General features: G+C 39.2%; 10 protein-coding genes and 1 pseudogene across 11 annotated transcripts; 8 read left to right on the top strand and 3 right to left on the bottom strand.

Annotated features, from left to right (window-relative positions):
* Nucleotides 1-74,432: 74,432 nt before the first annotated feature.
* LOC131312503 (protein HLB1) lies at nt 74,433-82,275 on the top strand. Its single transcript, XM_058340298.1, has 14 exons — nt 74,433-75,061; nt 75,816-75,944; nt 76,666-76,735; nt 77,148-77,261; nt 78,038-78,121; nt 78,551-78,601; nt 78,799-78,828; nt 78,982-79,044; nt 79,183-79,248; nt 79,366-79,494; nt 79,872-79,907; nt 80,624-80,743; nt 81,215-81,397; nt 81,887-82,275. Exons 1-14 carry the CDS (start codon nt 74,607-74,609, stop codon nt 81,995-81,997), a joined length of 1,641 nt encoding a protein of 546 aa, XP_058196281.1. The 5' UTR covers nt 74,433-74,606; the 3' UTR covers nt 81,998-82,275.
* LOC131312494 (metal-nicotianamine transporter YSL1) lies at nt 81,886-87,112 on the bottom strand. Its single transcript, XM_058340286.1, has 8 exons — nt 86,887-87,112; nt 86,349-86,742; nt 86,092-86,264; nt 85,390-85,484; nt 85,027-85,164; nt 84,210-84,399; nt 84,018-84,132; nt 81,886-83,704 (listed from the first exon to the last, which is right to left on the bottom strand). The coding sequence occupies exons 2-8, from the start codon at nt 86,737-86,739 to the stop codon at nt 82,779-82,781; spliced, it is 2,028 nt and encodes a 675-aa protein (XP_058196269.1). The 5' UTR covers nt 86,740-86,742; nt 86,887-87,112; the 3' UTR covers nt 81,886-82,778.
* Nucleotides 87,113-88,788: 1,676 nt separating this feature from the next.
* Nucleotides 88,789-93,508, top strand: LOC131317605 (uncharacterized). The gene is made up of 7 exons (XM_058347138.1): nt 88,789-88,938; nt 90,039-90,260; nt 91,138-91,217; nt 91,328-91,463; nt 92,088-92,618; nt 92,717-92,942; nt 93,030-93,508. The coding sequence occupies exons 1-7, from the start codon at nt 88,789-88,791 to the stop codon at nt 93,506-93,508; spliced, it is 1,824 nt and encodes a 607-aa protein (XP_058203121.1).
* Nucleotides 93,509-93,722: 214 nt separating this feature from the next.
* On the top strand, nt 93,723-94,867 carry LOC131316591 (uncharacterized). Its single transcript, XM_058346012.1, has 2 exons — nt 93,723-94,066; nt 94,138-94,867. Exons 1-2 carry the CDS (start codon nt 93,809-93,811, stop codon nt 94,861-94,863), a joined length of 984 nt encoding a protein of 327 aa, XP_058201995.1. The 5' UTR covers nt 93,723-93,808; the 3' UTR covers nt 94,864-94,867.
* Nucleotides 94,868-99,051: 4,184 nt separating this feature from the next.
* On the bottom strand, nt 99,052-99,708 carry LOC131316645 (uncharacterized). The gene is made up of 2 exons (XM_058346078.1): nt 99,338-99,708; nt 99,052-99,258 (listed from the first exon to the last, which is right to left on the bottom strand). Exons 1-2 carry the CDS (start codon nt 99,662-99,664, stop codon nt 99,160-99,162), a joined length of 426 nt encoding a protein of 141 aa, XP_058202061.1. The 5' UTR covers nt 99,665-99,708; the 3' UTR covers nt 99,052-99,159.
* A 12,867-nt stretch (nt 99,709-112,575) lies between these two features.
* On the top strand, nt 112,576-113,570 carry LOC131316140 (uncharacterized). The gene has a single exon (XM_058345416.1). The coding sequence runs from the start codon at nt 112,747-112,749 to the stop codon at nt 113,488-113,490; it is 744 nt and encodes a 247-aa protein (XP_058201399.1). The 5' UTR covers nt 112,576-112,746; the 3' UTR covers nt 113,491-113,570.
* Nucleotides 113,571-115,351: 1,781 nt separating this feature from the next.
* On the top strand, nt 115,352-118,956 carry LOC131316139 (uncharacterized). The gene is made up of 7 exons (XM_058345415.1): nt 115,352-115,460; nt 115,693-115,927; nt 116,005-116,211; nt 116,315-116,394; nt 118,065-118,140; nt 118,249-118,386; nt 118,487-118,956. Exons 2-7 carry the CDS (start codon nt 115,808-115,810, stop codon nt 118,631-118,633), a joined length of 768 nt encoding a protein of 255 aa, XP_058201398.1. The 5' UTR covers nt 115,352-115,460; nt 115,693-115,807; the 3' UTR covers nt 118,634-118,956.
* Nucleotides 118,957-120,182: 1,226 nt separating this feature from the next.
* LOC131317975 (uncharacterized) lies at nt 120,183-124,652 on the top strand. Of its 2 annotated transcripts, none has more exons than XM_058347726.1 (6): nt 120,183-120,704; nt 121,126-121,426; nt 122,120-122,278; nt 122,415-122,710; nt 124,068-124,260; nt 124,361-124,652. In XM_058347726.1, exons 1-5 carry the CDS (start codon nt 120,414-120,416, stop codon nt 124,200-124,202), a joined length of 1,182 nt encoding a protein of 393 aa, XP_058203709.1. In that variant the 5' UTR covers nt 120,183-120,413; the 3' UTR covers nt 124,203-124,260; nt 124,361-124,652. The 2 variants fall into 2 exon arrangements, with proteins under 2 accessions (XP_058203709.1, XP_058203710.1); XM_058347727.1 differs by having other exon boundaries at nt 120,186-120,617.
* A 2,533-nt stretch (nt 124,653-127,185) lies between these two features.
* Nucleotides 127,186-130,657, top strand: LOC131317977 (uncharacterized; annotated as a pseudogene).
* Nucleotides 130,658-130,856: 199 nt separating this feature from the next.
* Nucleotides 130,857-135,716, bottom strand: LOC131317978 (uncharacterized). The gene is made up of 3 exons (XM_058347729.1): nt 135,218-135,716; nt 131,273-131,639; nt 130,857-131,143 (listed from the first exon to the last, which is right to left on the bottom strand). Exons 1-3 carry the CDS (start codon nt 135,614-135,616, stop codon nt 130,941-130,943), a joined length of 969 nt encoding a protein of 322 aa, XP_058203712.1. The 5' UTR covers nt 135,617-135,716; the 3' UTR covers nt 130,857-130,940.
* Nucleotides 135,717-137,055: 1,339 nt separating this feature from the next.
* LOC131317976 (uncharacterized) lies at nt 137,056-139,357 on the top strand. The gene is made up of 2 exons (XM_058347728.1): nt 137,056-137,852; nt 138,765-139,357. Exons 1-2 carry the CDS (start codon nt 137,193-137,195, stop codon nt 139,176-139,178), a joined length of 1,074 nt encoding a protein of 357 aa, XP_058203711.1. The 5' UTR covers nt 137,056-137,192; the 3' UTR covers nt 139,179-139,357.
* Nucleotides 139,358-142,537: the final 3,180 nt, after the last annotated feature.

Below are 142,537 nucleotides of genomic sequence, written 5' to 3'. Positions count from 1 at the left end.
GAAGAATTACTTCTGGCCACAAAAAATTATATGGTTGGCGTCATATAAAGCCCTATGACCTCCTAGAACTATGAATGTTATTGCCGAATGGAACTTAGAATGTGTAGAAGCCCCGCAAATTACCTTAGTGGCTCCGATGATCTTTGAACAGGTTCGCTTTCAACCAAATTTTCATAAATGAAACTTCACTAATTTCGTTGTTGGTTTTCATCATCTTTTAGTACTTTAAAAATCCTGTTTGTCAATATACAAATGGTCTTGATCCAATTTAAAATGAGGGGGGTATGAGCCTTTTCCAGAATTTTTTTTTCTCTGACCCACTAAGTGTGAAATGGTATTTTCTTTGGATGTAAAAATGATTTTTTTATTCAAAACTACTTCAATTAGAAAGTAGATTTAACAAGGTTTTCAATGGTCGAAACCACACGCAATTCAAATTTCGAGTGTGTCCGTGCCAAACCCGCAAAAGTTTGCTTGTCGGAAAATTTTAAAGATACACCCGGGGCGCAATGGAAAGCCCTTGGTAGCATCAAAATGCGCCTGGGCGCACAAAAGCTGGTTAAAAGGTCCAACTTTGCGCGTTTGTCCTGGACACTTCAGAAATTCAATTTGCGCATGGTTTGGACTGTTAAAAAGCTTGTCCAATCTATTTTCTAACCCAAGTAGTTTGGACCGAAAATGATTTATACATTAAAAAAATTGACCATTTTACCTTCAATGGGTCAAAAAATAATTCATTTCAATAAAACACTCGCAACTCCCTCATTGTAAATTAGATCAAGACCTACTACATATTTATAAATAGGGTTTTCAAAGTACTACAATATATTAGAATGCAACCATAAAAATGTTTAGCTTTAGTTCATGAAAAGTGGGTGGAAAGGAGACCGTTACAAAAATCAAAATCTTCCGAGCCAATAAGGTATACACTATATTAGGAGTTCCGGTAGCGGCATGTTAATGGTGTCCGATTGCAAACAAGAAAATGAAGTTGTGACCTCGCCATCGACTACCTAAATCTTGTGTCGTATTTTAACATTAGTAATCTTCGTGGCAAAGTTTGCACGAACTTTAGTTATCCCCGAAAAATCGTTAAGCCTATTAGTTTCTTCCTTTCTTCTCCGGTAAGACCTATAAATAAGATTTAGTAGTGCCAATGTGTGCACTGCACAAGTTGGCCAAGTGTGTTTAGAACCCCAGTTCCAAGATTTCTTACTCTGTTTCTCCAGTCACTTAAGTCACTTAACTTATCGGCACACAAGAAAAAAGCACATGGAAAAGGGGAAAAAGTGGTTTCGTGAAAGATTACATGGATGTGTATTTTGCTTGATTGATGACCATATGTTACACAGGTTGTGTATATAAAAAGCCCTATGAGCTAGAACTTTGCATGTGATTGCCGAAAGGAACTTAGAATGTGTTGAAGACCCGCAAATGAGTTTTAGTCTTAGTGGCTCCGATGATCTTTTGAATCGATCTGCTTTCAACCAACTCGCTACTTTCATTGTATTTTAGTATTTTGAAAATCCTATTTGGCAATATAAAATTGGTCTTGATACAATTTAAAATGGGGAGATACGAGCGTTTTACCAAAATAATTTATTTTCGACCAACTAAGGGTTAAATGGTCATTTCTTTTGATGTACGATTGATTTTGGATGAAAACTAATTCAGTTAGAAAATAGATTTAACATGGTTTTCAACGGTCCAAACCACGCACAAATCAGATTTTGGGTGTGTACGTGTCAAGCCATCGAATTTCCCTTGTTGTAAAATTTTAAGGATGCGCCCGGGGCGCAATGGACTGCGCCTAGAGAGCATCAACATGCGCCTGGGGCGCAGTACAGCTGCTTAACAGGTCAAACTTTGCGGGTTTGTCCCGGACACTCTGGAACTCCGATTCGCGCGAGGTTTGTACCTTTAAAAAGAATGTCCAATCTACTTTCTAACCCTAGCATGGATCCAATATTATTTTTGCATCAAAAGATTTGACCATTTTAAAATTCCAGTTCTAAGATTTCTTGCTCTGTTTCTCCAGTCACATGACTTATTGGCATAAAAGAAAAAAGGAAAGAGAAAAGGGGAAAAAGTGGTGTTCGTGAAAGATTACCCAGATGTGTATTTTGCTTGATCGATGACCATATGTTCCATGGGTGGCGTACATAAAAAAGACCGTCATCGGCTATGTTTTGTCTAATAATTGTGATGGGGATGTTGTCTGTGAGTTCATGACTGAATGGGTTCGGACCCGGGGATCCCGACAGCTCATGTGCTGCACTACAATCCCTGTCTCCTCCCTACAAGATTTCCCAATCCGAGTAACTGACCATCCACTGAATCTGCCTCATGTGCTTGGTTACTGGCTCGATCATTCACCGAGTTTCTTATGGACAGCATTTCCCAGTTGAAGTGAATTTGAAGTTTTGAAGATTGGAATGAATTTGGTGATAATTCAGTCACAACTTGGTCACCATGGTTCTCCTCCTCTCCGACTCACAGGACAAAAGTTAAATGTTCACCAGAGAAGATAAATCGTATCCGAGCTAATGAAACAAGCAAATGAACAAGTGTGCAAAATATGAGGTGACAGTTAAGAGACTTTGTCACTGAAGCGATTTTCTCATTAATTTCCAAGTCTAAAGCAGAAAACCAACAGAAGGAAAATGGACACAAAGTTCATGCTTTCATAGCCTCCAAGGTAGAAAATTGGGTAGCCTCAGCCTCTGGGCCTGCTGAGCCCCTAAAGAGCAAAATAGCAAGGTTTCCAATGCAGAAGTGGATGAAACATCCGTAACAGTGAGTCACGAACGAGCTGAAATCTGTCCCTACGATACACTGCCACCCCGGCCTGTATATCCCATCTAATTCCTGCACCAAACACCAAAAACCAGATCAATGCAGAGGAAGCTAGCAGGTCATGATCAGTATATGTTACAGAACATATTACAGATATAATCTTGATTTTTTGCAATGAAGAGTGTTCCGATAAACCGGACTAATCTCTCCAGCCGCTCCCAGGCCACACATATAATCAGTCACGGGAATTTATGTGAGTAACCTCTATCATGCCGATGAACCCAACTTACCGTGACTCTAAATTAGAAAGACTCTAATGAAAATCACATCATTTTTGTATCAAATTCGGTAATAAAAATGTCGTTCTATATGAAGTATGAAGCATCGTTTCTTTGGGTACTCAATCGAACCCCAAATTCTGGAATAACTATCGAAGCAGCCGCTCTATCCAAATGATAACCTATTGTAGTTTTTTTTTTTAAACATTAATGCTAGGGTCAAAGAAAACTTATCTGGAAAGTACCCCGAAATCAGCAACCAGTGGTTGGCTTCTTTCGGTATACTTTTCGGGTAAGTTAGCATGGGTGGCGTATACAAAAAGCCCTATGACCTCCTAGAACTATGAATATTATTGCCAAATGAAACTTAGAATGTGTAGAAGCCCCGCAAATGACTTTAGTGGCTCCGATGATCTTTGAACCAGTTTGCTTTCAACCAAATTTTCATAAATTAAACTTCACTGATTTTGTAGTTAGTTTTCATCGCCTTTTAGTACTTCGAAAATTCTATTTGTCCATATACAATTAGTCTTGATCCAATTTAATATGAGAGGGACACGAGCCTTTTCTCAAAATAATTTTTTTCCCCGACCCACTAAGGGTAAAATGGTAATTTAATTTGATGTACAAGTGATTTTTTTATAAAAAACTGCATCAGTTAGAAAGTAGATTGGACAAACTTTTAAATGGGCCCAACCACACACAAATCAGATTTCAAGTGTGTCCTTGCCAAGCCTGCAAATGTTTGCTTGTCGTAAAATTCAATGGAGTGCGCCCGGGAAGCATCCAAATGCGCCTGGGCGTACAAAGGTTAAAAGGTCCTAATTTGCGCATTTGTCCCGGACACTCCGAAAATCCGATTTGCGTGTGGTTTGTACCGTTAAAAAGCTTGTCCAATCTACCTTCTAACCTAAGTAATTTGGACCAAAAATGATTTATGCATTAAAAAAAATTGACCATTTTACCTTCAATGGGTCAAAAAATAATTCCTTTTGGGAAAAACGCTCGCAACTCCCTCATTTTAAATCAGGTGAAGACCTATTATATATTGATAAATAGAGCATTCAAAGTACTTCAAGATATTATAAGGCCAAAATATAAATGTTTAACTTTAGTTCATGAAATGTGGGAGGAAAACAGACTGTTACAAAAATCTTCCGAGCCAATAAGGTATACACCGTATTGGGAGTTCTGTTAGGGGCATGTTAATGGTGTGCAATTGCAAACAAGAAAATGAAGTGGTGACCTCGCCAACGACTACCTAAATCTTGTGTCGTATTTTAGCATAAGTAATCTTTGTGGCAAAGTTTGCACGAAATTTAGTTATACCCGAAAAATCGTTAAAACTGTCAGTTTCTTCCTCCTTTAACCGGTAAGACCAATATATAAGATTTTTTAGTGCCACAGTGTGCACAACGTGAAGTTGGCCTTGTGTTTGTTTAGAACCCCAGTTCCAAGATTTCTCACTCTGTTTCTCAAATCCTCCTAGCCGCTAAGAATTACTTCGGGCCTCAAAAAATTATTCCTCCGGCCATAAAGAATTATTCTGGCCCACAATGAAATACTCTTGGCCGCCCGCAAGGTATTACACTTGGCCACAGAGAATTAATTACTCCTGACCGCAGAGAATTGCTCTTAGCCGCGAGGAATTACATTTGGCCGGGAAGAATTACTCTTGGCCACGAAGAGTTACTCTTGGCCGCTAATAATTACATTTGGCCACTAATAATTTACTTCTGGCAGTGACTAATACTTGTTGCCAAGAGTTATTCTTTGCAGCCAAGTGTAAGTTTTAGCGGCTAAGTGAAATTATTTGCGGCCATGAGTAATTATTTGCGGCCAAGTGTAATTCCTTGCAGCTAAAAGTAATTATTTGCAGCTAAGAGTAATTCCCTGCGGCCAAGAGTAATGCCGCAAAGAATTATTCCTGGCGGCGAAGAATTACTTTTGGCCGCAAAATATTTACATCGGTGGCGTACATAAAAATCTATGACCTCCTAGAACTATGAATGTTATTGCCGAAAGGAACTTAATTAAGAATGTTAAGAGCCCCGCAAATGACCTTAGTGGAGCTGATGATCTTTGAACCGGTCCGCTTTCAACCAAAATTTTCATAAATGAAACTTCACTAATTTCGTTGTCGGTTTTCATCGTCTTTTAGTACATTGCAAATCCTATTTGTCAATATACAATTGGTCTTGATCCAATTTAAAATGAGGGGGATACGAGACTTTTCCCGAAATATTTTTTTTCCGACCCACTACGGGTAAAATGTTAATTTCATTTGATGTACACATGATTTTTTTTTATTTATCAAAACTACTTCAATTACAAAGTAGATTTAACAAGGTTTTCAACTGTCCAAACCACACGCAATTCGGATTTCGGGAGTGTCCGCGCCAAGCCCGCAAAAGTTTACTTGTAGAATTTTAAGGATGCGCCTGGAGCGCAATGGAGTGCTCCTAAGAGCATTAAAATGCGCCTGGGCGCACAAAAGCTGCTAAAAAGGTCCACCTTTGCGCGTTTGTCCCGGACACTCCAGAAATCTAATTTTTGCGTGATTTGAACCATTAAAAAGATTGTCCAATATACTTTCTAACCCATGTAGTTTTGGACCGAAAATGATTTATACATAAAATGATTTAACCACTTTACCCTCAGTGGGTCAAAAAATAATTCATTTCGGTAAAACGCTCGAAACTAACTCATTTTAAATCAGATCAAGAACAATTATATGCTGATAAATAGGGGTTACAAAGTACTACAAAATATTAGAATACAACCATAAAAATGTTTAGCTTTAGCTCATGAAAAGTGGGTAGAAAGGAGACCGTTACAAAAATCTCCCAAGCTTGTAAGGTATACATTGTATTAGGAGTTCTGTTAGGGGCATGTTAATGGTGCGCGATTGCAAACAAGAAAATGAAGTTGGGACCTTGCCATCGACTACCTAAATCTTGTGTCGTATTTTAGCATTAGTAGTTTCTTCCTCCATTCTCCGTTAAGACCTATATAAGATTTTGTAGTGCCACAGTGTGCACAACAAGAAGTTGGCCTTATGTTTGTTAACCCTAGTTCCAAGATTTCTCACTTTGTTTGTCTGGTCCTCTTGGCCGCGAGGAATTACTCATGGCCGCAAAGAATTACTCATGGCCAGCAATAATTACTCCTTGCCGCGAGTAATTCTTTGCGGCCAAGAGTAATTTTTCGTGGCGATGAGTAATTTTTTGCGGGAAAGAGTAATTATTTCTTGCGGCCAAAATTAATTTTTTGTGGCCATGAGTAATTTTTCTTGGTCAATAGTAATTCTCTTCAGTCAGGAGTAATTTTGCAAAGAACTATGAATGTAATTCTCTGTGGCGTACATAAAAAGCCCTGTGACCTCCTAGAACTATGAATTTTACTGCGGAATCGAACTGAGAATGCGTAGAAGCCCCGCAAATGACCTTAGTGGCTCCATGATCTTTGAACCGGTCTGCTTTCAGCCAAATTTTCATAAATGAAACTTCATAATTTGGTTGTTGGTTTACATCCTCTAATAGTACATTTAAAATCCAATATGTCAATATACTATTGGTCTTTATCCAATTTACCACATATGAAAATGATATCCGATTTGTCAATATACAATTGGTCTTGATACGATTTAAAATGAGGGGGATACGAGCTTTAAACCGAAATAATTTATTTTTGGCCCACTAAAGGTAAAATGGTTATTTCCTTTGATGTACGAATGATTTTGGATGAAAACTAATTCGGTTAGAAAATAGATTTAACAAGCTTTTCAATGGTTTGAACCACGCGCAAATCAAATGGTGGTGTTCGTGATAGAGAAAAGGGGAAAAGGTGGTGTTCGTGAAAGATTACAGTGATGTGTATTTTTCTAGATTGATAACCAATATGTTACATGAATTGTGTATATAAAAAGCCCTGAGCTCCTAGAACAATGCATATGATTGCTGAATGGAACTTAGGCTGTGTTCCAGAAACAAGTTAAGAATTTATTTTTTGTTGAATAAGAAGGGTTGTTCCGAAAAATAAGAAGGGTGGAACTTATTTTGGAAGAATTTATATAGGTACCAATGGGCGTCGGGAGGGAAATTGTACAGGCGGCCGTGCCGGGCTGTCTCCGGCCACCGGACGGCCGATTCGATCAGTCCAAAAATTCTAAAAAAACAAAATCATATGTACACGGAAAAGGAGTGCTCGGATCAAGCACCTTACACACCTCGGATGACATTGATTCCCGCATAGGCCCCCTTGGTTTTTTTTTTTAGAATTTTTGGACGGCTCGGAGCGGCCATCCGGTGGCCGGAGACGGCCTGACACGGCTGCCGGTACGATTTCCCTCCCCCAGCGCCCATTATCATAGCAACAGTCTTATTTTTTGTATAAGACAACTTCAAGCTCAAAAATCATGTGTTTACGCAAATAATTTTTCTATCACTATAGATCTTGTTTGATAGATCTCATTGAGATCTTTAATACGGTGCAAAAAAAATTGAATTTTTTTTCATTTATATTATTTTTGAGTTTGAAAATGTGAAAGAAACTTTTTATTTGAATTTTGTGGAATGACCCTTTTTATTTTTTGAATAAGAAGTGGCAAAATAAGTACTTATTTTTTAAGAAGGTTTCCGGAACGGAGCCTTAGAATGTGTAAAGCCCCGCAAATAACGTTAGTGGTTCCGATGATCTTTGAACCGGTCTACTTTCAACCAAATTTTCATAAATGAATGTAGAAACTTTATGTCCATCTCAAAACCAATTGGCAATGAGTGGAAAGGTCCTAGATGTTATTAAGTGATCACCCATTCCACTTCCAAGCAATGTGAGACTTTATATCTTAACATCCCTCCTCACGTGCAACCGCGTTTGAGGTCTGCCACGTGTGGCCACTTTTGGGTCCTATAATCGTGCAATGCAGCTGCGTTTGAGGTCTGTCACATGTGGCCACTTTTGGGTCCTATCATCCTGCAATGCAGCTGCATTTGAGGTCTGTCATGTGTAGCCACTTTTGGTTCCTATCATTGTGCAACCTTTTTGCTGGTCTGTCATCATGGGGTGTGGATTATGAATTTTATAAAATATGGGGTGTAACGGGCCCTGCTCTGATTCCATATAGAAACTTTATATCCATCTCAAAACTAATTTGCAATGAGTGAAGATGTCCCAAATGTTATTAAGTGATCACTCATTCCATTCCCAAGCAATGTGGGACTTTATTACCTTAACAATGAAACTTCACTAACTTCGTTGCTGGTTTTCATTGTCTTTTAGTACTCTGAAAATCCTATTTTTCAATATACAATTGGTCTTGATTCAATTTAAAATGAGGTGTACATAGCCTTTTCCCGAAATAATTTTTTTCAACTTAGTAAGGGTAAAATGGTAAATTGCACATGATTTTAGATCAAAACTAGTTCAGTTACAAAGTCGATTTAAAAAGCTTTTCAACGGTCCAAACCACGCGCAAATCGGATTTCGGGCGAGCCCGTGCCAAGTCCGCAAAATTTTGATTGTTGTAAAATTTTAAGAATGCGCCTGGGGCGCCAGGAGCGCGCCTTAGGAGCATAGAAATGCGCCTGGGGCGCACAAAAGTAGATTAAAAGCTCCAACTTTGTGTGTTTGTCCCGAACACTTCGGAAATCCTTTTTGCGCGTGGTTTAACCGTTAAAAAGCTTATCCAATCTACTTTCTAACCCAAGTAGTATGGATCCAACATGGTTTATACATAAAAAGATTTGACCATTTTATCCTCAGTGTGTCAAAAAAATTCATTTCGGTAAAACGCTCGCAACTCCTTCATTTTAAATCAGATCAAGACCTATTATATATTGATAAATAGGATTTTTAAAGTACTACAAGATATTTGAATGCGACCAAAAAAAGGTTTAGCTTCAGTTCATGAAAAGTGGGTAGAAACAAGACCGTTACAAAAATCTTCCGAGCCAATAAGGTATACACCGTATTAATTAGGAGTTCCCGGTAGTGACATGTTAATTGTGTGCGATTGCAAACAAGAAAATGAAGTTGTGACCTCGCCATCGACTACCTAAATCTTGTGTCGCATTTTAGCATTAGTAATCTTCATGGCAAAGTTTGCACGAACTTTAGTTATAGCCGAAAAATCGTTAAACCTATTAGTTTCTTCCTTTTTTCTCCAGTAACACCTATAAAAAAGATTTAGTAGTGCCAATGTGTGCACAGCACAAGTTGGCCAAGTGTGTTTAGAACCCAATTCCAACTCTGTTTCTCCAGTCACTTAACATATCGGCATAAAAGAGAAAAGGAAACAGAAAAGGGGAAATCGTGAATGATCACATGGATGTGTATTTTGCTTGATTGATGACCATATGTTACATGGGTGGCATATATAAAAAGCCCTATGACCTCCTGAACTGTGCATGTGATTGTTGATTGGAACTTAGAATGTGTAGAAGCCCCGCAAATGACCTTAGTGGCTCCGATGATCTTCGAACCAGTCTGCTTCAACCAAATTTTCATCAATACAACTTCACTAATTTCGTTGTTCATTTTCATCATATTTTAGTACTTTGAAAATCCTATTTGTTAATAGACAATTGGTCATGGTCTGATCTAAAATGAGGGAGATACGAACCTTTTACCAAAATAAAATTTTTTGACCCACTAACGGTAAAATGGTCATTTCATTTTATGTACGAATATCGAAACTACTTCGGTGAGAAAGTAGATTGGACAATCTTTTCAATGGTCCAAACCACGTGCAAATCGGATTTCGGGTAAGTTCGTGCCAAGACCGCAAAATTTCGGTTGTCATAAATTTTTTAATGAGGCGCCCGGGGCGCAATGCAGTGCGCCTAGGGTGCATCAAAATGCACCTACTTATCAGGATAGGATCATCGGATTATAAGATTATGTAGTGCCACAGTGTGCACAACAAGAAGTTGGCCTTATGTTTGTTTAGAACCCCAGTTCCAAGATTTCTACTCTATTTCTCCAGTCTCCTGGGCGCGAATAATTACCCAGGGCCGCAAGGAATTACACTTTGCCACAGAGAATTGCTCCTGAGCAAGAAGAATTACACTTCGCAGCCAAGAATTATTATTCACTGCGAAGAAAAACTCATGGCCTCGAAGAAGTACACTTGGCCGCGAGGAATAACTCTTGGCTGCAGAGAAATACTCTAGGCCGCGAAGAATTACTCCTGGGCACTAGGAATTTCTCTTGGCTGCGGAGAATTACTCTTGGCTACAAAGAATTACTCCTTGGCACAAGGAATTACTCTTGGCCACGTAATTCCTTACGGCCAAGAGTGGCCAAGAGTAATTCTCAGCTTCCAATAGTAATTTTCAGCAGCCATGAGTACGTAATTTCTCGCAGCCAAAAGTCATTCTTTGCGGCAATGAGTAATTTTTTGTGGCCATGAGTAATTCTTCGCGGCCAAGAGTAATTCTTTGCGGCCAAGAGTAATTTCTAACAGCCAAAAGTAATTCTTTGTGCCTGGCCAAGAGTAATTCTCTACGGCCATGAGTAATGTTGTGAAGAATTACTCCTGGCCGCAAAAGTTTACATGGGTGGCCTATGTAAAAAGCCCTATGACCTACTTGAACTATGAATGTTATTGCCTAATGGAACTTAGAATGTGTAGAAGTTCCGCAAATGACCTTGGCGGCTCCGATGATCTTTGAACTGGTCTGCTTTCAACCAAATTTTCATAAATGAAACTTAACTAATTTCATTGTTGGTTTTCATCGCCTTTTAGTACTTTGAAAATTCTTTTTGGTAATATACAATTGGTCTTGATCCAATTTAATATGAAGGGGATACGAGCCTTTTCTCGAAATAGTTTTTTTCACCGACCCACTAAGGGTAAAATGGTAATGTCATTTTATGTACAAGTTATTTTGGATCCAAACTACTTCAGCGTAGAAAGTAGATTAGCAAGCTTTTTAATGGTCCAAATCATGCGCAAATCAGATATCGGGTGTGTCCATGCCAAGCCCGCAGAAATTCGCTTAACAATGTGCCTGGAGTGCACAAAAGTTGCTTAAAAGGTCCAACTTTGCGTGTTTGTTCCAAACACTCCGGAAATCCGATTTGTGTGTGGTTTAAACTGTTAAAAAGCTTGTCCAATCTACTTTCAACCCAAGTAGTTTGGACTGAAGAAGATTTATTCAGAAAAATATTTGACCATTTTACCCTCAGAGGATCAAAAAATAAATCATTTCGGTAAAACGCTCGCAACTCCCTTATGTTAAATCAAGTCAAGACCTATTATATATTGATAAATAAGGTTTTCAAAGTACTACAAGATATTAGAATACAACCATAAAAATGTTTAGCATTAGTTCATTAAAAGTGGGTATAAAGGAGACCGTTACAAAAATCTTCCGTTAGGGGCATGTTAATGGCGTGGGATTGACAACAAGAAAATGAATTTGTGACCTCGCCATCGACTACCTAAATCTTGTGTTGTATTTTAGCATTAGTAATCTTCGTGGCAAAGTTTGCACGAACTTTAGTTGTAGCCGAAAATCGTTTAACCTATTATTTTCTTCCTCCTTTATCCGGTAAGACCTATACATAAGATTTTGTAGTACCACAGTGTGCACAACAAGAAGTTGGCCTTATGTTTGTTTAGCACCCCAGTTCCAAGATTTCTCAATTTGTTTATCCAGTCCTCCTGGCCGCTAAGAATTATTCTGTTTCTCTAGTCATCCTGGCCGCGAAGAATTACTCATGGCCGCGAAAAAATATACTCTTGGCCGAAGAGAATTACTCATAGCCACGTAGAATTACTCTTAGCCGCGAGGAAATTCTCTTGCCCGCAAAGAATTAATCATTGCCGCGATGAATTACTCTTGTTAGCAAGGAATTACACTTGGCCGTGAAAAATTACTCTTCGCCGCTAATAATTACCCTTGGTCGCGAGAAATTACACTTGGCCATGAAGAATTACTCTTGGCTGCAAAGAGTTACTCTTGGCCGCTAATAATTACGATTGACCGCGAAGAATTACTCTTGACAGCTAGTTTATTAATGCCAAGCGTAATTCTTGGCGGCCTAGCTTAATTCTTGGCGGCCAAGTGTAATTCCTTGTGGCCAAGTGTTAGTCTTAGCGGCTAAGAGTAAATCTTTTCCTCATGGCCAAAAGTAATTCTTTGCGGCTAAGAGTAATTTTCGCGCTAGGAGTAATTCTCTGTGGCCAAGTTTAATGCCGCAAAGAATTACTCCTGGTGCGAAGAATTACTTCTTGCCGCCAAAAATTACATGGGTGGCGTGTATAAAAAGCCTTATGAGCTCCTCGAACTATGAATGTTATTGCCGAATGGAACTTAGAATGTGTAGAAGCTCCGCAAATGACATTAGTGGCTCCGATGATCTTTGAACCGGTTCGCTTTCAACCAAATTTTCATAAATGAAACTTCACTAATTCCGTTGTTGGTTTTCATCGTCTTTTGGTACTTTGAAAATTATATTTGTCAATATACAATTGGTCTTGATCTAATCTAATTTGTCAATATACAATATACTTTGAACCGGTCCGCTTTCAACCAAATTTTTTTTTTATCAAAACTACTTCAGTTAAAAAGTAGATTTAACAAACTTTTCAAGTGTCCAAACCACGCGCAGATTAGATTTCGGGTGTGTCCGTGTCAAGTCCGCAAAATTTTGCTTTGTCATAAAATTTTAAGGATGTGCCTGGGGTGCAATAGAGTATGCCTGGGGAGCGTCAAAATGCGCCTGGGCAAACAGAATCTGCATAAAATGTCAGACTTTGCATGTTTGTCACGGATACTTCTAAAATACGATTTGTGCGTGGTTTGAACTGAAAATGATTTATAAATAAAAATATTTGCCTATTTTACCTTCAATGGGTAAAAAAATAATTCATTTTAGTAAAACACCTGACCCTCCCTCATTTTAAATCAGATCAAAACCTATTATGTATATATTGATAAACAGGGTTTTCAAAGTACTACTCCCTCTGTCCTTTATTTAAAGTCCAGTATTTCATTTTAGGTTGTCCCTTAATAAGTGTCCATTTTGTAAAGTTAGTTAGTAAAAGTTTGTACATTATCTATTTTGTCCCTAAAAGTAAATTCTATTTTGAAAAGTTAGTGAGTAAAAGTGTAATGATGATGGGTCAGTAGGGAAAATGGAGAAAAAAGTTGATGTGAAAGGTATAATGATGATGTCTTTTTAATAAGTTGAAGTTACGAAACACGGCACTTAAAAAGAGACGGAGGGAGTACAAGATATTAGAATGCAAGGAATTATACTTGGCCGTGAGGAAATACCCTTGACCGTAGAGGATTACTTCTAGCCGCGATGAATTACTCATTGCTGCAAATAACTACTCATGGCCTCGAAGAATTACACTTGGCCGCGAGAAGTTACTCTTGACCGCGAATAATTACTCTTGACCGCAATGAATTACTTCTGGCCGAGAAAAATTACTTTTGGCTGTTAACAATTACACTTGGCAATAAAGTATTACTCCTAGCCATAAAAAAGGTAATTCTTCGCGGCCAAGTATAATTTTTAGCGGCCAAGAGTAATTCCTCGCGGCCAAGAATGATTCTTTGCGGCTAAGAGTAATTCCTCGCAATATACAATTGGTCTTGATCTAATTTAAAATGACTGGGATACGAGCTTTTTCCCAATCCACTAAGGGTAAAATGGTAATTTTTTTTGATGTACAAATGATTTTTTATCAAAACTACTTCAGTTAGAAAGGAGATTTAACAAACTTTTCAATGGTCCAAACCACGCGCAGATCAGATTTAAGGTGTGTCCGTGCCAAGTCCGCAAAATCAAGCTTTGTCATAAAATTTTAAGGAAGTGCCCGGGGCGCAATAGAGTGCGCCTGGGGAGTATCAAAATGCGCCTGGGCAAACAGAAACTGTATAAAATGTCCAACTTTGCATGTTTGTCACAGACACTCCTAAAATTCGATTTGCGCATGGTTTGATCCGAAAATGATTTATACATAAAAATATTTGCCTATTTTACCTTCAATGGGTCAAAAAGTAATTCATTTAAGTAAAACGCCCGCAACTCCCTCATTTTAAATCAGATCAAGACCTATCATGTATTGATAAACATGGTTTTCAAAGTACTACAAGATATTAGAATGCAAGGAATTACCCTTGACTGCAGAGAATTACTTCTAGCCGCAAGAAATTACTCTTGTCCGCGAAGAATTACTCTTGACCGCAGAAAATTACACTTGGCCGCAATGAATTACTCTTGGCCGCAATGAATTACTTCTGGCCGCGAAAAATTATTCTTGGCCGTTAACAATTACACTTGGCAGCAAAGAATTACTCCTGGCCACAAAAAATATAATTCTTCGCGGCCAAGTGTAATTCTTAGCGGCCAAGATAACTCCTCGTGGCCAAGAATGATTCTTTGCGGCTAAGAGTAATTCTTCGCGGCCAGGAGTAAATCTCTGCAGCCAAGAGTAATGTCGCAGAGAATTACTCCTAACCGCGAAGAATTACTTCTGGCCGCAAAAATCTAAATGCGTGGCGTAATAACAAGCTCTATGACCTCCTAGAACTGTGAATGTTATTGCCGAATGGAACTTAGAATGTGTAGAAGCCCCGCAAATTACCTTAGTGGCTCCGATGATCTTTGAACCGGTTCGCTTTCAATCAAATTTTCAAAAATGAAACTTCACTAATTTCGTTGTTGGTTTTCGTCATGATTTGGTACTTCTAAAATCCTATTTGTCAATAAACAATTGGTTTTGATCCAATTTAAAATGAGGGGGATACAAGCCTTTTCCAGAATTTTTTTTTCTGACCCGCTAAGTGCAAAATGGTAATTTCCTTTGATGCACAAATTAATTTTTTTTTACCAAAACTACTTCAATTAGAAAGTAGATTTAACAAGGTTTTCAACGGTCCAAACCACATACAATTCGGATTTCGGGTGTGTCTGTGCCAAGCACGTAGGAGTTTGCTTGTCGGAAAATTTTAAGGATACGCCCGGGGCGCAATGGTAGGCGCCTGGGTAGCATCAAAATGCGCCTGGGCGCACAAAAGCCTGTTAAAAGGTCCAACTTTGCGCGTTTGTCCCGGACAATTCAGAAATCCGATTTGCGTGTGGTTTGAACTGTTAAAAAGTTTGTCTAATCTACTTTCTAACCCAAATAGTTTGGACCAAAAATAATTTGTAGATAAAAAATTGACCATTTTACCCTCACTTGGTCAAAAAATAATTCATTTCAATAAAACGCTCACAACTCCCTCATTTTAAATCAGATCAAGACCCATTATATATTGATAAATAGGGTTTTCAAAGTACTACAAGATATTTGAGTGCAACCACGAAAATGTTTAGCTTTAGTTCATGAAAAGTGGGTAGAAAGAAGACCGTTACAAAAATCCTCCGAGCCAATAAGGTATACACCATATTAGGAATTCTGGTACCGGCATGTTAATGGTGTGCGATTGCCAACAAGAAAATGATGTTGTGACCTCGCCAATGACTACCTAAATCTTGTATCGCATTTTAGCATTAGTAATCTTCATGGCAAACTTTGTACGAACTTTAGTTATAACCGAAAAATCGTTAAGCCTATTAGTTTCTTCTTTTTTTGTCCGTGGTAAGACCTATAAATAAGATTTAGTAGTGCCAATATGTGCACAGCACAAGTTGGCCAAGTGTGTTTAGAACCCCAGTTCAAAGATTTCTTCCTCTGTTTCTCCAGTCACTTAACTTATCGGCATAGAAGAAAAAAGGACAGAGAAAAGGGGAATTTGGTGGTGTTCATGAAAGATTACATGGATGAGTATTTTGCTTGATTGATAACCATATGTTACTTGGGTTGTGTATATAAAAAGCTAGAACTGTGCATGTGATTGCCGAATGGAACTTAGAATGTGTAGAAGACCCTCAAATGAGTTTTAGTCTTACTGCCTCCGATGATCTTTTGAATTGATCCGCTTTCAACCAACTTTTCATAAATAGAACATTACTACTTTCGTTGTTCGTTTTCATTATATTTAGTATTTTGAAAATCCTATTTGTCTATATACAATTGGTCTTGATACGATTTATAATGAGGGGGATACAAGCGTTTTACCAAAATTATTTGTTTTTGACCCACTAAGGGTGAAATGGACATTTCTTTTGATGTACGAATGATTTTGGATCAAAACTAATTCGGTTAGAAAATAGATTTAACAAGCTTTTCAAAGGTCCAAACCACACGCAAATCAGATTTCAGGTGTGTCCGTGTCAAGCCAGCGAATTTCGCTTGTCGTAAAATTTTAAGGATGCGCCCGGGGCGCAATGGAGTGCGCCTGCGAAGCATTAACATGCGGCTGGGGCGCTTTACAGCTACTTAACAGGTCAAACTTTGCGGGTTTGTCCCGGACACTCTGGAAAACCGATTTGCGCGTGGTTTGAACCATTAAAAAGCTTGTTCAATCTACTTTCTAAGCCAAGCATGGATCCAATATTATTTATACGTCAAAAGATTTGACCATTTCAAAACTCCAGTTCCATTATTTCTTGCTCTGTTTCTCCAGTCACTTGACTTATGGGCATAAAAGAAAAAAGGAAAGAGAAAAGGGGAAAAAGTTGTGTTCGTGAAAGATTACCCAGATGTGTATTTTGCTTGATCGATGACTATATGTTTCATGGGTGGCGTAAATAAAAAAGACCGTCATCGGCTATGTTTTGTCTAATAATTGTGATGGGATGTTGTCTCTGAGTTCGTGACTGAACGGGTACGGACCCGGGGATCCCGATTCCCGACGGCTCATGTGCCGCTGTACAATCTCTATCTCTTCCCTACAAAATTTCCCAATCCGGGTCACTGACCCTCCACTGAATCTGCCTCATGTGCTTGGTTACTGGCTCGATCGATCGGCGAGTTTCTTATGGACAGCATTTCCCAGTTGAAGTGAATTTGAAGTTTTGAAGATTGGAATGAATTTGGTGATAATTCAGTCATAATTTGGTCACCATGGTTCTCCTCCTCTCTGACTCACAGGACAAAAGTAAAAAAGATAAATTGTATTCGAGCAGATGAAACAAGCAAATGAACAAGTGTGCAAAATATGAGGTGACAGTTAAGAAACTTTGCCACTGAAGAGATTTTCTCATTGATTTCCAAGTCTAGAGCAGAAAACCAACAGAAGGAAAATGGACACAAAGTTCATGCTTTGACAGCCTCAAAGGTAGAAAATTGGGTAGCCTCAGCCTCTGGGCCTGCTGACCCCTAAAGAGCAAAATAGCAAGGTTTCCAATGCAGAAATGAATGAAATATCTGTAACAGTGTGTCACGAACGAGCCGAAATCTGACCCTACGATACACTACCACCCCGGCCTGTATATCCCATCGAAGTCCTGCACTAAACACCAAAAATCAGATCAATGCAGAGGAAGTTAGCGGGTCAGTATATGTTACAGAACATATTACAGATATAATCTTCTTTTTTTGCAATGAAGAGTGTTCCGATAAACCAGACTAATCTCTCCAGCCGCTCCGGCGCCACACATATAATCAGTCACGGGTAGTTATGTGAGAAACCTCTATCATGCCAATGAACCCAACTTACCGTGACTTATGATAGTGCTTTTTACTTTAAATTAGAAAGACTCTAATGAAAATCACATCATTTTTGTATCAAATTCTGTTTCTTTGGGTATATAGTCGAACCCCAAATTCTGGAAGAGCTGTCGAAGCAGCTTCTCGTTCCAATTGACAACCTATTGTTGTTTTTTTTTAAACATTAATGCTAGGGACGAATAAAACTTATCCGGAAAGTACCCCAAAAGAGTAACTTGTGGTTGAGATTCTTTGATGTGTGGGATCCAATCATCAAATTGAATCTCAACTACTGATGGCTTTTTTCGGGATACTTTCCAAGTAAGTTTACATGGGTGGCATATATAAAAAGCCCTATGACCTCCTAGAACTATGAATATTATTGCCAAATGGAACTAAGAATGTGTAGAAGCCCCGCAAATGACTTTAGTGGCTCTGATGATCATTGAACCAATTTGCTTTCAACCAAATTTTCATAAATGAAACTTCACTAATTTTGTTGTTGGATTTCATCGTCTTTTAGTACTTCAAAAATTCTATTTTTCAATATACAATTAGTCTTGATCCAATTTAATACGATAGGGATACGAGCCTTTTCTCAAAATAATTTTTTTCCCGACCCACTAAGGGTAAAATGGTAATTTCATTTGATGTACAAGTGATTTTTTATAAAAACTACTTCAGTTAGAAAGTAGATTGGAAAAGCTTTTAAACGGTTCAAATGCTTCGTCGCAACCTAACCTCTTAAAAAGGTTCACACCCCAAGCGTAGGGCTAGGTCGTTGAAAGCATAATAACCGGTAAGACCGGATCATTCCCACAGAGAAATCTTCTTTAGCGAATTTGGAATAGAAGTTGCTTAAAGATTGCGGCGTTCAAGTGGCCAACTTTGGAGTTTCGATTCGATTGACGAAATTAAACTTGGAAATAAACTAGGTTAAGATGGTCGAGTCAAAGGGATCGATTACCCACGACTTAGCCGTCAAATGGTTCCTTCATCTAACTCATGAGTGGACCAAAACCGTTCGGATTCCACTAGAAGAATTAAAAGCTGAAGACTGCTAATAACTTAATTCAAAGCTCTAATTCAAATTGAACTCATTTAACGCAAGTGAGAGACGAAAAAAGATCATTCACACCCGTAGGATTATCAAGCTCGTAGCACAAGGCGATAAACTTCATTGATCAAAGAAGCCACCAACCCCATGATCAAAACTAGAAATCATGAGTTTAATTCATTCAAAACCTTGAAATTAAGCTAAAGTTAAGAGAAATCATTTAATGGACTAATCCATAGGGTGAACCTCACCCCATGACCAAACCGATTAACTACTCACTCATAATAAAAAGACTAGAAAGCAGAGTTAAGCATGGAAAACATGATTCACCGATGAAAACGAAAATAAACTAGATTTATAAGAAGATCTAACAAGTAGCTACAACATTAATACATGAGAAACCATCAAAATATTTAAACTTACTTGAGTTCTTGAAGAAAATAACTTGAAAAGCTTGAAAGACTAACAATGGAAATCCTAGAGCAAAAACTAGAAAACTAGGCCTAAAACTAACTAATGGCCTCTATCTATCTCATAAATGGCATACAAGACTATTTATAGGCCTTACAAATCAGTCATAAAATGGACCAAAAGGTCCTCAAAATATCCTAAAAACATACTAGAAGTAAAAACTTTCCATATATGGAAGGTTGAAATATTCAGCAAAAAAGGTACTGGCCGAAGGGCGTTGGTACCAATACCTAAAAAATGAGGTATTGGTACCAACTCAACTGTCTTCTAATTCGGCATGATGGTACCAATACCTAAAAAATGAGGTATTGGTACCTCTGTGTGAAAACTGCAGAACAGAGTCAGCTTGGGCCATTATGCCTTGTAGTGCCCTGACGGCCTTCCAATACTTGATTTCTTGATCAACGGGACTTGGCGGAGGTATGCCTTATGGCCTTGTACTCTTGGATGCCCTCGAGGACTATCTTCGATGCATTAGGCTCGCTTGAACCACTTTGGCACGTTCCTTGCCAACCTTGACCTCCGGCCAATCTCCGAGGCTTCTTGTGGCACCGTTAGGCTCCGGTGACAATGACCATATGCTGCCGGGCACTTGAACTCTTGGTTGCATACCGGAACGTCCCTTGGCGTTCAAAACCGCCTTATTAGCACGTTTTACCTGAAATACACAAAAACGTACCTTACGTGCAATATCGCATAAAAACGACAATATATATGTACAAACACAATATACTAGAGGACTTAAGCACCAAAAATATGCATTATTGGGTGCTTATTACCAAACCACGTGCAAATCGGATTTCAGGTGTGTCCTTGCCAAGCCTGCAAAAGTTTGATTGTCGTAAAATTCAATGGAGTGCGCCCGGGGAGTATCCAAATGCGCCTTGCTGCACAAAAGCTGGTTAAAAGGTTCTACTTTGCGAGTTTGTCCCGGACACTCTGAAAATCCGATTTACGCGTGGTTGTGACCGTTAAAAAGTTTGTCCAATCTACTTTCTGACCTAAGTAATTTATGCGTAAACAAAAATTGACCATTTTACCTCCAATGGGTTAAAAAATAATTCCTTTCGGGAAAACGCTCGCAACTCTCTCATTTTAAATCAGGTCAAGACCTATTATATATTGATAAATAGAGTATTCAAAGTACTCCATGATATTATAAGGCAAACATAAAAATGCTTAGCTTTAGTCATGAAAAGTGGGTGGAAAACAGACCGTTACAAAAATCTTCCGAGCCAATAAGGTATACACCGTATTAGGAGTTCGGTTAGGGTCATGTTAATGGTGTGCGATTGCTAACAAGAAAATGAAGTGGTGACCTCTCCATCGACTACCTAAATCTTGTGTCGTATTTTAGCATAAGTAATCTTCGTGGCAAAGTTTGCACGAAATTTAGTTATACCCGAAAAATCGTTAAACTTGTTAGTTTCTTCCTCCTTTAACCGGTAAGACCTATATATAAGATTTCTTAGTGCCACTGTGTGCACAACAAGAAGTTGGCCTTATGTTTGTTTAGAACCCTAGTTCCAAGATTTCTCACTCTGTTTCTCCAATCCTTTTGGCCGCTAACAATTACTTTGGGCCCCAAAAAATTATTCCTCTAACCGTAATGAATTACTCAAGGCCACAATGAAATACTCTTGGACACGAGGAATTACTCTTGGTGAGAATTACTCTTTGCCGCAGAGAAATACTCTTGGCTACGAGGAATTACACTTGGCCAGGAAGAATTACTCTTGGCTGCAAAAAATTACTCTTGGCCGCTAATAAATACACTTGGCCACTAATAATTACTTCTGACCACGACTAATACTTGTTGCCAAGAGTAATACTTTGTGGCCAAGTGTAATTTTTAGTGGCCAAGTGAAATTTTTTGCGGCCAAGTGTAATTCTTAGCGGCCATGAGTAATTATTCGCGGCCAAGTGTAATTCTTAGAGGCCATGAGTAATTATTCGCGGCCAAGTGTAATTCCTTGAGCCTAAAACTAATTCTTTGCGGCTAAGAGCAATTCCTTGTGGCCAAGAGCAATGCCGCAAAGAATTACTCTTGGCGGAGAAGAATTACTTTTGGCCGCAAAAAATTACATGGGTGGCGTACATAAAAATCTATGACCGCCTAGAACTATGAATGTTATTGCTGAATGGAACTTAATTAAGAATGTTTACAAGCCCCACAAATGACGTTAGTGGCACTGATGATCTTTGAACCGGTCCACTTTCAACGAAATTTTCATAAATGAAACTTAACTAATTTCGTTATTGGTGTTCACCGTCTTTTAGTACATTGAAAATCTTATTTCTCAATATAAAATTGGTCTTGATCCAATTTAAAATGAGGGGGAAACAAGCATTTTCCCGAAATATTTTTTTTTCCGACCCACTAAGGGGCAAAATGTTAATTTCATTTGATCTACAAATGATATTTTTATCAAAACTACTTCAAAAGTAGATTTAACAAGGTTTTCAACAGTCCAAACCACGAGCAATTCGGATTTCGGATGTGTCCGTGCCAAGCCCGCAAAAGTTTGCTTGTCGTAGAATTTTAAGGATGCGCCCAAAGCGCAATGGAGTGCGCCTCGGAGCATTATAATGCGCCTGGGCGCACCAAAGCTGCAAAAAAGGTCCAACTTTGCGCGTTTGTCTCGGACACTCTGGAAATCCGATTTGCGCGTGGTTTGAATTATAAAAAAGCTTATTCCAATCTACTTTCTAACCCAAGTAGTTTGGACCAAAAATGATTTATACATAAAAAGATTTAACCATTTTACCTCAATTGGTCAAAAAATAACTCATTTCGGTAAAACGCTCGCAACTCACTCATTTTAAATAAGATCAAGAATAATTATATGTTGATAAATAGGGGTTACAAAGTACTACAAGATATTAGAATCATAAAAATGTTTAGCTTTAGTTCATGAAAAGTGGGTACAAAGGAGACCGTTACAAAAATCTCCTAAGCCTGCAAGTTGTACACTGTATTTGGAGCTCCGTTAGGGGCATGTTAATGGTGCGTGATTGCAAACAAGAAAATGAAGTTGTGACCTCGCCATCGACTACCTAAATCTTGTGTTATATTTTAGCATTAGTAGTTTCTTCCTCCTTTCTCCATTAAGATCAATATATAAGATTTTGTACTGCCACAGTGTGCGCAACAAGAACTTGGCCATATGTTTGTTAACCCCAGTTCCTAGATTTCTCACTCTGTTTCTCCGGACCTCTTGGCCGTGAGAAATTACTCTTGGCCGCAAAAAATTACTCATAGCCGCCAGGAATTGCTCTTGGCCGCCAATAATTACTACTGACCGCGAGTAATTCTTTGCAGCCAAGAGTAATTTTTCTTAGCCATGAGTAATTCTTTGCGGCCAAGAGTAATTATTTCTCACGGCCAAATTAATTTTTCGCAGCCATGAGTAATTCTATGTATATCCAAGAGTACGTAATTCCTCGCGGCCAAGAGTAATTTTTCGCGGCCATGAGTAATTCTTTATGGTCAGGAGTAATTTTGCAAAGAACTGTGAATGTAATTTCTTTGGCATATATGAAAAGCCCTGTGACCTCCTAGAACTTTGAATGTTACTGCAGAATCGAACTTAGAATGCGTAGAAGCCCCACAAATGACCTTAGTGACTCCGATGATCTTTGAACCAGTCTGCTTTCAGCCTAATTTTCATAAATGAAACTTCACTAATTTGGTTGTTGGTTTTCGTCCGCTTGTAGTACATTTAAAATCCTATTTTTCAATAGACAATTGGTCTTTATCCAATTTACCACATATGAAAATGATATCTGATTTGTCATTATACAATTGGTCTTGATACGATTTAAAATGAGGGGGATACGATCTTTTTATCGAAATAATTTATTTTCGACCCACTAAAGGTAAAATGGCCATTTCCTTTGTTGTACGAACGATTTTGGATCAAAACTAATTCGGTTAGATAATAGATTTAACAAGCTTTTCAACGGTCCGAACCACGCGCAAATCAAATGGTGGTGTTCGTGATAGGGAAAAGGGGAAAAGGTGGTGTTCGTGAAAGATTACAGGGATGTGTATTTTACTAGATTGATGACCATATGTTACATGGGTTGTGTATATAAAAAGCCCTGAGCTCCCAGAACAATGCATGTGATTGCCGAATGGAACTTTGAAGGTGTAAAGCCCGGCAAATGACCTTAATGGTTCCGATGATTTTTTTACCGGTCTACTTTCAACCAAATTTTCGTCAATGAAGCTTCCCTAACTTCATTGTTGGTTTTCATCGTTGTTTAGTACTTTGAAAATCTTATTTTTCAATATACAAATGGTCTTGATCCTATTTAAAATTAGGTGGATATGAGCCTTTTCCCGAAATAATTATTTTCAACTCACTAATGGTAAAATGGTAAATTGTACATGATTTTGTATCAAAACTAGTTCGGTTAGAAATAGATTTAACAAGCTTTTCAACGGCCCAAACCACGCGTAAATCGGATTTCGGGCGTGTTCGTGCCAAGCCCGCAAAATTTTGCTTGTCGTAAAATTTTTAGGATGCGCCATGGAGCGCGCCTTAGGAGCATAGACGCGCCTGGGGCGCACAAAAGGAGCTGAAAAGGTCCAACTTTGTGTGTTTGTCCCGAACACTCCGCAAATCCTTTTTGCACGTGGCTTGAACCATTAAAAAGCTTATTCAATCTACTTTCTAACCCAAGTAGTTTGGATCCAACACAGTTTATACATAAAAAGATTTGACCATTTTATCCTCAGTGTGTCACAAAATATAATCCATTTCGGTAAAACACTCGCAACTCCTTCGTTTAAATCAGATCAAGACCTATTATATATTGATAAATATGGTTTTTAAAGTACTAAAAGATATTAGAATGCAAGAAAAAAAATGTTTAGCTTCAGTTCATGAAAAGTGGGTAGAAAGGAGACCGTTACAAAATCTTCCAAGCTAACAAGGAATACACCGTATTAGGAGTTCCTGGTTGCGGCATGTTAATGGTGTGCGATTGCGAACAAGAAAATAAAGTTGTGACCTCACCATCAACTACCTAAATCTTGTGTTGCATTTTAGCATTAGTAATCTTCGTGGCAAAGTTTGCATGAACTGTAGTTATAGCCGAAAAATCGTTAAGCCTATTAATTAGGTTCTTCCTTTTTTCTCCAGTAACACCTATAAATGAGATTTAGTAGTGCCAATGTGTGCACAGCACAAGTTGGCCAAGTGTGTTTAGAACCCCATTTCCAACTCTGTTTCTCCAGTCACTTAACTTATCGGCATAAAAGAAAAAGGAAACAGAAAAGGGGAAATCGTGAATGATCACATGGATGTGTATTTTGCTTGATTGATGACCATATGTTACATAGGTAGCGTATATAAAAAGCCCTATGACCTCCTAGAACTGTGTATGTGATTGTCGATTGGAACTTAGAATGTGTAGAAGCCCGGCCCGCAAATGACCTTAGTGGCTCCGATTATCTTCGAACCGGTCTGCTTCAACCAAATTTTCATAAGTACAACTTCACTAATTTCGTTGTTCATTTTCATCATATTTTAGTACTTTGAAAATCCTATTTGTCAATATACAATTGAGCATGGTCTGATCTAAAATGAGGGAGGTACGAGCCTTTTACCAAAATAAAATTTTTTGACCCACTAACAGTAAAATGGTCATTTCATTTGATGTACGAATATCGAAACTATTTCGGTTAGAAAGTATATTGGACAATCTTTTCAACGGTCCAAACCACACGCAAATCGGATTTCGGGTAAGACCGTGCCAAGACCGTAAAATTTTGCTTGTCATAAAATATTTAAGGAGGCGTCCGAGGCGCGATGGAGTGCGGCTAGGATAGGATCATAGGATTATAAGATTTTGTAGTGCCACAGTGTGCACAACAACAAGTTGGCCTTATGTTTTTTTAGAACCCCAATTCCAAGATTTCTCACACTGTTTCTCCAGTCTCCTGACTGCGAATAATTACTCAGGGTCGCGAGAAATTACCCTTAGCCACAGAGAATTGCTCTCAGGCGCGAAGATTTACACTTGGCAGCAAAGAATTATTATTCGCCATGAAGAAAAACTCGTGGCCACGAAGAATTACTCAGGGCCGCGAAGAAATACTCTTGGCCGTGAGGAATTACTCTAGATCTTGGCCACAGAGAATTACTCTAGGCCGGGAAGAATTACTCCTGGGCGCAAGGAATTACTCATGGCCACGGAGAATTACTCATGGGCGCAAGGAATTGCTCTTTGCCTCGAATAATTAAGCTTGGCCGTGTAATTACTCACAGCCAAGAGTAATTCTTAGTGGCCAATAGTAATTTTCGGCGGCCACGAAGCGGCCAAGAGTCATTCTTTGCGGCCATGAGTAATTTTTCTCGGCCATGAGTAATTTTTCGCAGCCAAGAGTAATTCCTCGTGGCCAAAACTAGTTCTTTGTGCCTGGCCAAGAGTAATTCTCTGCGGCTAAGAGTAATGCTGCGAAGAATTACTCCTGGCCACAAAAAATTATATGGGTGGCATATATAAAATGCCCTATGACCTCCTCGAACTATGAATGTTATTGCCGAATGGAACTTAGAATGTGTAGAAGCTCCGAAAATGACTTTAGTGGCTCTGATGATCCTTGAACCGGTCCGCTTTTAGCCAAATTTTCATAAATGAAACTTCACTAACTTCGTTGTTGGTTTTCATCGTCTTTTAGTACTTTGAAAATTCTATTTGTCAAAATACAATTGGTCTTGATCCAATTTAATATGAGGGGGATATGATCCTTTTCTCGAAATATTTTTTTTTACCGACCCACTATGGGTAAAATGGTAATTTCATTTGATGTACAAGTGATTTTGGATCAAAACTACATCGCTTAGAAAGTAGATTAACAAGCTTTTTAACGGTCTAAATCACGCACAAATCAAATTTCGCGTGGGTCCGTGCCAAGCCCGCAAAATTTCGCTTGTCGTAAAATTTTAAAAATGCGCCCGGGGCGCAATGGAGTGCGCCTGGGGTGCACAAAAGATGCTTAAAAGTTCCAACTTTGCGTGTTTGTTCCAGACACTCCGGAAATCCGATTTGAGCGTGGTTTGAACCATTAGAAAGCTTGTTCAATCTACTTTCATCCCAAGTAGTTTGGACCGAAGTAGACTTATTTTAAATTTTTTTTGACCATTTTACCCTTAGTGGATCAAAAAATAAATCATTTCAGTAAAACACTCACAACTCCCTTATTTTAAATCAAGTCAAGACCTACTATATATTGATAAATAGGGTTTTCAAAGCACTAAAAGATATTAGAATGCAACCATAAAAATATTTAGCATTAGTTCATTAAAAGTGGGTAGAAAGGAGACCGTTACAAAAATCTTCCGCTAGGGGCATCTTAACGGTTTGCGATTGAAAACAAGAAAATGAAGTTGTGACCTCGCCATCGACTACCTAAATCTTGTGTCGTATTTTAGCATTAGTAATCTTCGTGGCAAAGTTTGCACGAACTTTAGTTATAACCGAAAAATCGTTAAACCTATTATTTTCTTCCTCCTTAATTTCTCCGATAAAACCTATACATAAGATTTTGTAGTTCCACAGTGTGCACAACAAGAAGTTGGCCTTATGTTTGTTTAGAACCCCAGTTCCAAGATTTCTCACTTTGTTTCTCCAGTCTTCCTGGCCGCTAAGAATTACTCTGTTTCTCTTGTCATTCTGGCCGCTAATAATTACTCCTGGCCGCAAAAATTTATTCCTGGCCACGAATAATGACATCTAGGCCGTGAAGAAATACTCTAGGCCAATAGGGATTTCTCTAGGCCGCAGAGAATTACTCATGGCCGGGTAGAATTACTCTTTGCACGCGAAATTACTCTTGGCAGCAAAGAATTACTCATGGCCACGATGAATAACTCTTGTTCGCGAGGAATTACACTTGGCCACGAAGAATTACTCTTGGCCGCTAATAATAACACTTGGCCGCGAGGAATTACACTTGATCATGAAGAATTACTCTTGGCTGCGAATAATTACTCTTGGCCACTAATAATTACACTTGGCTGCGAAGAATTACTCTTGGCCGCAAGTATTTTCACGGCCAAGCGTAATTCTTCGCTGCCAAACGTAATTCTTCGCGGCCAAGTATAATTCCATGTGGCCAAGTGTAATTATTAGCGGCCAAGAGTACTTCTTCGTAGCCAAGCGTAATTCCTCGCGGCCAATAGTAATTCTTTGCGGCTAAGAGTAATTTTAGCGGCCAGGAGTAATTCTCTGCGGCCAAGAGTAATGCCACAAAGAATTACTCCCAGCGCGAAGAATTACTTCTTGCCGCCAAAACTTACATGGGTGGCGTATATAAAAAGCCCTATGACCTCTTCGAACTATGAATGTTATTGCCGAATGGAACTTAGAATGTGTAGAAGCTCCACAAATGACTTTAGTCTTTGAACCGGTCCACTTTCAACCAAATTTTCATAAATGAAACTTCACTAATTTCGTTGTTGGTTTTCATGGTCTTTTAGTACTTTGAAAATTTTATTTGTCAATAAACAATTGGTCTTGATCTAATTTAAAATATGTGCGATACGAGCCTTTTCCCGACCCACTAAGGGTAAAATAGTGATTTTCTTTGATGTACAAATGATTTTTTTTATCAAAACTACTTTAGTTAGAAAGTAGATATAACAAACTTTTTAATGGTTCAAACCACGCGCAAATCAAATTTCAGGTGTGTCCATGCCAAGTCCGCAAAATTTCGCTTTGTTATAAAATTTTAAGGATGCGCCCGGGGTACAATAGGGAGCGCCAAGGGAGCATCAAAATGCGCCAGGGCAAACAGAAACTGCTTAAAATGTCCAACTTTGCATGTTTGTCACGGACACTCCTAAAATTTGATTTGCGCGTGGTTTGAACCTAAAATCATTTATACAGAAAAATATTTGCCTATTTTACCATCAATGGGTCAAAAAATAATTCATTTCAGTAAAACACCTGCAACTCCCTTATTTTAAATCAAATCAAGACCTATTATTTATTGATAAAAAGAGTTTTCAAAGTACTACAAGATATTAGAATGCAAGGAATTACCCTTGGCCATGAGGAATTACCCTTGGCTGCAGAGAATTACTTCAGGCAGCAAGGAATTACTCTTGGCTACAAAGAAAATTACACATGACCGCGAAGAATTACTCTTGGTCGCGAGGAATTACACTTGGCCGCAAGAAATTGCTCTTGGCTACGAAGAATTACTCTTGACCGCAGAAAATTACACTTGGCAACGAAAAATTACTTCTGGCTGCAAAGAATTACTTCTGGCCGTGAAAAAATTACTCTTTGTCACTAACAATTACACTTGGCAGCAAAGAATTACTCCTGGCCACAAAAAATGTAATTCTTCGCAGCCAAGTGTAATTCTTAGCGGCTAAGAATAATTCCTCACGGCCAAGAATGATTCTTTGCGACTAAGAGTAATTCTTCGCGGCCAGGAGTAATTCTCTGCAGCCAAGAGTAATGCCGCAGAGAATTACTCATAACCGCGAAGAATTACTTCTGGATGCAAAAATTTAAATGGGTGGTGTTATAAAAAGCCCTATGACCTCCTAGAACTATCAATCTTATTGCCGAATGGAACTTAGAATGTGTAGAAGCCCCACAAATTACCTTAGTGGCTCCGATGATCTTTGAACTGGTTCGCTTTCAACCAAATTTTCATAAATGAAACTTCACTAATTTCGTTGTTGGTTTTCATCGTCGATCTTGTAGTACTTTGAAAATCCCCTTTGTCAATATACCATTGGTCTTGATCCAATTAAAAATGAGGGGGATAGGAGCCTTTTCCAGAATTATTTTTTTTGACCCACTAAGTGTAAAATGGTAATTCCTTTTGATGTACAAATGATTTTTTTATCAAATCTACTTCAATTAGAAAGTAGATTTAACAAGGCTTTCAACGGTCCAAACCACACGCATTTCGGATTTCGGGTGTGTCCATGCCAAGCGCGCAAGAGTTTGCTTGTCAGAAAATTTTAAGGATACGCCCGGTGCGCAATGGGGAACGGGGGAAACTGCTGTGTAGCTTCGTGCTGCACAGCGTTCTGTGCACCTGCCGGTGATGCCTTGCCGGCATCGGTCCGGCGATCGGAGACGTTCACCGCGTAGAACTCGTCGAGTTCTACGTGTGCACCAAAAATCAGCTCAATCAAATATGGTTAAATGCCTCATCCAAACATATATAACTTGATAAAAATGGATCAGTGGTTTTGATCCAGTGTTTTGAATCCATTAGGATTTTTTTTTTTTCAAGTTATATGCATTCGGATGAGGCACTTATCGATATTTAATCGAGCTGATTTTTGGCGCACACAGAGAACTCGATGAGCTCTACGCGGTGAACGTCTCCGATCGCCGGACCGATGCCGGCAAGGCATCGCCGGCGGGTGCACAGCAGCTTCCCCCGTTCCGCGCAATGGAAGGCGCCTAGGTAGCATCAAAATGCGCCTGGGCGCACAAAAGCTGGTTAAAAGGTCCAACTTTGCGCGTTTGTCCCGGACACTTCAGAAATCCGATTTGCGCGTGGTTTGAACTTTTAAAGCTTGTCCAATCTACTTTCTAACCCAAGTAGTGTGGACCGAAAATGATTTATACATAAAAAATTGACCATTTTACCCTCAGTGGGTCAAAAAATAATTCATTTCAATATAATGCACGCAACTCCCTCATTTCAAATCAGATCAAGATCTATTATATATTGTTAAATAGAGTTTTCAAAGTGCTACAAGATATTAGAATGCACCCATAAAAATATTTAGCTTCACTTCATGAAAAGTGGATAGAAAGGAGACCGTTACAAAAATCTTCCGAGCCAATAAGGTATACACCATATTAGGAATTCCGGCAGCTGCATGTTAATGGTGCGCGATTGCAACCAAGAAAATGAAGTTGTGACCTCACCTTCGACTACCTAAATCTTGTGTCGCAATTTAGCATTAGAAATTTTCGTGGCAAAGTTTGCACAAACTTTAGTTGTACCCGAAAAATCGTTAAGCCAATTAGATTCTTCCTTTTTTCTCCGGTAAGACCTATAAATAAGATTTAGTAGTGCCAAAGTGTGCACAGCACAAGTTGGCCAAGTGTGTTTAGAACCCCAATTCCAAGATTTCGTACTCTGTTTCTCCTGTCACTTAACTTATCGACATAAAAGAAAAATGGACAGAGAAAAGGGGAATTTGGTGGTGTTCGTGAAAGATTCCATGGATGTGTATTTTGCTTGATTGATAACTATATGTGTTACATGGGTTGTGTATATAAAAAGCCCTTTGAGCTAGAACTTTGCATGTGATTGCCGAGTGGAACTTAGAATGTGTAAAAGACTCGCAAATGAGTTTTAGGCTTAGTGGCTCCGATGATCTTTTGAATTTATTTGCTTTCAACCAACTTTTCATAAATAGAACTTCACTACTTTTGTTGTTCGTTTTCATTATATTTTAGTATTTTGAAAATCCTATTTGTCAATATTGAATTGGTCTTGATACGATTTAAAATGAGGGGGATACGAACGTTTTACCAAAATAATTTGTTTTCGACCCACTAAGGGTGAAATGGTCATTTCTTTTGATGTACGAATTATTTTGGATCAAAACTAATTCGGTTAGAAAATAGATTTAACAAGTTTTTCAACGGTCCAAGCCACACGCAAATCATATTTTGGAAGTGTCCGTGTCAAGCCAGCGAATTTCGCTTTTCGTAAAATTTTAAGGATGCGCCTGGGGCGCACTACAGCTGCTTAACAGGTCAAACTTTGCTGGTTTGTCCCGGACACTCTGGTACTCTGATTTGCACGTGGTTTCAACCTTTAAAAAGCTTGTCCAATCGACTTTCTAACCCAAGCATGGATCCAATATTATTTATACAATAAAAGATTTGACTATTTTAAAACTCCAGTTCCAAGTTCATTCCAAGATTTGACTATTGTGATGGGGATGTTGTCTCTGAGTTAGTGACTGAACGGGTTCGGACCCGGGGATCCTGATGGCTCATGTGCCGCACTACAATCCCTGTCTCCTCCCTACAAGATTTCGCAATCCGGGTCACAGACCATCCACTGAATCTGCCTCATGTGTTTGGTTGCTGGCTCGATCGATCGGCGAGTTTCTTATGGACAGCATTTCCCAGTTGAAGTGAATTTGAAGTTTTGAATATTGGAATGAACTTGGTGATAATTCAGTCACAATTTGGTCACCATGGTTCTCCTCCTCTCTAACTCACAGGATAAAAGTAAAATGTTCACCAGAGAAGATAAATCGTATCCGAGCAGATGAAACAAGCAAATGAACAAGTTTGCAAAATATGAGGTGACAGTTAAGAGACTTTGTCACTGAAGAGATTTTCTCATTAATTTCCAAGTCTAGAGCAGAAAACCAACAGAAGGAAAATGGACACAAAGTTCATGCTTTGACAGCCTCCAAGGTAGAAAATTGGGTAGCCTCAGCCTCTGGGCCTGCTGAGCCCCTAATTAAAGAGCAAAATAGCAAGGTTTCCAATGCAGAAGTGAATGAAACATCCGTAACAGTGAGTCACGAACGAGCCGAAATCTGTGCCTACGATACACTACCACCCTGGCCCGTATATCCCATCGAATTCCTGCACCAAACACCAAAAACCAGATCAATGCAGAGGAACTTAGCGAGTAAGTATATGTTACTGAACATATTACAGATATATTCTTCTTTTTTTGCAATGAAGAGTGTTCTGATAAACCGGACTAATCTCTCCAGAAGCTCCCAGGCCACATATATAATCAGTCACGGGTATTTATGTGAGAAACCTCTATCATGCCGATGAACCCAACTTACCGTGACTTATGATAGTGCTTGTTACTTGAAATTAGAAAGACTTTAATGAAAATCACATCATTTTTGTATCAAATTCTATAATAAAAATGTCGTTCTATATGAAGTATGAAGCATCGTTTCTTTGGGTACACAATCGAACCCCAAATTCGCCTCCCATGGAGCTCGAACCTCTGCCTCCACTATGAAGGGAGGGTGAGACAACCAACTTCACTAGAATAGGTTTCTCAAACAATTTATAGTTTATAAGTGGTATTTTTCAACTCTATTTGCTAGCTAGACTTTTAATGAATCCGAGTAAATCACTCTCTTGCACTTACATGTTACTGAGATATTGTTGCACTTTTTGTGCTTTCTTTTATCGTATCGGACGTAAAGAATCGGCATTCATGGTATTGAGAGAGACGATTGGACAGAGAGGCATGAGTTTTTTATGTTGAGTGAAAATAGTAAAGAATGGAATAGCTATCGAAGCAGGCACTCGTTCCAATTGACAACCTATTGTAGTTTTTTTTAAACATTAACTAGGGACAAAGAAAACTAGTGGTTGAGATTCACTTTGATGTGTGGGATCCAATCATCAAAGTGAATCTCAACCATTGATGGCTTTTTTCGGGATACTTTCCATTAAGTTTTCTTTGTACCTAGCATGCCAAAGGGCAAGTGAGGCCGGTGGAATACCGGGGAATCGTGCTTTTATGGCTTTGCTTGCTGTAGCTATTGTAGAAATTGGAGAGGGGCAAAGCGAGGTTGGTACTCGGTAAGAGCCATGATATGCTCTTACTTTTGGTGACAAAACAGACTCCAAAGAAAAGCAAAAACACACAACGTTACGTACACTTCTACCGGTCACTCTCTGTGGTGCCACCGTTGTGTAGTTTAGTCGGTGGGAGAATGTCCCTAAACTTGCTGAATGATTGATGTTCTTAATTATTTACCATTATTCGTGTCTTCCTATTTTTTTGAAATAATTAATCCATATCACATAGAGATGTTTTTTTCATAGTTCCAGAATGATTTACATGCAACTTGACTAATTTTCGAAGGACCATTTTCCCGTACACTAGCCCGTGCCCATATCCTCATTAGATGTTTTAGAGTATCCCAGACTTTCTTGGTAATTTCTTTTGATGTACGAATGATTTTGGATCAAAACCACTTCGGTTCTAGAGTAGATTTTGAACCGGACTGCTTTCAACCAAATTTTCATAAATAAAACTTCACTAATCTTGTTGTTTGTTTTCATCATATTTTAGTACTTTGAAAATCCTATTTGTCAATATACAATTGGTGTTGGTCTGATTTAAAATGAGGGAGATACGAGCCTTCTACCAAAATAAATTTTTTTGACGCACTAAGGGTAAAATGGTCATTTCATTTGATGTACGAATATCGAAACTACTTCGGTTTGAAAGTAGATTGGACAAGCTTTTCAATGGTCCAAACCACACACAAATTGGATTTCGGGTGTGTCCGTGCCAAGTCAGCAAAATTATGTTTGTCATAAAATTTTAAGAATGCGCCCGGGGCGCAATAGAGTGCGCCTAGGGAGCATGAAAATGCGCCTGGCCACACAAAAGCTGCATAAATGGTCAAACTTTGCATGTGTGTCCCGGACACTCTGAAAATCCGATTTGCGCATGGTTTGGACCGTTAAAAAGCTTGTTCAATCTACTTTCTAACTCAAGTAGTTTGAACCGAAGATGATTTATACGTAAAAAATATTTGACCATTTTACAATCAGTGGGTCAAAAAATAATTCATTTCGATAAAACGCTCGTAACTCTCTCATTTTAAATCAAGTCAAGAGCTATTATATATTGATAAATAGGGGTTTCAAAGTACTACAAGATATTAGAATGCCACCATAAAAATGTTTATCTTTAGTTCATGAAAAGTGGGTAGAAAGGAGACCATTACAAAAATCTTCCAAGCCTGTAAACACTGTATTAGGAGTTCCGTAAGGGGCATGTTAATGTTGTGCGATAGCAAGCAAGAAAATGAAGTTGTGACCTCGCCATCGACTACCTAAATCTGAGTAATTCTTCGCGGCTAATAGTCATTCTTCGCGGCCATGAGTAATTTTTCGCGGCCAATAGTAATTCTCTATGGCCAAGAGTAATTCCTCGCGGCCAAGAGTAATTTTTTGCGACTGGCAAAGAGTATTTCTCTGCGGCCATGAGTAATGTTGTAAAGAATTACTTCTGGCCGCAAAAATTACATGGGTGGTGTATATAAAAAGCCCTATGACCTCCTAGAACTTTGAATATTATTGCCTAGGCTACTAATTTTGCCACTCCTTTTTTTGTTAATGTCACTCCCTTGCAAGTGTATTTTTGGTGCAAAAATACACTTGCAGGGGAGTGGCGTTAACAAAAAGGGAGTGGCAAAATCATTTCCTTATCGCCAAATGACTTTAGCGACTCCGATGATCTTTTTACTGGTTTGCTTTCAACCAAATTTTCATTAATGAAACTTCACTAATTTTGTTGTTCGTTTTCATAGTCTTTTAGTACTTCGAAAATTCTATTTGTCATTATACAATTAGTCTTGATCCAATTTAATATGAGAGGGATACGAGCCTTTTCTCAAAATAATTTTTTTTCCCGACCCACTAAGGGTAAAAAGGTAATTTCATTTGATGTACAAGTGATTTTTTATCAGAACTACTTAAGTTAGAAAGTAGATTAGACAAGCTTTAAAATGGTCCAAACCACGCACAAATCAGATTTCAAGTGTGACCATGCTAATCTAGCAAAAGTTTGCGTGTCGTAAAATTTTAAGGATGCGCCCGGGGAGCATTCAAATGCACCTGGCTGCGCAAAAGCTGCTTAAAAGATCCTACTTTGCGCGTTTGTCCAGGCCACACCGAAAATCCAATTTGCACGTGGTTTGAACCATTAAAAAACTTGTTCAATCTACTTTCTAACCTTAGTAATTTGCATAGAAAATGATTTATGCATAAAAAAAAATTGTCCATTTTACCTTTAATGGGTCAAAAAATAATTCCTTTCGGGAAAACGCTCGCAACTCCCTCATTTTAAATCAAGTTAAGACCTATTATATATTGATAAATAGAGTATTCAAAGTACTCCAAGATATTATAAGCCAAACATATAAGTGTTTAGCTTTAGTTCATGAATAGAGGGTGGAAAACAGACCGTTACAAAAATCTTCCGAGTGAAAAAGGTATACACCGTATTAGGAGTTCCATTAGGGGCAGGTTAATGGTGTGTGACTGCAAACAAGAAAATGAAGTGGTGACCTCGCCATCGACTACCTAAATCTTGAGTCGTATTTTAGCATAAGTAATCTTTGTGGCAAAGATAGCACGAAATTTAGTTATACCCGAAAAATAGTTAAACCGGTTAGTTTCTTCCTCCTTTAACCGGTGAGACCTCTATATAAGATTTTTTAGTGCCACAGTGTGCACAACAAGAAGTTGGCCTTATGTTTGTTTAGAACCCCAGCTCCAAGATTTCTCACTCTGTTTCTCCAATCCTCCTGGCTGCTAAAAATTACTTCGGGCCTCAAAAAATTATTTCTCTGGCCGTAAAGAATTAATCAGAGCCACTATGAAATACTCTTGGCCACGAGGAATTACTCTTGGCCACAGAGAATTACTCCTGGCCGCAGAAAATTACTCTTAGCCGCAGATTACTTTTGGCCCCGTGGAATTACTCTTGGATGCTAAGAATTACATTTGGCCACGAGGAATTACACTTGGCCGGTAAGAATTACTCTTGGCCGCTAATAATTACACTTGGCCACTAATAATTCTTCTTGCCGCGACTAATACTTGCTGCCAAGAGTAATTTTTGGTGGCCAAGTGTAATCCTTTGAGGCCAAGTCTAATTATTAGAGGTCATAAGTAATTATTCGTGGCCAAGTGTAATTCTTTGCGGCTAAGAATAATTCCTTGCGGCTAAGAGTAATTCCTTGCGGGCCAAGAGTAATGCCGCAAAGAATTACTCCTAGTGGCGAAGAATTGCTTTTGGCCGCAAAATATTACATGGGTGGTGTATATAAAAATCTATGACCTCCTTAAACTATGAATGTTATTGCCAAATGGAACTTAATTAAGAATGTTTAGAAGCCCGCAAATGACCTAAGTGGTGCAGATGATCTTTGAACCGTTCCGCTTTCAACCAAACTTTCATAAATGAAACTTCACTAATTTAGCTGTTGGTTTTCATCGTCTTTTAGTACTTTGAAAATCCTATTTGTTAATATGCAATTGGTCTTGATCCAATTTAAAATGAGGTGGATACGAGCCTTTTCCCGAAATATTTTTTTTCCCGACCCACCGAAGGTAAAATGTTAATTTCATTTGACGTATAAGTGATTTTTTATTAGAACTACTTCAATTAGAAAGTAGATTTAACAAGGTTTTCAACGGTCCAAGCCAAGCGCAATTCGGATTTCGGGTGTCTCCGTGCCAAGCCCGCAAAAGTTTGCTTGTCGTAAAATTTTAAGCATGCGCCCGGAGTGCAATGCAGTGCGCCTCGGAGCATCAAAATGCGCCTGGGCGCAACAAAAAAAAGCTGCTAAAAAGGTCCAACTTTGCGCGTTTGTCGCGGACATTCAGGAAATCTGATTTGCATGTGGCTTGAACCATTAAAAAGCTTGTCCAATCTATTTTCTAACCCAAGTAGTTAGGACCGAAAACGATTTATACATAAAAAGATTTGACCATTTTACCCTCAATGAGTCTAAAAAATAATTTATTTCGGTAAAACGTCACAACTCACTCATTCTAAATCTGATCAAGAACAATTATATGTTGATAAATAGGGGTTACAAATTACTACAAGATATTAGAATACAACCATAAAAATGTTTAGCTTTAGTTCAAGAAAAATGGGTAGAAAGAAGACCGTTACAAAAATCTCCCAAGCCTGTAAGGTATACATTGTATTAGGATTGTATTAGGAGTTCCGTTAGGGGCATGTTAATGGTGTGCGATAGCAAACAAGAAAATGAAGTTGTGACCTCGCCATCGACTACCATTCGTAGTTTCTTCCTCCTTTCTCTGTTAAGACCTATATATAAGATTTCGCAGTGCCACAGCGTGCACAACAAGAAGTTGGCCTCATGTTCGTTAACCCCAGTTCCAAGATTTCTCACTCTGTTCGGTCCTCTTGTCCGCGAGGAATTACTCTTAGCTACAAAAAATTACTCATGGTCACGAGGAATTACCCATGGCCGCCAATAATTACTCCTGGCCGCGAGTAATTCTTTGCGTCGGAGAGTAATTTTTCGCGGCCATGATTAATTCTTTGTGGTCAAGAGTAATTCCTCGCTGCCAAAATTTAATTTTCGTGGCCTTGAGTAATTCTCTGTATCCAAGTGTAATTCCTCGCAGCCCAGACTAATTTTTCGCGGTCAAGTGTAATTCTCTACGATCAGGGGTAATTCTGCAAAGAACTATCAATGTAATTCCCTGTGACGTATATAAAAAGCCCTGTGACCTCCTAGAACTATGAATTTTATTGCAGAATGGAACTTAGAATGTGTAGAATGCCGCAAATGGCCTTAGTGGCTCCGATGGTCTTTGAACCGGTATGTTTTCAGCCCAATTTTCATAAATGAAACATCATTAATTTGGTTGTTGGTTATCATCCTCTTATAGTACATTTAAAATCCTATTTGTCAATATACAATTGGTCTTTATCCAATTTACCACATATGAAAATGATATCCGATTTGTCAATATACAATTGGTCTTGATACGATTTAAAATGAGGGGGATACGAGCTTTTTACAGAAATAATTTATTTTCGATCCACTAAAGGTAAAACTGTCATTTCCTTTGATGTACAAATGATTTTGGATCAAAACTAATTCGGTTAGAAAATAGATTTAACAAGCTTTTCAACGACCCGAACCACGCGCAAATCAAATGGTGGTGTTCGTGAAAGAGAAAAGGGGAAAAGGTGGTGTTCGTGAAAGATTACATGGATGTGTATTTTGCTTGATTGATGACCATATGTTACATGGGTAGTGTATATAAAAAGCCCTGAGATCCTAGAACTATGCATGTGAATGACGAATGGAACTTAGAATGTGTAAAAGCCCCGCAAATGATCTTTTAACCAGTCTACTTTCAACCAAATTTTCATAAATCAAACTTCACTAACTTCATTGTTGGTTTTCATCCTCTTTTAGTACTTTGAAAATCCTATTTTTCAATATACAATTGGTATTGATCCAATTTAAAATAAGGTGGAGACGAGCCTTTTCCCGAAATATTTTTTTTCAACTCACTAAGGGTAAAATGGTAATTTCATTTGATGTACAGGTGATTTTTTATCAAAACTAATTCAATTAGAAAGTAGATTGGACAAGCTTTTAAACGGTCCAAACCACGCGCAAATCGGATCTCTGGTGTGTCCTTGCCAGGCCTGCAAAAGTTTGCTTGTTGTAAAATTTTAAGGAAGCGCCCGGAGTGCAATGGAGTGCGCCCGGGGATCATTCAAATGCGCCTAGGCGCACAAAAGCTGGATAAAAGTTCCTACTTTGCGCGTTTGTCTCGGACACTTTGAAAATCATATTTGCGCGTAGTTTGAACTGTTAAAAAGCTTGTCCAATATACTTTCTAACCTAAGTAATTTGAATAGAAAATGATTTATGCATAAAAAAAAAATTGACCATTTTACCTTCAATGGGTCAAAAAATAATTCCTTTTGGGAAAACGCTCGCAACTCCCTCATTTTAAATCAAGTCAAGAACTATTATATATTGATAAATAGAGTATTCAAAGTGCTCCAAGGTATTATAAGGCAAACATATAAATGTTTAGCTTTAGTTCATGAAAATGGGTGGAAAACAGACCGTTACAAAAATCTTACGAGCCAATATGGTATGCACCGTTTTAGGAGTTCCATTTGGGGCATGTTAATGGTGTGCGATTGCAAACAAGAAAATGAAGTGTTGACCTCGCCATCGACTACCTAAATCTTGTGTCATATTTTAGCATAAGTAATCTTCATGGCAAAGTTTGCACGAAATTTAGTTATACCCGAAAAATCGTTAAACCTGTTAGTTTCGTTCTCCTTTAACCGGTAAGACCTATGTATAAGATTTTTTAGTGCCACAGTGTGCACAACAAGAAGTTGGCCTTCTGTTTATTTAGAACCCTAAGTTCCAAGATTTCTCACTCTGTTTCTCCAATCTTCCCGGCCGCTAAAAATTATTTCATGCCTCAAAAAATTATTCCTTGGGCCGTAAAGAATTACTCAGGGCCACAAAGAAATACTCTTGGCCATAGAGAATAATTCCTGGCCGCAGAGAAAGAATTACTCTTGGCCGCGAGGATTACTCTTCGACGCCGAGAATTACATTTGGCCACGGGGAATTACATTTGACCGATAAGAATTACTCTTGGCCGCTAATAATTACACTTGGCCACTGATAATTACTTCTGGCCCCGACTAATACTTGTTGCCAAGAGTAATTTTTGGCGGCCAAGTGTAATTCTTTGAGGCCATGTGTAATTATTAGTGGCCATGGATAATTATTGGCGGCCATTATTAGTGGCCATGGATAATTATTGGCGGCCAGGTGTAATTTCTTACGGCTAAGACTAATTCTTGGTGGCTAAGACTAATTCTTTGCGGCCAAGAGTAATACTGCAAAGAATTACTCCTGGCGGCGAAGAATTACTTTTGCCAGCAAAAAAATTACATAGGTGGCGTATATAAAAATCTATGATCTCCTTGAACTATGACTGTTATTGTCGAATGGAACTTAATTAAGAATGTTTAGAAGCCCCGCAAATGACCTTAGTGGTGCTAATGATCATTGAACCGGTCTGCTTTCAACCAAATTTTCATAAATGAAACTTCACTAATTTCGTTGTTGGTTTTCATCGTCTTTTAGTACTTAGAAAATCCTATTTGTCAATATACAATTGGTCTTGATCTAATTTAAAATGTGTGGGATACGAGCCTTTTCCCAACCCACAAAGGGTAAAATGGTAAATTTTATTTGATGAACAGATGATTTTTTTATCAAAACTACTTCAGCTAGAAAGTAGATTTTAAAAACTTTTCAGCGGTCCAAACCACGTGCAAATCAGATTTTGGGTGTGTCCATGCCAAGTCCACAAAATTTTGCTTTGTCATAAAATTTTAAGGATGCGCCCGAGGCGCAAAAGAATGCACCTGGGGAGCATCAAAATGCGCCTGGGCTAACAGAAGCTGCATATAAGGTCCAACTTTGTATGTGTGTCACAGACACTCCAAAAATTTGATTTGCTTTTGGTTTGAACAGAAAATGATTTATACGTAAAAATATTTGACCATTTTACCTTTAATGGGTTAAAAAATAATTCATTTAAGTAAAACACGCACACAACTCCCTCATTTTAAATCAGATCAAGACCTATTATGTATTGATAAATAGGGTTTTCAAAGTACTACAAGATATTAGAATGCAAGGAATTACCCTTGGCCATGAGGAATTATCCTTGGCCGCGAAGAATTACTTCTAGCTGCGAGAAATTACTCATGGCCGAGAAAAATTACTCTTGGCCGCGAGGAATTACACTTGGCCGCGAGAAATTACTCTTGGCCGCTAACAATTACACTTGGCAGCGAAGAATAACTCTTGGCTGCAAGTAATGTACTTCTTCACGGCCAAGTGTAATTCTTAACGCCCAAGAGTAATTATTCGCCTACCAAGAATGATTCTTTACGGCTAAGAGTAATTCTCCGTGGCCAAGTGTAATTCTCTGCGGCAAAGAGTAATGCTGTAGAGAATTACTACTAACCATGAAGGATTACATCTGGCCGCGAAAAATTAAATTGGTGGCGTATATAAAAAGCCCTATGACCTCCTAGAACTATGAATCTTATTGCCGAATGGAACTAAGAATGTGTAGAAGCCCCGCAAATTACCTTAGTGGCTCCGATGATCTTCGAACTGGTTCGCTTTCAACCAAATTTCCATAAATGAAACTTCACTAATTTCATTGTTGGTTTTCATCATCTTTTAGTACTTTGAAAATCCTACTCCGTATTTGTCAACATACAATTGGTCTTGATCCAATTTAAAATAAGGGGGATACGAGCCTTTTCCGGGAATTTTTTTTTTCTAACCCTCTAAGTATAAAATGGTAATTTCTTTTGACATATAAATGATTTTTTTTTATCAAAACTACTTCAATTAGAAAGTAGATTTAACAAGGTTGTCAACGGTCCAAACCACACGCAATTCGGATTTCGGGTGTGTCTGTGCAAAGTCCGCAAAAGTTTGCTTGTCGAAAAATTGTAAGGATACGCCCGGGGTGCAATGGAATGAGCCTGGGTAGCATCAAAATGTGCCTAGGCGCACAAACGCTGGTTAAAAGGTCCAACTTTGCGCGTTTGTCCTGGACACTTCAGAAATTCGATTTGCGTGTGGTTTGAACTGTTAAAAAGCTTGTCTAATCTATTTTCTAACTCAAGTAGTTTGAATCAAATTTGATTTTTACATTAAAAAAATTGACCATTTTACCCTCACTGGGTCAAAAAATAATTCATTTCAATAAAACGCTCGAGACTCCCTCATTTTAAATCAGATCAAGACCTATTGTATATTGATAAATAGGGTCTTCAAAGTACTACAAGATATTAGAATGCAACCATAAAAATGTTTAGCTTTAGTTCATGGAAAGTGGGTAGAAAGGAGACCGTTACAAAAATCTTCTGAGCCAATAAGGTATACACCATATTAGGAATTCCGGTAGCGGCATGTTAATGGTGCGCGATTGCAACCAAGAAAATGAAGTTGTGACCTCACCATCGACTACCTAAATCTTGTGTCGCATTTTAGCATTAGAAATCTTCGTGGCAAAGTTTGCACGAACTTTAGTTGTACCTGAAAAATCGTTAAGCCAATTAGATTCTTCCTTTTTTCTCCGGTAAGACCTATAAATAAGATTTAGTAGTGCCAATGTGTGCACAGCACAAGTTGGCCAAGTGTGTTTAGAACCTCAGTTCCTAAATTTCTTACTCTGTTTCTCCAGTCGCTTAACTTATCGGCATAAAAGAAAAAGAACAGAGAAAAGGGGAATTTAGCGGTGTTCGTGAAAGATTACATGGATGTGTATTTTACTTGATTGATGACCATATGTTACATGGGTTGTGTATATAAAAATCCCTAAGAGCTAGAACTGTGCATGTGATTGCCAAATGGAACTTAGAATGTGTAGAAGACCCGCAAATGAGGTTTAGCCTTAGTTGCTCCGATAATCTTTTGGATCGATCTGCTTTCAACAACCTTTTCATAAATAGAACTTCACTACTTTCATTGTTCGTTTTCATTATATTTTAGTATTTTGAAAATCTTATTTGTCAATATACAATTGGTCTTGATACGATTTAAAATGAGGGAGATACGAGCGTTTTACCAAATTAATTTGTTTTCGACCCAGTAAGGGTGAAATGGTCATTTCTTTTGATGTAAGAATGATTTTGGATCAAAACTAATTCGGTTAGAAAATAGATTTATCAAGCTTTTCAACGGTCCAAACCATGCGCAAATCGGATTTCGGGTGTGTCCGTGTCAAGCCAACGAATTTCGTTTGTTGTAAAATTTTAAGGATGCGCCCGGGGCGCAATGGAGTGCGCCTGGGGTGCACTACAGCTGCTTAACAGGTCAAATTTTGCGGGTATGTCCCAGACACTCTTGGAACTCAGATTCGCACGTGGTTTGAACCTTTAACAAGCTTGTCCAATCTAGTTTCTAACCCAAGCATGGATCCAATATTATTTATACATCAAAAGATTTGACCCTTTTAAAACTCCAGTTCCATGATTTCTTGCTCTGTTTCTTCAGTAGCTTGACTTATCTGCATAAAAGAAAAAAGGAACGAGAAAAGGGGAAAAAGTGGTGTTCGTGAAAGATTACCCAGATGTGTATTTTTCTTGATCGATGACCATATGTTCCATGGGTGGCGTACATAAAAAAAGATCGTCATCGGCTATGTTTTGTCTAATAATTGTGATGGGGATGTTGTCTATGAGTTCCTCACTGAACGGGTTCGGACCCGGGGATCCCGATGGCTCATGTGCCGCACTACAATCCCTGTCTCCTCCCTACAAGATTTCCCAATCCGGGTCACTGACCATCCACTGAATCTGCTTCATGTGCTTGGTTACTGGCTCGATCGTTTGCCGAGTTTCTTATGGACATCATTTCCAGTTGAAGTGAATTTGAAGTTTTGAAGATTGGAATGAATTTGGTGATAATTCAGTCACAATTTGGTCACCATGGTTCTCCTCCTTTCTGACTCACAGGACAAAAGTAAAATGTTCACCAGAGAAGATAAATCGTATCCGAGCAGATGAAACAAGCAAATGAACAAGTGTGCAAAATATGAGGTGACAGTTAATAGACTTTGTCACCGAAGAGATTTTCTCATTATTTCCAAGTCTAGAGCAGAAAACCAACAGAAGGAAAATGGACACAAAGTTCATGCTTTGACAGCCTCCAAGGTAGAAAATTGGGTAGCCTCAGCCTCTGGGCTTCTGAGCCCCTAAAGACCAAAATAGCAAGGTTTCCAATGCAGAAGTGAATGAAACATCCGTTGGTTAGAAGAAGGCCTTGAATGTTGGTCTTAGTTTACACCCATTTTTGGCCAAAATTCAGAAAATCAATTTGTTGGTTAGAGAAGGCCTTGAATGATGGTCTCAGGCCTATAAAAGCCTCATGATCGGTCATCCACGAATTCAGGCCAATTTTAACGCCACTGATCGAGTTGAGTTTGCAAAGGCCTGGGCCAAATTAATGCTTAAAATTTTGTTATCACAAATTCAGGCCCAGGACTGGCCAAGGTCTTGAGTCGACCCACTAGGCCTGAGCATTTTTGTCCAGGCCTAGTGCAGTTTTTAGAAATGATAAGGCCTTTTAGTAGATCCAAATCAGTTAAAGCCTAGGTTTCCTATCCAGGCCTGGGTTCATAAGGTTTACAACGAACGGAGGCCTTTCATTCACCTTAAATTTAGGCCCAATTGATAGATGGGCCTACTTCCTTAAAAACGTCACATATGGCCTTTAATTGGCAGGAAAAGGCCTTATGCTGCTCATACGCAGCTCAAAGGCCTAGAATGTTCTTGCATGGCAGGTCTGGGCAAGCTGCTAACAAATAGCTTAAAGGCCTAGATGTTCTTGCTTAGTAGGTCTAGGTAAGCTGTTTGCAAGCAGCTCAAGGCCTGAGTCTCTACTATCCTTCAGCATGAAGCAGGGCTTGGAACACATGGCAGCCATGCATGGAGATATCCCAAGCAGCTCAAATGCCTAGAAGGTTCTCTCTAATAGCCCACAAGTAGCTCAACTAGGCCTGCTGTATGAAAGCTTAAAGAAAGCAAGTGGTAGGGCACAAGTCCCACGAAATCTCTCGTTTTCATATATAAATGTATATGTATATATATGCATATATATGAAAATACCTAAAAATAGCTAGTGGGCCCTCAAAATGGGCTCAAGAGCCAATGAATGGCTGAAAGGCCTGGTAAAATTTTGGCCTTTAACATCGGTGGGCCCAAGATCTTCTATTCAGGCATTCAAGCAGCCTATAAGCAGCTTAAAAGGCCTGGAGGTTCTGCACAGCCAAAATTTCTTTTGCCTTTGTACAAGTTTTTATGCAGGTAATGAGAGTTTTTTCAAGCCTTTCAGACCTCAGCTGATTTCTTGGAGTGAGGAGCAAGGCTTGGACAAGTGGAAATCACTCATTGGAGGAAGTAGAAGCAACTCAAGCCTAAGCCTTTACTAGAGGACACTTGGCAGCCATGCATGAAAGCCTGTGGAAGCAGCTCAAGCCCTGGAACATCTGCCAATAAATACAAGAGTTGAAGGCCTTGGCAAAGGTCCACAATCATCAAAGCCCACGGCTTATCTTTCAAATACCTTTACTTTCTAACAAAAATTTGTACTCAATCTAGCCAAGCCTAGATTTTATTTCATTTCCTTGTAACCAGACTGTGTTAAACCGTTAATGAAGTACTTTTAATTCTGTTTTAGGCCTTGTCTTACTTTTCTTTTCATTTTCTAACAACGGCTAGAAAATTTTTAAGTCCTCTTCGTTAAGGAAAATCACGAACCTCCTCATGGTTTTACCCTTAAACCGTGCACTTTTGTTCAATTAGAAGTCAGATTGAGGCTTCCAGGCCTTGATACAAATTTGGGCAACAATCCTGCCCTGGCACGCCTGCGATTCCAAGCCGATTTGGTTTTGCACTTTCTGTGGAAAACAGTATCCCATCGAATTCTTGCACCAAACACCAAAAACCAGATCAATGCAGAGGAAGTTAGCGGGTCAGTATATGTTACAGAAGATATTACAGATATGATCTTCTTTTTTTGCAATGAAGAGTGTTCCGATAAACCGGACTAATCTCTCCAGCCGCTACCAGGCCACACATATAATCATTCACGGGTATTTATGTGAGAAACCTCTATCATGCCGATGAACCCAACTAACCGTGACTTATGATAGTGCTTTTTACTTGAAATTAGAAAGACTCTAATGAGGCCGGAGGAGTACCGGGGAATCGTGCTTTTATGGTTCTGCTTGCTGTAGCTATTGTAGAAATTGGAGAGGGGCAAAGCGAGGTTGGTACTTGGTAAGAGCCATGATATGCTCTTACTTTTGCTGACAAACAGAATCCAAAGAAAAACACACAATGTTACATAAACTCCTACCAGCCACTCTCCATAGTGCCACCGACGCTATGTAGTTTAGTCGGTGGGAGAATGTCCCTAAACTTGCTAAATGATTGATGTTCTTAATTATTTACCATTATTCGTGTCTTTCTTTTTTTTTGAAATACTTAAACCATATCACATATAGATGTTTTTTCCATAGTTCTAGACCGATTTACATGGAACTCGACTAATTTTCGAAGGACCATTCTCCCTGTGCCCATATACGCATTAGATGTTTTAGAGTATCCTAGACTTTCTTGGTAATTTCTTTTGATGTATGAATGATTTTGGATCAAAACCACTTCGGTTCTAGTGTAGATTTCGAATTGGTCTGCTTTCTACCTAATTTTCATAAATAAGACTTCACTAATTTAGTTGTTCGTTTTCATCATATTTTAGTACTTTAGAAATCCTATTTGTCAATATACAATTGGTGTTGTCTGATTTAAAATGAGGGAGATAAGAGCCTTTTAACAGAATAAATTTTTTTGACCTACTAAGGGTAAAATGGTCATTTCATTTGATGTACAAATATCCAAACTACTTTGGTTCGAAAGTAAATTGGACAAGTTTTTCAACGGTCCAAACCACATGCAAATAGGATTTCGGATGTGCCCGTGCCAAGTCCGCAAAATTATGCTTGTCATAAAAATTTAAGCATGCGCCCGGGGCGCAATAGAGTGCGCCTAAGGAGCATAAAAATGCGCCTGGACACACAAAAGCTGCATAAATGGTCCAACTTTGCATGTGTGTCCCGGACACTCCGAAAATCCAATTTGCGTGTGGTTTGGACCGTTAAAAAGATTGTCCAATCTACTTTCTAACTCAAGTAGTTTGGACCGAAAATGATTTATACATAAATATATTTGACCAATTTACATTCACTGGGTCAAAAAATAATTCATTTCGGTAAAATGCTCGCAATTCCCTCATTTTAAATCAAGTCAAGACCTATTATATATTGATAAATAGGGGTTTCAAAGTACTACAAGATATTAGAATGCCACCATAAAAATGTTTAGCTTTATTTCTTGAAAAGTGGGTAGAAAGGAGACCGTTACAAAAATCTTCCGAGCCTATACGGTATACACTGTATTAGGAGTTCTGTAAGGGGCATGTTAATGGTGTGCGATTGCAATCAAGAAAATGAAGTTGAGGCCTCGCCGTTGACTACCTAAATCTTGTGTCGTATTTCAACATTAGTAATCTTCGTGACAAAGTCTGCACCAACTTTAGTTAAATTCGAAAAATCGTAGTGCCACAGTGTCCACAACAAGTTGGCCTTATGTTTGTTTAGAACCCCAGTTCCAAGATTTCTCACTCTGTTTCTTCAGTCCTCCTGGCCGCAAAGAATTACTCAGGGCCGCAAAGAATTACTCTTGACCGCGAGGAATTACTCTTGGCCGCGAGGAATTACACCTGGCCGCAAAGAATTATTATTGGCCGCAGAGAATTACTCAGGGCCTCGAAGAAGTACTTAGGGCCGCGAGGAATTACTCTTTGCTGCAAAGAACTATTCTTGGCCGCGAATAATTACTCTTGGGCGCGAGGAATTACTCTTGGCCACAGAAAATTACTCTTGGCCTTAAAGAATTACGCTTGGCCGAGTAGTTCCTCGCGGCCAATAGTAATTCTCAGCGGCCAAGAGTAATTTCTTGCGGCTAAGAGTCATTCTTTTGTGGCCATGAGTAATTATTCACATCCAATAGTAATCCTTTGCAGCCAAGAGTAATTACTCGCGGCCAATAGTAATTCTTTGCGGCTGGCCAAGAGTACTTCTCTGCGGCTAAGAGTAATGCTGCGAAGAATTACTCCTGGCTGGAAAAAATTACATGGGTGGCATATATTAAAAGTCCTATGACCTCCTAGAACTATGAATATTATTGCCAAATGGAACTTAGAATGTGTAGAAGCCCAGCAAATAACTTTAGTGGCTCCAATGATCTTTGAACCAGTTTGCTTTCAACCAAATTTTCATAAATGAAACTTCACTAACTTTGTTGTTGATTTTCATCGTTTTTTTTAGTACTTCGAAATTCTATTTGTCAATATACAATTAGTCTTGATCCAGTTTTTTTTAGTACTTCGAAATTCTATTTGTCAATATACAATTAGTCTTGATCCAATTTAATATGAGAGGGATACGAGCCTTTTCTCAAAATAATTTTTTTCCCTGACCCACTAAGGGTAAAATGGTAATTTCATTAGATGTACAAGTGATTTTTTATCAAAACTACTTCAGTTAGAAAGTAGATTGGACATGCTTTTAAACGGTCCAAACCACGCGTAAATCGGATTTCAGGTGTGTCTTTTCCAAGCCTGCAAAAGTTTGCTTGTCGTAAAATTTTAAGTATGCGCCCGGAGCGCAATGGAGTGCACCTGGGGAGCATCCAAATGCGCCTGGGCGCATAAAAGCCGCTTAAAAGGTCCAACTCTGCACGTTTGTCTCGGACACTCTGAAAATCCGATTTGCGCTTTGTTTGGACCATTAAAAAGCCTGTCCAATCTACTTGCTAACCTAAGTAATTTCGACCGAAAATTATTTATGAATAAAAAAAATTGACCATTTTACCATCAATGGGTCAAAAAATAATTCCTTTCGGTAAAACGGTTGCACCTCCCTCGTTTTAAATCAGGTCAGGACCTATTATATATTGATAAATAGGGTATTCATAGTACTCCCAGATATTATAAGGCAAACATATAAATGTTTAGCTTTAGTTCATGAAAAAAAGGTGGAAAACAGACCGTTACAAAAATCTTCCTAGCCAATAAGGTATATCACCGTATTAGGAGTTCCGTTAGGGGCATGTTAATGGTGTGCGATTGCAAAAAAGAAAATGAATTTCTGACCTCGCCATCGAATACCTTAATCTTGTGTCGTATTTTAGCATAAGTAATCTTCGTCGGAAAGTTTGCACGAAATTTAGTTATACCCGAAAAATCGTTAAACCTGTTTGTTTCTTCCTCCTTTAACCGGTAAGACCTATATACAAGATTTTTTGGTGCCACAGTGTGCACAACAAGAAGTTTGATTACAACATCAGTTCCAATATTTCTCACTCTGTTTCTCCAGTCCTCCTGGCCGCTAAGTATTACTTTGGGCCTCAAAAAATTATTCCTCTGGCCACAAAGCATTACTCAGGGCCACAAAGAAATATCTTGGCCTTGAGGAAATTACTCTTGGCCAGAGCGAATTACTCCTGGCTGCAGAGAATTACTCTTAGCTGTAGAAAATTACTCTTGGCTACGAGGAATTACTCTTGGACGCTAAGATTTACACTTGGCCACGAGGAATTGCACTTGGCCGAGAAGAATTACTCTTGGCCGCTTATAATTACACATGGCCACTAATAATTACTTCTGGCCGCGACTAATACTTATTGCCAGAAGTAATTCTTCGCGGCCAAGTGTAATTTTTAGCATCCAAGTGTAATTATTTGCGGCCAAGTGTAATTCTTAGTGGCCATGAGTAATTATTAGCGGCCAAGTGTAATTCTTAGCGGCTAAGAGTAATTCATTGCGGCCAAGAGTAATGCTGCAAAGAATTACTCTTGGCGGTGAAGAATTGCTTTTGGCCGCAAAAAAATTACGTGGGTGGCATATATAAAAATCTTTGACCTCCTAGAACTATGAATGTTATTGCCGAATGGAACTTAATTAAGAATGTTTAGAAGCCCCGCAACTGACCTTAGTAGCGCTGATGATCTTTGAACCTGTCTGCTTTCAACCAAATTTTCATAAATGAAACTTCACTAATATTGTTGTTGGTTTTCATCGTCTTTTAGTATTTTGAAAATCCTATTTCTCATTATACAATTGGTCTTGATCCAATTTAAAATGAGGGGGATACGGCCTTTTCCCGAAATATTTTTTTTTCCGGCCAACTAAGGGTAAAATGTTAATTTAATTTGATTTACAAAGTTTATCAGAACTACTTCAATTATAAAGTAGATTTAACAAAGTTTTCAACGGTCCAAACCACGCGCAATTCAAATTTCGTGTGTGTCCGTGCCAAGCCCGCAAAAGTTTTCTTGTCGTAGGATTTTAAGGATGCGCCCGGAGCGCAATGGAGTGCGCCCAAGATCATCAAAATGCGCCTAGGCGCACAAAAACTGCTAAAATGGTCCAACTTTGCGCGTTTGTCCCAGACACTCCGAAAATCCAATTTGCGCATGGTTTGAACCATTGGTTTGAACCATTAAAAAGCTTGTCCAATCTACTTTCAACCTCAGTAGTTTGGACCAAAAATTATGTATTCATAAAAAGATTTGACCATTTTATCCTCCGTGGATCAAAAAATAATTCATTTCGGTAAAACGCTCGCAACTCACTCATTTTAAATCAAATCAAGAAGAATTATGTTGATAAATAGAGGTTGCAAAGTACTACAAGATAATAGAATACAACCATAAAAATGTTTAGCTTTAGTTCATAAAAAGTGGGTAGAAAGGAAACCGTTACAAGAATCTCCCAAGCCTGTAAGGTATATACTGTATTAGGAGTTCTGTTACAGGCATGTTAATGGTGTGCGATTGCAAACAAGAAAATGAAGTTGTGATCTCGCCATCAACTACCTAAATCATGTGTCGTATTTTACCATTAGTAGTTTCTTCCTCCTTTCTCCGTTAAGACCTATGTATAAGATTTTGTAGTGCCACATTGTGCACAACAAGAAGTTGGCCTTATGTTTGTTGACCCCAGTTCCAAGATTTCTCACTCTGTTTCTCCGGTCCTCTTGGCCGCAAAGAATTACTCATGGCCGTGAGAAATTATTCTTGGCCGCCAATAATTACTCCTGGCCAAGAGTACTTGTTCGCGGCCATGAGTAATTCTTTGCGGCCAAGAGAATTACTCGCAGCCAAAATTAATTTTTCACGGCCATGAGTAATTCTATGTATCTAAGAGTAATTCCTCGTGGCCAAGACTAATTTCTCACAGCCATGAGTAATTCTTCGCGGTTAAGAGTAATTCTCTACGGTTAGGAGAAATTCTGCAAAGAACTATGAATGTAATTCTCGGTGGCATATATAAAAAGCCCTGTGACCTCCTAGAACAATGAATGTTATTGCCAAATGGAACTTAGAATGCGTAGAAGCCCTGCAAATGACCTTAGTGGCTCCAATGATCTTTGAACCGGTCTGCTTTCAGCCAAATTTTCATAAATGAAACTTCACTAATTTCGTTGTTGGTTTTCATCCTCTTATAGTACATTTAAAATCCTATTTGTCAATATACAATTGGTCTTTATCCAATTAACCACATATGAAAATGATATCCGATTTGTCAATATACAATTGGTCTTGATACGATTTCAAATGAGGGGGATACGAGCTTTTTACCGAAATAATTTATTTTCGACCCACTAAAGGTAAAATGGCCATTTCCTTTGATGTACGAATGATTTTGGATCAAAACTAATTTGGTTAGAAAATAGATTTAACAAGCTTTTCAACGGTCTGAACCTCGCGCAAATCAAATGGTGGTGTTCGTGAAAGAGAAAAGGGGAAAAGGTGGTGTTCGTGAAAGATTACATGGATGTGTATTTTGCTTTATTGATGACCATATGTTACATGGGTTGTGTATATAAAAGGCCTTGAGCTCCTAGAACTATGCATTTGATTGCCGAATGGAACTTAGAATGTGGAAAGCCCCACAAATGACCTTAGTGGTTTCGATGATCTTTGAACCGGTCTGCTTTCAACCAAATTTTCATAAATGAAACTTCACTAACTTTTTTGTTGGTTTTCATCATCTTTTAGTACTTCGAAAATCCTATTTTTCAATATACAATTAGTCTTGATGCGATTTAAAATGATGTGGATATGAGCCTTTTCCCGAAATAATTTTTTTCAACTCACTAAGGGTAAAATGGTAAATTGTACATGATTTTGGATCAAAACTAGTTCGGTTAGAAAGTTGATTTAACAAGCTTTTCAACGGTCCAAACCACGCGCAAATCGGATTTCTGGCGTCTCCGTGCCAAGCCTCCAAAACTTTGCTTGTCGTAAAATTTTAAGGATGCACCTAGGGCGCCAGGGAGTGCACCTTAGGAGCATAGAATGCGCCTGGGGCGCACATAAGCAGTTTAAAAGGTCCAAATTTGCGTGTTTGTCCCAAACACTCTGGAAATCCGTTTTGCGCTTGGTTTGATGAGTTAAAAAGCTTGTCCAATCTACTTTCTAACCCAAGTAGTATGGATCCAACATGATTTATACGTAAAATGATTTGACCATTTTATCCTCAGTGGGTCAAAAAATATAATTCATTTCGGTAAAACGCTCGCAACTCCTTCATTTTAAATCAGATCAAGACCTATTATATATTGATAAATATGGTTTTTAAAGTACTACAAGATATTAGAATGCAACTAAAAAAAAAATTAGCTTCATTTCATGTAAATTGGGTAGAAAGGAGGCCGTTAAAAAAATCTTCTGAGCCAATAAGGTATACACCGTATTAGGAGTTCCCGGAAGCAGCATGTTAATGGTGTGTGATTTCAAACAAGAAAATGAAGTTGTGACATCGCCATCGACAACCAAAATCTTGTGTCACATTTTAGCATTAGAAATCTTCGTGGCAAAGTGTGCACGAACTTTAGTTATAGCCCAAAAATCGTTAAGCCTATTAGTTTCTGTTGAGATGTGAAGACAATTTTAGAGTCGCAGTAAAAATGACCCGGAAGGTTTTGGGTCCCGCCCAACGCAGGTTTTAGCGTTTTTTTAGGGTTTTCTAGTATTAGCTTGTTTGCACATATAAAAGCAAAGCTAGGGCTGCCTCTTTTTTGTAACTCTGACATATTTTCATCATAGTGAAACACCCCAGCACCCGGTGGACGTACGATTAAGCAATCAGCTTAAGTCGGAACCACGTAATCTCTGTGTCTTGTTCTTTTCTTACTTTATATTGTTTTCTGTTCTTGATTTGTTCTTCGATTGTGTGCGTTTGCTTGTGGGTTTGGACGTTCGAATCCCCAACAACTGGTATCAGAGCTCCGGGTTAGGAGGTCAAGGGTTTACACAATGGCTGAAGAAAAATACAAGATCGAGAAGTTCAATGGTACAAACTATGCTTTCTGGAAGATGCAGATGGAGGATATTTTGTATCAGAAGGATCTATATCATCCGATCAGTGGCACAAAACCAGAAAGCATAAAGCAAGCAGATTGGGATATTTTGGATCGCAAAGCTTTGGGGACTGTGCGATTGAGCCTCGCGCCGTCGGTTGCGTCGAATATTGCCAAAGAAAAGACTACAGCAGATTTGTTCAAAGCCCTAGAAAAGATGTACGAGAAACCTTCTGCGGTGAACAAGGTATATCTTATGAAAAAATTGTTTAACCTAAAGATGCCTGAAAACTCTATTGTTGCTGAACATCTGAATGAATTTAATACGGTCACGAATCAGTTAGAATCCGTGGGTATTAATTTTGATGATGAGATTAGAGCTCTTGTTCTACTATCGAGTTTGCCAGAAAGTTGGAATGGACTTGTCGTGGCAGTGAGTAATTCCTCCGGGTCTGCAACAATTAAATTGGAGGATGTTACTGGATTGATATTAGGAGAAGAGGCTAGGAGGAGAGCATCAGGTGAGGATGTTGCTTCGGGTTCAGCACTTAGTATAGAGGACAGAGGCAGGTCTGCAAATAGGGGAGGCAACAAGGGCAAGGGAAGAGGGAGTTCCAAGAACAGGGGCAGGAGTAAATCTCGTACTAGAGAAGTGAAACCTGAAGGTTGTTGGAACTGTGGTCAGTTGGGGCATTGGAAGCGAGACTGTAAGGCACCACCGAAAAAGCAGCAGAACGGGAATAATCAGGGGGGTAAGAACACTGTAAATGTTTCTGAGGAATCGGATAATGAAGCCTTGATTTGTTCGCTGGATTCTCGCGATGAGTCTTGGATTGTAGACTCGGGAGCCTCATTCCATGCTACTTCACGCATGGATGTGCTACAGAATTATGTGCAGGGAAACTTTGGAAAAGTTTATCTGGGTGATGATGAATCTTGCAACATAATTGGGAAAGGGGATGTGTATATGACTCAGACAGACGGGACAGTACTGAAATTGAAGGATGTTAGACATGTGCCTAGTCTAACAAGGAATCTTATTTCGGTGGGTCAGTTGTCAGAGGGTGGAGTGGTCACATCGTTTACATCAGACGCTTGGAAGATGAGCAAAGGGGCACTGGTTGTGGCTCGCGGTAAAAAGGAAGGAACCTTATATGTATCTTCGGGTACTTACTGTAGCATCGCAGTGGCAGCATCAGTGGTTAATTGTACTACGTGGCATCGTAGGCTGGGTCACATGAGCGAAAAGGGGATGAAAGTAATGTTGTCAAAAGGGAAATTGCCGGGTTGTAAGTCGCTGGACTTGGACTTCTGTGAGGATTGCATCTTCGGGAAACAGAGGAAAGTTAGCTTTACAAAGGTGGCAAAAACTCTAAAATTAGAGAAGTTGGAGTTGGTTCATACAGACGTGTGGGGACCATCTCAGGTATCTTCTCTTGGTGGCTCATGTTATTTTGTTACTTTCATTGATGATGCTACTAGAAAATTATGGGTTTATTTTCTCAAGCATAAATCTGATGTGTTTGGTGTTTTCAAGAATTGGAAAGCATTAGTTGAGAATGAAACAGGAAAGAAATTGAAGTGTCTGAAATCTGATAATGGCGGCGAGTATTGTGATGGTGAGTTTGAGGCTTACTGTGCTGCAAATGGGATTCGAAGGTTGAAAACGATCCCAAAGAAGCCAAGGCAGAATGGAGTTGCTGAGCGCATGAATAGGACGATCCTAGAGCGCGCAAGGAGCATGAGGTTACATGCTGGGTTACCTAAGCAATTCTGGGCTGACGCAGTAAATACAGCGGCGTATTTGATCAACAGGGGACCTTCAGTTCCTTTGAACAATGGATTGCCGGAGGAGACTTGGTCAGGTAAAGAGGTAAATTTATCTCATTTACGAGTATTTGGTTGCATGGCCTATATGCATATTGAATCGAGTGATAGGGGTAAACTTGATGCTAAGTCTCGAAAGTGCGTGTTCATAGGCTATGGTACTGATAGCTATGGGTATAGGCTATATGATTTTGAAAATCGGAAAACACGCAGGAGTATGGATGTGGTATTTAATGAGTCTGTTTTGTATAGAAATAGACAGAATCAACCCGATGAGGCTAAAGAAAATTCAGACTTTGTAGAGTTTGAGGGGATCCCTGACAGTAATGTCTTACAGTCTCAGGATATTAATATACAACCTACTCCACAGGCAGATCCACAGACTCCTCCACTCAGGAGGTCTACACGTACCGTTAAACCACCAATGCGTTATTCTCCTGCTTTACACTATTTGTTGTTAACTGATAGTGGTGAACCAGAATGTTTTAAGGAAGCATTGCAGGTGGAGACCAGGGGAGAGTGGGAGCGAGCAATGGATGATGAGATGGATTCTCTCTCATCAAACCAGACTTGGGACTTGGTTCAGTTGCCCAAGGGGAAGAGAGCTTTGCACAACAAATGGGTATACAGGCTTAAGGAAGAATCTGATGGGAGCAAACGGTACAAGGCGAGGTTGGTAGTAAAGGGTTTTGAGCAGAAACCAGGTATTGACTACACCGAAATCTTTTCTCCTGTGGTAAAGATTTGTACTATCAGATGTGTCCTTAATATTGTGGCTGTTGAGAATTTGCACTTAGAGCAGTTAGATGTTAAAACTGCTTTCCTTCATGGGGATTTGGAGGAGGATATTTATATGCATCAGCCAGAGGGTTTTGTTGTCAATGGGAAAGAGGATCAGGTATGTAAGCTTCGAAGGAGTCTGTATGGGTTGAAGCAGGCGCCTAGGCAGTGGTATAAAAGGTTTGATACCTTTATGACAAATACGGGGTTCAGTAGATGTCATGGGGATCACTGTTGTTATTTTAAGAAGCTTGGTAAATCGTATCTCATACTTTTGTTGTATGTAGATGATATGCTTGTTGCAGGTTCAAGCATGGATGAGATTGCTAATCTCAAGGCACAGCTGTCCAGGGAGTTTGCAATGAAGGATTTGGGTTCTGCAAAGAAAATCCTTGGGATGCGAATCAGTAGGGACAGGGTGAACCGAAAGTTGAAGTTGTCACAGGAGGAATATGTTGAAAAGGTGCTCAAAAGGTTCAACATGGAAGGTGCTAAGCCCGTTAGCACACCGTTGGCAAGTCACTTCAAGCTTTCAAGGGAAAAAGGGGCAGTAACTGATGAAGAAAAGAACTACATGGCCAAAGTTCCATATGCCTCGGCGGTAGGCAGCTTGATGTATGCTATGGTTAGCACAAGGCCAGACATTGCTCAAGCAGTGGGAGTTGTCAGCAGGTTTATGGCAAATCCAGGCAAGGAGCATTGGGAGGCAGTCAAGTGGATTTTGCGGTATCTGAGAGGTACTTCTGATTTGGCTTTGTGTTTTGGAGGTTCTGATATTTGTTTGCAAGGATATGTGGATTCGGATTTAGCAGGGGACATTGACAGCAGGAAGAGCACTACTGGGTATGTTTTTACACTGGGGAGTGCAGCAGTTGATTGGGTCTCGCGGCTACAGAAAATAGTGACTATTTCCACAACAGAGGCGGAGTATGTTGCAGCCACGGAGGCATGCAAGGAGATGGTATGGCTAAGGAGCTTCATGAAAGAGTTGGGTAAGGAACATGACAATTGCAAATTGTTTAGCGATAGTCAGAGTGCAATACATCTGGCAAAGAACGCAGCTTTTCATTCGAGGACCAAGCATATTGACATAAAGTATCACTTTATTCGCTCTTTACTGGAGGATGGGCAGTTCACTTTGGAGAAGATTCACACAAGGGATAATCCGGCAGACATGTTTACGAAGGTGGTTACTGTGGAGAAGCTGAAGTCTTGTTCAGCTTCTGTGGGTCTCCAAGCTTGAGTGGGAGGCTGGGTGCTGGTGGTGTTAATGATAGTTGATGATTGGCTGGATGTCTAATCATGTCTTCAAGTGGGAGATTGTTGAGATGTGAAGACAATTTTAGAGTCGCAGTAAAAATGACCCGGAAGGTTTTGGGTCCCGCCCAACGCAGGTTTTAGCGTTTTTTTAGGGTTTTCTAGTATTAGCTTGTTTGCACATATAAAAGCAAAGCTAGGGCTGCCTCTTTTTTGTAACTCTGACATATTTTCATCATAGTGAAACACCCCAGCACCCGGTGGACGTACGATTAAGCAATCAGCTTAAGTCGGAACCACGTAATCTCTGTGTCTTGTTCTTTTCTTACTTTATATTGTTTTCTGTTCTTGATTTGTTCTTCGATTGTGTGCGTTTGCTTGTGGGTTTGGACGTTCGAATCCCCAACAGTTTCTTCCTTTTTTCTCCGGTAACACCTATAAATAAGATTTAGTAGTGCCAATGTGTGAAAAGCACATGTTGGCCAAGTGTGTTTAGAAACCCAATTCCAAGATTTCTTACTCTGTTACTCCAGTCACTTAACTTATCCGCATAAAAGAAAAATGGAAACAGAAAAGGGGAAATCGTGAATGATCACATGGATGTGTATTTTGCTTGATTGATGACCATATGTTACATGTGCGGCATATATAAAAAGCCCTATGACCTTCTAGAACTGTGCATGAAATTGTTGATTGGAACTTAAAATGTGTAGAAGCCCCGCAAATGACCTTAGTGGCTCCAATGATCTTCGAACCGGTCTGCTTCAACCAAATTTTCATAAACACAACTTCACTAATTTCGTTGTTCATTTTCATCATATTTTAGTACTTTGAAAATCCTATTTGTCAATATACAATTGGTCTTGGTCTCATCTAAAATGAGGGAGATACGAGCCTTTTACAAAAATAAAATTTTTTGACCCACTAATGGTAAAAGTCATTTCATTTGATGTACAAATATCGAAACTACTTCAGTTAGAAAGTAGATTGGACAAGCTTTTCAATGGTCAAAACCACACGCAAATCGGATTCCAGGTGTGTCCATGCCAAGTCCGCAAAATTTCGCTTGTCATAAAATTTTTGAGGAGGCCCCCAGCGCACAAGAGAGTGCACCTAGGGTGCATCAAAATGCGCCTAATTATCAGGATAGGATCATAGGATTATAAGATTTTGTAGTGCCACAGTGTGCACTACAAGAAGTTGGCCTTATGTTTGTTTAGAACCCCAGTTCCAAGATTTCTAACTCTGTTTCTCTAGTCTCCTGGCCACAAAGAATTACTCAAGGCCGCGAAGAATTACACTTGGCCACAAAAAATTACTCCTGGGAGCGAAGAATTACAAATGGCAACAAAGAATTATTATTCGCCGCGAAGAAAAACTTAGGGCCATGAAGAATTACTCAGGGCCGCGAAGAAATACTCTTGGCCATGAGGAATTACTCTTGGCCACGAAGAATTAATCCAGGGTGCAAGGAATTACTCTTGGCCGTGGAGAATTACTCTTGGCTGCAAAGAATTAAGCCTGGCCTCATGATTCCTCACGGCCTAGAGTAATTTTCAGTGGCCAATAGTAATTTTCTGCGGCCATGAGTAATTTCTCGCGGCCAAGAATCATTCATTGCGGCCATGAGTAATTTTTCGCGGCCATGAGTAATTCTTCGTGGCCAAGAGTAATTCTTTGCGGCCAAGAGCAATTCCTCGTGGCCAAGAGTAATTCTTTGTGCCTGGCCAAGAGTAATTCTCTGCGGCCAAGAGTAATGTTGCAAAGAATTACTTCTGGCCACAAAAAATTACATGGGTGGCGTATATAAAAAGCCCTATGACCTCCTAGAACTATGAATGTTATTGCCGAATGGAACTTAGAATGTGTAGAAGCTCCGCAAAAAACTTTAGTGGCTCCGATGATCTTTGGACCGGTCCGCTTTTAACCAAATTTTCATAAATGAAACCTCACTAATTTCATTGTTAGTTTTCATTGTCTTTTAGTAGTTCGAAAATTCTATTTGTCAATGTACAATTGGTCTTGATCCAATTTAATAGGAGGGGATACGAGATTTTTCTCGAAATAATATTTTTTTCTGACCCACTCAGTGTAAAATGGTAATTTCATTTGATGTTCAAATGATTTTTTTATCAAAACTACTTCAATTAGAAAGTAGATTTAACAAGGTTTTCAACGGTCCAAACCAGGATTTTGGGTGTGTCCGTGCCAAGTCTGCAAAAGTTTGCTTGTCGGAAAATTTTAAGGATACGCCCGGGGCGCAATGGAAGGCGCCTGGGTAGCATCAAAATAGCAAATCTTTAAACCTAGTCAAACTAGGGTTTTTCCACATGTGGTGACATAATAGTGGTCATTTTCTCTTGACACTAATGTAGAGTTTGATTCTTTTATTTTTTGTTCGTTGTTCTTGGGGAGAAATAGTGTTTGGTGTTTTTCTGGGTTCTATGCAGCCTTGTCTAGATGAAATAAGTTCATCGGCGAACTGGTTGGTTTTTCTGCTATATGCTCAGGACTAAATAGTGTCATGTTTCCTGTTTGAGTAGTCCAAAGTTGAATTCTTTTCTTTCTTTTCGGTCTTTCATTTCTGGTTTAGATTGTGAGAAAGTGAGTTGTGTTGTTTAGTTTATGATGTAAACTACTTGGGTTGGAAAGTGCGTTGAACAAGCTTTTTAATGGTTCAAAAGATTAAATTCTTTACACTGCTGGTGTAAACATTTGTTTTTTCCAAATTAATTATATTGCACCACGTCGCCATGTTTTATTGATTGTGACCACTGTTTTGCAACGTGGCGCAATGCAATTGATTTGGAGGAAACAAATGTTTACACCGACAGTGTAAATAATTTATTCTCTTGGTTCAAACCACGCGCAAAATGGAGTTCGGGAGTGTCCGGTGCAAGCTCGCAAAGTTTGACTTGTTGTGCAGCTTTGAGGATGCTCCTAGAGCACATTAAAGTTGCAAAATGGGTCAAACTTTGCAGGCTTGCCCCGGACACTCCTGAACTCCGTTTTGTGCGTGGTTTGAACAGTTAGAAGGCTTATTCAATTTACTTTCTAACCCAAGTATTTTGGATCCAAATTTTTTTGTAAATTAAAAGACGTGAATATTTTATTCTTAGTGGTTCAAAAAATAATTCATTTCTATAAAATGCTCGCATGTCACTCATTTTAAATCGTATTGAGACCCATTATATATCAATACATATAGTTTTTAAGGTACTTAAAGAAGGTGAAATCCAACCACAAAGACATTTTAAGTTTTGTTTATGAAAAAGGGATAGAAAGAAGGCTAGCACAAAAATCGTTGGAGCCGCTAGGCTAAAACACGTTCTAAGTTTCATTCGGTACTCAAACATGTAGTTCTTATGTATTTCTTAGTTACTGAAGTGTTAAGTATTCTGGAGAGTTCATAGTGCATCCACTCTCCACCGAAGTGTAGGTAAAACCGAGAACACAACAAAACTTGAGAATGTTTCTAAACGAGAACATCAAAAATGATTGAAGATATTCGATGCGGCCAAGAGTAATTTGTAGCGGGGAAGTGCAATTCAATGCGGCCAAGAGCTATTCGAACCACCATGTGCAATTCGATGCGGCCAAGAATTAAACGAGACCATATTTAGTTGCAGAACCACTACAGGATTATTGGACAACAACCAATGCATGTAGTGGTTGGTCGACCAATTAAAGTTATGAAAAATCCACAACCCACCATGGAAGAGGTATTCAAGCTAATTATACCCTCCTATGTGTATTTATTGCATTACGTAGTTATTATCTGTCCGAGTTGATGACTTCAGATTGACTCATTTATATGGGCGATTCCAATGTGAGAGCGGCGTTTAGCTCCCTGTTTGAAGCGAAATATCAAAACTGAACTCCCCCTCCACTCCAAGTAGGAATATCAATGTGATGTGTGCCTTACTTTGCCCACAAAAATATATATAGCAAATCGTCCACCAAAATGTTACTTTGACAACTAAAATATATATAGCAACGTGATGTGTGCCTTTCTCTCTTTTTTATTCAATATGGGACTAATGGTGGTGAAGGGATATATTATATAGGTTGTTTATTTGCCTCCTGATCTTATTTGGAAAATAAGAAGGTAAATGAAGTGCACAGCCAGTTTGTCGAAGCGCTTCAAGACCTTTTCAAGAGGCACAAAGCAAGGGTGGGCTATGCTGATCTTAATTTGAGAGTTCTTTGATTAATGCTTTGATTTCGCCGCCTCCTCCCACTTCCCTGTATCTTCTTTGTTGTCCTTGCCATCTGTTGTATCTTCTTTGTTGTCCATCTGTTGTATCATCGACACATTCCCCCAATTTATTTTCTTCATCGTTTAGCAAGCTTGTTTCTTTTCGTTCCTATTTCGTTAGGGGAATAAAATTGTTAGGAGAGTTTTACTTCGGGGGAGGATGATCTTTCAAAGGTGTCCGATTGATGAACTACTTACCTTGTGATTGATCTCTTGGTCAACCGACAAGTACGCATAACATAGAATGTGTAAAATTTGCAGCCTAGCATTTGGCATCCAGACATAACAAGTGAACCTAATCGCAAACAACTAATCAAATCAAACATCATATATACCTTCACTGGCATAGTTGTAACAAGTTGCAATATATTGACATCTTTGTTTCGGACCAATTAAAGTATGGAATTTTGTCAAACTTTCATTGAGTGTCCTGCAGTGGCAGAGAAATGATGAACGCATTATGCTCCTTACATTTTTTAAAATGAAAATTTTCAAATGACCTATGAGAGTGTTATTCCATTCCACATGTGGCAAATTGAGTGACAGCCAAATGATGAACACATTATGCTCCTTACACTAGGTGAGGATTCAAACCCCACCAACTTCATCCCCTTTCTCCTAAATTAGTACTGATTTATTTTGTATTTAAAAAAAAAACTTCACATGCAAAACTCTAAAATAAATTAAAAAATAATAAAAAATAAAAAACCCACTCGAGGGGCTTGGCCAACACAGCCCATTAATGGCTCCGCCATTGGTGTCTTGGTAGTGGACGGCGTGATCGATCTCTCCAATTCTCTCTTTGGACTGCGTACCGAGTTACAAACCAAATGACATTGACACCCAAATGCGAGGTTAAGCTGAGGAAAGTTTTCTGACACTCAAAAAATAAACAAAAATTACTAATAGCACTGAGTGTCAGAATATTTGAACCCTTGCTAAATTTGAACCCCTACTTCCATTGATCTCTTATACCCTGGCCGACCATCCATGGAAGCAGGGGTTCAAATTTTCAATTCTTCTATTTCTATTCTGAGGGTGCCACTTTGGGCTTCACTAGCGAGCCACTTCATCTTGTGATTCAGGATAGGAAAGAAATTTAGATGGAGAAACCATAATCTTCCAACGATAAATCCCCAAAATAAAACTGAAAACCTTTGGTCAGGTGGGCATAATGAGAAAGCAACTAAAGGGCTTTCATCCAAGTTTGGGTTACTGGAGGTTTGTCTAATCGTTAAACTTTAGGGCTCCAGAATTAATCGGGGTGCGCTCAAGTTGTCATGGACATTTGGTTTTTAAGAAAATCTCTACAATAGAAGAAATAGGTGGTGTTGATAGGAATTAACGTACACGTTTCCAAATATATTGGGTTTCCCGTGTTCCAGAGTCTTCCACAATCGTATAGTACCATTCCATTTTAGCTTTAGAAACTCGTATACACTAGACACCACATGCATCACAAAAGATGGAATTTTCAAATTTATGTTTGGACCTTTGAACTTATGGGGAAGACTGAAAAGTGGAGGAGAAATGTAATAGGAAAAAAGGGAAAACGTGAAGTTGCCTCCCATCTCAGTTGGTAGAGCAAGCAATGGACACTTAATTGGTGAGAGTTCAAACCCTACCCCCATATTCCTTTCTCCTAGTAGGATTTTCTTAAATTGAAAATAGATGTATTCGCTTCGAACAAAAAAGGATTGTTTTTTTCTTCATAGTAAATACATGCGCGTGAAGTTAACTGCTTGGAATTTTTCGCTCAATACTTGAGTTTCAAATCTCCATAGTCTGTTGGAGAGAGTTAAACATCTGTTTTAACGCTCATATCACATGGTAATATCTTAGCTTCAGACTTGAAATAGATGCATTGGAATTTCCTACAAATAGCTATGCAATGTTGAGACGTTGAAAATTTAGTTTATGAAGAAAACAGCTTGTGACATAATAAGATTGGTTTTTATTTTGTCATTCGTTATTCCTAATCTACTATATTCTAGGGGACTTGAGGAGAGGGATGAGTGCTTACTGCAAGAATTAAACCCTGCCCATGTGCGTCGGAGTATAAGGGAGACACCAACTGCACTCCACTCCACTTGCAATGGGTGTCATCTTATTTTTCTTCTCCTTAATTAAAAACCAGTCTTTTAACGTATAAACAAGCCAATGTTTGAACATGTTTTAAAAACCAGTCTTTTAACTTACCGCAGGAATTGAACCCTGCCCATGTGACTCGAAATGAGTTTCAAAACATGTTTGAGTTAATTAAATTCAACTTTTCATTCAATTCAATTGCAAGTACCTTAAGACTAGCCCCGTTCTGCTAAGTTTTCTTAAAAAATAAGTAATTATTTGTAATTTTCAAACTTAAAAATAATGTATTTGCTGAAACAATTTGTTAAAAAAAAAGAGAAAAGGAGTAGTGTATCAGGGATGGAATTAAATATGCATTATTTACAAACAAAAATATTCGGTTATTCGAGAAAAATCAATATACTCTTGGCCGCATCGAATTTCCCTTGACCGCAAAGAATTACTCTTGGACACGTTGAATTGCACTTGACCACTTCAAATTGCACTTGGCTGCATCAAATTGCTCTTGGCATCGAATCGCACTTGGCCGCATTGAATTGCACTTGGCTGCTACGAATTACTCATGTCCGCCTCGAATTGTACTTGGCCGCGTCGAATTGCACTAAGCCACTTCGAATTGCATTTAGCCGCGTCGAATTGCACTTGGCCGCTTGGAATTGCACTTGGCCGCGTTGAATTGAACTTGGCCGCATCGAATTGCACGGCCAAGTGCAATTCCACGCGGCCAAGTGCAATTCCACGCGGCCAAGTGCAATTCAAAGCGGCCAAGAGTAATTCGACCCGGCCAGATGCAATTTGACGCGTCTAGATGCAATTTGATGCGGTCAAGAGGAATTTGTAGCGGTCAAGTGCAATTCGATGCGGCCAACTGTAATTCGATGCGGCCAACTGAGTAATTCGATACGGCCAAGTGCAATTCGATGCAGCCAAGAGTAATTCGATGTGGCCAAAACTAATTTATCTGTAGCTTATCTCACTTGTTGTAATGACTTGGATGCCCTCAACCTTAAAATCTCCCTCTAATTTAGAGTTTGGATTAGGTTAGTTTAGTTGTTTGTTGGCAGAAGATCAAGTAGTGGTGCTCATACCTATATAGAAGAGCAATTTGATGCAGCCAAGAGCCATTCGATGCGCCCAAGTGCAATTTGATGCAGCTAGAGTAATTCGTAACGGGGAAGTGCAATTTAGAGATTTTTTATGGGGTCAAAATAGCTAAATTATACCTATTCCTATGAAAATTTGGAGTCAAATTAGTAAAAATGGGGTAAAAATTATACCTATCCCAAGGGAAATTTGACAGCCAGTGGGGTCGGCCGCCCTCCCTTGAACCCATGTGCCTCCGCCCCTGGTTGACCAATTAAAGTTACGAAAAATCCACAACCCACCATGAAAGAGGTATCCAAGCGAATTACACCTTCCTATATGTATGTATTGCATTATGTAGTGATTATCTGTCCAAGTTGACGCCTTCAGATCAATGCATTTCTATGGGCGATTCCAATGTGGGAGAGGTGTTTAGCTCCCTGTTTGAAGGGAAATGTCAAAACTGAACACCCCCTCCTCTCCAAGTAGGAATGTCAACGTGATGTGTGCCTTACTTTGCCTATAGAAATATATATAGCAAATTGTCCACCAAAATGTTACTTTGATAGCTACAACTAATTCTCTTTACTAGAAGTTCTGTATTTGCCTCTGTTTTTTTGGTAATTCCTTTCTGTTTTTTTTTTTTAAATTCAATATGGGACTAATGTTGGTGAAGGGATATATTATATGGGTTGTTTATTTGCCTCCTGGTCTTCCTTGGAAGGTGAATGAAGTGCATAGCCAGTTTGTCGAAGCGCTTCAAGACCTTTTCGAGTGGCACAAAGCAAGGGTGGGCTATGCTGATCTTAATTTGAGAGTTCTTTGATCAGTGCTTTGATTTTGCCGCCTCTTCCCTCTTCCCTGTAACTTCTTTGTTGTCCATGCCATCTGTTGTATCTTTTTTATTGTCCATCTGTTGTATCATCGACACATTCCCCCGATTTATTTGCTTCATCGTTTAGATAGTTTGTTTCTTTTCCTTCCTATTTCATTAGGGGAATAAAATTATAGGAGGGTTTTACTTTAGGGGAGGACGATCTTTCAAAGGAGTCCGATTGATGAACTTTGTGATTGATCTCTTGGTCAACCGACATGCACAAATTTGCAGTCTAGCATTTGGCATCCAGATGTAACAAGTGAACCCAATCGCAATCAACTAATCAAATCAAACATCGTATATACCTTCGCTGGCATAGTTCTAACAAGTTGGCACTGACATCCACGCTCTCATGTTCAAAGTTTTTGTTTCGGACCACTTAAAATATGGAATTTTGTCAAACTTTCATTGAGTGTCATGCAGTGGCAGAGCCAGGATCTCCACTCGGGAGGGGCTGAACTAAGATGAATTTATTTATTTTTTGACAAAATTGAAATTCAGATTTAAGTATATTAAAAAAGAGTTTAAAATTAATTAAGTATGCTAAGAAAGGCTTTAACCATCAAAATGATAGGATGTGTTTTGTGTTTCTTTTTTTTTTCAAAAATGAAAATTTTGAAATGACATATGAGAGTGTTATTCTACTTTACATGTGGCAAATTGAGTGACAGCCAAATGATGAACACATTATGCTCCTTACATTGTTCCAAAATGAAAACTTTGAAATGACCTATAAAACGGAATTCAGGAGTGTCAGATGTAAACCCGCAAAGTTTGACGGGTTGTGCAGCTTTAAGGATGCGCCTAGGCGCGTTGAAGTGCGCCTGGGCGCAATAAAGCTGCAAAGCAGGTCAAACTTTGCAAACTTGCTCCGGACAATTTCGAACTCCGATTTACACGTGATTTGAACCGTTAGAAAGCTTATTCAATTTACTTTCTAACCCAAGTATTTTGGATCCAAAATTTTTTGTACATTAAAAGCCGTGAATATTTTATTCTAAGTGATTCAAAAAAACAATACATTTCTGTAAAATGCTCGCATGTCACTCATTTTAAATTGTATTGAGACCCATTATATATCAATAAGTAGAGTTTTTAAGGTACTAAAAGATGGTAAAATCCAACCACAAAGACATTTAAGTTTTGTTTATGAAAAAGGGGTAGAAAGAAGGCTAGCACAAAAATCGTTGGAGCCGCTAGGCTAAAACAGGTTCTAAGTTTCATTCGGTACTTAAATACCTAGTTCTTATGTATTTCTTTATTACTTAAGTGTTCTGGAGAGTTCATAGTGCATCCACAAAGATTCAAACTTGTCTTGTTTTCTTGAATTTCCCAAATCAATCAAAAGGAAGGGGAGGAGAGAACATAATTAAGGAGTTTAATCGATGAGATATAATGTTACTGAGGGGTGATTTTGGAAGAAGAAGTTGAGATTTGGGATTTGAAGATTAGCCCTCAACTGCTTCATCTTGCGAAATTTCTCCGTTGATTCTGGTGTTTGGTTATCCAGAGGAAGAAGATGGCGCTCATATTTTTGAATGTGATAGGGAAACGATGGTTTTAATTCAGTGCAGCTGAAGCTATTTTAACAAGCAAAAAGCCAGGAGTAATTCCATGCGGCTAAGAGTAATTATAAGTGGCTAGAAGTAATTCCATAAGGCCAGAAGTAATTATTAGCTGCCAAGATTAATTATTAGAGGCCAGGAGTAATTCCATGCAGCCAAGAATAATTATTAGCGGGCAGGAGTAATTCAAGGCGGCCAAGAGTAATTATTAGCGCCTCTGTTGGAACAACCAGCCTAGTGGAATAGTGTTAGCACCTTGATTTCCAAGGCTTGCTAAGCTTGGCTAGTGGTGGCACCTTGCACCCTAGCCAACCGGTGGAAACTAAGGCATGAGGCAGGCATGTCTTTTCAAGGTGACCCGATGGTGTCGGTTGGTGTCGGCACTAGTCCGTTAGGCAAGTGGCAGCTGGGATGCAAGTGATAGCCCGATGATTATTGGGGCATGGATGCTAAACGGGAAGCTAGCTTGTGGGACAATGCAATCAGAAAACGGCTAAGTATTTGGAGCTGGGTTGGATCACAAAATTGGCCAGGCAGCCTTGATTGGGATCAGGCAAAACGGTTATTGACGGTTACTACATTCTGCACATGTTGCTGGCAGGCAGGGACAGGTGTCCCCAGCAGAATCGGGCAGTTATTAGCAGTTATTGGCAGGCAGTTTTACTTTCCTATGTGCTGGCAGCTTGTGGCTGTGCCAGCACAACCCTAGGGCAGTTGGGGGTGTCAACTGCAGATCATGGGGCCACCCCATGATCCCATTTCACTTAGTGGCCACGTTTTATTGATTGTAGCCTTATAAAGGCACTGGATTTTCGAGTCTAAGGCAGAGGGATGTTCTGTCTAGTACTCTAAGTGTTTTCCTTGTATTGTCGGTGCAATAAAAGGTTGGGAACGGGTTCCTGTAAACGGTGTGCGTGCTAGACTTCATTCAAACTCGTGTGTGTGTGTTTTACTGTGGGCTGAGACCAAGTCTTGCTGGGAAACTTGGTGCCATCACGGGCAGAATCTGTAGGCGAAATTCAGCCCCGTGACAAATAGTGTAATGCTTAATAGAACATAACCGCTCCAGGATGATTTCCTTTCTGTAACAGAGGCTGATTGCGCATCTGTTTCTAGTTAGCAAAGACAGATGGTTAATGGGGAGAAATGGTGATAGGGAGCGTTTTAAAATTACTTGTGATGCAGCCATGAAAAAGGATGATTTGGCTGCCTCAAAAGCAGTGATTGTTTTGAGATTGGAAAGGTAAGCTCGTGACTGGTTTTGCGAGGAAAATTATTGCTTCTTTTGTTGTACAAGTTGAAGTGACAGCTATCTGCTATGCTTGTTTTCTTGATAAGGCAATGTACTTATCAAGCATTGAATTCAAGGAGACAACAAGCAAGCAATTTTTGTGTGTGTTTCCGAAGACGCCTTGGGTATGCACTAGAGTTATTTATGATGTTTGTTTGATGGAGAGTTGTCTCTTTCTTTCTCCTGGATTGTCAACGAGAGCCATGCTTTATATTGAAAGAGTGAGACTACTATTGGTTTCAAACGTAAAAACATCTTCCTATTTTTAGGGGACATGACTTTGGTCTTTCTTTTTTTCAACAGGGTTCATTGTGGGATTGTCGATTATCGCTTGTTCAAGGCACAATAACTTTGTTCAGCTCCGAGGCTGGTGTGCGTAGAAGGGAGAATTGCTACTTGTTTATGAGTTTAGGCCCAATGGGAGTCTTGATAAATTCTTGTACCAAGAATCTGAAGAGGGGAATGCCCTGAAATGCTACATAGGTACAATATTGCAGTTGGGTTGGCCAGCATAAAGAATGTGAGCCACTGGTGATTCACAGAGGCATAAAGCTAGACTAGCAGCATAATAGTAGATGCGAGTTTCAACCTGAGGCTTGGTGAATTTGGATTAGCTAGGTTGATGGATCATGACAAGAGAGCCTTGTGTCAACTGTAACAGCCGAAACCATGGGGTATCTGGCTCCAGCAGTCCAGCGTATCTTCAATATAGGAAAACAACTTAGGGAACCGATGTTATCAGCTATGGAGTTGTGATTCTTGAAGTGGCATGCAGAAAAGGCTAATCGATATAGAAAATCGTTGCCAAAAGATGGTGAATTTTGTTGATTGGGTGTGGTGGTTGTATTAAGAAGGGAAGGTGATTGAGGCGGCAGATGAGAGGCTAAAGGGGGAGTTTGAGGAGGGGTAAATGTAGAAGCTTTTGCTTCTGGGTTTGAGGTGCGCGAATCTTGATAGCTTGGCGAGGCCTTCTGTGAGGAAGGTTTCGCCGATTTTGAACAATAAGGCAGAGATGTTTGTCATGCTGAGATTGAAGCCGAGTCTCAGTTTCTCTTGTGGAGTGTCATTGAGTTTGGAAGACATTGTTTCGGTTGCGGAAGAGGAAAATCAGACACTAGGGCCTATGTTGTAAGCTCCAAAAAGCCGAGCTCCTTTGTGTTGGCAATTCTTTTGACAAAACGTACATGTTTGTGTATCCCATTTTATCAAGTTATTCTTTCTTTTATGTTTTAATAAAGTGTCTGTTTAGGTTGTGGAAAGGAATCGATTTTAATATGTATTGAGTTTGAGTGCAATAGTGTTTAGTCAATGGTGATTCTATGCTTGAAAGAAGAAGTTAAGAAGCTACAGGTTCAAGTATCTACGTCAGGGAAGTATTCTGATTGGTTTTGCTAGAGATTTTGCTCGAGCAAAACGTCCAGCAACAGACCCAATTTTCAGCAGCTATAAATTACGTCTGTTAGGGTTTGGAGCACACTAAGCATATTAAGAGCAGCCCAAAACACGTTTTGTAAGGAGAGAGAAACATCAAAGGGGCTCTTTGCTTTGTATTTTGGAGTACACATGCGATTTATGGATCATTGAGCATTCAATCCATCTCCAAGAGTTTTATCATCTACAACTACAAGTTTGAGAAAAGCCCTAAGGAGGATTCCTAGGCAAGTTGAAATCCTCCGGTGGATTTCGAGAGGCAAACGGAAGGCTTGTAAATTCAAAGCACGGCGGTTAAAGCACTAGGTGTGATGAACGAGAATTCGGCAAGTAGAACTTAGGGCGATTGGTGAGGATTCATAATCGTATGTAAGTTTGTTTTGCTTACACATTGAGGATAGTGTTTTGATTTCTTCCCGTGGTTTTTTCCCATTTAGGATTTTTCACGAATATCTGGTGTTATTCTATTTATTGATTTTCGTTCGTGCAATTGGTTTATATATCGACTATGGGTTGATTATTGGAAAAGTTTGAAAAAAAATAGCAAATCTATAAACCTAGTCGAACTAGGGTTTTTTCACATGTGGTGACATAATAGTGGTCATTTTCTCTTGACACTAATGTAGAGTTTGATTCTTTTGTTTTTTGTTCGTTGTTCTTGGGGAGAAATAGTGTTTGGTGTTTCTTTGGGTTCTGTGCAGCCATGTCTAGATGAAATAAGTTCATCGGCGAACTGGTTGGTTTTTCTGCTATATGCTTAGGACTAAATAGTGTCATGTTTCCTGTTTGAGTAGTAGAGAGTTAAATTCTTCTCTTTCTTTTCGATTTTTCATTTCTGGTTTAGATTGAGAGAAAGTGAGTTGTGTTGTTTAGTTTATGATCCAAACTACTTGGGTTGGAAAGTGCGTTGAACAAGCTTTCTAATGGTTCAAGAGATTAAATTCTTTACACCGCTGGTGTAAACATTTATTTTCTCCAAATCAATTATATTGCACCACGACGCCATGTTTTATTGATTGTGACCACTGTTTTGCATGTGGCGTAATGCAATTAATTTGGAGGAAACAAATGTTTACACTGACAGTGTAAAGAATTTATTCTCATGGTTCAAACCACGCGCAAAATGGAGTTCAGGAGTGTCCGGTGCAAACTCGCAAAGTTTGACTTGTTGTGCAGCTTTGAGGATGCGCCTGAGACGCAATGAATTTCCAAAATAGATCAAATTTTGCAGGCTTACCCCGGACACTCTCGAACTCCATTTTGCGCATGGTTTGAACCGTTAGAAAGCTTGTTCAACTTACTTTCTAACCCAAGTATTTTGGATCCAAAATTTTTTGTAAATTAAAAGACATGAATATTTTATCCTAAGTGGTTCAAAAAATAATTCATTTCTATAAAATGCTCGCATGTCACTAATTTTAAATCGTATTGAGACCCATTAGGCCATTATATATCAATACATATAGTTTTTAAGGTACTTAAAGAAGGTGAAATCCAACCACAAAGACATTTTAAGTTTTGTTTATGAAAAAGGGGTAGAAAAAAGGCTAGCACAATAATTGTTGGAGCCGCTAGGCTAAAACACGTTCTAAGTTTCATTTGGTACTCAAACACGTAGTTCTTATATATTTCTTTGTTACTCAAGTGTTAAGTGTTGTGGAGAGTTCATAGTGCATCCACACTCCACCAAAGTGTAGGTAAAACCGAGAACACAATAAAACTTGAGAATGTTTCTAAACAAGAACACCAAAAATGATTGAAGATATTCTATATATTTTAATCTACCTCAAACACATTACAACTACGACCTCCACTGTCACCACAACACATTGAGAACATTCTTTGCTCATGAATATAAAAAAATATTGCATTCACAAGATTAAGATTCATCACTATACTGCTAGCTGCACCGACGGTTTCCGGAGGGAAACCGTACCGACGGCCACTGGATGGCCGTCTCTAGCCACCGGACGGCCCATCCGAGCCGTCCAAAAAATTTAAAAAAAAAAACCGAGGGGCCTTGCGCGGGAATCAACGGCATCCGAGGTGTGTAAGGTGCTTGATCCGAGCACCCTTTTTTCATGTATAGGAATATACATATATACACGAAAAAAGGGTGCTCGGATCAAGCACCTTACACACCTCGGATGCCGTTGATTCCCGCGAGAGGCCCCTCGGTTTTTTTTTAAAAATTTTTTGGACGGCTCGGATCGGCCGTCTGGTGGCCAGAGACGGCCGCGCGCGGCGGTCGGTACGATTTCCCTACACTTTTGGTCGGTTCACATAGGATTTCTGCATTAAAACCTCCACATCTATCTAAAAGAATCATCAATCATTGAGAGATTATGGTGCGAAAATTTTTAGAATTGAGAGAATTCTCAATAACTTTTGGGCTTGGCTTTCTTTTTTAATGGAGAAATTCTCGTTCAATTTTTTTTTTTTTTTTTGTGTTGCTACGGTGGAGGCCACCATGGTTGAGGTGTTTTTGAGGTAATTTGAAAAATTCTTTAAAATAATTTTTTTTTGCTGCCACGGTGGTCCGAGTCGTAGAGTTCGGCCCATTACACAAAGGAGGAGAGAACATAATTGAGGAGTTTAATTGATGAGATACAATGTTAAGTGCAATAAAGAAGAAGAATAAAGAAGGAGAACTGAAGGGCAAGTATGGAAGAAGAAGTTGAGATTTGGGTTTTGAAGATGGAAAATGCTACAAACACAACAACTCCCACACAACAACTCAAACAATCGCTGACGTCATGCTGACGTCAGCTCAAAACGACGTCGTTTTGATAATTTAAAAAAAAAAAAGAAAGAAAGTCGCGGAACAGATCAGTCGCTCTTCCCCTTTTCACGATCAAAATACAGATAAGAGGTGTGAAAGAGAGGCTCCCACCACCAACAGCAGTGACCAACACAACCCGAACCCCATCGCCGGCGACCAACAGCACCACCGGCCTCTGGGTACCCCGGCACTATTACCTCCACCACGAAGGTGTTCTCTCTCTCTCGACCGTTGTTACACTTTCTCCAACAAAATCGAATCGAATGAAACTTGAAGAGGTAAAAATCTCGAAGTTATAAATCACTCATTTTTTCCTACTAATCTTCCCCATTTTGTGTTTCTTCCTGAGACTTCTTTGATTTTAATACAAATCAATTTGCCCTAATTTTTCAAAAAAATCCTTTGCTTTGATATTAGGGTTGCTCAAAAATTAGGGCTTTTCTAAAATTAGGGCTTTGAAAACCTGGAAAGGAAATGGATGAAGGTATTGTCATATCCTATCTGAAACAAGGACAGAGAGAAAGGGAGGGAGAGAGAGAGAGACCTCGTGGTGGAGGTAACAGCGTCGGGTGCCCAGAAGCCGGTGGTGGTGGCGGTTGCCGGCTATGGGGGAGCGCTGGGGTTGGGTGATGGTCGCTGGTGGTGGTGGTGGTCGGAGCCCGTCTTCTTCTCTGGTCTGTATTCTTCTTTTCTCTGGTCTGTATTTTGATCGTGAGAAGGGAGAAAGGGGAAGGGAAAGGGAAAGCACTGTTCCGCGACTTTCTTTTTTTTTTTTTTTAAATTATCAAAACAACGTCGTTTTGAGCTGACGTCAGCATAACGTCAGTGGTTGTGAGTTGTTGTGTGGGAGTTGTTGTGTTTGTAGTATTTTTGTTTGAGGATTTGCCCACAACTGTTTCTTCCAGCAAAATTTCTCCATTGATTCTGGTATTTGGTTATCCGGGGAAGAAGATGGCGCACATAGTATTTGTATTTGTATTTGGGAGATTCTATATACAACAATTTGCTATATGCAACCTAACAAATTTTCCATGAACTCTCCAAAATACACTTCACACTCCATTAGTCATTTTCCTCCTTCTCCTCCCCTTCCGCCTTCTCTCTCCCCGCATTCTTTCCTCTTCTGTTAACACATCACCACCACCACACAACACCACCACCACCCAACACCACCGTCAGTCCATCACCACCGCAGAACACTAAAACTTAATATTTTTTCCTAACTTTCTTCTTCCCCCTTCTTCTTCATTCACTACCACCGGTACAACCACACCACCAACACCAACGGCCCAACACCACCACCACCACCACCTCTATAACCACCGCACCAACACCACCAATACTGTCCCACCATCACCAACACCACCTCCTTAAAAAAAATTCCCGATAGATACATATTTCCAAAAAATTTAGAAAATTTCGGATTTTAAAACTCGAAAATGTTTACAAAATTTGGATTCTAAGTCCTGAAAATCTTAGACATATTCGGGTTTTGATACCTGAATAGTTTCAAAAACAAATTCATACTTTAAAATCCAAAAATATATGATACTTTGAAGTTTTAAGACCCGAATCCTTTATAATCATCTTCAAGACGTGGCATGTGTGTGTGTGTGTTTTTTTTTTTTATTTATAAAAATGCATTTCGTGCATGCGCGATGGATAATTCATACTTGAAAATCCAAAAATATATGTCATGTTCGAGTTTTAAACCCGAAAAAAGCTTACGGGTTTTAGGTTTCTGAATCCGAAATGATGGGAGAAATTAATCGGAAGTTAATCAGAGAACACCTTCAAAAAAAGGGAAAAATACCAGGAAACGTCGTTTCGCGGTTGGAGTAAAAAACTGAGAAATTAATCGGAAGTTATCCAGACAAGCCTCCGATTAATATTGGACAGGCCTTCCAAACTTTGTTTCTCTGCAATTGTTTCAGCAACAAAAACGAAAATGGATTTCAGGTTTTTGCAATCGTTTCTCTGCAATCGATCTATGTTTGTACCTCTTAATCGGAGAACGAAATGATGGGGGAAATTAATCGGAGAACGAAAATGGAGGTGGGAGGTGGAGCTTGGAAACAGTAAATTCATAGTTATATTTATAACTTCCCTCTAATTTTTATTCCATTATTTTGCGTTCCTTTCCGTCAATTTCCTGAAGTTAAGAACACTCTCTTTCGAGTCGAGCCCAACGAGGTGGGAGCCGCTGGACTCTTGCGTATTTAACTTAAATTTGAAAATTTTGTTGCTATTTGAGTTTTTTTCGCACTTAGTTGTTTGACGAGGTGGGAGTCGAGCCCAAATATTTTGAAAAATAATTATTTTTTAGCAAAAATAAAAGCTCAAAACTAACAAATGCAGAAAAAATTTAAATAAAAATAAAATTCTTAACTTTAAGTGTTTTTTTTTTTTTTGTCTTGGATCTTAAGTTTTAAGTTAAGTTCATTTGTCTGTTACTTTTAAAAGTACTCCTATCAAATCTAAATCTATCTCGGGGTTATTAAGCTGCAATAGTTGAAACTGGACTTCCCCTTCTTCTACATTTTCCAATTTCCCACCCGCTTGAAGTCACAAACATTTTTTCTCTCCTTTCTCTGTTGCAGATCTCTCTCTCTCTGCCACAACTTCCAGGATCAGCCAAATGTCTGCAACCGATGCAGACACCGAACCCCAAAACGGCTCAACCGAACCACAACCAGTAACGGCCGACACAGATCTCGCACCGGACACCTCTACAGAACCCCCAACCGAATCAAACGACGCACCATCGACTGATATCGATCCCAACTTTGACGAACCAGCTGACCGGCCGATCCAATCCGACAACGCCGTTCCGACGACCGCCGCAGATTCCAATCTCGACCAACCAACTGAATCGAACGAGCAATTGATCGAATCGAACAAGCATTTGGTCGGATCCAATGGGACGGAGATTACGGCGTCGGTTGAGGAGGAGGAAAGTAGTAAGGGACCGGGGCTACGGAAAGACGAGGGGAGTAGGACTTTTACGATGAGGGAGTTGCTGGATGGATTGAAGAACGGCGAAGCGAATGAGGAGTCCGAAGGGGAAAAGCAAGAGACGAGCTCTTCCTATGGGTTAGTCTTCGAATGATTTTAATTTTAAATTTAGAGTAGAAAATTTAGAGTAGAAAATTTGGAAGTGTTGAATTCAATGGGTAGTTGTGGTGTCTTCTACTGTACTTGTTGTGTCAATATAATTCTCGATGCCATTTTTCTGCTTCTTTTTTTTCGATCGTGGATCATTGTGTTTTACAGAAGAAAGTTCCCAGCATATTTATCCAATCCTTTTCAATATTTAGTGCTATAGACTCGTTTAATCTATGAGAACTGTTTCAATGTTCTAGTATCCAACCTTGATTAGCATTTTTATTATTTGACTGTAGCGGTTCATTTATTGGCTTTCTTCACGGTCATTTCTCCCTTTAGGTTATCTGAATTACTCTATATGCTAATAGGGTTCCTTTTCACCGTAAGCTCCCTTTAGTATCTAGGCAGCAATCCTTCGTATTTGCTTCTCCTGATGGTTGGTCAAGTAACAGTATTTTCTGGTCCATCCTTAAAGCTCCACGCCTCCACTACTAGTGTTCGCAATTTTCTGTCAATTTTCTTCATCCTTTTGATTGGATGCTTTATATGTATTTTCTCTATCTCTTTTAGGTAATACTCTCAAATACTAGCGTGTGCATGTGTAATACAATGGGAAAGTATTCCTCCATCTTTCCGACTGATAATTCAAATAACTTGGAATAGGTGCTTTTCTGTTGTTTTTTGATGTACAAAAAACCATAACCATCGTCTCTCATTCGTACATGTAATTGACATGTTCCAGTCAAGAAAGCACACAACATCAGCAATATATAGACCAGAACAATGCTGCCATGGACTTAATCAATAGCGTCACAGGTGTTGATGAGGAGGGTCGGACTCGCCAACGGGCTCTTACATTTGCCGCCAGGAGGTAGTCATTGATTCTGTGTTTGTGTTATCTGATTGCACTCTTTTCAGGATATGTAATCAGATGTACTCTTCATGCAGAATGTCATGCAGTAATAACTTCTAATAACTTAACTAGGTCTAATGATTTATGGCATGGTAGACTAGCTAAATAATTGAGTATGGTGGTAACAAAGACTACTGAGCATTTTTTCACAGTGAAGGAATATTTTTGTGGATTACTTTGAGCTGTAACAAGTGGTTGATAGCCATCAAAATCCACCCAAAGATAGTGGAACTCTTCTTATAGCTAGTGGATGCTTATTTAAAGGTAGTACCTTCCAGTTTAATGTAGCTGGTTATGCTTTCAAGTTTGCAATGGCTAGACTTACGTACTGGTTCCCAAGCATATTTACCATTGACCTTGCTTTTTGTGTTTCTTAGACACTTGAATTGATTAAAATTCTTGAGCTATATAGATTAATTGACTGGATCTGGCATTGAATATAGTTCAGTCTTGATTCCTGATCTGCGCTTTGACTGTACTCTGCAAGTGACTACCTTCTTTTGCCTCCCTGCTTGAACTCTGAACAAAGTACTTCTGTTAGGTTTACTCCAGCTTGTATTACTATTAGTTTTGTAAAACTGCATATCTTTTCAAGTTCATTTTGTAATGTCTTTTGAACTGTGATGCGGATAGTTAAAGATACATATTCTATTTACACCTCTTGCTTTTTATTGTGCAGATATGCTAGTGCAGTAGAGACAAACCCAGAAGATTATGATGCACTGTACAATTGGGCACTGGTGCTTCAGGTCTGGTGTCATGAACTTGAGTATTGTCTTCAGACTATTTGTGGTACTTTAGAGTGCTTGGCTATGCATTGCGATAAATCATTTATAGAATGTTGCTTGTTAGAGATTTAATTTACTCTCGAGAGTTTCTTTGGTTTATAAAATCTTTTGCATCTCATCACTCAACCATCCTGAGATGTTGCATGTATAATGTATACGTACATGTTTTCAATTGGTTTCCAAGCACCCATTTACATCCGTCCTGTTTGGACTATTTGTGTATTGACATTGGGTAAAGTTTCTTTATTTGTTTGCATCAGGATGCCATAGTTTCTTTTTGTTTCTTGCTAATAATGCTAGTTCTTGGGCCTTTTTTTTTAATCAATTCTGTGGTGCAGTTGCTCTGTATGTATATTTTCAACTTTGTATGCAGGAAAGTGCTGATAATGTTAGTCCTGAATCTAGTTCACCTACAAAAGATGCCTTGCTTGAAGAAGCATGCAGAAAGTATGATGAGGCGACCTGTCTTTGCCCTACACTTCATGATGTATGTACTCAGATCTCATATTGTGAAGATTCTGTGGAATATATGATGAACCTTAGTAAGTTGTACAAAGAACCATGCTAACGTAGAGTATAAACTGCTGGAAAGATTTCTTAGGGTTTTTATTTTTTATAGTTGTGTATAGATAAAAAGAACTTTGTGCATTGTGAGATGTGGCTCTGGCATAGTAGAGAACAGTCCAACCTTTTAGCCGCATCTTCAGTTGAATTTATGTACGTTTGTGCTCCTTTTGTCCAAACTTGCTTGTGCATCCTAGAAAGTCCAATTTTTCAGTGAGACAAGAATTTAGTGCATTCCAATTCAATTAGTAAGGGAATATTTTCAAGAACACCCTTAAAAAATTTTAAAAAATTTTGAAATCCGTGTTACTTGTTGGGGCTACTACTGTTCCTAAAGGATAATTGGGAAAGTCATAGAATTGGCATTTGATTGTCTATATGAAGAATTATCATGAGTCGATTTTAACTTTTGTATGTGGAGAATTTACATGTCTATAAGTTAACCCAAAAATGAAAGATGGTCAAACAGAAAGAGAAAAGGTATATGTGGCTGAAGACAGGAATTTTGCTGATAGGATGGAGAAACATTCATTTGGATGATCAGTCTTGCTAGGAGGTCTCTGGATATCTAATTTAGAACAGACTTCCTGGCAAGCTAACTTGACATCATGTTCGGGAGTTCATAAATCTTCTTCAAGTGTTTTTGGAAATTTATTTATGCCATGTTACATATTTTCTTTTTGTTGTCATAAATACCAGGCTTATTATAATTGGGCCATAGCAATTTCTGATCGTGCAAAAATGCGAGGCCGTACGAAAGAGGCTGAAGAATTATGGAAGCAGGTTTCACCTTTCACTTTCATTGATGCCTGCATACTATTTGCTTTTACATTTTTATGTTATTACAACTGTTGTTCTCCAGAATACTGTTCTCTCTCTTGCCCCTTTTTTTTCCATGAGTATGACTGTTCATTGATTGTTGCTCTATATATCTTAAGAAATATTATTTCAGCAGTTTTTTTAGAGTCGAGTTTCTCAAAGACCAAAAACTGAGAGAGTTTGAAACTGTCTGATAATGCAAGAAAGCACTGCAAGTTGTGTGGGAACATTAGACGTGGTTGGAAACATTTGGAAAGTCAAAAAGTAAAAAGGAGAAATGTATAGGGAATGTGATGGATGGTATTCACTCAAATTAGAACTAGTACCTATTCTATCATCAATCATTCATGGTGTCAGATGGATTACTGTGTTTATTATTCTTACCCTTTGCAGGCGACAAGAAACTATGGAAAAGCAGTCCAACTTAACTGGAACAGTCCCCAGGTAGGTCTTTAATAAACTCTGGAGTCTATCTTGTTACATTTGAAATCTGGGCGTAATATCTTATCACAATTCCCTTTCTTATTCTTCTTTTTCTAGTGATTTGTTCTCATTTCATTTTTCTTCTGAAGTTCTGGATGATTTTCTTGAGATGTTATGTTTTACCTTTTGGTAATAACTACATGGTAAATGTTTTCCAGGCGCTCAATAATTGGGGACTGGCTCTGCAGGTACTTTTGTTAACCAAACTTGCCTGCAAATCAAATTAGTTCATCACTCAGGCTTATTTTCTATTTTCATAGAAGTAAGGAAAGTTTGTTTTCCAACGGATGTGTTTGTGATGGAGCTTTTATTTAGATTTATGCTATAAATGTGCGTTTCAGGAACTAAGTGCGATTGTTCCTGCGCGAGAAAAGCAAACAATTGTGAAAACCGCAATTAGCAAGGTACAAAAGTTACTTGGTTGGGATTGTAAAGGTTGTTTGGATGTAAATAAAGTGGTGATGGATTCATATTATGCCCAAATTTTGCGAACTAGTTTTATATTCTACACTTTTGATACCTTTCACTCTGTCATGATGCAGTTTCGTGCGGCAATACAGTTACAATTTGATTTCCATAGAGCAATTTACAACCTGGGGACTGTTCTGGTAGCTTTCCCTTCTGACTTAGATAATATTTACTTCAGTAACATGGTGCATTGGATCATCATTTCATTAGGAAATGTGAAATAGAGCTTGATCCTGTTTTATTTCCCATGTTTGTAGTATGGACTAGCAGAGGACACTTCGAGAATTGGGGGATCAATCAGTGCAAAAGAGGTTTCCCCTGATGAGTTATACAGCCAATCTGCAATCTATATTGCTGCCGCACATGCATTGAAACCAACTTACTCTGTAAGTGCCCCGTCTTGTTTCAATCAATTGCTTTATGACTTTGTCCATGGATTTGTTTTTATCTGCCTCACAAACACCTCTTTGATTCTCAGTTAAGAATATTGATTTTCTTCCAGCAATGTGGCGTATATAAAATGTCATCATTATGTGGATATACCTGGTTTACTCCATCCATACCAAGTGTGCGTGGTCACCCAAAAAAAGAAAAAAATAAACAAGAAATTTGGATACTTCAGTGATTTAGAAGACAGAAGGGAAAATGAGAAAAGCTGCTTCTTTTTAGTTGTTTCTAACTTCCTATGCACTCAAGAATAAGTCAATTCTTTATTTCTGCCAAGCGATAATGCTTTTCTCTGGTCTTGTTGTTTTATTTACAGGTTTACACTAGTGCCCTGAAGCTTGTGCGCTCCATGGTAAGAATTATTGCGCTCGACAAATATATATTCAGATAATGTTTTCTTATTTACCAGTTCATATGCCTTACTGTTGACTGAGATTTTTTAAATACCTTGGATGGTGGAGCTCATCTTGATTATTTTCTTGTAGGATATTACTTATTTAGAGTAAAAAGATTGAATAGTGCCATTGCTCAAATCCTACCTGAAGTTACTTCCCAAAGTTCTGGCCCTTTATCCACCAGAAAGTCTTTGTAGTTGAGAAATAAATATGTTTGTACAATGAGTTGGAGTCGGACCTTGTCCCCTTGAATTGCACGTGAAGCATCTATTCAATCATGCTTCAGTCCCTCAATCTTCCTGACAACTCTCAATACGTTCGTCATGCCAAAATGTGCCATTTCCACATAGGAGCTTTTTTTTAAATCACTTTCTGTATAGGAGCTTGCTCTCTTGTTCTTTCTTTTGCTAGTTATTGTGTTTACCCCAGAATTAGAATATATTAGGTGGTGCAAAGGTTCGTGTTTGCAAATGTGAATATTCATGCTGCTAGATAACCGGCATTGTTTCATGACAGCTGCGCTCTTGTTCTTTCTTTTGCTAGTTTTTTTTTTTACCCAGAATTAGAATATATAAGGTGGTGCAAAGGTTTGTGTTTGCAAATGTGAATATTCATGCTGCTAGATAGGATAAGTTTTCTTCATAAAGTTCTAACCGGCATTGTTTCATGACAGCTGCCACTGCCCTATCTAAAGGTCGGATATCTGACTGCACCACCTGCAGGAAGTCCAGTTGCGCCTCACAGTGATTGGAAACGTACGGAATTCGTCCTGAATCAAGAAGGGCTTTACCAGGTAGAACTTCGTATCACTGAGTAGAGTAGAAAAGATACTAGTCAATAGGAATTGTCAAAAAGTAGCTTTTATTTTGTTTTCTTCCGTGCTGAAAATGTTGAATCCTTTCTGCAATGACTTCTTGGTTTCCATGCGGTAGTTGATTCTTCTTTAATGTACAAATAGTGTCTGTGAAACTTTGCAATGGAAGTGTTGCAGCTCCAGAATTGAACTAGTTTCTTTTTTTCTTTTGTTCGTTAAAGATAATGTTTGACAGAAAAAAAGCATGTAATTTAACAAGGGCAAATCCACCATCACAAAGCGTACAAGGGACACCCAACTGGTTTATTTGGTGAATATTTCCGAGACGCAATCCCCATATGCTTCTCAACCATAATAATCAAAATATTCCGCAGGAACAACTATTAGTTTGTAGTATCCAATGGTCTACCGCTGAACTTTGCTGCTGAACACTCAGATCTTGTAATGCAGGTTCACAAAGTTGAGCAAAAAGAGATGACGCATAACCTGTACGGAAGAGAGTCTATTACTGCTAATAAACCAGTTGTTAAAGTTGATATTCCGGATATCGTCTCTGTCTCAGCATGTGCTGATCTGACATTACCACCAGGTGCAGGCCTCTGTATTGATACAACTCATGGACCAGTTTTCTTGGTAAGCATCCTCTTTCCCCTTCTCACTCTGGTTTGTCTTGCCTCTGCAAAGATAGTTTTAGTAGTACATTTTTTAAAAGGTCATGTGGGATTTTGGTCATTTGAGTTCTACAGCAAAGAACCCGATGTACAGAAAAATGTTCTAGTGAGTAGTGAAGTTGAACCTATAAATCTCCTGGGCGACCCATATATTTCACGGTTACATCATAATGTGCTTCTTGCCTTTCTTATTAATATTCATATCAAAAGACTCCTAATATTTCCTTACTTCGGGAACATGGCTTGTAAAGTTTTAAAGATTCCTTTGTCCCACTGCAAGATGTATAGTTTATCAAGAGTTGTTTGCATTTTTTTATTTTTTATTTTTTATGTTTGTTGGTAAATCATGATAACTGCATTAATTTTATGGCCGAAGACTGAGATTTTTCATTTTATTTTTTTTCCTCCTCCCCTTGTTGAAACTGGGACTTTATGGTCATTGATACCTCAGGTTGCTGATTCGTGGGATTCTATGGATGGATGGCTCGATGCAATCCGACTAGTCTACACAATTTTTGCACGAGGGAAGAGTGATGTTCTGGCAGGTATAATAGCCGGATAGTTCTTTTTGTATGAGTGTATTATATTGCCTATGGCAATGTTTTTGTAGAATGAACATTCCTTGTTTTATAGATACTTGAATTAATATCACATTTAATCTTTGGGATGATTCGGCGGTAGTCAAGGGGTTCGGTTTTCCAGACTGATTACGCTGTTTGTTGATCTGATATGATCTGCACTCTTACAACAACCTGAAGAACTTTCCATTTGTTGGTGTACATTGTATTGTATGTTGCTGAGAATTAGATGAAACATTCTCATGTTTGTTTCAGACTTAAATGACTGCATCCTGAATGATAATTTGACATGGATACGCACGCCAGATTTTCCCAACAAAAAGGAGAACAAGTTATAACTTAAAAACGGGATCTCTTCTTCGTTCAGTTCATGTTTCACTGTTGTCACAATATTCACTGAACATTTGAAGGGACAACCAAACATTTGCTTGGAGTACATACTAGTGGCCTGAGTGCATGGAGAGTCTGATCTAGAAATTATGCACAAGATTAATGCTCAGCCTAAGAATCAAGCCAACCTCTTTCCATATTGTCATTCTTTTGTGGCTATTGATTACACTAATAAAACATGAGGTTCGAAAAACTCTGGTAGAAACAACGCAATGTATCCGTAAATTTCTTATTGATGACCTCAAGATTCATGGTAAAGGCAGATATCGAACAAAAATGGATATTGCAATTTATCGGTGATTGTAAGTAATCAAAACCAGCCAGCAACTGTAGTTGCAGGCGTCTTCTGATTTTGACGACATCATGGACGTAGGCTTAAGAGGACAAGAATTTCATGCACATTGGAGGTTTTATTTTCGCCAGAGCAAGAACCGATGCAGGTAGTGTCCACAGACCTTCCCCGCATATCAAACCAGAGGCAACCACTGGAACCATAGCTTCTGCTTTCGTAGGATTAAGTTTGTGCCACACAAACACAACCAGACTCCCCACGCACAAATCGATTGCGAAGTAAGCCCCAACCAGAAACGGTACTGCCATAGCCATTGGTAGAGGCAGCCACTTCCCAACCTTGGGAGGAGAAAGGTCCTTCACCAGGTTTATGCCAACTGCGAAGGAGAAGAACCCACAGCAGAGTTGCAAACAATGGCGAGGCAACACAGAGAAGCCTTGAACCCCAAGAATGGCCAGATTTCGATAGATCACTGCGTAAGGAGCCTTGTACTCTCCGTCCGGGTTTCCAATGTCGAAGGCCTTGTAGAAGAGAAAGAAGCTGAGAGGAGCCACGACGCACCCTATGGCCGTGCCAATTGACTGGCTCAGAAGCATTGCTCTGGGGGACGTCATAGTCAGGTGTCCAGTCTTCATATCTTGCATCAGAAGGCAAGCAACGTTGATAACCGATTTTAGGAGGCCACATCCGGCGAGCCCTGCCACCACACCGTGTTCTCTCCCAGCTAGAGCCGCCAGCGCAAAAAGGCCCACCTTGCCATAATTGTAGGCCATGTTTATGTCGGTAAGACCGGCTCCGTAAGCGTTGCAAAAGGCTAAAGAGGGAGCGAAAACATAGGCAACGATCACATAGTACCATTTGACCTCAGGAAATATGAAGGGAATCGCGATTACTGAGATCATAGAAAAGAAAATGTATCCACTGGCTCCTACCCACATGGGGATGCCTTCTCTTATGAAGAATTCGTTTTTCTTTAGATCGTCTAGGGCTTTGTTTTGGTTACCCACAGCTGCAGCCAAGAAGCCAGTCATATTGGTCAGAACTTCAGAGATTATGAAAGTTGCATTTTACATTGGTTTATATGAGTCACACTTCTAAACCTTCAGTAGAAATTAAGCTTTTCCGGTCATACCAGCACTAATGCATTAGATCCCATCAAAACTCTGCAATTAAGCGTATTTTGTATCTTTTGACTTCACTTTTTTTTTGGTTTTGCATCAAATTTTTTTATTTTTCTGATTTGTCTCTACAAGAGCAACTCAAAAGGTTAAAAGTTTAATGAAGTCGGAAATTTCTGAGGGCCTTTGGTTTTTAATTTTTACCTAAGTTGAGGTTCCTTTGTTTAAATCTGCCTTGGATACTTGAGAATGTGATACAAAGGATCTTGACGAAGTTGTAAAGCCCATCACCTAAGAGGAGAGCAATGGCGAGGAAGACCTGCCAAGAAATCATTATTAGATCACCCTAGAGATGCATAGGAACAAGGAGAGAGAGAGAGAGAGAGAGAGAGAGACCTTGTAGCCATTCAAGCTCTTCATGCTGTATTCAGGTAAATTGGCAGGGAACCATTTTCCTTGGAGGTTACCCAGAAGTGGCCACATGACACCCCATGAAAGTATAGCTCCAAGAAGTGTTGATATGTTGACAATGTAGGGACATATCATTCCAGTTCCCACATAAGTCATGCTATAATCGAAGTAGAATCTACCCAAATCACAAGCAATTCATTTCCATTAATTAATGATAAAATCACAAGTCTCAGTTCAAAGAAACCAAAAACAAAAAGAGTAAGGCTACAGTTCCCGACCGGGAACTCCCGACCGAAATTCCGACGCCACGCCGGGCCCACTCTAGCCGCCGGACGGCTGATCGGAGCCGACCAAAAATTCTAAAAAAAAAAACCGAATGGATCCTAGCGTGAATCAACGGCATCCGATATGTGTAAGTGGCCGATCCAAACACTCCATTTTTTTGTATTGTGTATCGGATGCCGTTGATTCACACGTAAACCCACTCGGTTTTTTTTTTTAGAATTTTTGGTCGGCTCCGATCAGCCGTCCGGTGGCCGGAATGGGCCCTGTGCAGCGTCGGGATTTCGGTCGGGAGTTTCCGGCGGGAAGCTCAGACTTTCTGATACAAAAACCAGAGAGGTTAACATAAAAATGATTTGAGCCATAGTTGACCCGATTAGAGAATATTTCCTCCACGGCCGGGTCATCTATGACTCAAATCCAAACATTCCAGGGCTGGTGGCTTCCCCTATAGCTGACCCTGCCGGGGAATATTTCCTCCCTGACTAGCAAAAAAAAACAAAAAAAGATTAATACATACGTATTCTTCCATGCTTTCAACCCAAAAGTAGGGAATTGAGCAAACCCACAGCCCTCCTCTGATCCAGTGTAAAACCATTGGAAGAAGCCCCACAAGAAAGAAAACGAGAAAAACTTGATGAACCCACGCACCTGTTTCCTGCAAATTGTCATTAAAGATAAAATTCTGTGAACAGGAATTTAAATAGAGCTCAACTTTTCTGCTCCCGAAATTTTTCGTGCCGGTGTTCCATTGTATTTTCATTTACTGAATCACGTGAGAATCTTTTCATCTCTAAACTTCTCACGCGATTCACTAGCCGAAAATGCGCAGGAATAACGGTACAGAGAATTTTGGATAGGGTAGGTTAGGAAGGGTACGTACCCAGCCATCTTTTCCCCCTGGTTATGAAACCCATTGATGAGAACAGCAGTTGCCATGCCACTTGGAAAAGTCAATTTGTAGTCTATTATCAAGATCTGTGGACCAAAATTTCAAACCCATGAGATAATAGTCTACACAAGCACTTGAAAAAATGTACCGTTATGGGGCTGGCCAAACAAAAGCTTGCCTTATTCCCCCCATACTGGACTGGATTATTAACTAACTAATATACCCACATGCCTTTTAGGGTCTAACAGCGTAAAATGATCCGAACAATTGATTGATAGATTCCAGTATGTGGACCAAATTTGCCGTTCGAAATTTTAAAATGCACTTAATTCAATTTGGGACTTGAGTTTTTTACATGAATAATCTGTAGACAAAAATCTACAACATTAGCGTTCAGATCATTGAAGTAAGGCTAAGGTGGACCCTACGAGCTTCAATTAAGCGATGCAGTTCTTATGCAGAGAATTTGTAACTCTATTATAGAAAATTGAAATCAACTGAGTGATCAAACTCGTATATTGTGACCAGAGCAGAGTTTTGAATAAAGGCCGTTATGTATCATATCAATTTATTTATTTTCGTTTTGACCGGTATGATCCGATATATGGTCATATCACCGATACTGTTACTTTTCCTGATACCACGGACCTCCTCCAATTTATCTATTGCATTGTTCATCATCTTCATACGTACCTTCCTGAGAGGAATCAAGGCGAAGAGACCAACGAAACAAACCACGAAAAGGAAGCCGACCATCCAACCCATTGCAGGGTCCTTGTAACTCTCTACAGAATTTCCTATATTGCCCACTCCTGTCAGCTCATAAGTCTTCTTGTTTAACCCCAGCAGATAAGACCCAAATCCCCCTAGAAACATAAACCATTAATACAAATCAAAACAGAAACGAAAACCCAACTGAAAAAAAAAAATTTGAAAAAAAAGGCTCAAACCTCCAACAGCTATGCCATAACAGGCAACAGAACATGTCTGGATCATGGTATTCTCCTGCCTGGTGAATGGAACAGTCGCGATGCCAAGTTTCTCGAGCAATTTCGTCCAAGTGCGTACGAATATGAAGGCGAGTAGAGCAGCGGAGACGTTCAGATTCGGACTAAGCCCAGTGGTAAGATTCAGCTTCATTGCTATGATGCTGTACATGGAACCGATCACAGCGCTTGCGATGACTCCCCTCACTGTAATCTGCCTTGTCCATGGTGGAATTCTCTTTGAATACTCCGAGAATTCGTCGTTTGGCTGATCTTGTGTGTCCTCTATCTCCCTCTTTCGATGGCCGTTTGGCTCCACTTCCAAGTCCATGGCTCCTCCCGGTGTTGTCTGCATGGTCTAATCGTTTGATAAAACAAGAATTTCTGATTAGTCGGTACATTGGGCTAGATACCGAGTTTTAAACGAAAAGAAGAACTCAGAATTTGACAGAAAAACTGTCCAACAAAAGAGAAAATTTGATGAATAATTCTACGTGCTGACCTTTTGCTCAACTTGTGACCTGCTTGCTACTAGTATTATGTGAAATTAGGCAAAGTGATTTGCTGCAGCAAGTGGGTCTTTGACCTCAGGAAAGACTAACTCAGAAGCGCATGTGACCAGTACTACTCCATCTTATTCCCTCACCAGCAGTGGATTAGTTTTGAGTTCAAGTGTGACACTTGAAGAGTAAGAGAGAGAAGATATTGTTTTCAAGTACTAGGTTGAAAGACCACTGCATAACACACCCAATATATATACTCATGCATATAGGCACATAGGAGTATTTTTTATTTTTTTTTAAACAGCTATCTTATAGGTACACATACTATGCATATGGCTTATATGATATGCAATAATGAATTGCAGCACTTTCAATGAATAATCTCAATCCCAAGTGGCTTGACATACCTATCTTATGGTTGACCCAATAATGCGCATACCTATCTTTGTTCTGGCCGTATATTTTTCATTCTTTGCATTATCTTCTTATTATTAATGCATTTCTTACTCTTCCTATAAATAAAAAAAAACAATGCGCGTATCCATAAAAAACTAAACACAAAAGTAACCATAATTCACAATATATGTAGCTCGCACGACACTAAAGTTGAATCTACGCTTAATTCTTATCTTCGTCGTACTTATGTAGGTATGTTTTTGGTAACTTTGAATCCGGTCAATTAATTCGACTAATCCGGGGCAAAAAAACCAACCGCGCGTCCAATTAAAGCGGACAAAGCCCTGTATAGATGACCCAATACAATAATTCATAGCACATGAGTAGGAGTCAAGCCCACAGACCAAAGACTTTTTGAGGTCCCTGATTGCTGCGTTTACAATTACACCAACCCTTGGGGATAAAAAATTTAGTACTTTTCGGGTACTTTTTTCTTGAGTAGATCGTAGCATTGTGATCTTTTGAGTTTTGACCTTTCAACCTTTTTTTCTTCCATCCTTCTCTCCTAATTGAGGTGGTGAGGATAACTTTTCTCCTAATTGTGGTGGTGAAGATAGCTTTCATGTAGGGGATATCTTCCTCCAAAATGTCATGTTGTGTGGGGCTTAAACTCCATCTCAAGAATATTTTGCACAACTCCAAAGAAGATGAAAAGGATGAGGGTCAGCACGTATAGTTTTTCTGGAAAAGGATGAGGGTCAGCTAGACGTACCGATCCTCACAGTAGGGAAATCGTTTTGACGGTCGTGCCGAGCTGTCTTCGGCCACCGGACGGCCGATCCGAGCCGTCCAAAAATTTAAAAAAAAAAAAAAAACGAGCGGCCCATCGTGGTAATCAACGGCATCCGACGTATGTAGGGTGCTTGATCTAAACACCTCTATTTTTCGTGTATAAGGCCCCTCGGTTTTTTTTTTTAATTTTTGGACTGCTGATCCGTCGGAGACGATCCGGCGCAGTCATCGGTATGATTTCCCTACAGTGTGGGTCGTATAGCTTTTCTGGAAAAGGATAGATGGGAAATTGGGAATGTTCATCAATTGATGGACATAATTGTTTCATCTTTGCTGGCTGAAAAAAGGTCAAAGAGATTCTCTCTCTGACACCAAATTGGAAAATCATTCTCTTCACAAATGTTCGTGCTGGTAAGTGATTCTATTTTCCTTGGCCGTCTGGTCTCAAATACTCGTGTTTTCACATCTCGTTGGTAATGCTGTTCAGAAAAAAAATCGAAATGCCCGTGAAATGACATGCTCTAGCCAAGGCATGGCAAGCACCGTTTAGCATGAAGTCTCGATGACGCATTGGTGTCCCCCCTCGGGAGATGCCTACTTGCTAAGAGGTAAGCTTGTTGCTTAGGTCACTTTAGAATAAATACTTGTCCCTTCGGAAATCAAAGTTTTTGTGTTTCGGGAGAAGTATGATCACAAGGCTGAAACTTACAGGAATGAAAGAATCAGCCGGAAAAAAAAACCTTGTTGAACTTGACTCTAGTCCGACTTTGGAATCCGGAGACGCGATGGAGACCTCAAAAGAGTTATCTTTTTTGTTTAACAAGAAGTTTTTGAAAGAAATTACTTACAAGTTGTACCCACTTGTCTGTAGAGAATTGTGTGCTAGGTGCCCTACTCCATTACCTACCACCATTTTATAGATTTGTTTTGACGAAACAAACGAAATTAAAGTTCCTTTTGAAAAGTGAAAAATGGGGTCCTCCAACGACATGTTATGTCTATAAATTGATGGGAGACCCTACGATTTGAGGGGAAGGGTCGTTTTAAGAAACACAATTATTACACCTAAAAAGATACAATTTTTTATATTTACTCTCAATTTTTTACAAAAATTATTTTATTCTATTTAAGAAAATGTAAAAAAGGAAAATTGATTCAATTAAAAGTCAAATGGACAAATATTTTAGAACAATAAAAATAAAAAATAAACAAACAAATCGGGACGAAAAAAATAGAAAATTGGGGCATTAATGCAAAAGTCGTTAGGGAATCAGATTGGGGTGGGGTTGGACGGGTCTCAAGCTTCAAAATCTGACACTTTCTTGGAAAAATCTGCCGAAAGGCAACCACCCTTATCAAACCCATGATGCATTATTGTTATCATCATCATTATTTTTTTATAACCATACGTTTTGGCCAGCTCATGTACGCCTCAATTAATTATGGAAAACCATGATGCATTATTGTTCCAACTTGATTATCAAATGTGAACTGATTGTCAAGAAGTTTGAAAATGGTATTTGTTAATTTTCAACCTACTTATTGTCCAGACTCGATTATGTCATAATCATATTTCAAACTCTTGGACTGATTGTCTAAGTGAACTCCCAAGCTAACACAGTTGCTAAGTTCATGTCCCCCTCCAATTGGTCGCAGATAACATTAGAAACTACGACATAACTGTGTCAAACAAAATTAATATCTAATCTTTAGTGCATTATCATAGCGCGAGAACAATTTGGAGATCCATTGCTCCAACTATATTGATTTGGCCAAGCAAACCTATTTGCTAAATATCAATGTGATTAGTTTTGGCATCAAGGCTTGCTTGGATAGAGTAAAAACTGGAGGGGAAAAATAAGAGGGGGTGTATGGGGAGGGACCCACCCCTTATCCCCCGTTTGGCATTCCATTTGTTCTCCCTGATAATTTCTTACCCCCTCATCGTTTCCCCCTCTTCTAGGGTTTCTCGGGTGTTAATTTTGGGCTCCTCTGGAGGTGCCCAAAAATAATCCGGCTGAAGAGGGCTGATTTGTGGACGAATATACCCTTCGTTATCCCCTTTTCCCACCCCCAAGCCTCGTTGTTTACCATTTGTGTTGCCGCCCTTTTCTGGTATGTGGAAGATAGGGTTTTGGTGGCGATTTGGGGGCGATTTGGTCGATATTTGCTTGTGCGAACTCAGGTATGGTTTCCAATCGCGATTTTTCTCACGCCCTCATCTTTATCCTGCGATCTAGGGTTTGTTAGATCCATGTTTTCATTTGTTTGTACGCGATTGTGGTTGAGATTGCTGAAAAATGAAACCATCTCTGTGTGTGTTTGTTTCTGTGCTTGATTAGTGGTTTGATGATGGGTTTCTTGAGTCGTTGCATGTACGGTTTGTGAGATGAAAGCACATGTTGTGGGTTTCTGTACAGAGAAGGCTTCCTATTGTATAAAGCCAAATGTCTTTTGTTCTGTGGAAAAAAAAAACAAAAAAACCTATATAAATCTGAGCTGAATGAGATTGATTTATCTAAGCGTTGCCCCAGATTTTCGATTAATATGATTGTGGGGTTTTCCGCTGGCAAAGATAATCGGAATATTTATTTTCTTGACAGTAGAACCTTAGTCACGCCAAAAACTATTAGTAGATCTCATTCAAAGTTCATTTATCTTGGAAAAAAAATATAAGGTGAAGATAAATATATTTTGAAGTGATATTGGTGTTCGATTAATATGATTGATAACTTGACATATGTCCGCAGAAGGATTTTAAAAGTGAATGTTTCTAGAATTGGTACGAGTCCTGGTAAATAAAAAAAATTTAGTGAAAAAACTTGTAATGCTTTGACTGAGTGAATTTAGTGAGTGTATTTAGAAAATCACACGTACTAGGAGGATATGTTTTTATGCTTTGACTAAGTGAAAAAAGGTAATGAAGGGTGGAGGATATGTTTTTATAACTAAAAATGTGTTAAGCAAGGGTTTTGATTAATTGATTACTGAATTGTTATGATATGTTTTTCTTGTTTGTCAATGTGACTTGAGTATGTAGGGTGCGTGTATGAAAAGTGCAGGTTTTGGTTACTTTTTTACGTGGAGGTTATAGTTGTGTGTTGTGGCAAGTTTTGGCCTATATTGGTTTCGTTTGGACCTGGTTTTGTGGTTTGTTTTTGGGTTGAAAGTGCATGGTTTGGTTTTCTTGTACATGCAGGTTACGGCCACTGTTTTTGGGTAGCATAGTGTAGCTTATGTTTATACATGCAGGTTATGGTTGGGTTTTGTAGCAAGTTTTGGCCCCTGTTGGTTGGGTTTATTAGAACTGCGTTTTGTGGTCTGTTTGTTTGAAGAAACTATAAGATTTCGTTGTGTTTGTGGCTGCATTTGTGGGTTAAAACTGGAGGTATAAACATAAGGAAAATGAAAACATTTTCAACTCAGAAACAGAGGCCAAAACCCCAAGTTTTTAACCAGAAGTAGGTGTGAAAACTGCTTCATAAACTGAAGCAGAACCTGCATGTTTAAACCAGTTGGCTACAGGAGCAAAAGTTGGTTTCCAATTGGAGGTTTTGGTTCAGGTTAAATGGTGGCTAACACATGCAGTTTTATGCCATATATTAGGATGTTTACACACAAAAAGAGGCTAACACATGCAGTTTTAATCCACAAATATAGGCCAGAACCTGCATGTATGGATGAACAACAATGTATAGTATTAGAATGGTAACATAGGGGTTTTAGTTATTGGTGGTGCTATAGGTAACCAATGTTAGGTCATTTGTTAATTGTTGAGTTAAGGGCCTGCTTGGATGAGTAGTAAAACAATGTCGACAACTATAGTCCTATGCTTCCTTTTAGAGCTTAGATTCAACTGCACTGAACAAGCTACACGTCGTAGAACGTTTGTGAGCATTACGAGTTAGAGTGAAACTATGTACTTACATATTTACCATAAACGACCAATTAGGAGATTCATGATATGGCTATACTCTGTGTTTGTTCTAAATTGCATGAAGCCATTTTTTAGGTTTTTACAATGGCAAGATTAAGCAGAACAGAAATTAGGAGAAGAGAAGAGGAAGAGGCATTTATTGCGTTAAACATGTACATTCGTGCTGCAATGGGCGTGTTTCGGCTGTATTGCTTCATTCTGTCGACGGCACAGTATCCCCGTCCCGAGTTGTCTCCAAATCCAAACTACTACCAGACCCAAGTAGATGCCGTGAATAGGCTTGTCCATGGTAATGAAGTAGACTGCCACGAGCAGTTGAGGGTAAATAGGCATACATTTTTTAGGTTGTGCTGTCTACTTCGAGGTGTTGGGTTAGGAGACTCGCGCAATGTTTGTCTTGAGGAGAGGGTAGCGATTTTTTTGTTTATCCTCAGTCACCATACAAAACAGAGGCGTACGAAATTGCACTTTTGGAGATCGACTGAAACTGTGAGCAGACATTTCAATGTCGTACTCCAAGGTGTGTTGCGCCTTTTTGACATGCTCCTAGTAAGGCCAGAGCCCGTACCTCCTAACTACCACGACAGTAGATGGAGTTGGTTTCAGGTAAACTTTAATTAAATTCTAAGTAAATCTTCCATTTGGTTTTCTCTACTTGACCATGTCAACGTAGTATTAATTTTGTGATATTGATGTTGTCATAGAATTGTCTCGGGGCATTGGACGGGACGTACGTGCCAGTTAATCCCCCAGCAGTTGACAGGCCACGCTATAGGTCAAGGAAAGGTGAGATTGCCACAAACGTTTTAGGTGTATGTAGTCGAGACCTAAACTTTGTCTTCGTCTTGTCTGGTTGGGAGGGGTCGGCCACTGACTCTAGGATCTTGGCCAACGCCATTTCAAGACCCGATGGTTTGAGAGTCCCCCGTGGTATGTGTCAATTCCTTAGTTCACCTTCCTTTCACTCTAGTTGTAGTATGAACCATTCCTTTAATGCCGTAACTTTCATTCGTACAGGACATTACTATCTTGTCGATGCCGGCTACCAAAATTCCGAGGGTTTTCTAGCTCCTTACCGCGGGCAACGATATCACATTAACATTTGGAGGCAAGGTCACATGCCAACTACGAAAGAGGAGTACTTCAACATGAAGCACTCCGCTGCTAGGAATGTGATTGAGCGAAGCTTTGGTGTGTTGAAGATGCGGTTTGCAATATTGAGATCTCACTCGTATTACCCTATTAGGACTCAAACACGTATCGTCACAGCATGTTGCCTTCTCCATAACCTCATCAAGAGAGAGATGCCCAACGATCCCATTGAGAACGAGTACACGGCATGGGAACGTGATCACATACATGATATCGAGGCAGATGATCACATCACTACCTTAGAGACTTCAAATCAATGGACCGGGGAGAGGGATGCGTTGGCTACAGCCATGTACAACCATTGGCTCGGGAATGGGGGGGGACAAGAGGTTTTTCCACCATGAGAGAGTTTGTTTAGTGTATTTGTAATAAGTAGTTGAACAACTGTTATGCTGTAAACATTCCATTTGGTCCTTCAATAACTTTGATGATGTAACCATTTTATTTGAACAACATTGTACTAACTTTATCGTAATTCAATTCCGGTTTGTAGTTCATAATAGACTTGTTAAATAATCATGTATTGTCCATCTTAAAATCCATATTCAGCAATGGATAACCAACAAGTTCATGTGCCTACAACAAAGTCTTCAAAGACGCGTAGGGTTTGGAGGAAATCCGAAGAGGATGCCCTTATCAAAATCATGGTAACTGAAATGTGTGACAAATGGAAGGCGGAGAATGGGTTCAAACCCGGGTTCTTCACCTTAGTTGAGAAAGAGATGGATAAGGTCATGCCGGAGAGTAAAATTAAGGCCTCCCCTCACATTGACTCAAAAGTCAAATATTGGAGAAAAACATATGCCAAATTGACCGACATTCTAAAACTTAGTGGCTTCGGGTGGGACCATGTCAACAAAAGAATTGAAGTGGATGATGAGGTGTGGAAAATCTACGAAGAGGTAACTTCCAATGCTTTAAAGTGATATGTTATGGCATTGGATCTTGTACTAAAGTTGTAATGTTCGTGTAGGCGTACCCTCAGAAAGCAAAAGAGGTTGGTGGAAAGCGTTTTCCTTACTTTGAAGATTGGGAATTCCTCTTCGGAAAGGATAGGGCCAACGGGGAAGGAGCGGAGGTTCCTTCGGAAATGGCTCGACCGCCACAAAATGAAAATGATTCCCCAAATGAACAAATTGAGGAGAATGAGGATTGCTACTATCCTTACTTCGGTGAAGAATTTCATCGCAACCCCATAAGTGGAGTCACGGGGATGTCGAATGAAATTCCTTTCGGATCGACACCTCCACTCTCCACACCTCCGGCGTCCACACCTCCATCCTCCACAACTCCAGTGTCCACGACTTCAAACTCGGCACGTCGTACGTCACTCCCGACATCCACTCCCCGCACCTCCACTCCTCCGGCCAACTCCGGAACGCAAAGGGGGAAGAAGAGGACAAGAATGGCTGATATGGGATCCCTTGCTGCAAGCATGGAGGTATGGCTGGAAAAAAGTGATAGCCATATGGAGAAAATGACGGATGCAATGGGGTATTCTAACAAATTATCCGCTCGCCGCACGCAAGTGCCTCTTGAGCTTGAAAAGCTTGACCTTACCGATACCCAACGATTTAGGTTAGGTGCAATCATATGTGTGGCTGAAGATCGGTTGGACCTATTCTATGGCATCAAAGATCATCAAAAACAAGCGTGGGTTCAGGCCGTCCTAGATGGTCTCATCTTTGGTCCTGTGTAGGTGTGAGGGGGAAGAATTACAAGTAGTAAACATTAATTTTTGTAGTGGCCTGATCTTTAACTCTTATTACACGTTTATGGCCCATGTTTTTGAAGTGGCCAATCTATAACTCCTATACATGTGGTTGCTTATAAATTTAAGAGCCTTTTGTCCTACAAACAATGGTAGATAGCTCTTGGAATGTAATGTACGTAAGTGCTCCAAACAAAGTTAGATAGCCTTTTGTAATGTTAACAATGTCAGTCATGATCTTCATGTTGGTGCTATATAATTGTAGTTTTGGGTAATTGATGTTGCATTGTACTTTATGGTTGTGGGTATAAACTCATTGGATTGTTCTATTTCACTGCTGCAGGTTATTGGTGGCTATGATGAAATTTTTCTGAGCCAAATGGTTCAGTTTTCTGCCTGCATATTGGTTCAGTTTTGTGCATGCACGTGTTGGCTGGTTTTTGTTGCCTCTATTTGGTCCTGTTTTAAAGCTGCAGGTTTTGGACACTGTATGTGGGTTAAAGCTGGAGGTTTTGGCCACTGTACGTAGGTTAAAGCTGCAGGTTTTGGCCAGTGGTTTATGTGTGTGTGGTCATGATTAAAAAAACCCTGCAGAGAAACTGAACCAAAACCTGGACTGGTTGTGTTTTGTGGCTGCATTTCTGGGCTTCTAATTTGTGCCTGTATTAAAAACGTTTAACACTGCAGCTTTTGTGGCCTCTGTTCATGTTTAAAATCAGAGGCCAAAAGCTGTATGTGTAATTCAGTGGCTATGATGAAAATTGCATAACACACAATGAGGACTTAGGCGGGGCAACATGAGAGGGTCATTTGGCAACTCATGTTGCAGCCTAGTTCCCTCAACAACTTCTGTACAACTCTGAGCCCAATGCCTTAATTATGTGTATGCATTAAAAAGTGCAGCAATTTGGTTCAGTTTTTGGTGCTATAATCTGTGTTCGTGTAAAAAGCTGAATGTTGAAACTTTAAGGTTTTGGCCTCTTTTTGTGGGTTAAATCTGTGTTGGTGCGACATTATATGTTGGTGCTATAGTTAGTAATGCAGGTTTTGGTTCACATTCTATGCAGATTTTGATTTAGTATGTGTGCAGATTTAGGTTTTGGTTCAGTTTGTGTGCAGATTTTGGTTCAGTTTCTGTGCAGATTATGGTTCAGAAACTTCTGTGCAGGTTTTGATTCAGTTTCTCTGCAGATTTTGGTTCAGTTTCTGAGAAGGTTTTGGTTCAGTTTCTGTGGTTCATTTTGTGGTTCAAAACTGCAGGTTTATGGCTTTTGTTTATGTCTTACAACTGTTGGGGTTTGGTCATGTTTTATGGCTGCATTACTGACTTAACACTGGACATTTTCGATCAAATATTTGGGTGGCTATGATGAAAGATTTCTGAGCCAGAAACTGAACCAAAATCTGCATACAAATACTCAACCAAAATGCAGCCACGAACTGAACCAAAACCTGCAGTTTTAATGACCAAACAGAGGCCAAAATGTGTATACGTGTGTGTGTGTGGCTGTGATGACAAGTTAAGAAGACACATTGGGGACTTAGGCGGGGCAACATGAGAGGGTCATTTGCCAACTTATGTTGCAGCCTAGTTCCCTCAACAAGTTCTGTACGACTCTGAGCCCAATGCCTTAATTATGTGTATGTGTTAAAAAGTGCACCAATTTGGTTTGTGTGCAGATTTTGATTTAGTTTGTGTGCAGATTTTGGTTTGGGTTCAGTTTGTGTGCAGATTTTGGTTCAGTTTCTGTGCAGATTATGGTTCAAAAACTTCTGTGCAGCTTTTGGTTTAGTTTCTGTGCAGCTTTTGGAAGTGTGTCAACACTAGTGCAATTTTTGGCTGCCATTTGGTTGAGTAAAACCTGCAGTTTTCTGCCTGCATTTCTGGGTTTGGTCAAGAGGTTTTGGTTTACACTTTCTGGCTCTGTTTATGGGTAAAACCTGCATGTTTGTGGGCTCTGTGGATGTGTCAAAACTGTTGGGGTTTGCTTATCTTTTGCTACCTGCATTTCTGAGTTATAACTGGGGGTTTTTTGTTTAGATCTTTGGGTGGCTATGATGAAAGTTTTCTGACCCACCATCTGAACCAAAACCTGCATGTATATAATGAACCAAAATGGAGCCACAATCTGAACCAAAACCTGCAGTTTTAACCCACAAACAGAGGCCAAAACCTGTATGTGTGTGTGTGTGTGTGTGGCTGTGATGAAAATTTAACAAGACACGTACGGGACTTAGGCGGGGCAACATGAGAGGGTCATTTGGCAACTCATGTTGCAGCCTAGTACCTTGAAAAATTTGTCTACTACTCTGAGCCAAATGCCTTAATTATGGTTTTGAAATCTTTATTAGCGATTGAGAGGCATGTGATGGCTTATTCATGTGATATTGGTAGGTAATCCTCCCGATCTTTTACGAATAAACCCTCATATGTCTCTCGATTTCTAACAGATAGTTAGAATATTTTATGAATAAGCCTGAGATTTTGGTTATGATTTTCTGAGTGAGTGTGTGTGTGTGTGTGGTGGTACAGGTTTTGGCTACCATTTGGTTGCCTTTGTGGATAAATTTGCAGGTGTTTGGTTCTGTTTTTAGATGCAGAGGTTGGTTCAGTAGGATGGCATTTGTTTGTGGTATAAAATTGCAGGTTTTTGGCCTATGTTTATGTAATGGACTTATGCAGCATTTTGGTTATGTTGGTACATGCAGGTTGTGGTTTTGTTTTCTGGATTAACTTGTGCCCTTTGTTAGCACGTTGAAACTACAGATGTTGGCCTCTGTTTGAACATGTTCAAACTATAGCTGGTGCTACTATTTGTGTACATGCGTATGTGTGGCTATGATGAAAATTTAAGAAGACACGTTAGGGACTTAGGTGGGGCAACATGAGAGGGTTATTTAGCAACTCATGTTACAGCCTAGTGCCTTACAAAAGTTGTCTACAAATCTGAGCCAGGTGTTGCGACTTGTTGCATTGCTAGTTGACTACAAAACTGATCCTATTTATGGCTGCATTGTTACTTGTGTTTAGTGTGTCCTAACTGTGTCAATTGGCGATGATGAAATTTGAGCCAAATGCGTTAATTTTGGTTTTGAACTCTTTAATAGCGATTGAGAGGCATGTGATGGCTTATTCATGAGATATTGGTAGGTAATCCTCTCAATATTTTACGAATAAGCCCTCATATGTGTCTCGATTTCTAACAGATAGTTAGAATATTTTATAAATAAGCCCTCATATGTTGGTGGCTATGATGAAATATTTCTGAGCCAAATGGATACATGAGATAAAACTGTATCAATGTTTCTGGCCTATATTTATGTGTTAAAACTAAAGTATTTTGGTTCAGTTTTGTGACTACATTGTGGTTCAATTTTGTGGGATAAGCATAAGGTTTTGGTTCTAATTTTGTGAGTGAGTGTATGTGTGTGTGGTGGTACAGATTTTGGCTACCATTTGGTTGTGTTTGTGGATGAATTTGCAAGTGTTTGGTTCTGTTTTTAGATGCAGAGGTTGGTTCAGTAGGATGCCCTTTGTTTGTGGTATAAAACTGCAAGTTTTGGGTCTATGTTTACGTAATGTACTTATGCAGCAATTTGGTTATGTTTTGTTAGATTGCCCTCTGTTTCATTTGATTTAAAACTGCAAGTATTGAGCTCTGTTTTGTACTTATGAAATTTAAGCCAAATGCGGTTTTTTTTTTCCCAACTATTTATTAATGATTAAGAGGCATTTTGGTTCATGCGTTTGTGGTGACTTATAATGTTATTTTCGAATAGAATATTCAATGACAGGTGAAGAAAAAGACTATTATTGGGTGGTTTTCGTTGGCCGTAAGCCGGGCATCTATACAACTTGGGGAGAAGCTCAACTCCAAGTTAATGGATACTCAGGAAGCATGGCGAAAAGATACAAGACATTCGATGGAGCCGAAGAAGCATTGCTCAAGTTTCACGAGAAGAGATACGAGCTCACAAAGTTGGAAGCCAAAACTTTTGCATCTGCAAGTGCGGTGGGACTTCAACATGAAATCAATGGATGCCGATCGTTTGTTCTATGTTTTTTTTTAGGTTTCGTAGGTTGTATTTTGTTGGCACTTGTTCTCCATTCCGAATGAAGTTGGACGTTCCAATATTATGTAAAATTCACATGTTATGAATGGAGACAATTTGTAATTTATTTTAAATGAAGACGTTTTAACATTATATTCGAACATCATGAACAGAGATAACAAATGACATAACATCTATGAATAATGCTATTTATTTTTCCGCCATCTTGACCTACTCCTCGGGCTCTTCGGGAGGAGAAATGAAGCAAACACGCCAATCTTCAAACAGTGGAAATTGAACATCTCTTGCCTCCCTAGCTTGTTTGTTAACCTAAGTCAAAATGAAAAAATTAAGAACAAAAAATATCTTGACATTTCACAAAAATTTATAACACTTTATTAAGTCTTACTTGAATGAATGCATCCCAAACATCGTCTTCAGCCACCACCATGTTTTGACTTGCATCCCATTCAAACCCGGGACGATCAAGTAGGTTGACAATGATGAAGCAAGTACGGCGCCACTTCTTTATCTTCGCTTCAATATGCCATTCCTCAATGCTAGCATCGGGAAAATCATTGTTCATGAAACGTTTCAAGTAGCTCGTGTAACTTGGACGAAAGTGTCCACTGCTGGTGGTCCACAATCGGGACACCGCCATTGATTTCAGTTCCGAAATCAACAGCATCTCCTCATCCTGGACCCAATTGTGACGAGGAGACGGACGACCAGCCATACAACAAAAATGAAATATGAAACAAGTTTTTGTAATTGAAATTATTGAATGAGTTTGAACCAAGTTTGCTTGCTATTTATAACCAAAAATTCAACAACTATTCAACTACATATCAACCATTCAAAAATATATCCACCATTCACCATTCAACCAACTTTCACTTTCCATTCAATCTAAAATCATACATTCCATTCAAATCTATCCTAATTTGTCTTTTCATTAAAACAAACAAAAACAATTTCCAAAAAAAAAAATCATACATAAATACGAACAATTTATATTAAAAACGTTTTTTAATATAAATTTTATAGAATATACGTTTTTTAATAAATTCATTTTCTAATACTTCCAATTGTGCAAAATTGCTTAAATATATTGATATTTAAATTTATATAATGGTTTTAATACATAATCAAATATAACTGTGCACATGGGCAAAATAGTAATTTGACATTTTTTCCCATCATCCACCCCTTCTTATCCCCCCATTCTATAAACCATCCAAACGAAGTTAAATTTTATCCCCCTTTTTAATACCCCATCCAAACCATGTATTATTTTATCCCCCCTTCATAGACATCAAATCAATGTGGGCCAACCCATCAAAATTAATACCCTATATTATCTTATCCCCCTTCATATTTTTTACCCCCAATTTTTTCCCCGCATCCAAACAGGCCCCAAAAGTAAGCAAACAAGGCCTGTTCAGCTAAGCTTTTTGGGCGTTTTGTCTTTATTAAAAAAAAAGTGTTTGTTAGTTTCACGTCAAACTTTTGTAGATTATTGATTCGTCTCGACGAGAGGAATCGAAAAATTCAAATATTTTTAATTTTATTCTAATACCTTTAGAGATATCCAAGACAAAACCCAAAAATTAAATTTTTTACTTTTCTAATTTTTCTCGTCGAGACAAATCAATAATTCACAAAAGTTTGGTGCAAAACTAACAAACACGATCAAGCATACATAAGAAGGTGCCATGCAGAGGAATCCAACAATCCCCAATGGTGATTAGGATGTGTTTAGGGGTTTCCACAAGGACACGGCTTCTCTGTATTCCAACTACAGGGGGTCGCTGCAGTTACATCACAGCCGTTCATCTTTGCATTCAACGGTCTAAATTTTAAAAAACTTTTCCGGAAAAAAACACCATGGAGCAATTTACAGTACATCAACGGTCAACCCATCTCTTAAGCATGAAATCCATAGGGACAATAATAATCAATAGGCACAAAAACTGAAACAAACAGCACGTGTACCTTTAGCTCTATGCCTCTACGGGGTGAATATTCGCGCAGTGGTCGGGCACGTGCGTTGCACGTGTGGTGGTTTTTTTTTTTTGTGCCTACACACAATTTTTAGTGTTCGGGTATAGGGGCAGAGGGAATATTTGTTCCTTGAGTCCTTCCAAGGCACGTGCCTTTTAGAGTCTTTTTACACAAATTTTGCATTATTTATCAATACTTATGTTTCTTTTGTTGGCTTTTTTTCTCCCCCCTACAGACCTCTGTCACTCTGAATTTCAAGTACTACGACAGAGTAGACCTTGCTCTTTCTGTGGTGTAAAGAAATTCTAGTTATATACTTATGAGTTGTGGTGGTTTTGCTTTACCTTTCTAAAACACGTTCTATTGTTCTTGCGAGAATCTAGGAGACTGTTATTTTTCAAACAACAAAAAATTGATCTATTAATCTTTGAAGATGACTACAATGGTTAAAGGGACCAAGGCACAACGAATTTATTAATCTAGGAGATTGTTATACCATGCACACATATGTGAACAAAATGCGTCCTAGCTTCGAGTCAACATTCCTTGGGAGTTCGGAGTGATCGAAAGAGTCGAAAAAAATGTTTGAAACAAAAATTGAAATAAAACTACAGTAAATTGAAAATAACCAAGAAAAGTAGCTGAATCTTTTGTCTTATTTTTTCTACTTCAGTGCATGTTTGTTCAGTGATGTAATTCTTCTCGTCGAGAAACGTCAAAAAAATTAAAAATAAAAATAAAAACATTTATTACAAAGAGGCACAATTAGTCGAGTTCATGTTGAAATTTGGTAGCGTTGAACGTTGAGACATGCGGGATGAATTTCTATGTACTTAGTGGTGTACTATACCTCTTGAAATGACATTGAGAATAAAACAAAAGGGTTTGGCCGAGTGTGTATGAGAAACTAATAAGTGTGTGTCTTCAATGAAGTCGCTTGTGCGATTCTCGCAGAAGTCAAACATTTCAAAGCTTGGGGCTACGGTAGAGTTTGTCCGGTCGTTAGCGTTAGAGTTCCAAAATTAGTCGAGGTTCGAGCAAGATGGTCCAGACCTCCGTCTATAAAAAAATAAAAAAGAGCCATTGAGAATAGATCTATCTATCTAGAAATAGTGGCAAGGAGTTCATGTCCCCCTTCTCTTTTCTATATATATAAAGTTATGGAATATTATTAGGTGCTACCTCACAAAGAGAAAAGATTTTGACTATAACGACTGGACCTCATAAGAGTTCCAAATTCTGGGCTCCCCAATCCATCAAATTAGAGTCTGAAATCAAAGTTATCTGTCCCATTGATGATGGCTCTCTGTGGAATGTGAATTGGAATATTATTCTCTGATGGCTCACACTTGATAGGAACTGGTCCAATAACCACCGCAGATCTTTGAGCTATTTGGTCCACAATCCTGCACTATAATTGAAGTGGATCCCTTTTTCCTGAATGAGTTAAAACTAACTAATTTTGTTTGTCAGTCTCGGGCGGCAAACAAGTCGAGCCGAGCTTTGTCGATCTCAAACTTGGCTCGTTTAGTAAAATTGAGCTCGAGCCTTAACAAACCGAGTCCTTAACAAACTGAGTTTAGTCACTTACTAAGTGAGCCTCTTTAATCGAACCGAATCTCCCTTAACGAGCTGTGTTTTTTTCAAACGAGTCGAGCTCCAATAAACAAGCCAAAAATTCTAGCTCGGCTTGTTTAGTGGGCTTGTTAACTAAACAAGCCGAGCCGAGCCGAGCTCACGAGCTGCTCGGTTCATTTGCAACTCTATTTGTCACATTATACGATTGCGAAGAGAGATTAGCACACAGGATATGCAACAATTTGTCTCAGCAAGAAAAATCAAAAGAGTAAAACGTTAAGACGGAGCAAGAAAGAATACTAGAGAAGTCAAATTACTTCAAAGGAAAATTATATTTGTTTATTAGTATTTTGATGTTTATTCAATCGTGTTAAGTTTTTTGTCCTCTCATAAGACAAATCAAAAAATAAAAAATAATAACGTAAAACATACAAAAGCCCGGATAACATGGAAATAAGAATTTCAAAAATTGAGAAGGATCCAAATAAGGATTCGGCTGCATGTCGATAGTGACTGCAACACACACATATATAGTTTTGAAGGTACTGTATATTAATTAAGCTTTCTTTTTCCTTTTTTTAGGAGGATCACGTCGGTAGGCATTTTTATTTCGTGCTAAGTAGTTCCCGGCAGCCGAAATCGAGGATTTTAGATGCCACTTTTGAGTTATATATTTTTAAAAGGTCCAAAAGCTAAAAACGGGTGTAACATCATGCAACTTGATCTTTGTCCAGTATTTTTAGGTGGAGTATGCAGTTTTTTTCCTCAAGCGATTGGAGAATACAAGTATAAAAATTACATGAAACTGAAAAAATAATTCCACACTCGTAATAAGGCCAACCTAACTAAGCAACTACAAGTCCCATTAGGGGAAGAAATATCCTCAACCATTCGACAATTACTACAAGTCCAACCCAACTACTATACCCATTATGGGAAGAAATAATCTCAACAAATACAAAAAAAATAACACCCATATGCAGGTGTGAAGTTTCGAACTCCTGATCTCTTAACGAAATGCAAGAGTACTAACTAATTGAGTTAGGCCGAAAGGTTTCCTAATCGACGCAAACACTTTTTTCGTCTTTTAGCGGGTAAATTTACCAAACAATCACCTGAAATTTATAAAAGTCTGTGCAAGCAGGGACTGTTTCATAAATTCAACCACGAAAAGACCAAAAAAAAAAAGTGTTTGCATCAATTAAGAAAGTGTAATAATCAATTTCCTTATTAGAGCATCTACAATGTAATAATCAAAATTGGATAGCCGAAAATTGCCACATCATCTTTTGATTATCCATTTAGAGGTTGTTAAAGTTAGCAATGATAAGTCCCACATTGTTTACTTTTTACCCGTAATCAAAATGGGTTGGCAAAAATTTAAATCTAACGGTCAGTTTTTTTCCCCCTCAATCTAATGGTCTACATTGAATGGTATTCTAGTAAAATAAGTGAAAGTGAAGAGCATTTGTTAAGATTCATAAAGTGATCAATATTGTTAAATGCACAATCACTTGCCAAAGTAGAGAGTGAGTTTCACCAACCAAATAAACATTTTGCTTTATGGAGAGTGGGTTTTACTCTTCCATGATGGATGTACTTGATTGAGAAGATGTAGAATCCAATAAATTTGGTTATTGGCAAAAGATTGTTAGTTTTGATTATCTGAAAGCCAAAATTTGATGAGTTGCTAAGTTTGGTTATTACAATGTAAACACTTTTTTGAACACACATTATTAATTTTAGCGATCTTTTGATTTTAATTATTACATTGTGGATGCTCTTAATATATCTAAAATAAAGCTGTGCACATTTCATCAAGAAAATAAAATACTCCAAAATCAAGTTAAAAGCTGTGCCACGTTTCAAATTCAGATCGGAAAGTAATGTTGACTTTACTATTGTTACTTAAGTAGTTGGAGATTTTGCTGAAGTTAGGCCCAATATGTAGTAGTAGTAGTATATATCATTTCATCAACGACCGGTCCTTCTTGTACTTATCACTATCCAAAGTGGACATGAACCAAGTTGATATATGCCAACTATCCAAGTACTTCTACTTTTTAGTGGCGGGCTGGCTCTAAGATCGTATTACGGGATTTAAATCACGTAATTTGCATGCACGTGCACGAACAGAAACGAAAATGTAAGCATGAAAACATATTTTGAAACACATCCTAGACTACTATAATTCACGAAAGCGAAATTGAAAACGAGAACACAATGAAACAACATTTTCACTAAAACAGTTCTCACTCCATTAATAACTTGGCCTAAATTAAATACACCTGTCCTATTATGTAATAACAGTGTGACACGATGCCAGAAGAAATGAGATCACGGATGGAATCAAAACTTTAAGTTTGAGTGGCGAGTCTATAATATGGGTTAGATTTGAATGGTTTGCTTCAGCTTCAAAAAGGACAGATGCCATAAATTAGGAAAGAGCAAACCAAATTCTCGATCTTGATTATGCTACTTCAAAGGGTTATAAGCGAAATAGATAAAATGGGAAAGGGCAAAGTAATCAATCAACACATGACCTAACCCAAATAATCAAGGGTAGTCATATGGTACACATCCCTTATTAGGGAATGTACCGTACGCATCATGATTTTAAACCCTTGGATTTCAAAGTAAATAATCCGGACCATCCATGTATTAAATCAATTTATAAAATAAAAAAAGGGCTTAGCAGGTAACAGGTTGTTCTCTCCTCCTTGACTTTCTCTCCCTCTCCCTCATGTGTAAAATACTACAAATTATATACCATAACCACAATTGTTATGACAACACAAAAAATTGACATTTTCTTATCACAATGTGTCGTACCAAAAGAAATCGATCAAAAGATATTAGATACAAAACCAAAATATATCGTAGCACAATCAATAATTATTATACTCAAGCAAGATACATGTTTAAATACACAAATTAAATATTGTATAACTTAACATTCTAACAGTCCTGATCGATCATTTTAAAAATACACTCACTAACGACATTTAGACTGTACAGTCAATTTATAGTATTTGGTATGAAACCTAGTCTTCTGTTGTAGTTGAATGTAATGTAGCTATGCGACTGTGACACAATAATGACAATCAAATCCGTTGAATTTTTTATGTTTGTTGATTAAGTCACCTACGTAAATTTTTGTCTCAATCAGGTTTAGAAAGGTCCATCATCGGCACGCAAATTGAATAATATAATGATATTTTCCATCCAATTAAGTGTCTAGCTATAAGCCATCAACTTCATTCTTGGTACGAATGACCTAATTAATATTATGTAAAAGATAGACGATTTTGATAATAAAAAAAAAAAACACCTTACGTCGGGCTCAAATGGTGCATTATTATATTTTAATGTTGTATTGAAATTGAACGACGAGATTTGTTGAAGTATGAAACTTTAAGGACTAACTATGTAATTTATCCTAAAAAATAACAACATTCTTTTAAAAAAAATTAGGAACGAAGAGTGTAAGACATGAACCCCAAATCTTTTAGATAAATGTCCAAATTTCAACACTTTATCACTATAGTACACAATTGAGAATTTGTAATTCTAAAGACTATTAATTATATAATATTTTCTTGTATGTAGCGGCTTTATTTTCAAGCTAAAATTTTGAGAAGACAGAGACTTCAAATGCCTCCGTCCTAGTGCTGGGCCTACACTTGTAGATCATATTATAGCCTATGTTATTAGTGTAAATCAATATGTCGACTATAATACTTTTTTTTGAAAGAAAGTACAATGACAATAAATTTACAAAATTATTTAGATTTTACTTCCACGACTTAGTTCCAAGGACCACCATTAAATTTTGATTGGTATGCATAGGGTGAAGGTTTGACACCTATCCATGTGTCAAATATATAGTGTCAATTGTTAAGTGCATCGCCCTAAATATTAATAAGATTGGGTATTAATATAATTAATTTCACCAATTACAAAAAGGGGAGTAATTTTCACACTCTATTTTTTTATATTCACACTTATTTTTTTGTACTCCATTTTAGTGTCGAAAATATATGCATTTGAGACAGTAGGATAATTATTTTTTTAGTGACCTCTCATTTTTCCACGAAGGAATTTTGATTTTTTGAATTAAATTTTGTAGAGAAAGAATTTGATTTAGACAATATTTTGAGAGGAAATTGTAGTTGTATTCAAAAATTTGGGTATAGTACTTATTTTTTGGTGAATTTCTTGGATGAAAATTTTGTGCGAGAACTTCATTTTTAGTTTAAATTATTGAGGTATTGTGTAGGGACAAATAAGAATTTGAAAAAATAGTATGGAGGAAATCGAAAATTAAGATAAAATGGTGAAAATTTTAAAATTTTAAAAAATAATGTGGCGGGAATTGAAAATAATTAGTGGTATTAGATTTTGCCAATTATAACTATCATTTACTGAACATTCCGATTGAATTTTTTTTATACGACACGTTGTGGGTATGAAAACGCCAATTTATGGTGTTGTCATAACAAATTTGGTTATATTACTAAATTTGTGGTATGATATTTTGTTGATTATAACTATCGTTAATTGAACATTCTGATTGAATTTTTTTATACAACACGTTGTGGGTATGAAAATGTCAATTTATGGTGTTGTCATAACAAATTTGGTTATATTATTGAATTTGCGGTATGGTATTTTGCTAATAATAACTATTTTTACTAAGCATTTAAATTGAATTTTTTTTATACGACACGTTGTGGGTATGAAAACGTCAATTTATGGTATTGTCATAACAAATTTGATTATATTACTGAATTTGTGGTATTTTAGACATGTGTTATTACGGAATATTTTAATTAATTTCCTTTGATACGACATATTGTGGTAAGAAAACGTCAATTTATGGTATTGTCATAATAATTATGGTTTGTTATATAATTTGTGGTATTTAAATATGTTTTCTTTTGATACGACACATTGTGTTAAGAAAATGACAATTTTAGGTGTTGTCATAATAATTGTGGTTATTTTATAAAATTTGTGGCATTTTACAAATATTTTTGGCTTGAGTATAACAATTGTTGATTCTGGTACGACATATTTTGATTTTGTTACGAAATATCATACGAGTCAAAAAAAATTTGGTACGATTCATTGTGATAAGATAATGCCAATTTATGGTGTTGTTAGAACATTTGTGGGTAACATTATTTAATTTTTGATATTATACGCATATATTTGGTTATGGTACAAGTATTATGGATTTCGGTACGAATAATTATGGTTACATAATAATAATATTTTCTAATTATGGGTAACTTGCTAATGACCTATTCAATAGGTAAATTTTAATGTACAAGTCGTAACTAGAATCATAAATATGCATTAAAAAATCAAAAATCGGCATAATGAAAATCACAAATTGTCATAATTTAGACGTACCGTATACTCTGTGTACCATAGCTTCCTCCAATAATCAATTATGTTTGGGAGGGTAAGTTAATTCATTGAACAAAATCAAATACAAGCTAATAAACACAATGTCTTGTTTACTCTAAAATTTACTCGGTCGAGAATTGACAGAGTTTGTGATTGAGATGCTTGAATGTGGGTGGTGAAAAGTAGAGTTTGGTTCATCGCCGTTTTTAAGACTTCTTCGGAATTTTTACGTTCTCGACAGGCTGAAGAAACTGCCAAGTGTCCTTTACTCGACACAACTCGCTCGACAGTTAAGAATTTTCCAAAATAGGGTGAAAACAGGTCCGTAAGACCACCTAATAGCAGACAACACAAGCAACTACCAACGAAGCTCGATCAATTACAACAAGAACAAAAAAAAACATCAAATGCCAGGAATGATAAAAATGAGGTCTAGAATATCACGTGGTGGTGCCTAAGTCCAATGATGAAAATTTCATCAATATGCAAAGACTTCCTACACCACATAAATAAGTGGGACTTGTGGTTAACCCTCAAGATTAATCGAGATGCACGTAACCCATACCTTTTTTTAAAAAAAAATTGAGACAAGACTCGAATACTTGAGAGTTATAAATAAAAACAATAAAACAAATACAACACGATACAGATTTCAAGAAGATAAAATAAAATCAAGTAAAGCTGTGCCAAATTACAGACCGATTTTGCACGTTTCAAATTCAGATCTGAAAGTAATGTTGACTTTACTTTGTTAGATTTCGTAGGAGATAGTGCTGAAGTTATAGGCCCAATATACATCCATTCATCAAAGACTGGTCCTTCTTGTACTTATTACCACTATCCAAAGTGGACATGGATCAAGTTAGACATGCCAACCGTCCAAGTACTACTTTTTAGGGGCGGGGAGGCGGCTAGATCGTAATCTGGATCTAAGTCATATAAAAGCGTGCACGTTTGTGAGCGAAAACGCAAACGCGAGCATAAAAAAATATTTAAAACGCATTCCAAATTACTATAGTTCACTAGAGCGAGATTGAAAACGAGAGCGCAATAAAACAACAATTTCACCAGAAGAGTTCTCATTCCATTAACTTGACCTAAATTAAATACTCATGTCCTATTGAATAATAACAGCGGGACATGATGGCAAAAGGAATGAGATCGCGGATGGATTAAAAACTTTAAGTTTGAGTGGCGAGCCTATTATATGGTTTAGATTTGAATGGTTTGCTTCAGCTTCAAAAAGGATAGATGGCATAAATTAGGAAAGAGCGGGCAAACCAAATTCTCGATCTTGACTATGCTATACTCAAAGGGTTATTAGCGAAATAGATGAAATGGGAAAGGGTAAACCGGTAAAGTAATCAATCTACATGTGACCTAACCCAAATAATCAATTATGTTTTGGGAGGGTAAGTTAATCCATTGAACTGAATCAAATACAAGCTAACAAACACAAGGTCCATAAGACCACCAAATTAGAGCAGACAACACAAGCAACTACCAACGAACTGATGGAGGCGGTGACTGGTGGGGGCAGTGATGGTGGCGTTTGCGTGGTGATGGTGGCGGTGTCTGAGGTAGTCTGTATTAGGGTTAAGTTTGGGCTCTTGGATTGGGCCAGGCCCATGTGGTTTTAGGACTGTTTTATTTGGGGCCTAACCCTTAAAGTGTGTTTGGACTTAGTTTCAACAGTATTTTTTTTTTTTTTGCTCTTTTTTCATCCAACTATTGGTTGGATTCCCTTCCCCTCCCCAACTTGATGTAGCCCGGTCAAGTTTTCTTTAATAAAATGTTACTTTTGTCAATAAAAAAATAACATCAAAACGCATCACATATAAACTCTAAGCAATAATCTGCCATTCCCTACACAACAGCCTGTTTGGGTCAAGTTTGTTGACATTTCTCCAAGAGCTTATGTAGGACCTAATTAATGTCAATTTCAATACTAGCTATGTCCATCTTTGCATCTTTGTGTCTATGCTTGAAAATTTGATCATTTTGTTCCACCCAGACACGGTATAGCACAACAGAAAAGAGAGTTTAAGATATCGTAAGTTGTCTCTTGTAACATATGAATTTTAGTCCACTCTATTTACTAATATGGGGAAAAAAGGAAGTCTTTGAATCCGATTTTCCCTCAACAAGTGATCCCACACTCGCTTAGAGAAATGGCAATCAAAAAACAAATGAAAATAAGTAGGCCCCATTTCACTTAAGGTTATTATTTTTAAGTACTTATTTTTTGTTTTATAAGACAGACCATTCTCTTAAAATACATCACCTTTAATTCAAAAAATAATCGATAGACCACACAATCAACATTGGTCACAATTCTCCATCTATGACGCCTCTCTTAGGCAAGACAATTTTTTTTTTTTCATATTAAAAAGAAGAAGAAATCAACTTGTAAAATAGTATGAAGTCACGTATATATCATGGAAATTGATTTTCGCACTCTACTTTTTACTTATGGCTCTCCAATTTTAACGTTAGTAACTTTATGAACAAAGTGAAGCGCCATCAGTAAAAAGTGGAGCGCGAATATCAATTTTCATATATAATTTCGTTTAATTGTTTCCTTTTTTTTTTTTTTTTTTTTTTTTTTTTTTTTTTTGATCAACAAAAGGGTTGGAGGGGGCGACCAGCGTAGCAACCCCCCTTGGGCGTGACCATAGGGGCTTCCAAACCCGCCAGTGGAATGTCCGGTTCGAGCCATAGCTACCGTCCGGGAGGACGGGCCGTCACCACGGCACCACCTTAGTGCACAGTTGGCAAAGAAGCCCCCTCCCTGGTCCACAAAGCGGGTTCGAAATTAAGCCATGGGGCACCACCGGAAATTTGCACAAAGTGCCTCCGGGGCCTCGAACCTGGGCCTGCGTTGGGGAGAGGTAATGCCCTTTGCCACCTGGGCTACCACCTCGGTGGTCTTTAATTGTTTCCTCTCTGTGTTTCTTCTAGGAAATTGTTGCAGTCAAGGGCACCTATATTTCTAGAAAACAGTGTGAACGTGCGATCAACAAAATCTAGTACAAAAATGAATTTGTCGTTAGATTTGTCAAAATGGAGAGACAATTAAATGCCCCTCTAAGACACTGTCACATATAATGTTTCTCACATTTATCATTGGAGTCTACTCACAATTTTCTGGATATGATAAAAAAAAAAAAAAAAGGTTTAGAATATCACGTGATGGTGCTTAAATCTAATAATAAAAATTTCGTCAATATGCAATGACTTTCTACACCACATATAACACTGTACAAGTTATCAAACAAATAAATGGAGTAAGGGCATCCACATCTCACTCTTTACTCTCCTCTTTAAACTAAATTAAAGAGCCAAAACAATAAAAAACATCCAAAACCCCCCTTTATCAGCCTCTCTTTCTTCCTCTCTATTTTCAAGAAATTTTTAAATTGCTACAGTATCTCGTTTGGATAGACGAGGTACTGTTCACTCACCTCTGATTTTATATTGTTTCTCTCTCTCTCTCTTTACCAGCGCCAGCAGTCAGCAGTCGGAGGCAAGGGTCCAGGGAGACAGGGAGAGTTTTTTTTTTTTAAATAAGAAGGAAGAGTTAAATGGAGTATTTTATCGAGGTGAGTTTGATTATTTATTGAGAGGAGAGCGAGAGTAAAGAGTCTGATGCAGCAGTTATTTTAAAAGTAGATAGCTAAAGCAATAAAGTGACTTTTTGAGGTGTAAATTGGTCCAAAATGTAGAGAGTCTGGTGCGGATGCTCTAAGTGAAACTTGTAGTTGACCCTCAAAATTAATTGAGATATGCGTAACCTATATGTTTTTTTTTTTTTGACAAGACTCAAATACTTGAGTTATAAATAAAACAATCAAACAAATATAACACGACACAGATTTCTCAAGTTGCAATACGAAAACTGGAATAAGAAATTTTGGGTGCTAGGCGGGTACTGGCGATCCCAGCCGTCAAAACATATTTGAGACGGTCCAAATTTTACAAAGAGAAAGAGAAGAGAGAGTGATCAGGTGAGGGAAAAGAATGTGGAGAAATACGAACCGTCCAAAATAGGTTTGAACACCTGAGATATGCACTGGATACGGCCACATGGAACCTACGAAAACGGGCATAGCTGCAGAGGTGGCAAATCTGACGGGAGATTTCAGTTAACGACAAGTCACAAAAAACGCTCTGTCACTTTGTCCATGTCATCCAGGAAAACCGTGGGCAAAAAGATACTCTCCTTATAGAGTTAAAATTCCGCCCACCTTATCATTTTTGAGTCCATGGTGTATTTATTGTAGTAAAATTAAATCGTTTATTTTTTAAAATTTGTAGAGTAATAAATACACGTAAAAAACGAATTTAATCAGACATCGATAGTTATATAAAAAATAAAATCTGTGTGAATAAAATAAATGGTCTAATCCTGTCGATAGTTTTAAAGTTAAACCGTCTATTTTACACTAAAATTCAATCTTTGATATAATTATCGATGACTGGTCAAATTGAAATTTTTGCGTGACAATACTACACTATGTAACTTATAAGATGAGCGATTTAGATTACTGGAAAAAAAAAAAAAGCACGGTGGCTCCACAATGGCCCGTGTCACCAAATAAACCAGCGGGCAAATAAAAATCGTATTCTGTTGTCTTTGGTCCAAGTCATGGGGAAAAAAACCGCGTGCCCCCTCATTCCAGCAAGCTTCCTAACGCCCATTGAATTCTTTTTTCCGAAACCAAAGTACAAAACAATTCCAGCCGACTCCCAATTCTCCCATTGCTGAAACCAAAATTTCTCCCAAGAAGCGCAAACCACTACAACTTCAACAGCAAAAAGATGTGTCGAGGGCTCGAGAAGAACGAGAGACAGCGGCTGAAGATCAAGGCGTTTTATCTCCGTCTCTCTCTTTCATCAAAAACCCCTTCAAAACCCTTGCCCGATTGCCTCACCCTCCACTACCTCCCCCGCATCAACGGCAGTCCGCTGGACATAGACGGGTCCGACGTCCGACCCGATTCGCCCGCGTTCGTCACGCTCCACCGGGTCGTATCGGCTTCAGTAGAGAAACCGGTTTTCGGGAGCAGAGAGCGGGTGGCGGCTAGCCAAGGGGTGAGGTTTGATGTATACTTTGGGGAAGAGAAGTTGTTGAGGGGGGTTTTTAGGAGAGATGAAGGCGGGGAGTGGAAGGTGGAGTGTAAGTGTGCTTTGGAGGGAGAGGTGGTTGGGGTGAAGGCGGCGGATGTTTGGGTGGAGGCAGAGGGACAGGCGGCGATGAGCGAGAAGGTGGCGGTGAGGAGGAAGAGGAGGAGGGGGAATGTTTGTTGGGTTCAGGGGTTGGAGGAGATACCGGAGGAGAGAGAGGAGGGAGAGGATGAAGTGGAAGGCTGTTGTTGTTGTTCGGAGGAGAGAGAGGGGGGATCAGACAGCGGAGATTGCGAGGAGTTGGAGAGTGGAAAAGATGGAGATGGGATGGAGATGGAGATTGAAGGAGTGAGATTGGCCGTGGACGTGGGGATTTGGGTGGCGTGTTTGGGAGTTGGGTACTTGGTTTCTAGTTTGAGCCGCATTAAACTGCTTTGAGGAAAAATATGTAATGATTTTGTGTACACTATTATTTTGGCAAATACCCATTATAGTAATACTCTACTTCAATGCTCAATGGCTCATACTATCATTTTTCTTCACAATTTCACATACCTAGCTAGATGCGTCGAGACAATCCATCTCATCCAAGCGGGAACTTTGCGGTAATTCTTTCCGCATTGTTTGACAGATTGACCGTCTTTCGTATTTCTTTGTTCAAGTTTCGTATCAAATTTACGTACTACTATTATCTAGTTTAGAAAGCTTGAAAGCCTTGAATTCCCTTGGCATTTTGTAAGAGTAGTACTCCCAAAAGATTCTTACTTGGATCTTTGAATGTGATATGTGGTTTGTATATCTTAGATTTTTCATCATGTTGAGAGTCCTAGCAACTCATGATAGCTGTAGGGCAGAGACTCATGAAGAGGCTAATTTGAAGATGAAGTCTTTCTAAGTTTACTCAAACCAATATTTCGGCAATAAGTCCAAGGACATCGAAATGCACTACAGAACCAATCAAAGAAAAATAATGGATGGACACAAATATATGCCATGCTCAGCTGCAATTGTGAAAGTTACATGAAGATTTTCTGTCCATTCTTGCTATCGAACTTGAGACCTGCAGCACCGTGATTCGACTCCTTAGGAACATGATTCAATCGAACACCTAATTGCCTTGGCCAAACTAAATTGGAGAGCCCATTCGGAGCCCAACGCCTTATGGGCAAGAGTACGTCCTTAGATGCAGACTTCGATCCAATTCTAGGGCCCACTCAAAACCTTCTCCCACTTGGAGAAGTATGTTCAAAGGATTTGATCTTTTCCAGAAAGGTATGAGAGTGTTTATAAAAAGTGATTATACCACCAGATTTTGGCGGGATAATTGGCTTAGTTGTGGGCCATTAAGGGAGGTAGTCGAGGGGCCGCTTACCAGTCAAGAGTCTAACCTCATGGTTCGTGATTTTTGGGTTAACAATTCGTCGGATCTTCCTGGCATATTGATCACTCTCCCTGAGGCTTATTGTCCTTGAAATTCTTGCTACCCCCACGCAATGGAATGGGAGTGATGTTGATATTCGGACCTGAGTTAGCAACTGATCAGGGGCGTTTTCTAACAAATCGGCGTGGGCTTGGTATGGTTATTCGGGATTGGCAAGGAAGTTTGTAGCTGCGAGAGCAATTCAGAGGCAATATTATGTGGACCCTTTACTGGTGGAAGCATTGGCTGCAAGGGAAGGCATTCCGTTGGTGTTGCAAAGGGGGCTGGACAGAATCGTTGTTGAGAGTGACTGCCAACAGTCGTTGCATATGCTTCAGCAACGCATGGAAGAGAACCATATTGCATATCCTTCAGTCTCTAGCTGGTTTTTTGAGCGGAAGTGCACTTTGTGAGGAGGGCAATAGGGCGGCTCATAATGTAGCGGAAAGAGCTGTGAGGGGTGCTGGCCATTGTACTTGGAAGTTCAGCCCTCTGTTGTGGCATATATCCTCTCTTCAAGAGAATGGGGGTGTCCGATTTGTTGTTTTCGTTTTTCTTTTTTTTTGCGGTTTATTGCTTATAAATCTAGTCCTATCATTTGACCCCAAAAAAAAAAAAGGTTTAAACAATTTCCAATTCACTCATAAAAATGGTAATACAAACCATTTTTTGTCCAACACAACATTTGTAGGGTGACATGCCTAACTCCTAACTCTCAAAGAACATGCAATTCTCAAAGAACATGCCTAACTCTCAAAGGCCCCTAATCACATGAGGTACCACTAAACGTGTCAATTGGTCCCCCATTTCATTAATGAAACCTTCCATTGCGAGCCCCTTAGTCCCATGCATATGTGACCTCCTCACATGTGCATTTTCTCGGAATCCTTGGTCTAAGTAAATATCGTTTGGTGTCTGTGACGTGCCTTTGGCAGTTTACTTGTTTGTAAGACCAGAGTTAACAAACTAGGCTCAGCATACACATTGGGTAAAGTAACACAACCATTTATACAATCATTTGACAACATGCATATGTGGCGTTAATTAAGTATATTTTTTTGAATTCAATATAATACATTACGAAAGAATACCTGTTTCATGTGACGAAAAATAAATACGTATTAGTGGATCCGCGGAATAGGGCCTAAGTAGACTAACCCGTGATAGTTTAGAGGGTAAAGTGCAATTTGTCCCGTGCTAAAAATCACTGCATTTCCCAGGGTGGCGCGGCACTAAACCCGAAAAGGTGCGAAAACCGAGAATCCAGCGGAGGGTTTTACTTCGCCGGTTCCATCGCCGACGATCGCTAGATGCCACCGTCACTCAAGCGAGAAAATGACCTCTCTCACTCTCGCTCCTCTCTCTCTCTCTTCTCCTTTCCTCTCCTTCAAACCACCTCTACTCTCCAATCTCAAACCTCAACATTTGTACCATCACAAGCAAAAACCCAACCAGGTACTCAGACATATATGTATACGCATGTTTAGCTGTATGTGACTCGGTTCTTAACGTTTTGTTATTTCGTCTATTAGCGGAGGTCTGGAAATGTGACGTGTAGGGCGGAGCTCTCTGCGGACGCGCCAATCGCAGTCGCAATCGGCGCTTGCATTCTGAATTCGCTCGTGTTTCCGGTCACTACGGGTTCTGATGACGAAGAAAGCGACTCGCTGATCGATTCGACCGATACGAGGTTTGCAGTTATGGGGATCATAAGTTTCATCCCTTACTTCAATTGGCTGGTGAGATTTTTTAACCTAACTATGCACCTATGTATATGAATCTCCAAAGGTTTTCTTTTTCCCTCTTATTTGATGATTTTCTCCCTTCTGTTTTGATTGTTAGAGTTGGGTGTTTGCTTGGTTGGATACCGGGAAACAGCGCTATGCTGTGTATGCACTTGTATATTTGGCTCCCTACGTGAGGTGTGCGAATCTTACCTTCAACTAGATTTCAACTGGCGTATTCAAAAGGCCATTTGAATTGAATGTGTTGGATTTGAATTGAATTACTTTTGGTTGAATGTGTCTGATTTGAATTGAAGTACTTTTGTTAAAATGTGTTTGGTTTGAATTAAACTACCTTAGGTTGAATGTAAGGCAGAGGTTCTTATCATAGACAACGGATAACTTTGTTATGGCTGATAAGGAGGGCAAAGTTGAGCTGAGAAACTTGTGTCAATTTAACTCGTTTGTGAGTTTTTGTGAATCCTTGAATGTAAGAGAGGCAATGTGACTGATTCCTAAGCAAAAGACCACCAGTCGTGAAAAAGAGTCTAATTGAATCGAAAGCCAGGGTCCTGGTCCAGGGTTTTGAGAGCAAGCCACTTATTTGAAGTCTATTTGCATAAATTTATGGTCACTGCAATGCAGTAGTTTATTTTTTTTGCACATGTATTGGTGGTTGTATTTGGTTGGTGAAAATGTAAATCAAAGCCTAGCAATATTAATTCAAGGGTTAGTCCGCACGCTGCACAGGAATCAGGACAGTTCCCTGAAGGAAACGTGATGATATTTAAGCCCGAAAGAAGCAGTCAATCACCTAGAATTCGAGGTGGCATAGGTTTGGGACTTGGAGTTGATTAGAGAAAAGGAAGAGCAAAGAGGAATAAAAATGATTCCTAGAATACTCGTTCTCTGGCATTATTTATCCTATTTTTCGTTTCCTGGTTTGCATGATAGCGAAACAAGGACTCTTTGTTCCCTATACGTTTTCTATTCCTTTTTTCCTCATCAAATCCACGAACCAAACAAAGCATGTTTCCTTAGGTTCATATGGCCTTCATTCAACAAAACCATTCCATTTTGTATAGAATCTGAACTTCTTGTTTGAAGTGTGTCCATGTTCTTTGTTGTTCCTCGAAGTGTTGGTAGGTTTTTGTGTTCTTAACGGACAAAAAGAGCAATTAGAGATATCTCCTAATGCTTGATATTACTTACAGGGTGATAGGCATTGATTTGCCTGCTTGCTCGTGAGATGCTTGATTGTTTTAATTTCCTGTCCTAGGGGGTTCCACCATTCGTGAGCTAATTAGTCAGCCTACTATGGCCTTCTACCATTTATTTATTTTCATCTATCAAATTGTTCTTGTTTCAGTTGAGCAGTTTACTCTCTCTTTCTGTAGGAAATTAGGAATGTTGAGAGCTAGAACCCATATTTGAAGTACTTTTTTTTAAAACCAGTTGTGGTTCTCAAATTTTTGTTAATTTACAGTCCATAGTCCCCTAACATTCTTTGAAATATCAGAACCCACTCTTTCCTCTCTTTAACTTGTGATGATAAGTGATAACTGCATTTGCGTGTCGAACACATATACATTACTGGCATAGTGGGATGAGAACAGCAACATCTTTAACCGCAGCATGTTTGGAAAAAGGTTTATTGTCGGAAAGAGTGACACATCATTTTTGATTATCATAAGTCTGCTATTGTTTGTTTAAAAATGAACATGGCTTGTCATAGAGAGCCGGGCAAGATAGGGTCATTCAGGGCGTTTGTTGTGGCAATTTTGAGCAAATATGCAAGCTATCAGGGTACAGGATTCAAGTATCATCTGTATCTGTTGATTTAGATACAAAGTCTCTTCTCTTCACAGGTCAAATTTGTCTTTGTCGCCTGAGGAGAGCTGGCTGCCTATTGCTAGCATTGTCCTCTGCATTATACATATTCAGGTGGATATTTCTCATGCTCCTTACTTTAGTGTCTAGCAGCGATTATCTATCTCATAATCCCCCAATTGATCGGTAGTCTTGATTCGCAATTTTCCTTTTTATTTGCAGCTAGAAGTTAGTATTAAAAATGGTGATTTACAAGGATTTCAGTTTTTTAGTGAGGCTGCAAAGACTCTTTCATCAGTCGCCAGGAAGAAAAGAACTCATTCGGATGAATCGGATGGCCATGAAAGAGTGTCCGATGAGGTACTAATCACTTGATCCATTGTTTGGTACATATTCACATAATCACAGTTAATTTGTTTCCTAGCCATGTCTGATCTGTGGTTTGAATTTTCCTAACAAGGTGACGCCGAAGGACTACATGAACCTGCCTTCTGCCGAAGATGAGTCTAGGAATGAGATTCGGGGGTGGGGAATTCATCAGAAGCCTATACAGGATCCTGAGCACTTGAATGAAGAGGGAGAGGGTAATGATGGAAAGAACCAATAGAAGGTTAGATTTCGCCCGGAGGTGGGATTTGAGACAGATCAGATTCTTCTATATACCGTCATCGAATAACTGCAGAAAAAAGAGGGGAAAAACCTTGATGGGAGAGACTACTAGAAGGAGGAAAGGTTCGAAGTTATATAGGTCAGCTTTACTTCCAGATTGAAGCTATGAATGCAGAATTGCATGGGCGTGACCAAAAGTTTAGGTAGGTTGAAATGTGATGGTGAATGTAGTTTTTGTTTCTTACATTGTTCTTACGTAGTAAAACTGTTCTCGTAATGGATCTTGTTCTGCTTCAATTTTGATACATAGCTGGCTTTCCACCTGGTTATCTTTCTCTTTTTTTTGAACAGCTTGATTATCTTTCTAAAGTAGTACTAGTATGACATTTGTATCAACTCTTTTGGGTCAGTCTATATGGAGCTTTGCTCCGGCTTTAATTGAACTCCCCGCAAGTGTCCTGAGTTATCACGATATACGTTCGGAAGATTCGATAACTTGCCATCTCTTACCAAGTAATCAAAGATTCTGTGGAAGATTTGATAACTTACCATTTCTTACCAAGTAATCAAAAGATTCTTTTTCACCTAACGAAAGTATGACTGAAAGTTCCAATTTGGACATTCCATGCAGAAGATTTTTACAATTCCCAAATGGGTGTGAAATCGGATATGACAATTAAACTAATCCTTTGTTTTTTTTTCGGTGTCACGTGTCGTATTCACAGGCCTTACAGCCCTCCTCATATACTCCGTAGTATAGATAGATATGGATGGTCTTAATTATACTCCCTCCGTCCCTTTTCTCATGTTTCGTAATTCCAACTTATTAAAAAGACGTCATCATTATACCTTTCACATCAATTTTTTCCTCCACTTTCCCTACTTACTCATCATCATTACACTTTTACTCACTTACTTTTTAAAATGGAATCTACTTTTAGGGACAAAATAGACAATTTATCAACTTTTACCCACTAACTTTACAAAATGGACACTTATTAAGGGACAGCCTAAAATGAAATACCGAACTATAAATAAGGGACGGAGGGAGTACTAAACTCTTACTCCTGCTTTTTTGTCCCATTTTGATAGTTCCATTTGGGAAATTTCAATTACTTAAAGGAACAAAATAATTACATCAAAAAATATTTACTTTTCTGATTATGTCCATAATTTGATTGATGTCGACTCATGTAGTTAATAGTACTTCAATTTAAACATAAACGTAATAATGAAATTATACTAAGCTTCAATGATTGATTTTGGAAAGTCTAACATGTACATGGGACTATCAAATATGGAACATAAAACACAATTTTTTACGTGTTAAAGCATTTTAAAAAGTGTTAAAAGAGGTTCACAATTTGTATTATTCTTCTTGCTATCAAATATGGGACATAAACACAATTTTTTACGTATTAAAATATCTTGAAAAATGTTAAAAGCAGTTCACATTTCACAATTTGCAGTATTATTATTCTTCTTGCCTTATTGGCAATTCAATGGACTGCCAATAACATGTTTTTTCACATGTTCCAAACAAACCCTTAGCAATTTTGAAGCGCCACTTTGCCAATTCTTGGTGATTTCATCAACATATTAATACGTGGAAGTTATGATTTTGTCAAGCCGGTGAACGGTCTATCAGAATCGACACCGTATAGACCATTCAGATTCTTCCAAAAGTCGTTACCATACTGGTAGAACGCAATTGGCCTCTCTCTCTCTCTCTCTCTCTCTCTCTGGCTTGGAACTTGGAACCCTAACAATCACGGGCCATGGGAGAAGCCACGGACAGGAAGTCTAAGCTATTGCAAGACCTAGTCCTGTATGCGGCAAGCGCCGCATTTAGCTGCCTGGTAGTGTTGGCCGGACTTCGGCACCTCGACACCAATCGCGAAGCCGCCAAAAGAGCCCTCGAACATAGAAAGGAACTCTCCAAGCGGTTGAATCGCCCTCTCATTCACACCAATCCTTACGAGGCTAATTTCACATCTCTCTCCAATTTCTCTGTTTTTTCATTGCCGGTCGAATTTTGCTACTCCCTTGCATCTCATTTTGTTTGCTTGGTAATGTTCCAAATAATTTGCTCTCTTTCAAAAAAGTGTTCAAAGTTCCACGAACTATAGTTGTGAAGGTAGATAATAAGGGGTAATGTTGGAAATATATTAAAATTTCTTGGGTAATTGCATGTCCCATTAAGAAAGTTGAGTTTTCCGTATAGACCAATCAAATTGGGATGGAGGGAGTATTTGGGCAGTGGATATTGCGCTCATAACGTCATGAAAGTTAAGTTTTTAGGCATTTTTAACTGATACTAATGCACTTTCACATATACCTATACACTTTGTGCATATATCAATGCACTTTTTGTACATTAGCCACAACCACGGTACACTAATTGATGCATTCTTTATACGTTAAGCACTGCTCATGGGGTTGGGTTTAGAATTTTTTTTCCTTGTTTTTTTGACTCAATTATGATAACAGGATATGATAGCATGCGATGTAGTGAACCCAGACCACATAGACGTGGAATTCGAGTCAATTGGGGGATTAGACGGCATTAAGCAGGCGTTGTTCGAATTGGTGATTCTGCCATTACGCAGACCACAGTTGTTTGCAAGGGGAAAGCTTCTTGGTCCCCAAAAAGGCGTGTTGTTGTATGGTCCTCCGGGGACCGGTAAGACAATGCTTGCCAAGGCCATTGCGAAGGAGTCTGGAGCTGTGTTTATTAACGTTAGGGTTTCCAATTTGATGAGCAAATGGTTTGGCGATGCCCAGAAATTAGGTATGACACAGTGGTATTTGTTTTCTCTGTGTGATTCCTTGGCTGTCTAATTGCCCTTACAGTATACATAGTTTGTTAGTAATGCGGAAATGTGGAAGTTTACAGTGGAAATGTATGTGTAGTTTAAATAGAAGAATGGGGTATTCGGTTATGGAACTTGGTTTGAATTGACAATCCAACTTGTTAGCTGTTATAAGGGGATGAGAGATATTTTACTTGGTTTGAATCCATTCAAGCCATTGCTTGTTGGAAGGGCATTAGAGCTGGTAGTTTTTCTTGGGCCTTTGGATTGTGAGAAGGGAGATGAAATAAATGGTTTTGGTTATGGGCCAATGAAGATTCATCTTTTTTTCATAATTTCTCACCATTTTGCATCCCTTTTAATCATCCAAATAAGTGAAAGAATTCTCCTTTCTTTTCTTTTTAGTCACTGTTGGTCAATTTTGTTTCAATGTTGGAAGTAGTTAGATCTTAATTTCTTTGGGTTGACATAATGTAATAGTATAAAGGATAAACCTTTTTCTAAGGTAGGAAAACTCCAATGCTTGCAATGTGTAAGCACCAAATTCTAACCCAGATAGGAAGCCAATCATATTCCCATTCATGTTTGAGCATATATATATAAACATGTGTTCTTTTTTGCAAATTAGATTATCAATGTTACTGACCATCTGATTTATCACATCACTACAGTGTCAGCTGTGTTTAGTTTAGCCTATAAGCTACAGCCTGCAATCATCTTCATTGATGAGGTTGACAGTTTCCTGGGACAACGCCGTTCCACAGATAACGAAGTGTTGACTAACATGAAAACTGAATTCATGGCATTGTGGGATGGATTTACAACTGATCGTAAGTATTCTACTGGGATACTCACAAGTATTTATGCAGAAAAAGAATATATGTTCAACCATTTTAAGTAAATTGTCATGATTTGCATGTACTTTGTACCGAGAATCTGCTCATATTGTGTAGACTTGTGATACAGAGAATGCTCGAGTTATGGTACTTGCTGCAACCAATCGGCCAACAGATCTCGATGAAGCAATTCTTCGGCGTCTACCACAGGCATTTGAGATTGGAAAACCTGATTCTGGTGATAGAGAGAAGATACTGAAGGTGATTTTAAAGGGTGAGAGGATAGATGACAATATTGACTTCAACCGTGTGGCTAGCTTGTGTCAGGGGTACACTGGTTCTGATCTGCTTGAGCTCTGCAAGCAAGCAGCCTATATTCCTCTGAGGGATTTCTTACAAGAGGAGAAGAATGGGAAACAACCCCTAGTAAGTCTTTATATGAGCCTATATTCTCCAATTCGTCACTCAGCTTCTTGTTTTGTACCCCTCTCCTCTCTTCTATTTGAGCAGTGGGAGGAGGGATTATTCTACAAAAGAACTGATTGAAGTGGGAAACTATTTTTTGATAGGCAAAATTTTATTAAAAACAGGGAGAGGGGATAGGGAAATCCAACAAAAAGTTGGATAAAACATCACAAAGGCCGAAGCCCAGCCCAAAAGGTCTAAAACGGGAGTCCAAAAATAATACAATCAAGCCCACCCGAAACCCAAATAAACAACTAAGCCCAAACAAAACAAACAGGCCAAGAAAGACCCGCCCGGCAAATCCAACCCCACAAAACCCTAACCCGCCCCCAAACCGCCGCTGCACAAAACACCGTAAGCATCACCACCCAGCCAACACCACCACTCAACCGCCTCGACGTTAAGCAGATCCGGTCCCTCCCAGATGTTGAAGACCGGCGGCAGGAAGGAACCCAACAGACCCACCAAAGTAATACTAACGGCCTACGGCGACGGAGAGGAGAACAAAGAGAGGGCAGTGGGAGAACAGATCAGCCGCTGAACACCGCCTCTCCATGAACCCCCAGGATCACAAGCATGAACAAAAGATTGAAGTGGGAAAGTTGAACGGATGGTTATGGAAGATTTGTTTGTTTTCTCCTTAGTTGATTCAAGAATCCTGTTTTCCTCCATCAGACACACTCACACACACAGCTAAATCATACAGTCATATCATGTGCTAAATAGTTTCTATTTGAATACCTTATTTGTTTTACGCAATCCCAAAGAATCTACTGAAGCCTTTAATAGCCTGACGATCATTGCTAAATCTCCTGTTGTTGTCATGCCAGTGTCCTGAAGTTCAAAGGCTTTCCTTGAACTTTTTCTTACTCTGCATGAGCTTTGAAGGGCATGAACTGCTGGGGGTGACAAGCAAGAGACGGAGTTTATTTGTTTATGGACCATTCTAGAGTTATCATTGAATGCATGGGGTTTCAGGGAGCCATGATAATTTCTGCAATCTACCCAAACCTAGCTCTAGACAACTATAATCTGAGCCTGCTTCTTTTAGTTTTAGGAAATATAATTTGAACAACCTGGGTATTGGGACTGAACATAAACCCATATTGTGAAATGGATGTTTGAACCTTGGTCCTAGGCTGGCTGAATCAGATGGACTCAGCTGGCAAACACGTGGCAACCTTGTGAAATGTGTGGGAACATAGTTTTGGTTTATACTAAGAAAGAGTTGAGTTGATTGTAGTGTTTCGAACTGAACCATGGATGTATGGAAAAACCGTTAGCGTGTCTCCTGAATATTATTTGTATTGTTTTGCAGTCACCAAGGCCTTTATCACAGCTGGACCTGGAGAAAGCTTTGGCAGCATCAACGAAGTCCAAGCTTGAAATGAGTGGGAATAGTAGGTTGAGTTCTTGGTCGTCACCCAGTGGGCAGGACGATTACGAACTCTAGTTTCGAGAAAGAGCCTTCTCTTTTATTGGCATCTCAAATTCCACCTTCAGTTGCAATGGTATGTGCAATGTGTACTCTGTAGCAATGGTATTTGCACAAGTTTGTTTGTTATTTTACGCAGTTCACAGAATATGACTTGTCGATTTTTCAATTTTCAGGATATCTAGAATTATTTCCGAAGAAACAGGCCTAGGTGTACCAGCTGTTACTTTCAAGACTCAATTGGATGTCTCGCCAATTCAATACCTAGGATGATGATGTAGTGGTTAACCAAATCTTTGTTTCAAGGGGTGGCATAGCTTTCGTCCCTATTTACATTCAAGTCATCACTGCTAATGGGGTCTATTCCCGATAAACCTTCTCAATCATTTAATCCTTTTTTGGTGCTGTTGTATACATGTGAATGTGTATTGAAGGTGATCGCTAGAATGAACAACGTCATGGTTGTAATTGCTTGTCTCATGTTTTTTGATCTCTCACTAGTTACTGCCGAGTATAGTCCATGTAATGGTGTAGGTGATGCATAAGGAGACCCCTTGTGTGTTTTGAGCTGACAATGTTACTGTGGCATCTTGGAATCTGAGTTGTATCTAGTACTTGGTCTTTGAGTGCACATGTCCACAGTTACAAGGAGGAAACCTTGCATACTTTCTTAGTGTGGGTATACGATATATCTCGCAACCGGATGCACATTCTCCAAGAACCCTGCCGGTGACCATCTCCGGGAGGAGCAAGGCCTCCTCCACAAGATTCACCTTTAGGAGGAGCATGCCTCCTCCACAAAGTCCACCTCCAGGAGGGGCATGCCTCCTCCACAATATCCACCATTAGGAGGAGCAAGCCTCCTCCACAATGTTCACCTCCAAGAGGAGAAGGCCTCCTTCACAATGTTAACCCCCAGGAGGGGGCTTCCTCCACGGACCTTGCCTCTGCCGAAGCAAGCTTCCTCCACAAACTCCGCCTCCGGAGGAGCAAGGCCTCCTCCGAGAACTCTCCTCCCAAGGAGGAGTGAGGTCACCTCCGGACACCTCACCTCCTCCTTAATATTTTGAAGACTCCACGAATACTTAAATGCGACTCTATACACCATCCTAGGCCGGGAGCAGGGCATAGGTACCTCGCTCGAGACCTAAGGAGGAATGTGGTTCGGAGGCTAGAGCAAGGGGTTTGTCAAGGAGGACGAGCTTGCCTCCGGCGAGCTCTAAATTGACTGGTCCTAGAGAGAGAGAGGGGGCATTGACCGCCATCTGACATCCTAGAAGAAGTATCATACCTACCACCTGGCACATCGGAGCCCGTATCATGCCTACCACTTGACTTGGCAGATGATGCGTGTCTCCATGTATCACCGAAATAGCCTCTGTTGGTTCCTCGGTTACGGGCTCCGATGCTTGACTTGGGACTAAAAGAGGAAAGGAGGTCAACCTTCACTCTGTCCACCAATGGGGAGGAGCCTTACACCTGGCTCTTCCTCATCTCCAAGGCTCATATAAAAGACAAGCATTCAACAAGCATTCAAGACATACCTAACACACACCTACTCTCCACTGCCATCCCTCTCTCTCTCTAAGTCTGCCCCGAGCTCTCTCCTTCTCCACCTCCGGAGGTCTCGAGCACCATGGTAGCAACCGCCATATACCGGAGGGCAACCTCACGTACTCTTCCCACTCTTACATCCCACACTTAGATAGTGTTATAGTTTAGGCACAGTCATGCACCTTTCGTTTGATGAAATGTGACTCATTCGCCTTTCTAGCCGACTGGCAATTACCCATCTTAATGAAGCAACTCGAAGACCATTGTGGCATTGAGTTAACCAGCGATGGTATGTGCAATTTGTGTACTCTGTAGCAACTCCAAAACCTCAGTTGGAGGTAGTTAAGCATTACTGTACAGAGCCTCATGAAAAGCTCACAACGGAGAAAACGGAAAAAGTTTGTGCACAAGAGATAATACATACATCCATTGCGGTACTGCAAAATTCTTCAGCACCATAGTGCCTTGCATGATACTGAGTTGATTTTGAAGGGTGAGAGGAAAGATGACAATATTGACTTCAACCACGTAGCAAGCTTGTGTCATTGGTACACTGGTTCTGACTTGCTTGAGCTCTGCAAGAAAGCAGCCTCTGAGGGACTTCTTACAAGAGGAGAAGAATGGGAAAAAACCCATGTAAGTCCTTAACTATTCTCCAGTTATTCACTCATCTTATGGATTATCCTATCAAGTGAAGTAAACGGATGGTTATGGATGAAGTCTTTGTTTTCTTCGTAGTTGATTCAAGAATCGTTGTTTTCTTCTGCGCCCAAGAGAGAGAGACTAGTAAATGATGATAAAATTCAACAAACGAATGTAGATATGCAGGACAACAGACAAATTTTAGAGAAGGAATTGCCGAAGGAAATGATGATTTAAAATAACGGAGCATCTATGTACCACCCCTCTCATCTGGCTGATATCGTATCTTCTACAACATAGACCACTCCGTGACAGAACGTTAACCATAAGATAGCGTAACCAAAAAAAAAAACCACAAGTGGCGCAACAAAAGCCAGCTAATAGCGTGACATTTTCAAATCACAAAATGACAACATTTTTTTTTCCAATACCATGCGCATCATGTTACGCCAACCACTTTTCTTGTGATGTCCCCCATCATAACTTTAACTCCTCAATAGTATAATATTCGCCTTGAGAAGGCGTAACATCTTACGTACGGTTAGAGGACACCATATATAAGAGGGGATATATTAGAGATTTTTTCTTAAATTGAACTTGGGTGAAGCCATGAAATACTACTAAACTTAACCTTACTTTGTCATATGTGAATACACATATTCGTGGGTATTTATGTAAATAGTTTGGCAATGAACTTTCAAAATGTTGAATTGTTTTTCAAAATTAAAAACCAAATCATGCAGTTAAGATTGCATGTACAAACAACTCTCATGCGAATTGGTCCGACTATCCGTTATGTAGAGCATCAGAATAAACACCAATCACCTTACACACTTCACCATACTGATTCTTCCAAAAGTGGTTACTGTAGTGATAAAAGGCAATTGGCCTCTCTCTCTCTCTCTCTCTCTGGCTAGAAAGATAGTAGAACACTAACAATCACGGCCATGGGAGAAAATATAGAAACAAACTCAAGGCTAGTAGTGCCAGGCCTAGTACTCTACGCAGCGAGCGCCACATTAAGCTGTCTCGTGTTGTTCGCCAGGCTTTGGCGCCTCGACACCAATCGGGAATCCACCAAAAGAGCCCTCGAACGAAAAAAGGAACTCTCCAAGCGATTGAATCACACTCTCATTCACACCAATCCTTACGAGGCAAATTTCGTATCTCTCTCTCTATTGGAAAAATCTATGAGTACCGACCATTGGGGGAGAGAAAACGTACCGACGGCCGCCGGCGGGCGGTCTCCGGCCACCGGACGGCCGATCCGAGCCGTTCAAAAATTCTAAAAAATAAAACCGAGGGGGTCATCGCGGGAATCAAGGGCATCCGAGGTGTTTAGGGTGCTTGATCAAAGCACCCTTTTTTCGTGTATATATGTACACACACATATATACACGAAAAAATGGTGCTTTGATCAAGCACCCTAAACACCTCGGATGCCCTTGATTCCCGCGATGACCCCCTCGGTTTTATTTTTTAGAATTTTTGAACGGCTCGGATCGGCCGTCCGGTGGCCGGAGACGGCCCGCCGGCGGCCGTCGGTACGTTTTCCCTCCCCGTGGTCGGTACATATAGCAACACTCCTATTTCCCGGCCATTCATGGTCACACTTGGTTATTTGTTGTTTCTGCAGCCTAGTGGGTGGTGAATAATGCACGTGAATGTCAAAAAAGTTAAAAATTTATATGCACATTTTTACCGAAAAAATGCACTTTCACAGATATCCACACACTTTGTACAAATATCGTATACATTCTCTACATTAACCACTACCCACTCGGGCATTAGAATTTTCCTTGTTTTTTTAAACTCAATTATGATAACAGGATATGGTAGCACGCGATGCAGTGAACCCGGACCACTTAGACGTGGAGTTCGAGTCAATTGGGGGATTGGACAGCATTAAGCAGGCGTTGTTTGAATTAGTGATTCTTCCTTTGCGCAGACCACGGTTGTTTGCCAGGGGAAAGCTTCTTGGTCCCCAAAAAGGCGTGTTGTTGTACGGTCCACCGGGGACCGGCAAGACAATGCTTGCCAAGGCCATTGCGAAGGAGTCTGGAGCTGTGTTTATTAACGTTAGGGTTTCCAATTTGATGAGCAAGTGGTTTGGTGATTCCCAGAAATTAGGTACGCCTCACCGGAACGTGTTCTCATTATGTAGATTGTTCCTATTTTGATATGCTGGAATGTGAAAGCTCTGTAAGTGTATTTTTTAAATAGAAGAATGGGGTATTGGCTTATGGAACTTGGTTGAATTGAGAATCCAACTTGTTAGCCGTCACCGGATGGGATTAGAGATATTTTACTTGGGTTGAATAATTCAAGCCAATGCTTGTGGGAAGAGCATTAGACCTCGTAGTTTTACTTACAGACCCTTTGGCGTCTGAGAGAAGGAGAGAAGCGAGAGGGTCGTGGTTTCTCACCAAATTTCACCATTTTGTCATCTCTGTTAGTGTTACAAATAAGTGAATGAATTTTTTATCTCTGTTAGTGTTACAAATAAGTGAATGAATCCTTTTCTTTTCTTTCCTCTCCGTTTCTCAGTTTTCGTTCTGTGACGGAAGTAGTTAGACCTTTATTTCTTTAGGTTGACATTGAGGTAATATTATAAACCTCTTTTAAGTGAGGAAACCCACAATGCTTGCAATGTGTAAGCTCCAAATTCTGACCCATGTTTGATACCAACCATATTCCCGTTAGTGCATGTACAGAGATATCAAAACCTGCGATCTTTCTTGCATGTTAGATTATCAATGTTACTGACCATCATATGTAGCACATCATTACAGTGTCTGCAGTGTTCAGTTTGACGTATAAGCTACAGCCTGCAATCATTTTCATTGACGAGGTTGATAACGAAGTACTGACTAAACATGAGAACTGAATTCATGGCATTGTGGGATGGATTTACAACTGACAGTAAGTATTCTTCTCTGGGTGAATTATTGATCTTCATATGTAATTATGTACAAAAAAGAATGTATGTTCAACGAGTGTAAGTAAAACCGCCATGATTTTGCATGTACTTTGTATACAGAATCTGCTCATATTTTGTATACTCTCTATCTACAGAGAATGCTCGAGTTATGGTACTTGCTGCGACCAATTGCCCAACAGATCTTGTTGAAGCAATTCTTAGGCGTCTGCCTCAGGCATTTGAGATTGGCAAACCTGATTGTGGTGATAGGGAGAAGATACTGAAGGCGATTTTAAAGGGTGAGAGTATAGATGACAATATTGACTTCAACCACGTAGCTAACTTGTGTCAGGGGTACACTGGTTCTGACCTGCTTGAGCTCTGCAAGCAAGCAGCCTATATTCCTCTGAAAGACTTCTTAGAGGAGGAGAAGAATGGGAAACAACCTTATGTAAGTCTTTATCTCAGTCTATATTCCCCAATTATGCACTCATCTTAATGTTTTAAATGACAAATTTCTACAAAATTATTAATGGGAAGTGGGAAATTTGGACAGATGGCTACGGAAGATGTCTTTGTTTTCTCCTTGGTTGATTCAAGAACCCTTTTTCCCCCAATAGAGTACCGTGTCATACAGTCATATCTTAAGCTATATGGTTTTCTGCTTGAGTGTCGCTTTTGTTCTAACCATTCCCTAGGAACCAAAGCATTGCTAAGTTCCTTGTTGTGCACGTTTGTTGTGTCATTATCCCCAAAGTACTTCAATAGTGTTCCTTGAAATTGTTTTCTTTGCATGAGCTTTGAAGGGCATGAACTACTCGGGTGACAAAGGCAAGTGATTGGGTTTATTCATTTATGGACCATACTAGGGCTGTCATTAGAGTGTTCATGGACCATACTGGGGCTGTCATTAGAGTGCTGGGGATTCGGGGAGCTATCCCAGTTTCTGCAATCTACTGAAAGTCTGAAACCTAGAGCTAGATGAATATTATCTGAGCCTGTTTTTTTCAGTTTTACAAATATTATTTCATCCTGGGTCTTCCTTTACTAGCCTGGAAAACAAGTTGCAACCTTGTTATTTCTACAGAAAGATAGTTGTTTTCCACTCAAAAACAAATGAGTTAATACTCGTGGTTCGAATTGAACCACAAATGCAATGGGACAATAGGTATGTGTGCCTCGTAAATGTTTTGGTTGTATTGTTTTTCAGTCACCAAGGCCATTGTCACAGCTGGACCTAGAGAAAGCATTGGCAGCGTCAAGGAAGTCTAAGCTCGTCTACGCTTGAAATGAGAGGGAATAGTCTTAGATAGTCTTATCATGTGTCTACTCATCCTTCCGTCTGAGTACTGTGAAATGCTTCCTCTCCACAGTGCCTTACATGACACTCCTCTTGTTATAAACTTATAATGTAAAAAAACAAATTGGAGCTCGTTGTCATTTGACAGGCCTTTGCCTTCTTGCCTAAGGCACTTTTGTTATCCATCATTTACAACAAAATGTCTCAGAAACTTATGAGACGTATCTGAAACAAACAGTTTGTGCACAAGAAGCTCTAGCCAGAAATGAAATTGCTTAGATAGTGTACATGTACATCCATCAAAAGAAAAATGATTTTGTCTGCTAGAGTAAAAAGCTCTTCACCTTCTTTCAGTCTCTGAAGCAGATCTTTGAATAGGAAAAGGACTTAACAACCTCATCTTGAAACAATAATCCAGTGCAATTCCAGAAAATAAAAAGACTAGAAGATTCTCAGCTACATAAACTGCACTTCCAACAGCATGCGACAGAAAACTCCCCATTTCCAATTCCAAAGGAGGTCCACCATCCAGTGTAGCAAGACCTGCATTGCAAAGGGAATTTGGATATCAACCTAAAGCTTCCAGTTTCTACAAGCCAGCCATATTTTCATGCTATTTTGCTCCAAAGCATAATAATTCAAGTCTTTATCCCAATTACAGCAAGATTATACCTTTTACAAAGGCAAATGCCACAGAAGTTCCTGTCTTGAGCTGAAAATTGTCCAAATCTCTTCTTACTGCATATCGAAAAGTGACTCCGAATAGTGCACAACTGACGAAGGTGATTGTGAAAGGGAGAATAAGCAGTGAATTGCTGGTCATTTGAGCAAGGGCAATCGGGAGCCCTGCAAAACTCCCTACTAGGGCAGAAACAGAAGCTGCTTTCACAGACTCCAACCTCTCTGCATTTCTATCAAGCTCTTCTGTTCCCGCCTCCATAAAAGCATCTCGGTTTCCAACCTCATAGCCATAGAGAGAGCGCTGTGCTTCTTCCACCATTGCTTTCGCTTCTGATATCTCCCTCTGACATTCTGCAATCTATAATACATGCATAATACAACAACAGAAATGTCAGGCAATATCACAATGGCTCAATCACCAAAATACAAGTTAAGAAAGTTTGCTCATCGGCATTGATTAAAACTGGCTAGTGAACTCAACCTACTTGCTTTGACCAAATAAAGAATGAGGCATCGATTAAAACCTATGTAGCACGGATACGGACACGGGATTTGAAAAATGGAGACACAAACACGGCAGAGGACATGGCAAATATAAATACAAATATAAATAATATTTAATTTATACCAATAGAAACATAGTTACGCAGAGAGTTTAAATTCTGTCCGGATGAGCCGGACAGAGGCGGTTTTCCGCCAGCACCCCCTGTGGGCCTTCTTCACGCATTTTTTTAGTAATCCAAACCGTGCATCTTGTAGAGCCTGTAAAATAATGCATTAATGCAAAAAATCAGCTTGTTCGGACATTGATATGTATGTCAAAAGTTGAGTTCTAAACGAAAAAATGGACGGTCCGGATTTGTCAGATGTTTTTTAAGTTAAACTGTTCAAAACCGTTCATTTTTTTTCTCTAAAAACTCAACTTTTGACATACCTATCGATGTCCGGACAAATTGATATTTTGCGCAGATACATTATTTACAAACTCTACAAGATGCACAGTTTGAATTACCCAAAAAAATGCGCAAAGGGGGCCCACGGGGGGTGGCAGAAAACCACTATTTTCCGGCTCATCCGGACAAAATTTACACTCTTATGCAGAACCATGAAGCATTAATACACACACACACACATATGTGTGCAAGCATCATACACACATTATATTACACTTTTAACCCAAAGTATTTGAAATAATACACATTTACCCCCTAAAAAATAATTTTTTTGCATATTTAACCCTTGTCAGGTCCCTATACGTGTCCCTCCCATGTCCCCGCTCTGTCCCCCCCTCCAAAAAATTAACTAAATTTGATGGACCCATACGTTTTTTGACGTGTCCATGCCTGTCGGTTAGATTAACACTGGCCAGAAAACTCAACACGCAGGATACATCGATTGAAAGATGAATGGAACATGACATTGCTGTTTCTTTTTTTCATCTGTTTTTGTCAAGATCAAAGTGCAAGTTTGGGATTCCAAATTCTATGCCAGCAAATTTTCAGACTCTAATAGTTAGCATCATAGTGAGTCCTATGAAGCATGGGTACTCCGGAAATGTCGCCGTATGCGTACCGGGTACAAGTACGGCGTGGGTACGGCAAAAACGTACCGGGTACGGCAAAGTTGTATCGGGTACTTTTGGTAATTTTGGGTACGGCATGGGTATAGCACGGATACGGCAAGGGTACGTTTTAGCCCAATATGAATTTTTTTTCAAAATTTCTGGGATTTTTTGTAAATAATTATAAAATGTGGGCTTATTGTGTAATTTATTTGTCATTTATAAACACAATATTACACGGCAGAGATCTTGGAGATCGATCTAGGGCTCCAAATCGGGAAAAAAAATGTAAGTTCTCTCTCTCTCTCTCTCTCTCTCTCTCTATCTCTCTCTCTCTATATATATATATATATATATATATATATATATATACACAAATTATCAAGTGAGGGATCCCTCACTTTTTTAAAATGCGGGACTTTCATTTCCCGATCAAATTTTGAAAATCCGAACCGTTCAATGTGTGCAGAACGTGATTTTAAGGGTCCCCGCGAGAAATCAGCAAAAAAAATGACCGGAAAGGGCTTCATCCGAGCAGTTTTTTTTGAACCGTTCAATGAAAACAGCTCGGATGAAGCCCTTCCCGGTCATTTTTTTTGCTGATTTCTCGCGGGGACCCTTAAAATCACGTTCTGATCACTTTGAGCGGCTCGGATCATCGAAATTCAATCGGGAAGGAAAGTCCCGCATTTTAAAAAAATAAGGGATCCCTCACCGGAACCTGACTGTATATATATATATATATATATATATATATATATATATATATATATATATATATATATATATATATAGTCCCCTTCTCCTAAGGACCACCTTAACTTAATAAAATAAGGACCTCCCTTTCCCAATCGAATTTCGATGATCCAAGCTGCTCAATGTGTTCAGAGCGTGATTTTAAGAGTACACGCGAGAAATCAGCAAAAAAAAAGATCGGGAAGAGCTTCATCCGAGCAGTTTTTGTTTATTTTTTATCAAACGGTTCAAATTAAAACTGCTCGAATGAAGACCTTCCCGGTCTTTTTTTTTGCCGACTCCTCGCGGATACCCTTAAAATCACGTTCTAAACACATTGAGCGGCTTGGATCATCAAAATTCAAACGGAAAATGGGAGAAATGGAAAGGTCCTTATTTTAACTAAAATAAGGACCACCTTATTTGAAAATGACTGTATATATATATATATATATATATATATATATATATATATATATTTTCTTTTATCGATCGAAATAATCTCTCTCTGTATATATGTAGTGTAATGTATATGTATATATGTATCTAAAATTCTGACTACTAATAGATATGCAGTAGATATGTATATTTGTACTGATTTTACTTTTTGTTGGTAAAATAAGTTTATATTTCATTTTATGCAATAAAAAATAGAAAATAATTATATATATATATATATATATATATATTCGCCGTACCCTACTTTTTTGGGATTTTGCCGTTTCCCGTACCGCGTACCGGTACCCGTGCTCCATACGGTCCTACCAACTAGTCCAATTACAAAGCATTCAATCAAACATTTTGGCACAGTAGAACGCTCAAGCACGCGGGAATCCTATCGCTCTGCTCCCTTGACCAAACATTCTTCTTCCAAATAGGAACTGACCAATCTATGGGTATACCATGAAGGCATGAAGTTACAAAGGTTGTACCTGTGAACCAACCTCCTAAAGCAAAATAGGCGAGCAATAGACCGTACCAACTTACAAAAACAAAACGGGCGCTCCGTAATTATTATTCGTAAGATAGATCATATATATTGTTGCTTAGAGAAACCAGGAATATATTTCTCTGACAATTTTTTGATAGGCAAACGAATATGTAGATAGGCTACTCCACATATCTCATCACCTACAGGCTACATGATCACTTCTAGGGACCTCACCGCATATATGTTCAGGCAAAGCTAAGGTTTCACTTCGTGCAACTAGCACGAGAGAAATATGTTTCGCCCCACCAAGTGGCTATGGAGACTTAATCCAAGCATTGAGCAAGGAACTTCAAGTACTTGCGCATTTAACCAAACACTTCGGGGATTATTTACTACCCCGTCCCATAAAGACTGTATGGTACAAAAAACAAGAACTTAAAAAAAATGCATTTTTGTCAAGAAAAATTCTTACTTTTTTGATAAATTAGAATAATCCATTTATATCTAGCAACTAGCGGCAAAAAGTTGATTTTTTTTGTATGTAGAAAAATGTATTATTTTTAAGTTATCTTTTTGTGGATCGGACAATTTTTTCGGAACGGAGGGAGTATGTAACAAGATACGATGTATATACATAGATTGATAGAAAGATAAATAGATGGGTATAAGAAGGTGTTGGGAAATGGGAGAGGAACAGAGCCAAACAGACCTCGGAGGTTCTGGATTCGAGATTATTGACATAATCCCTCAACTTCTTAGCTTCAATTTCCTGTTCTTCAATCTCCGCGAGCGCTCTCTTGGCAACCTCAACTCTCTGCGAAGCCGTCTCCAACCCATCAAGCAAAACCCTGTTCTCTTCCCTGTTCAACAGTTCCTCTACTCTCTCGTCCACAATCCCGGACAACACCTCCTTCAGACCACCAATCACTTCTCCCTTTTCGGAGCTGCATTTCACGGCCAGAGTTGGGGAAATGGGGAAGAGGGTTGGCCTGGTGAAGAATTTCGTGCGAGCGGATGGCAAGAGGGAGGGTTTGTCTCCGATCGAGATTGGGTATTTCGGGTTTCGATAGTAGTAGATCAAAGGGGGATGGACTGTGGTGGTTGTCATGGATTGGGAAGGAAGAAGATATTGGGAGCTGGGAAGGATTGAGGCTGTGTTTTGCTTATCTTCTTTCTTCCCCCGGTGTTACTTCTTGAGTTAATTATGCAACTGGTCCTCAAAGTTGGTAATAGTTATAAGTACATTTGAGGGCTGAAAACAAGTTTGAGTTTTGTTCTGCTTTGTTTCAATTCTTGTTTCAAATTTTTTTTGAAAAATAGTAAGAGTAATAAGTGGAGAGAGATAGAAAGAGAAATGTTAGAAGTAAGAGAAATTTATGAAATTTTTTTTACAAAATTCTTTTTAAAAAGGAAAGAAAAGAAGACATTCTGTTTATCCAAAATTAGTCAAACTTGAATTCGGCTCGAGCTCACAAAATCGAGCTCAAGTTCAAATTTTAAGTATCAAAATGTTTAAGCTTAATTTGTTTACTAAATGACTCTCTTTAAACCAGTTAAACCTCTATAAATAATTTGAATTAAAATTAACTCAAGTTTGAGTAAAGAAACCTAAAACTCAAGTCCAATCTTTACCTTTCTACTAACGAACTGAGCCAAGCCTGAAGCTTCTCGAGACAACTCGGCTTGTTTGCAATTGTGGCCCTACGCCTTCAGTTGATTTATGTAACACCGCCAAGTTAATTTAATGAGTAAGGACTTGAAATTTCTCACCCGATATTGGGGTTTAAATCTCCATAATCGCTTGACACCGCTAAACATATTCTTTTATGTCTATTCATGCAAGCTTTGATCTAGACATAGGTGCGGTGAGTTCCTCTAAAATATTTTGGTTAGCACTTAACTATGTCATCAAGTTTCACCAATAACTCACCATTTTGGTTAGGAGAAGAGGGTCATGGGTAGTCAGGCCGGTGTACCCAAGACCTTATTTGTTATGTACTTCGTGTTATGAGTTAATGAATTTTTATTTTTGCCGATAAAAAAAAAAATCCTTAACCTTTTCAATGAAAAGGTTTCTCTCTCAATCTTAGATATGAGAGTCTCACTTATTCTCCTTGCCAGTCCTTCGCCATTATCTCCAATGCATTGGTCGTTAGTCGGTCGTTATTTGCGGTTGTGGTTTTGGTCACTGTCTCGAGGTCATTGGAGATCCATAGTTTATGATCGTGGTCGCTGTAGTTCTGTCGGTGACGAATTAAGATGCTTCGTGATGTTTTGGAATTTTTTTTCCCATCTTCCCCTTTTTCCTTGTAGGTTTGGGGAGGCTACCCTCCTTTATACTCCTAGTCATTTAATTAAAGACAGATGCTTTCTTGTATATGTTTTTTCTCTATAAAAGAAGTTAATACTGCTTTGACAAAAAAATATGTCTCACAAAAACTTAAGAGATTTGGTGAAAAAATACTCTCCTTTTTTTATCTCACAATTTTCTCACCATCCAAACAGCCGATAACCTAATTTTGAACATTTTTTTTTCTAAATGAATCCAATTTTTCAAATCACAAGTTTAAACAGTTCCTCACTCCAACCCTACTCCTGCTACAGAAAACTTTGAAAACCCCATCTCACCAAACACACCAAGGTCAGGTGGTTCGTCCTTCCGCAGTCCCCTCAGCCCCACTCCCATGGCCGCCATCACCTTCCCCACTGCTTCTTCTTCTTCTCTCTCTACTCTCAGAAAACCTTTCCTCCATCCCCCTTCCCTCACCATCCCAACTCATCTCTCTCCTCCCCTCACCCTCCCCTCACCCCAACTCAAAACCCTAAACAAATCAACCTTCAAAACCCTAAAATCCTCCTCCACCCCTATCACCGCCCCTTCCAATCTCTCCACACCCTCCTCCTTCTCTCCCTCCCTCAAATCCCGCCTCGGAAACGGCGAGACCCTCTACGGCCTCTTCCTCCTCTCCTTCTCCCCCACCCTCGCCGAGATCGCCGGCCTTTCCGGCTACGACTTCGTCGTCGTCGACATGGAACACGGCCACGGCGGCACCTCCGCCGCCCTCCCCTGTCTCCACGCCCTCGCCGCCGCCCGCACTCCCGCCATCCTCCGCATACCCGAATCCAACGCCACATGGGCCAAGAAAGCCCTCGATCTTGGTCCGCAGGGCATCATGTTTCCAATGATCGAAGGCCCGAAGATGGCCCGTGAAGCAGTCTCCTATTGCCGGTTTCCGCCCCATGGAGTCCGTGGGTCGGCCCATACTGTTGTTAGGGCTTCGGGGTACGGGATCGACGCGGGGTATTTGAGTAATTACGAGGATGAGTTGCTGATCATGTGCCAGGTCTTGCAACATTTCAAGTTCAAAAATTTACTTTTTAACTGTTTTATTGAGGAAATTTTCTATGGAACCTTTTTTGCGTGAAAATGCATTATTTTGAATTACTCCATAAAATGAGACTAGTGGAAAAATGTTTACAATCCTGCAAATATAAGGTCACTTAACATTGTTTTAAAGTCTAGAGCCTTCTCGAACTTGGTTCTCCTACAAAGGCCAACTTTGTCCTACAAAGGCCAACTTTGTTCCACTAGTCCTTGGGTGGTAATTGTTATGACTCTTTGGTCTCTCCGAGGCCCACCGGGGGTTGCTGTGATTTGGAGTCCTTGTGGTCATCCCCGGGGGAGGGTTGCTATTTCCGGCTGCCCTTGTGGGGCGGTAATTGCTATGGCTCTTTGGTCCCTCCGAGGCCTGCCGCGGGTTGCTGTGGTTTTGGAGTCCTTGTGGTCATGCCCAGGGGAGGGTTGCTATTTCCGTTTGCCCCCTCCACCCGTTTTGGCTTAGCAAAAGTATAAAGTTTTGTTATTTCTCTACTATTTTCAATATACGTTATGAACATTATGTTGAGACAAACTGTGAGGTTACGAATTGTATCTTACAATCGTATTTGCCATTAAGCCAGTAGAACCTTTGAGACAAACTGTGATATTTATGAATTGTATCTTAGAATCGCATTTGCTATTTATTCATTCGAACCTTTGAGGCAAACTGGAGATTTATAGATTGCATCTTGTAATTGTATTCACTATTTAGCCATTAGAACTAGATGAAAGGACAAAAATATGAATGTAAGACAATGAATGGCGTGCCTCTTATTTGATCTTACAGGCTCTTTTCCTAACTCTTAGTATTATCTTGGATGTTTAATTGATTGAATTCATGATTTTGATGTTTCGTGAAATGAATCTTCAACACTAGGTGGAGTCCGAAGAGAGCGTGGAGAACATCAAGGACATTGCGGCCGTTGATGGGGTTGATTGCATACAAATGGGACCGTTGGATTTGAGTGCAAGCATGGGGTACTTGTGGGACCCGGGTAACAAGAAAGTGAGGGAGGTGATGAGGAAAGCAGAGAAGGCGGTGTTGGGGATGGAAGGTGGGACCTACTTGAGCGGGTTTGCCATGCCGCATGATGGGCCAGATGATCTACGGCGGAGAGGGTATCACATGGTGTCTGGTGCAGTGGATGTGGGGTTGTTTCGGAGTGCTGCGGTGGAGGATGTGAGGAAGTTTAAGAGTAGCTTGGCGGAGGGAAGCAGTGATGAGGAGGAGGAGGTGGAGGGGGGTAAGGAAAGTGATGATGATGATGATGAGAAGTACTGGAGTGAATGAATGAAGCAGTTTTAATTTTGGAAATAAATTCGAGGGTTTTTTTTTTGCTGTTTTAATTTTGGGTATGTAGATATATTGTTGGGGTTTGTTTCTATTTCATTTGATACTTTGTTAGGGCTGGCAACACAGAAGTGATTTTGATGTTGGGAAATGGACAAGTAGTGTAGAGCTTGTTTCCACTGGGATTGGCCATGTTAATTACGTTACATCTGATCTGACAAAGAGCAATGCCACCAACGTAGATGATGTGTATGCACATTGGATTTACATGCATCGGATCCATATGTATTTTGACAGTTTTTGAAACACATCTGCATTTGGATCTACATTTTTCAGGAGCCGGCCTCCCACTCTCTTATGCAGCATTTATCGACCCGTTTCTCGTATGTCTTTATGAAAGTCTCTCAAGATCCGGCCCATAATGGCTTCTGTCAACTGGTGGGATACAAATGGATTGGCCTAAATGGTTTACTTTGGTAGTTCTGCACTTCTGGCAGTTGGATTCGGACTTCATCATCTTTCATTGTTTATTTTCAAAAAAAAATCTTTCATGGTTTAAAGAATGTAAGAGATGACCCACGAAGGAAAAAGACGATAAAAATGGGGAAGTGAAGTTTACACTATCAGTGGACACAAAATTTTGTACTGAAAACCCCTAAACCCGTTAATTGATTTATGGTATGGAAAAGCAATAAAGAGGAGAGCAATGCTTCGAACATAATATTAAAATCTAGGCACAAAGCCTCAAATACATCGAACAAAACTCTCTCATGACTTAAAGAAGTCTCTCGAGGTGTGTGTTCAAGTTGCGTACTTAATACTCACTTTAGTATCCGAGTAAACGCTGCGTACAAAAATTCAACTCACAAACTCTAGGATACTGTGAACGTACTCTGAAGCTAGTGAAATTAATTGATGCAAGTTTTCTCCCTCGTAAATCTCCTAGTAATACTTTACATCGTTTTTCAGAGTCAGAGTGCTATTGAAGTTTGCTTGTTTAATGGCAACTTCCAATCTCCTTCAAGAGTAAAGAATGGGATAAGTTTTTAAACTCCTTAAAAACAAAACAAGGTTGACTTGACTTGCCAGCAATATTATCAAAATTAGGAGCACAAATTGTAGTTCCCGCCAATAGAAGAACAAAATTCATTTCAAAAAATCTTAGTAATAAACAGGGATGGATCGAGGGAAGTGAAGTGCCGGGGCTGGGCCGACCAAAACCTTGCTAGAATCACCTTATATGTAGTGTAAAATGCACATTATATATCATGATGTACTGTATCGGCCCCTCTAAACTTTAAAAAATAAAATAAGAAGTGGTTGTGTAGTGGAAATTAAATTACTACTTCCTTTTATGTGTACATGTATGTTTTGCCAAGTATGATTAGAAAGTGGTTGTATTTTCTTGTCGAAAATTATTCCTTAGATTTCATGATTGAATTTGAAACTATATGTAAGGAAAAACATATGGATTATAGGTTCATGTAACTGTTATTTGTATTATCGATCATGGCTAACGTCAATTTAAGGCATACCTTTCAAAAACTTTGGCATGCATACCTTTCAGGTGATTTCTTTGAGTTATACTCCCTTGTTATGTGCAGAGGGGTTTCGGTCAACAATGGCTGTCACTTACCTTCTCCAAGGAAATATTTCTTGGCATTGGTCTAGTAGCCGTTTTTTGTTTGGGAATCTACTGGTTGATACATTCAGCTTTGGCCAAGCTGCTCCATTTGCTGCTGCTGCATGCTCTCTTCCAATTGGTATGACATTTCTATTGTCGACTTGTTGTCGTGGACCGAAAATTATGGTGACCCTTAAGAAAGCAAGGACTTGCTTACCCAGTTTAAGGGTGAGCTTCTGTGGCCATTGCTTCTGGTTAATTCTAAACTTCTTTGTTCTATTCTTTTGAAATTCTTTTAGTCAAGTCTGGAGTCCACATTGCATGTACAGCAAGCATTGCGCTTTCTAAAGTTAGAAACTAGGTTTCACGATTTACATACCTTTATGCACCTACGTATGAGTTCATGTATGGCCAACTAGGTGAATATCTTGACATAGTACGTGTTTTATTTGAATTGTTATCGGCTAATATAATCCTCAAGTTTGGAGCATTTGGTAATCTTCTTCGCTACTCAACCGAAGTTGCTAGTGTTCCAAATTTCCCTACTTTGACCACCTGATTACACTCTACGGCCCATTTATAATCATTTTGCATAACAGTACTAAAAGCAACAGGGAGAGATTATGGATGAGAATTGGAACACAAAGAAAATTAAATGAAACTCTTCCGTGTAGCTTATCCATAGAACTTTTGCTTTCTGGTTTCGTCCTCCCTTCTAGTTTGTTTAACTCTTGATATTATGTCCATGGCGCATGGACTGCGTGAGAAAATTGCGCTGCTTGCTGCTAGCCAGTCCTTATTTGAAGGTTCCATGTAAACTTTTGTGTTCCTATGGACTCCTGCTTTGAGCACAAATGACGAAGAGAGTTTAGATTTGCAACATTCATGTTGGCTCCAATGTTGGAATTGGTTCGGGAACCTGAATGAGCAGAAAAATGAAACCGAGCAGGGTGTTTTTTTTTTTGATTGGCAACCAAGCAGGGTGTTGTTGCCGAAGATCTCAGTTGGGCTCAGCTTCCATCTAATATAGTACAGTATTACTTAAGGGGGAGACTATAGTGTCCTCTCCCGTTTTTTCAGGATCCCGTTAGTTAATTGACTTGTGATGTACATGTTTGTGTTTTGAACTCAAACAGAACTTGTGGAGTTTTACTTGGTAGTTAAATTCTATCGTGTTGAATCGGTCTAGGGTTAGGTTAGTTGGCTCATCTGATGATGTTTAGTCATTTACTGGCTTCTCTCCTTCTCGTTTGGTTTTGTACGATCCATTCACGGTTTATGGCTACTCCTGTCCATTTCATGTTCAGGATGGGTTTTAAGGTTTTATTCATCTCCATATTCCTCTCTCTGATAGCTTCATCCCCTCCTCCATAAAATTTGGTTACAGGGGAGCTATTGGCTTCTCGAGACTAAAGTGTTGGGGCAAACCAGCTGAGCTCCGCAGACCAAATGCGCCTCGGGCGCGTCCCCTACTGACCAAGTGCGCCTCGGGCGCATGCCCCACAGATCAAGTGCACCTCAGGTGCAACACAAGTGCTCCCTGAGCGCATCCTCCACCCATCAAGTGCGCCTCAGGCGCAATGGAAGTGCTATCCGGGCACCACAACTGTTCCTCAAAGTTGAAAGCTATATGCAGATTTTCTTTGATATCTCTGCTGCCTCATTCTTCATTACCGTTGCAATAAATGTGTGACATAAATACTCATTTCCCTAATCTTTCCTGAAATAATGTGCT

The sequence above is a fragment of the Rhododendron vialii genome, chromosome 2a (assembly GCF_030253575.1).
Source record: "Rhododendron vialii isolate Sample 1 chromosome 2a, ASM3025357v1".
Lineage (NCBI taxonomy): Eukaryota > Viridiplantae > Streptophyta > Magnoliopsida > Ericales > Ericaceae > Rhododendron > Rhododendron vialii.
The sequence above is the reverse complement of the archived record's forward strand: the minus strand, read 5'-3'. Positions and strand labels throughout refer to the sequence as shown.

What these genes read in the sequence shown, in the direction of transcription:
- LOC131312503 (XM_058340298.1), top strand. Translation starts at nt 74,607, where the DNA reads ATGTCTGCAACCGATGCAGACACCGAACCCCAAAACGGCTCAACCGAA. An exon ending in CATTGAAACCAACTTACTCT is followed by an intron (nt 79,495 to 79,871) that starts GTAAGTGCCCCG and finishes TTTTATTTACAG; the next exon opens with GTTTACACTAGTGCCCTGAA. An exon ending in TGAAGCTTGTGCGCTCCATG is followed by an intron (nt 79,908 to 80,623) that starts GTAAGAATTATT and finishes GTTTCATGACAG; the next exon opens with CTGCCACTGCCCTATCTAAA.
- LOC131312494 (XM_058340286.1), bottom strand. Translation starts at nt 86,739, where the DNA reads ATGCAGACAACACCGGGAGGAGCCATGGACTTGGAAGTGGAGCCAAAC. An exon ending in CCTTGATTCCTCTCAGGAAG is followed by an intron (nt 85,485 to 86,091) that starts GTACGTATGAAG and finishes TTTGGTCCACAG; the next exon opens with ATCTTGATAATAGACTACAA. An exon ending in AGAGCTTGAATGGCTACAAG is followed by an intron (nt 84,133 to 84,209) that starts GTCTCTCTCTCT and finishes ATTTCTTGGCAG; the next exon opens with GTCTTCCTCGCCATTGCTCT.
- LOC131317605 (XM_058347138.1), top strand. Translation starts at nt 88,789, where the DNA reads ATGAAAGAATCAGCCGGAAAAAAAAACCTTGTTGAACTTGACTCTAGT. An exon ending in ATTGGTTTCGTTTGGACCTG is followed by an intron (nt 91,218 to 91,327) that starts GTTTTGTGGTTT and finishes TTATACATGCAG; the next exon opens with GTTATGGTTGGGTTTTGTAG. An exon ending in TTTGTGGGTTAAAACTGGAG is followed by an intron (nt 91,464 to 92,087) that starts GTATAAACATAA and finishes GCCATTTTTTAG; the next exon opens with GTTTTTACAATGGCAAGATT.
- LOC131316591 (XM_058346012.1), top strand. Translation starts at nt 93,809, where the DNA reads ATGGTAACTGAAATGTGTGACAAATGGAAGGCGGAGAATGGGTTCAAA. An exon ending in TGTGGAAAATCTACGAAGAG is followed by an intron (nt 94,067 to 94,137) that starts GTAACTTCCAAT and finishes ATGTTCGTGTAG; the next exon opens with GCGTACCCTCAGAAAGCAAA.
- LOC131316645 (XM_058346078.1), bottom strand. Translation starts at nt 99,664, where the DNA reads ATGGCTGGTCGTCCGTCTCCTCGTCACAATTGGGTCCAGGATGAGGAG. An exon ending in TTTGGGATGCATTCATTCAA is followed by an intron (nt 99,259 to 99,337) that starts GTAAGACTTAAT and finishes ATTTTGACTTAG; the next exon opens with GTTAACAAACAAGCTAGGGA.
- LOC131316140 (XM_058345416.1), top strand. Translation starts at nt 112,747, where the DNA reads ATGTGTCGAGGGCTCGAGAAGAACGAGAGACAGCGGCTGAAGATCAAG.
- LOC131316139 (XM_058345415.1), top strand. Translation starts at nt 115,808, where the DNA reads ATGACCTCTCTCACTCTCGCTCCTCTCTCTCTCTCTTCTCCTTTCCTC. An exon ending in TCCCTTACTTCAATTGGCTG is followed by an intron (nt 116,212 to 116,314) that starts GTGAGATTTTTT and finishes TTTGATTGTTAG; the next exon opens with AGTTGGGTGTTTGCTTGGTT. An exon ending in TATTTGGCTCCCTACGTGAG is followed by an intron (nt 116,395 to 118,064) that starts GTGTGCGAATCT and finishes TTCTCTTCACAG; the next exon opens with GTCAAATTTGTCTTTGTCGC.
- LOC131317975 (XM_058347726.1), top strand. Translation starts at nt 120,414, where the DNA reads ATGGGAGAAGCCACGGACAGGAAGTCTAAGCTATTGCAAGACCTAGTC. An exon ending in TGGCGATGCCCAGAAATTAG is followed by an intron (nt 121,427 to 122,119) that starts GTATGACACAGT and finishes ACATCACTACAG; the next exon opens with TGTCAGCTGTGTTTAGTTTA. An exon ending in AGAATGGGAAACAACCCCTA is followed by an intron (nt 122,711 to 124,067) that starts GTAAGTCTTTAT and finishes ATTGTTTTGCAG; the next exon opens with TCACCAAGGCCTTTATCACA.
- LOC131317978 (XM_058347729.1), bottom strand. Translation starts at nt 135,616, where the DNA reads ATGACAACCACCACAGTCCATCCCCCTTTGATCTACTACTATCGAAAC. An exon ending in TCGAATCCAGAACCTCCGAG is followed by an intron (nt 131,640 to 135,217) that starts GTCTGTTTGGCT and finishes CATGTATTATAG; the next exon opens with ATTGCAGAATGTCAGAGGGA. An exon ending in GGCATTTGCCTTTGTAAAAG is followed by an intron (nt 131,144 to 131,272) that starts GTATAATCTTGC and finishes TTTGCAATGCAG; the next exon opens with GTCTTGCTACACTGGATGGT.
- LOC131317976 (XM_058347728.1), top strand. Translation starts at nt 137,193, where the DNA reads ATGGCCGCCATCACCTTCCCCACTGCTTCTTCTTCTTCTCTCTCTACT. An exon ending in AGTTGCTGATCATGTGCCAG is followed by an intron (nt 137,853 to 138,764) that starts GTCTTGCAACAT and finishes CTTCAACACTAG; the next exon opens with GTGGAGTCCGAAGAGAGCGT.